The following is a 118600-nucleotide window of genomic DNA, read 5'->3' as shown; positions in this document are numbered from 1 at the left end:
AAGAATTTGCGAAGCGTGAGACAGCAAGTGGAATCCATTTTGACGAATGGATTTTTCTACAGCACGCACACAATTTTAAATTTTCCCGAAAAGGAAGAGGGGGGGGGGGGGGGGGGAGCTTTGTTGCCTTCTAGGTACCGTTCTAATATCTGCCTCCAGCTTCGGTGGCAGGCGGTCATACGATAGGAATATCTCATCAAGTATCTTCACCGCTTATATCTGGCGATGTTTTAGGCTATCGTCGTCCACCGGCGGGCCATGCCTTTGTTTTTCGCACGGTGTAATATACCTACACAATGCGCTTCCCCTAAGGCTTTACAAAATTTTTAAAAATAAGCTTTTTGAGTTAGAAACACGCTTTTTTCGCATAGCATTATCTGAGGTGTAGTACATCACAGCACAGCTAAGACGCTCTAACAGGCTGGTCAACTAATACTGAACAGTTAACTTTTGAACCATTACTATTAGCCTCCTTAATTATTGAGATTTTGGTGGGATTTAGCCAAAATTTGTTCCGCTTACAGCGTCGAGGATAACCGCGTTTCCATAATTCTAAAAACTGCTATGGATAGAGCGTACGGTGGGCTAAATGCCTCTCAATAATTAAGGAGCCTAAAGGCAATAGTTAGAAAGTTAACTATTCAATATTAATTAACCATCCTGCTAGCTTAGCTGTATTCTGATGTACTACACCGCTGACAATGCTGTGCCGAAATAAGCGCTCTTCTAACTCAAAAAGCCTATTTTGAAAAAATTGTGTAAAGTCATAGGTGACACACATAGCTGCCCGCACCGCAGTCAGAGTTCGCCTATTTCCTGTAGCCCGCCGTGGTGGCTCAGTGGTTACGGCGCTCGGCTGCTGACCCGAAAGACTCGGGTGTCGATCCCGGCCGCGGCGGCTGAATTTCGATGGAGGCGAAATTCTAGACGCCCGTGTGCTGTGCGATTTCAGTGCACGTTAGAGAAACCCAGGTGGCCGAAATTTCCGGAGCCCTTCACTACGGCGTCCCTTATAGCCTGAGTTGCTTTGGGACGTTAAACACCAATAAACCAAAAAAACAAACCTATTTCCTGTAGTAGGCGCCACAAGATAACTCTTCGCTCAGTGACCTGATTTTGCGCGTAATTTGAATCTGTTACACGGGGTATACCGCCCACGCCTTTATGATAAATATCGCTAAAGCCTGGTCTGCATGCATCGTTTTTTCAGTGCAAAAACGGACCACGCGTGAAATGCGCGCGACCGTGCCGTCGAACTTGCACTATCATGGGCGTTTATCAAGCCAGGTTCTTGGGCCCGTATATAAGCTTGGCGGTACAGACGCATGGGCACCACACGCAGTGTGTAAGGTTAGGCTTACAACTCGGAATTTCATTGAACACACACACCACTCAGTAACAGCCCACCAGTTCCCAATCTCTATCGCGCACATGCAAGTAATCTGATTTTTTGAATGATTGTGTAGATTACCTGCCCTGGCTTAGCGCAGTCGTGGCTGTACTACTCAGATAAAAGTTTTGAGTCGTTAGTACTACAGTCCTTGCCCTGTGCTGTCGGTCGCAAAAGTCTGCGATGCGTGGCGGAGCGTAGCAAAACTGCCCTGCCGCGCCACCTGCCGTCACGGAGTGTGGTGTCGATGCTCACTCACGGCAGCCCAAAGCGATACAGAGATGCTAGACTACTACAGAGGGATATCAGACGAAAATACCCGCCCCCACACAAACAACTAGAGAAGACGCCGTAGCCTGGCGGCAGTTACAAACGGGAACATTCCCGTGCCTAAACATGCTATGTAAAATCTACCCCACGCAGTACGAGAGCGAGTGTCCCTTGGTGTGGAGACAAACCAACCCTATACCGTACAACATGGGCTTGTCAGAAAACAGACGAGCTACCCATAATTGAAAACCCGAGTTCAGCGACATCCTGAAAGTCCAACAAGGACTAGTAAGGCGTGCACGCAGGGCAGCTACCCTCAGCGGAGCCCTGGACTAGGGGAACCGACCCTGATGATAAGATGGAAGACTCCATCTGAAGCCGCAAAAAAATATTGTAAAATAGAGCAAATAAACGTTTTCCACCACCACCCTAAACACTTCTGAGTTGTTTTTACATTCGATCATTTTAAGGAAAGGAAGGCGTGCGCGCGCGTTGATGCACGCAAGCTGTGAGTAGTGCCGTCACTTGCTCCTCGCGCATGCGCAGTATGGTCAGCAAGAGCACGCGGAACGGCGCGACTGTGGGCAATGTAGCTCACGCAACAATATATGGCTTCGCGGAGATGTTGCTTTCGCAATTTCCGGGCTTAACCAAGCTGAGCCTCTGGATTTTTTTCGACGCGCGGTGCCGACAACTATCGCCGACGGCTTTTAGAGCGCGGCTCTTTGGCGCCCGTTCCTGCATTTCGGAACCTTGGAAAGCAGAGGGCAAAATGGGTAAACTGGTTTTTGAGAAAAGGAAATGGCGCACTATGTGTCTCACACAACTCGGTGGACACCAGAGGGAAGGCGCCTAAATGCCCTATTGGAGCAGTGGACACCTCAATCGTGCTTCAAGCTACGTGGCGGAAGGGACAGATGTGCGCTGCATGCGTTGGCATTGACAACGTTGTGCCAGAAACACGGCGCTGAAGCCATAGACCATGGGCGTTCGTTGTGTTCTTTGGCGTTGGCCGTGTTTTACACTCCGATTATTTTAAGGAAAGTAAGTGCGCATAATGGCTCCCTGGGTCAGCGGAGGCCTGAATCGTGCTTATAGGTACGTGGGGTGATGAGAGAGAGATGTGAGCTGCACGCATTGACAAGGTGGTGCTAGAAACGCGGTGTTGAAGCTGTAGGCCATGGGCGTTCAAGATGTTCATTGGCGTTGGCGTTGTCAACGTTGTTGTTGTTGTCGTTGCGACTGAGAGAAGGATGAAAAGAACAAGTGCACGGGCCTGTGGTGGTGGAAAACATTTATGTACAGGTATAATACAGGAGGTTATGCATGAGCTAACCCAGAGGGGGCCAGCCCTTACAAATACTAGGTGGAGGTCCCTAGTTCGGGACCCCAGTGGCATCGGCCGCCGCCCGGGCTCGCGCGACCAAGGCCCGTTGGGCCTGCAGGTCAGAGCAGCCGAGCAGGGTCGCCTCCCAGTCCTCCCGGGTGGGGTTGGGGTGAGGGGGGATAGCAGGGTTGGAGGGGCAGGCCCACACCATGTGGTAGATGTCCGAAGACTTCTCCGCACAGTGCGGACAGCTGCCCGAGAAAGAAGGGTCGAAGTGTTTCAGAGCTGCCGGGCACAGCAAAGTATTAGTATACAGGCGGAGCAGAAGCCGCTCCTCCGCCTTTGACAGACCTTTACACGGGCGGGGATAAAGACCATGGCCAGAATGATAGAGTAAAACGATGTCTTTGAAGGTGTAAGCTGGAATAAATTCGAGTTCCTGATCGTCAGGGTCGGAGGGGAATGTCCGGTGAGAGAGCGCGCGGGCGGCGGCGTCAGCTGCCTCATTTCCCTCAAGGCCCATGTGAGCGGGAGCCCAAACGATACGCCGGTGAGCGGGGTCACCGGTGTAGACGCTGTTTTGAAGAGTGCGGTAGGCTAGATACGGTACCCAGCCCTGCTCGACGTTCCGACATGCCCCTCGCGAGTCGGAAATAATTGTTTTTGAATTGGAATCAGATGCAGCCAACGCAATGGCGACCTCCTCCGCGTGTGTTATGTCACGGGCTTGGAAAGTAAGGCCGTTCACTGTTTTGGATTGGTGGACGACTGCGGCCGTGTACCATCCCCCAAGGTGGGGGCCTGAGGCAGGGTGTCGAACCGGAACCGAACCCGAACCCGAAACCGGAACCGAACCCGAATTTTCGCCCGGAGCTGGAACCGAACCGAACCCAAATTTTTTTCGCCATCTTGGAACTGAACCCGAACCGGAACGATTCAAAGGAACCGTTCCGAACCGGTTCGGGACTCGGTTCAGCCGCACATTTTGTGCAGCACGGCATACTTTTTTCCTTTTTTTTTTCAGACCAACTGGCATATGCCAGCGCGTAGATTTACCCAGCGAAAGCTGTCGGCGTTATGGAGCGTGAAAATGACATCCAGTCGAAATGGCATCCAGGTCAACAACAAAACTGATAGGAGTCTCTTGTCTACGAAGAAAGCTAATGGCGTTTGCGCAATGTTCTTTTCGTAATTCTAAAGTATTTTACACCAGATTGACATGGAATGTTAGATTTTATAGTATCCCCCTTTCACATGCTTACGTACAGCTTTACTCGAATTGTTAGCACTGCTTTAACTCGTAAAGCGCTGAGTGAGAATGGTTTCCTTTTCTTTGTTTCGAGTGCCATAAATATGTGAAGCATAGGCGCAATGAACCAATCACGTTGTGCAACATTTACTTTCTGAGGCATTCCTTGTCTCAGATAGCAGATAATGAATAAGACCCCTCACGATGGCTCAGTGGCTGTGGTGCTCGGCTGCTAATGCCAAGGTCGCGGGTTTGATACCGGTGGCGAGGTCGCATTCTGATAGCGACGAAATGCAAAAATGCGTGCGTGCTGTGCGATGTGAGTGCACACTGAAGAACCCCACCTGGTCTACGCTAATCTGGAGTCCTCCACTACAGCGTTCCTGATAGACTCCGCGTCGCTTTGACGCGTTAGAATACACATCATACTATTATTACAAAACAAAGAAATATACATATACATTTTAAAGAATCCGAACATTATTTGTTGCACGCGACAGAAATAACCAATGAAAGGCGGGCATGTAGCAGCGGTACGATACTTAGAAAAACAAAAATAGTGATTACTCAAAAAGGGAATGCGGAAATACATGCGCTCGCTGAGATGTGAAAAACTCCTAGAAAGGTGCTACTGGAATGAAATGTTACTGCGATGAAGGGATTTTCTTTTATGTCGATGCATTGAAATTGTTCTGCTTACATAAAAAAATTCTGATCTCTAGCGGGCAGCTTCGTCACGCTGTTCTCAGATTGCTGTATCCTGAATTCTCTTAAAGGCGGCTTATATCTGCCTCTCTGCCGCACATGAGGGAAGCCAATAATAACCGAAACCAAGGAGCATAAAGGGCGCGCTTTTTTAAAAGAGTTGTGGTGTTCATCAATAGGAGCCTAAAGAGTAATTACTTTTGATGATAACTGATTAAACTGGAAAAAAACACATGCCGCCAATAGGATTCGAACCCTTGACCTCCGAATTTTGCGTCCGGTGCTCTACCAAGTGAGCTACGGCGACGATTTTTTTCTTTATTGCATGGAAATAGGGCCGAAAAAGGAAATCGGAGTAAGTCCATGCCACAAAACACCAGGCTGTGCAATACGAGCCCACCATACCCCTGCAAATCCCCACCTCCCTAAACATCAGAAGTCCGGGAGGCACACCCATGCATCTAGATAGGCGAGCCAGCAAGGCGGCCCTTCCAGGGCAACATATACTCCCCTCACCAAAGCGCACTACTCACGGAACAAAGATTCTGGTGACCCCGGTGATTCGGCGGCAGTCCATCATACGGCTCTTGAGACTGAACAGTAACAGCAACATAAATAGATCACACGGCACAACATAGTTTTACTCCACTGGAAAAAAACGGGTACTAATCCGTGTGATTTCAATGTCCTTCTGAAGTGTACGCTCGCCGTAATAGACGATATGCGAAATGCGCAGCGCCATCTCTCGACGCTCCGAGAACTAAGTCCTCCATGTTGGCACGGTACAGAAAACGAAACCGCTGCCCAGCGTTGGGTTAAAACGGCTGCGCTTCGTTTGAAAAGTAAAATGCCGATGCAGTGTTGCGCTACCCTCTCCACTGTGAAAAGACACTACGGTGCGTGCCAGAACTAGGTGCGTTCCAGCTTTTCGCTTTTTTATTTTTTTACTCCGTCCCAATGTTTTAGTAACACAAAACGCCATGCGAGGTATCATGTGTCAGCGCGCGGATCAGTGCGCAGCTTTCGCTTTCTGCGCTGATTTTTGACAAATCTCTCGAGGTGATTTGCGTTTAAATTAAGATAAGGACCACAGCCTTTGTTGTCTCTGATCAAAATTAGAAGCCGATTTCGTGCATTTATCAACTCCCCGGTCGGGCGTGAATATATTGTTACGAAGACGTAGAAGAGGGCAGTGGCGCGGGACGGAGCGCTCGCGCTAGGCCCTTAGCCATTAAACCATATTATCATCTGTCATCATGTCGTCCTTTTCCTAGGCTTGCCACCTCGTAACATTTGGTGTGAGGTGCGGGTTCCTCCTCGTCATCCTGGTCCCTGGAGCATCGCCGCCTTCTGCTCGCCTTCGTCGTTGGCCGAGGGGACCTGGACTCCGCCGCCGGCTCAACCCGAGCCCGAACTGACCAGAACCGACCGGCCGCTTTCCCCAGCCCCGTCCCCAGCCCCGACCACAAGACACGACGACCAGGACGGACCAGGACCAGACGCAGCATGACCCGACGACGACCCGAATCAAGACGGCACCCCCGCCCACGCTGTCCGGCGAGTCCTTAATCCCTGACGTTCGGCTGTGGGCGACCGACCGCTGGACCTGAAGCTCCGGGGACAACCGTTCACCAGATCGTCTCGTCCATCTTGGTGGCAAGCCTTTCATCTTCTTCTGTCCTTTGTGATCATGGTCATCGCCACCTCATCTTCGAGAATTTGAACAATCGATCGGGACGATCACTCGGAGGACCCGGGTCATATGTTACGAAGACGTAGAAGAGGGCAGTGGCGCGGGACGGAGCGCTCGCGCTAGGCCCTTAGCCATTAAACCATATTATCATCTGTCATCATGTCGTCCTTTTCCTAGGCTTGCCACCTCGTAACAATATATAGACGCATACTTGAACAACGTAATAGAGAAGGTAATTTTTTTTAGCGGGCCAATCGCTCGTGCCGTGGCGAAATAAGTTCACTCGAAGAACCATATGCCGATTACAGCTTAGTTTGCTACGTGTTCAGTTAAGTTTTTCCCGCGTTCAATTAGTTTTAGAAGGGCGAGCAAACTCTCTGGACCATACGCATATGAAGTAATACACCCTACGTATAAAAACTGAGGTGCGAATGCTTTTTTTCTTGAGGATTCCTATACCTTCCATATCTGCGGCGACGAAAATCTAAAATAAAGCGAATAATATAGCTACTTTATTATGAAGGAGGGCCGCATTTCTAAGCTAGAAAGTTCGTGCAACAGTGTTCTGAAAACGCTTCAGGCTTTATTATCGTTGTGGCAAGCTTCAACAGCTTGCTTCGCAACAAAGCCATTTGTCCAAGTTTGGGAGTAAGCTATTTAAGTTTCGGAAGCAACCGAACATGCTAATTTCGCCCCTGCACACACAGCTTGACCAGCGTATCGAGTCCGTGCATGCACCTACAGCTGTAGCATCTTTCTCTAATCAAGGCGCCGCGGTGGCTCAGTGCTTATCTGAAAAAAAAAAAAAAAAGCTGCGTCTTTGCTTGCAATATTTTGAATTATATGTGCATGCCTACTTTCCTCTTGTTGATGTCGACTGACTGACTGCGTCTTAAGCAGGACGCGGTTTCAACGAATTGTGCCGAAAGTCAACCGGCGCCGGGCTCTGAAACGGTGACGTTGAAAACCGCGGATGCTCATTACACATTACAGTAAATGAATCGAATTACGCAGCTGGTCGAGGGTCTTGTGTGATTATACTGCAATGCACGAAGCTCCTGGCGTCGGCGCGAATGAAAGTTCGCACTGTCACAGAAGTTTGTCAACACACGTGAGCACTCACCGCAAAATAACCGCTCGCTACCCTACCAGATGAATTCGCGTCCACCTGGGAATAAAATAGCCATGATAATGCGTGATGCTTGAACTGGTGCTTTAATGCGAGCATTAAAACGGCAACAGCACACGGTCACGGTTCGACTTTCCAACCCACTTTCGAGTGCCGATTATTGCGATCATCAGCGCCAGACTTCAAGCGAAGCTAGGACGCGGTAGGAGTAAGCTGGCGCTTATTGAAAGCACCTACATTTAGTCAAAGATCAGCTGTGAAAACAACGCAGCAGCTGAAGCTTGCCTGTTGAAATTCCACTCGCAAGAAGAAAGTACGCATAGCAAACGATGCACCAGCTCGACGAGCTCGACCGCGCCAAGATGGAAACCGGAAGTTGTGGGCGCGGTGTTGCCAGACCGCCAAGCAATTTCGCATATCGTCTATTATGTCCCGAAGAACGTAGCATCATCGCAAAGAATAAAACTAAGGTCAATGGTCTTTGGCGCATTGCACAGGCGGCAATTTACCGTCTATGACACCAACATCTCAGCATGAAGTAATGCCTTGACAGGCAGCGCCGGTGTGTGAAGTTTAGATAAGAACGTTTTTGCAGCAGAAGAAATAAATGTACATTCGCCTAACACGTTTTAAAGCAGTAGTGTTAAGGAGCTCCAGAAAAGGTTGCCGATATAACAGTACAGGGAAAAAATATCCTGTAAGTACCTGAGCCCTCTGCCTTCGGGAGAGGCTGTACAGGTAGTCTACAGAAAAGCGCACAGTGAGGATATTTAAGGTGTCCGCTACTTCCGCGCTGCGGCGACGACTGTCTAATATTTTTGGCTTTCGGGGGTGCAACCGGCGTGTAGTGCAACCGAACCATCAGAGTGTGCACCAGCGCCACCCTCGTCAATACCAGCCAACGTAATGCGTCTTCTGTTATCGAGAGTGCCACATGAAAAACGTGGTCGAACGGTGAGGGTGGAAGCTGTGCGAGAACCCTCGCTTCGGGTTGTTTGTGTCTGAGGCGAGAGGCTTAAGGTTGGTTCACATGCAAGCGAATGGGCGACTGAGCGGCGCGTCCCAGCTAAAATTTACAACTTGTTGGAACCTCGCCGCTTACCACCGCGACGACTCAAATACAAGTCATTGCACCGTGGTGTGAGGATTCGCTAGCGTTTTCGCGTTCTTTTGTGGAACGCTTTGCGACGGCACACGTGCAGCATTCACAGTATTCCACCTCAGGTAGATCGACTGCAGGTAGATTGGGCATTTCAGACCGCAGCTATTATGCGCCCGTTCCAGCGTACCGCGTCGTAGTCGGCGTAGCCTGTTGTCCAAGTAGCAGAACGAATTAAACGCCACGGGCAGACTCCAAGAGTGGCTAGCAGCATAATACGGCACATGCCAGGTGGCGTGTGATGAGCTGCGCTTAAACTTTGCATTACCGACAATCGCAACCGTCTGTCAGTTTTTTGCCAGTGAGTGCCCGGATGTGCGCCCACCAGATTGGGCACGCGTGTGCATACACATGCTCAAGCGCACGCATGCATGGACGCACGCACGCACGCACGCGCGCACACACACACACACACACACACGCGCGCGCGCGCGCGCGCGCACGCACGCGCACACACACACACACACACACACACACACACACACACACACACCACGGAAATCTTTGAATTTTTGAGAAAGGGGACAAAACTGCTAACGCAGTAAAGAAACCTACTACAATACTCTAACCCAGAGTGGGAATCGAGAGCCAGTGGCGGCGGGCGCAACAGAGAAACTTTGTTTACTGATGCCTTAGGCTGCTCGGCCATGTTCGAGGATTCTTTTTATTGTGACCGGATGGAATATCAGGAACCTCCCTGATCTCGTCTTGCCTTACTTGACTGGACCGAATTCCGCGACCTCGGCATACGGCCTCATGCCACTATCACTCCTTTCCTCTGCCCGCACATAAAAATTCCTGAAGGCACACACATCAAGAAAGGGCGATCAGTCAGGAGGTTGAACTTTCGCAGCACATAAGTTCTGAGCTAAAATGAACTGTTCTCTGAACAGTGACCTCGTCGAAAGTGGCGATTGTGCGTGTTTATCAAGCATACAGCTTCTTCACATGCTAAGCAGTCTTCTTAATAGGAAAATTTCACACGGAATTCCGGTGCCCTTCATTACTGGCACAAATCTTAAGGTGTAAGGCATGGCCTCAATGTCCTTTTTAAGAGACTGCTCAAGTGAGCTAGGTCTCAAACGCACATAGCGTCAAAAATAATTCTGTTGTTCAATAGTTCCTCCTTGCTTGCAGATGGCACAAACGTCCCCTTGGCTCGATGGCATGTCCTAACATGTAAGGTCGACGTTTGAAGTCTAAGAAAGGTTTTTGGGGCCTATTGAACGTACATCCTCTGAACTCGCCTTAATATAAGGCCGTCAAGAAAGGCTAGGTAAGGCTGCACATAGAGGAAGTAATGACCGATCAGAACCTTTGTCAGCTGCCTTCTGGAGAAGCCGTACAGGTATACTAAGGAAAAGCGAATATTTAGGAAATCGAGTGTGTCAGCACAGAATCCCCTCACGAAAAAAAAAGACAGACATAAAAGACAGATGAGCATTTAGTCACCTAATAAGCACAGCTGCCAGGAAGCGGTGGTTTTCGGTTTCGAAAAATAAAAATCATGAAACAGGTCAGTGGACAAAAACGGCACGAAAGACTCACCGTACTAGCATTAAATTCTGTCCACGCATGGGCTCCCTTTGAAGACGCCCCATAAAAGACACAAAAATTCTATTTAACGAATTTACGGTCCTCCTCTTTCAATGCACCAATTGCAGCATTGTCACAACGCAACGTCGCATCGAAGACGTCGCAAGTTTGTGTCCGTACAGACACGAAGTGCCCCCAACCAATGCAAGCCTGCTTTTTATAATATTCTTTTCATCAGAGCAAAAGACGGAGACGACATCAGCATAGGCCAAATTCTTAATTTTACAGTGTACTAGCGACAAGCCACGATTAGCTGTGTTTTTGAAGAAACTTAGCTATAGGCGGTCGAGAGATATAATGCAAGTTACAAAGGGGATGTAGAGCAGGTGATGAAAATAAAATATTTTTGCTCAACTCTCTAGATGTATGCTGCAGGTGTGCCAGAGTCGGGGGGCGGGGGGACTGGCAAGCCACATTTGGGGTGACAGAAAGATGTCTTGGCTGTATATACCTGCAAATACAAGGCAACTTCCGCTCATAGTGGGCGCATGCGTAATGCGCCGGAGAAATTACCGATTGACACGAGCTTCAAAAGAGACCTATTACTCGTCTGACGGGGACTCCGAAACTGCTGAAGCTGAAAGGTTTCGTAGATGAAAAATCCATCAGCTTTTCTTTTTATGTATCTCATCAGTCTAGTATGCATAGCCGGTGTACACTAATTGTGAGTGTATTTGATTTAGCGGCTCTTGCGTAAATTTAAATCTTTTTGCCGCGGACAATACAACATCTCGCATTGAGCAAATTTTGCATTGCTGTTTTATATGCTGTTATCACAAAGAAAAGTAAACAGCAAAACAAAATTGAATAAAAACCTACGTTCAGAATTTTTTATAGTCTGAACCCGTTTGAACCGGTTCGACGCTATCCGGAGCGGTTCGAACCGGAACGGAATGTCGCTCCGGAGCCGAACCCGGAACTGAACCCGAAAGGCGTGAACCCGAACCTGAACCGAACCCGAAAAAATTCCGGTTCGACACCCTGGCCTGAGGCATCCACGTAGAATACGCCGGGTTTCGATCCATAGTGGCGGGCCAGGGCTTCCGCCCGCGCCAGGCGCCGGCCGCCGACTGGCTCAAGCCGAGCCGCCACCGCTGCCACGTGCAGATAGGAGAGAGTCGAAAGATAAGAGGAAAGAGAAAATAAGGAAGTAAAGACGCGCGTCGCAACAACCGCGTCCGCCGAAGCGGACGCTGGCTGAAGAAACAGATAAGCGGCCTTAGCCCGAAGGCAGCAACCCCGTAAACAGTGCTTTGTGTGGGGGCGGGTATTTTCGTCTGATCCCTCTGTAGTAGTTAAGAATGTCTGTATAGCTTTGGGCTACCGGCTCGGGTTCCTCAGCGGGGTCGGTATTGTTGGATGCTCGGTTTATTGCGTACCCTCGAGCTGTCCTATCCGCCTCCTGTCCCGTAATGTCGGTATGTCCCGGCACCCAACCTATCGTGTGTTTGGCCTGGTTGTTTTCGGTTTTACCACTTGAGCGGAGAATGCTGATTCTGCCGTTTAGGTAGTTGCGGCATGCAGCTTGTGAGTCGGTGAGTATTGTTAAGGACCTGTTGGATCGGTAGCCCTCCGCTGCCGCTAGAGCCACGGTTGCCTCTTCGGCCTCGACTATACTGTACAGTTCCGGATTGACACGCTGGTGATTTCTTTTAGGTCCGAATTGATCACTTTGCTTTTCTTGTGGTTTCTGTTACCAGTGTATGTAGCGGCGTCTACGTACACAGTGTGGTTTCTAGTTGCCAGTGTTCTTTGTACGTACTCTGCTCTTGCTTCACTTCGTACCATGTGTAGGTTCGGGTCCATATTCCTTGGTATCGGTGCTACTTTTATGGTGTTTCTGTATTCGTCTTGTATCGTCTCCGTGCTTTGTGTCTCCTTTATTGTAGCCTCACCGCCGTATCTGCTCAGGAGTCTTCTGCCCGTTGCCGATAGTTTGTATTTCGATTTGTGCTATTATTTGCGCTTCTTGGAGTTCTTCGAGACTGTTGTGTAGCCCCAGAGCCAGTAGTTTGTCGGTTGATGTTGATTGTGGTAAGTGAAGCGCCGTCTTGAGTGCTTTCCTCAGGATTGCGTCCGCTTGTTGCATTTCGTATTTTGTGCAGTGGTAGTATGGGAGGCTGTATGTTACTCTGCTTACCACCAGGCTTCTGACCAGCTGTAGCGTGTCTGCCTCTTTCATGCCGTGTCTTTTCCTCGAGATCCTTGTTATCATGCGAGCTACTTGGTTGGTTGCTGTTTTAAGTATCGTTAGGGTGTGTGTGCACCTTTGGTTCGATTGTATCCACATTCCTAATATCCTGATTAGTGTTTTTCCGGGATTTGTTGTCCCTCGAGTCGGACGTTTAGCCTCAGGTTTTCTTCCTCGGGGACAGTGTGGTTCATCTTGCCTCGCCATACTCTTAGGAGCTCGGACTTCTCTGTCGAGCAGGCTAGTCCTCTTGCCTTAACATAGCCTTCTACGCATGTCGCGGCCTCTTGTAGTCTTTATTCCTTTTCCCCGAGTGAGCAAACTCAATAGAGAAGACGCCGTAGCATGGCGGCAGTTACAAACGGGAACATTCCCGTGCCTAAGCATCCTAAGTAAAATCTACCCCACACAAGAGTGAGTGCCCGTGGTGTGGAGACAAACCAACATTATACCATACCATATGGGCATGCCAGAAAATAGACAAGCTACCCATAATTGAAAACCCGAGTGCGGAACAGTGGGAGAGGATGCTATCCAGCGACATCCTGAAAGTCCGACAAGGACTAGTAAGGCGTGCACGCAGGGCAGCTACCCTCAGCGGAGCCCTGGACTAGGGGAACCGACCCCGAGGATAAGATGGAAGACTCCATCTGAAGCAGCAAAAACCATTGTAAAATAGAGCAAATAAACGTTTTCCACCACCATCACTGCACTGCCATACGTGTCGTGAGCCTCGACAACACATTCTTTCAGAAGATGGCGCAGCAACGCAGTTTTGCTTTAGTTTTGCTGTAGCTCCGCCTCGCATCGCAGATCCCGCAAACTTTTGCGGCCGATAGCACGTCTTTTTTTTGGCCGGCAAAAAATCCTCTAAAAATCCTCTCCGACATGCCATACGAACAGGTCTTTCATCAGCCTTGCCTGAGTCAGAAGAACGCCTTTAGAGCGAAAGCGCTATTTATACGCGGTCCCAACCAGGAATCGTGTATGAAGACTCGGAGTAACTCGGGTAAGCTCGGGTTATCTTGGAGGAGCGTCGCGCAAGCTGCAGCCAATGGGAGGAAGCTCGGGTAAGTCCGGAGGAGCATTGCGCCACCTGCAGCCGCGTCAACTGTATCCTCACAGGTGGGCATTGTTTTGTGAAAGGCACTTCAAGTTTTCTAGGGTGTCGCGGAGAATGAGGAACTTTCCCCGTGGACGCGCTTCACCTGAACCGATTCCGGAAGAGTACTTTGTCGCAATGCTTAGTGCGGTAAATTGCTCATTACTCCTAAAATAACCCAGCGATTTCGTTCATATGTCACGTAGAACGACAATCTGATATGTTCTTTCGTATTTTGTTATAACGGGGCGAGTTCAATGCGCTGTTTCAAGGAAAGCGTTTTTAATATAGGCCGCCCATTGAAAATTCCCAGCCGTCTGGGACAAGCAACCGCATGTTGTCGACGTCCCAGATTCTTCAGCATCGATCCAAATTTAGCAATTTTTTTCCGCACTGACATCTGGACAGCATGAGTAATCTTCTTAACCACATATAAATCAAGCTCCCATAACAACTTCTGTAATGGGCTTTTGTCCACTAACGTCCAGCTCAAGCGCATAACCTTCTTTCCATCGTTTCCGAAGGGCCCGCACTGCAAAATGGCTGGCGAGTTATCATCATCAGCCTGACTACACCCACTGCAGGGCAAAGGCCTCTCCCATGTCTCTCCAATTAACCCTGTCCTTTGTCAGTTGCCGCCACTGTATCCCCGCAAACTTCTTAACCTCATCCGCCCACCTAACTTTCTGCCGTCCCCTGCTACGTTTGCTTTCTCATGGAATCCACTCCGTTACCCTTAAGTAAGAAAACCAAAGTAATGTTCAGCAGCCTAGCAAGGGAACAGCAGTTCGCAGTTGGTAGCGAGGTGCTGGAAGTAGTAAGAGAATATGTCTACTTAGGGCAGGTAGTGACCGCAGATCCGGATCATGAGAGGGAAATAACCAGAAGAATAAGAATGTGGTGGAGCGCATATGGCAGGTTCTCTCAGATCATGAACGGTAGCTTACCAATATCCCTGAAGAGAAAAGTGTACAACAGCTGTATCCTACCGGTACTCACCTATGGGGCAGAAACGTGGAGGCTAACAAAGAGGGTTCAGCTTAAGTTAAGAACAACGCAGCGAGCTATGGAAAGGAAAATGATAGGTGTAACATTAAGAGATCGGAAGAGGGCGGAGTGGGTGACGGAACAAACGCGGGTTAATGACATCTTAGTTGAAATCAAGAGGAAGAAATGGGCTTGGGCAGGGCATGTAATGCGAAGGCAAGATAACCGCTGGTCCTTAAGGGCGGGTTACGCGTTCTTCTAAAAATTACATTTCCTTTACCAACGACGCGACGGCCTGTGAGATAATAATTGGTTGAAGTGTTAGCACCTCCTGTGCCTACGCATTCCAATTACGCCCCGAAAAACCTCCCTAGGCGGGAATAAATTTATTCCCTTTTGAAGGAATAAAGTCAATTCCCAAAGGGGAATGCGCTATAGGACAGTTGATTTCATGCCCATCTGGGCATCTTTTGTAGTTTGTGCAGAGCTATTTCGGCGGCGATATATACTGTCAGAGAATCAATACTGCGTCTTTTGGCTGTGCGAGTGTAGAATTTTGATGTGCAAGTGTAAGTGGCTCTCAAAGGTAGTTGTGCAGTTCATTCGGACCTTTTGCACAGGGAAAGAGGCGAAGGGGGGGGGGGGGGGGAGCTTCTGCAATTTCGTCATATTCAGATCTGGATAACAGCCTGAGCCGCTTCTCACGCCCTCAGTTTAAAAGAATATAGGTGCCAACTTTAGGCAGCGTGTTTTGGCTGCGCATCCGCCTACGAGCGCAAAAAATTAATTTGATTGAATTTCTTCAATCATGCTGATTCACGGTTTCAAAAGCCGATCGATGGCCGTGACGTAAAAAATCAGTATTGGTCAAGTGAGGCACGAAAAAAAAAACTGCGACGTTCTCGCTTCATCTTTCGATTATCATTCTAGGTCATAAGGCAAGCTGACTTTAGCATTGTAGTGAATTAAAACGACAAAGCAGCGATTGCAGTATCCGATCTCTCCCGTCACCTGTACTTACTTTTGACGGCATAGCCATATTTCGGCTGTTTAAGCCGAAACAACGTTACAGAAGAAAGTCCATTATAACTACTTCGACACAGAGCTGGGAAGACAAGGCTCCGTACCATTTCCGTACGTGCTGAGTGTAGCGACGTCCTGTCGTCTGCTAGTGTCGTCCCATTGCAATGCAATAGACCCTTATTTGCTAAACGTCTTTCCCGAAGACTTTGCTGGCTTTCTCATGTAGTTGACGGCAAAACAGGTAGGCATTACTGTGGAAAAAGACGAGAACGGAATAGGGGACAACAAAATCTAAAGCTGAACAACCGTACTGAGGTCCGATTTCGTGCACTGCCAAAGGCTGACTTCCAGGACGCGGCCGCTTACTTCCCGTGGCTCCACTTTAGGGCTTTCATAGGATGCCTCGATGCGCGCACCGCGAGGGAGCGGGCGCATTGAGCCACCTTTCGGGCGCCCGATACGCTATTCAGCCCTCTGCGGAGATCAGCGCGAGCGGCAGATAGCGCGAGAGGATACTTCTGGTGACCTCCGTAGCGTCTTTCCCGCCACAGTCACTGGAAACCGAAACTACAGGACCGTTGGCAGTTCGGATCGCCGTTTTTCAGATTAGTTACCCGGCGTCACGGTGTAAGGATATATTTAGGTGCCGACACTGCACCCGGCGGCGTAACCAGATCTTGTTTGCCGTTCGTTGTGGTTCTTTTGAACGTGGACAGATGGCGCCATGCCACGGGGGCTGTGACGCAAAATATCAGTATGATCAGTATGGGTCAGGTGAGGCGCGAAAAAAAACTGCGACGGTCAAGATTAATCTGTCGTTGTCATTCCAGATCATGGGGTAGGCTAGTTCTTTCGTTTGGGGCCAGATGGCACCACAAGCGCGCTCAGAACACGGCGCCATTACACGGGCCTCGTAAGTCGCCGGCATGAACGCAGCGACGCAGCAGTGTAAATATCACGGGTGGCTGCCGAATGTGTGCTTACTACGAAGATGTTGAAAGGCAGAGGAAATACGTCCTGTTTTGCCGAATGCAAGATCTGCAACAGAGGGTTAAAGGGGCTCTGAAAGGGTCTCTAACGAAGTTGTGCATGTCTGTGATGCTTAAGGACGCCGCTTCACGAATATTCTCCACCAAGAGTTTTTTTTTTATGCGCTTCATAGAAGCCCAGTTATCTGTGGTCAAAATTTTAAATTCAGCTTCTTCGCGCCTTTCCTTCCCTTCTTGTCACTTTTTGCCCGCTCCGCGCTTCTCTGCCGGCCCCAGGGCGGAGCTTCCGGACCCGCCGGAGCTGCGCCGCATATTAGCGGCGGCCGTTGTAGCTGCCTGACGTCTGAAGTAATCTAACCAATAGCCAACTGGTGTACGCAGGAGCGGTGCGATGGAGGAGGGTGTGAGCATGAAAAGATGGCCGGAAAGGGTTCGCCAACTTTCGCGCGTGATTGTGGGTTCTCTACTGCGTGTATTGCGGCGAATGTTTGCAGTGTTTGTTTGTTCATTCTGCAAAGCTGGCGGCACGATGCTTTATCGCTTTGTTTGTGCTGCAAGACGCGCCTAGATTTATCTGGACTGATCGCATCCAGGTGGAGCGGACTCTACTTTGTACCAGAGTGTTCTAGTAACTTTCCAACCTTTATCTAGAAAGTTCGCTATCAGCTTTAAAAAGAGCACGGCCGAGATCGGCCGGCATTCTGTTCGACGACCGCCGAGCACGCTTGTTGCTTACGCCGCCGCCGAGTGATTCAGTTCTTTTGCAGGCGCAAGTCAGCCCAAATAAAGAGCTTCGTTTGCAGGTCTTTGTTGCTGCCTTCCTGACCGCTGGACTGCCGTCACTACAACGTGACAGTATTATTTGGCTCAGGTGTTAATGACAACACAATGCAGTGACTGAGCCAGTTCGCAAAATTTCATGCATCTCACAGTCGAAGAACAGTCCAACAAAAAGGCAAACTTTTTGCAAAGTGGGTTCCCAAATAATTCGTTCTTTTTGTAATATTTCAATTGGGGTTATTTTTATGCGAAGCATACTACTTTAGCTACCACTTCAGCCCTTTACCGTGGTTATGCGCCTCCAAATCACGTGATACATGACGTCACACCACGTGACACGATGACGTCACGACAGTGGAGAAACGGGGGCCCACCTCGCGCCGTCGCTGTGGTTGTGCGCCTCCAAATCACGTGACACAATTATGCCACACCACGTGACACGATGACGTCACGGCAGTGGAGAAACGGGGGCCCACCTCGCGCCGTCGCTGTGGTTGTGCGCCTCCAAATCACGTGATACATGACGTCACACCACGTGACGCGATGACGTCACGACAGTGGAGAAACGGGGGCCCACCTCGCGCCGTCGCTGTGCGCCTCCAAATCACGTGATACATGACGTCACACCACGTGACTTGGTGACGTCACGACAGTGGAGAAACCAACGTTGTGGAGAAACGGAGGCCCACCTCGCGCCGTCGCTGTGGTTGTGCGCCTCCAAATTACGCGACACGATGATGCTTCGCAATCTCCAGGCTTAACCAAGTTAAGCCTCAGCCTTTTTTTTTCGAGGGACATATATCTTCCGGGGGACATTTTTACCTACACCCCCTTGTCCGCCACCGGGGCAAATGCCTACGGGTAGTGCAAGAACTTCGCATGAGATTTTCTCAAACCACGTGTTCTTAAAAGTCCTCGAAACGCCGCGAGATGGAGGCTAAACACAGGCGCTCGTGTGCTGTGCGATGTCAGTGCACGTTGAAGATCTCCAGTTGGTCTAAATTATTTCTCCGGAGACTTCCACTATATCACTTCTTTCTTCATTTCGTTTCACTCCCTCCTTTATCCCTTCCCTTACGGCGCGATTCGGGTGCCCACCGAGACAGTTACTGCGTAATTTCATTTCCTCAAAAACCAATTTTCAGCTTTATAGCAGGTCTCCTATAGTTCTGTCAAGGGACTATATATATCAAACCCTCCGAAGCTGGTACTTGTTGTGAGCCACGAATTACGAAAGAACTTACGCAGCCGCAATGTTACTAAATCCGAGCTATACGACGATTCGGGGAACCCTGACGAAGCTTTACCTGTAGCATCTGCACATTAGAGCTACAAACGCAAGCGGGGCGGTTCCAACACCTAGAAGGGGCTCATGGCAGGTCGCCCCACTAGACCGAATTCATTTGCTTTTTTCGGTCATACCGCTAGCCAGTGTGCTAATTCTGCGCGACCAGATAGATCAATGCCACTAACGAGTAAACACCGAAACCCAACGCTGCAGCTGCGGACTGCACTTGATCTTCTTGTGTAGCCGAGCGATAGCACTGGCACGTGGTTTCACTCAGTCGGTGTAGTGCATGGTTACTACGGTGGGTATCAACCACTGTGGGTTCGAGCTTCGCGAGAGCCGAAGGCCCCAACGATAGCAGCCACTGCACGTACTACAGTGGGGACGCAGGGAGGACGGCGGCTGAGAGGCAAAGAAACAGGGCTCAAAGTCCAAAAAGGTGACGTTTATTCAGCCGCCCTCCAATAACAAGCACACACACACACACTCAGTCACCGCGTCTCGATTGCTCCGAGGATACCTGCATGCTCCCATAGCACGATCGCCTAATTGTAAACGTATTGCGATGGCCAAGCTGTTAAGTCGACCGCTTCAAAAATAGTATACTTATTCAATGTGCTTGCCTCCCAATTCGTTCTATTACGAATTGCCTCGTAACATCTGACGCAAGTCGGCATTTTTAACGCCTTATGGGAAAGGCTGAATCAACACTGTAGCGGCAGAGCTCTCGACGCATGCTTCTTTTTCTCTGGCTATTACTGCATGCACATAGACAACGAGTGGTGCCCAGATGACTTTTTGTACTTGCAGGAGGACGTGAGGGACGTGTTTAAGCACTCGCAGACGTTACAAAGCCCGCTCGCTATGCATGGCGCAAAGGCACTGCTATAGCACTGCTCAGCGTTTTGGAACCCCGGACAAAGATGGCGCCTGGAGGTTTAACAGGGTGCACGGCGGCAAGGGAGAGCGCGCGCTTCGAGGCACCCTAATCTACTGCCCTAGCACAGTGCTTAGAATATGCTGGCCAGTATATTCTAGGCACTATTCACAATCTCCATGGCACTATTGTATAGTGTCTAGAATATACTGCCAGTATATTCTAGGCGGTCAGTGTTGCCACCTCTACTGCCAAGTATTCCGCGAAGACAGGGTCAAAATCCGCTAAAAAAACCGCTAAAATTTTAGAAAACCACCAAAATAACCGCTAATATGTACCGCGGTGCTGGATGTGAGAATACTTGCGCTATACTTTCTGCGTGGTTTACAAATGGAAGGAAATGTAATGATTCAGTGTCACAGCCTTGAGCAAAACACGTGAAGCAAAAACGAAACCAGCACCGTCGGAAGTAATGTCTGCTCGTGCGCGCATTACAAGCAGCCCCGAGGCGAAAATCTGGCAAATTGTAGCATATAGCTGAGGCTGATTGAGAAGAACGGTTTCTTCGAGCATTCATTTGCACTATTTTGAGCGCATCATTCACTGCCAGCGTCCAGGGCAGCTCGCACTACACAGTACTACTGTTTGTGCCGGAGGCCTAGCCAGAACGAGGGGTGAGCGAAAAGAAATCCGAAAGCAAGGGAGGACGCAATGGTCACAAATTTTCGCGTGGTGTTCTGACACCGAAACCAGCCCCCTTACCCCTAACCCCTGGCAACGCCCTGGTTCGTGGCTTTCAACGAGAGTTGAAGAGTTCTCATGCAAGGAAAACTTACATAAGTAGGCCGTGAGGCAATTCTGCTGTTGTTGAGCGTAGTGCGCAGTAAAATGCTTAAGGAGGGTCTCTAAACTTTTGAGCGTGCTTCACTTTCGGCGTTTTCGGCATGATAATGCCACGTTGCCACAAGCAGCCACTAGGCGGCTGCTCTTCGCAAGTCGCGTGCACCGGCGAGTAAAAGAAGAAGATCGGTTCAGGCCTCCTCTGGGTGCTCTTGGCTTGTTCTCCGGTGCCGTCCACGGTTACGAGCCCCAACGGCTACGTAACACTGGTGGAGGTGCCAGGTGCGGAGACAGGTGGCGGCGGAAGTTGTGGCGAGGAGGAGGGAGTGGGTGACCGGAGGAGCGGGGATGGCGGTGGGAGGTGTGCCTGGAGAGACCCTAGAGCAAGCTGCACGAGCTCTCCTCCCGCAAAGGGTTCGACTTTTGTGAGTGGAAGCCCACCAGCAGGTAGTCGTCGCTCTCGTGTTCCTGGGTGTACTTCTTGACGTCTTCAACAGCAGCGGACACCTCCATGCGTTTGAGGCCGGCCTCTCCCACACACGCGTGCGCACCGGGCAACGAAACTGGGACTTCTGGCCAAGCAACAGAGACAACGCAAGTGCTGTTTATTCTGCATCGAACACATGGCAGCCAGAAGAAAGAGAAGGAGCAAAAACAGAGTGGGAGCCCTGAAAGTGCGAAGTGTTTGAGGATCATTACGCCATGACAAGACGCGCTTTTACCATGCGGCGAAGCAGGGTACGTGTCTCAAGTAACCGAGGTACCAACCAGCGTCGGGGAGAGAGAGCAAACCTTTATTATATACACTGACATATTTCGGGGATCGCGGCTGGGTCCGTAGTCCAGAACTCTACTGTCTCCGGCAGCCTTCTCTACAGCTGCGACCTATCGCCGCACGCATCGCAGGACCTACGCGCGGAGCAATGCATGGGATTATTTGACAGCCTAGAGCAGCCACGTGCAGACAGCCGCGCACAAGGGGCACCAGCTGCGAAGATCCCCGTGGGCACTACCTCAAAGCATATCGTGTAGCTACTCACGCCAACCAAACTGCATCGCGCGAGGCATCGCAGACGACCAGATGGCTGCCGCTGTTTGAAATCACTCCTACAATTCTTCGCACATAACCTGCAGTCACTTTTATACCTAGACTTATGACAGAAGTTTATATTTTGTTCAGATCCACTAAAAATACACTGAAAAAACCTGTAATCCGCCAAAACAATGAGACACGCCAAATAAAGATTTCGAATCCGCTGAAAAATCCGCCAGCCACTCAATGCAAATTTTTCCCGCTGAGGACACGAAAAAACCGCTAAATTTCGCAGGAAATCCGCCTATGGTTTGATAGCTAAGAACGAAGTATTTACGGGTGAGGGATGGGGCGCAACAAAATACTAACGTGAAAGCAGAGGTAAAGGAGACGGAAAATCGGCGCTAGGCATATATAGGACGCGAAAACAGGACATCAAAAAAGAGCGATTATTCGATAACCCGCGGGGCAGTTCACTGCTTTTTGAGGCTAGGACACTGCAGGGACTCTGAGAACAAGAACGTATAGGTCCAAATTTGAAGAAGTGGATATTTTGTGCTCTGCTTGTAAAACGGAAACGGAGACCATAGAGCACTTAGTTCTGAGGTGCGCAGAACTCCGCCCAGCCCTCCGAGAGGGGGCAGCAACAGCCATAGAGATAGCCATGGAGTTCTTTCCTTCCTCCATGGAGATAGCGCTGGGATTTACTGGGGAGGACGGGCGAGTGGATGGGAAAAGCGTTACATTGACGAAGGAGAGGTTGGAGGATTGGTGGCGGAAATCAAGGGAGGGGTGAATTTGGAGGGGAAAAGGATAGACAGACTAGACGAAGGAAAGAAAGGGAAAAGGAAAATAAATTAGCTACCGCCCGGTACAAAGGGTAAAGCCATTATCATCGATCCATCATGTGACTCTAGGATTTCAGAATTTTCCTTCCTCCATGGTATAGTGAACTATTCTAGTTCACTATACTCCACATGGAGTTCTTTCCTTCCTCCATGATACTCCATGATTTCAGAGTACGCGCGAAACGGTCCCGGTACGAGAGTATCGTATTCTGCTGTTTCGTCGATCAGAGAAAATCTGAAAAAAAAAAAAAAAAATTGGAGAACGCTTAAGCTTAGTCTTTAAGAGTGGGACGCGACAGCGTGTTGCAGCATTGCCAAGGGGTCCACGGAACGCAATCGCCCGTTTCCTAGCAATAGCGGCGCCACGAGATGTGAAACTGGGCATAAAAACATAGTCACCCCCAATTTGGCCCGGCCAACCCAGAATCTGACCGTGCCCAGCACGATGGCGACCTCCAAATGTGGCCCGACCCACTCCCGAAATTTGACGTCGGCCGGTTTGTACCAAAATCTATGCCCATTCGTAATTGACCGTGCCAAATGGCGACCTCTAATTGTGGCCCGGTTCATTTCCAAAATTTGACCGCGGCCGATTTGTACCAAAATTCATGTCCAACCATAACTGACCGTGTCCGACACGATGGCGACCTCCAAATTTGTCCCGGTTCATTTCCAAAATTTGACGGTGGCCAATTTGGACCAGATAATCAATTGAAGCTAAAAGCCACTGCTTTCGCACTATAAAGCCATTGCTTTCGCACTGCTTTTTCGAATGTGTTTGAGTCGTCTTCCCCCCCCCCCCCCCCCCCCACTGTGCCTCACGGCGCTGTGGGTACTGTAATAAATAAATAAATTTATAGGTTCAACCAAGTTAAAACCCTAACATTTTTTTCGTTCGATTCCGGCCTAAATAGCCATTCTGTGAACCAAACAAATTTATTACTACAAATAGCCTTTCTGAGAGATGTGGTTTCGTGTATTCACTAGATCAGGGGTTCTCAAACTGGGTTCCGCGGATTCCGCGGAACACAGGGGTTCCGCGGGTTGTCTTCTTGTGTTCCGCGACAACCCTCACCGGCCCTGACCCGGCAGCTGATATGAGACTGGATCCGAGTGCTACTGAGCCACGCTTTGACTTGCTCTCAAAAGGGAAGCAGTACCACCCATCACATTAGTATTTGTATTAATCTGTGCAATAAACATTTAACTTTTGCAACTCTCTCTTTGCAAAAATGCACTCGACAACATTGCTGGTAAGTGAAAGCAGGGGGGGGGGGGGTTCCCTGGAACTTATTGAAGGCTTTTGGGGTTTCTCCAAGCAAAAAAGTTTGAGAACCCCTGCACTAGATTATGCTCAAAACACAGTTATTCGCAACTTCATGGGTTATTTTCGTGCAATCAAGAGCCAAGATTGTAACAGTAATTCTGATTATCGCTGCATCAGTCTATTTGGACAATGCACTGAGTAATTCGATCTCCATTATCTAGGATGAGAACAGCTTGGCCTGTTTCTTTTTTTCTTGAGACTCCTCTGTCATGATAGTGCTGATGTGCTGCAATACTGTCTCATATGCATGCTGACATAACAGTGGAGATGATGTATGATTACTTCTTCCTTGTGACCAGCGTATGGGAACATCAACGTGTCTGTATCAATCACTGCATCTATGGTGTCCCAGTAGATCACATGGCAGTCTGTATCCTCAACATAAAAACCCTCAGTTTGCTTCAGCAGATAAAAATGTGTTCACATTAGGGTGGGTAAGACCTCCTCTGGTCTTCAGGTTTGTGACAGCTACTTCAGTAGAAGAGTGAATTTTTACACTGAAGGCTAACAAGCAAGTAGACAAACAACTGGTTACTTTCTGCATTTTTCTGCGCAAGAAACCGGCAGCATTGTAAATATGCACTCCATAACTTGCCCTCCGTCCAATTTGTGTTTGCGAATGATGTCTTCACATTCCCAATCTTCCACTAAAACTAGATATCCAGCATTTTTTAAACCTTATCGACGAAGCAAGGGCATGATGCCGCTATGTTGTCCGTTTTAATGAGGGCTCTGAAATACGATGCATCCAAAAATGATTTCTCACCACCGATGACTTTGCAACTGCCATATTTCGGAGGTTTAAGAATACTGTAGATCGACGATGTCTGGTAAAGCTGCATAAAGGTTGGCATAAAGGTGGACCCATTCACTAGGGTCTTGGTTCACTTTGTCTGTTCAGACATACCTGAAATTGTAGCAGTCAAGAGCACCTCACAAGGATCCGTGATTCGAAGTCCTTGCAGGTGCACTCTGTCAAGAACATGTCCTTTGTAATGCTGCAACTTTGTAATGCTGTAATGCTCTGTAATGCTTTGGCATTGAATGGCTGTCCAGCCATTCAATGCCATGCTTAAGAAGCTACTCTCAGCTGTTTCTTGTGATCCCTTCTGCTGCAAATCGCCAGTTCAATACATCAAACAAACTGTTTAAAAACAAAGTGAATTCTTGAGTTTTTTCGCTGCGTATGAAACTGCGGAGGCCTAGTACCCAGTAAAACTGAATGCCTGCAGCCACTGAGTGGCTAAAAATCTTGGTAGCTAACTTAACAGGCATCTTTTCACACTTAGGTATATGTGAGAGTGCGTTAATTTCAGGCAGACTTTTAGGCCTCCCTGCATTGGCAACGTCTTCCTTGTAGACTTCAGCATAGTACTCCCACTTGACCCACTGTCCTTCGTTCCTCAAGTACCACTGCTGCGTAAGTTTGTTTCTCACACATCTAAACAAGTGTGGTGTGTCAGAAAATGCAAAAACTTTTCTTGCAGAGTCAACTGAGTGCCTGAACCCAGTTGCAGCTGTTCTCGAGGCTTCCATTTACACACAAAATATTCCACATGCTCCTGTTTGTTCAGGCGCCTTCACAGACAAACACATGAATCGTCGCACCGGCTTCTTCGAGCAGCACAATAGCTTCGAGGAGCACCTGGGTGAAAATGGAGCCGTTGGTTGCATTTTTCGCTGAAAACTCCCCCTGTAGGAAGAGCATAGCTATTGCCAAAAAGGACAGAACATAAACATGAGGGCATAATGAGCGGGCTCCTCTGCGTTTCCAGTGTCTCTTGCCAGTCCTACATATGTTATTGTACAAGGATTGACTCGTTACTTTTGCAAACCTGCATTTCAATGAACATAATCCCATGTCGTTTGAAAACTTCCATTTCTTCAAGTTTTTTTTTTTTAGGGTAGACAAAAATTGCTGTCCAATCCGGACTCAAATCCAGCCATAGAGACATACCGGTGCATTGTTCGGACCAACAGCAATGCGAGTAGTTCGTTTTACATCAGGAGCCTATACCCTGCTGGCAACCTGACATGAAGGAGCAAGCAAAACAGGATCCAATTGTCCAAGTACCGTCATCCTTTTTTAGACCCAGCCTTGCCAGCAGCCACACACTCGCAACGAGTGGTATGAGGAGTCCACCAGATGTATGAATGTAGAGGGCTGAGTCGGGCTGGTTGATTCATGTTGAATGGTACGGCAAAACAGCGCTGACAGACGGGACAGAAGAAGAAGAGACTAGTCTTCTTCCGTCCCGTCCGTCAGCGCTGTTTTGCTATACCATTCAACATGAATGTAGAGTTGAGAATGACCAATTCTGCACAGACTCTGGACTTGCAGCAGGTAATCCTAGCCTTCCGCAAAAGGTCAATGCAAGCTTTTTTGGAAGGTCTGCTTAAATGACAAATGCATTTCATTTCTCCTCTCTTCTGCATGCAGTACTAATGTATCCGGAGTGTGTGTTTCAATCTTTCACAACGGTCGCAACTTGCTGCTTCAGAAAATAACCTGCAGTTTCTGTGTCGCCACACACCACATGCGTCAATATATGCACACTTTGGTTGGATGTTGTGGTACATCTCACCACTGGGGCCACCAGCGCATGCATGCAGATCATGAAACTTGTGAATCACACTCTCCAAGTCGCTTAAGCCATATGAAGCACCATCACCACTTATGACGCTGAGAGTTATAGGGCGACCATAAATGAAAGCCCGCAGCGACAGCATTCCGCTGGATGAAACTGTTACGTCTAGTGTCTTCCTCAGGAAAGGTGCCTGGTCGCACTTCTTCGCCAAAGCCACTTCCGTAAAGACGACAGCCCCCACTCCAAAGCTTTCAACAACTTGTGTTGCCCATGTGGTTCCTGGAAGTTGAATGCTGGATGCATAACTTGAGAGACGTGAAAACGTGAGCGGCTCCTTTTCATTTTGGCTAACAACAGACACTGCCTCATGACCTCCCTCAACTAATCCAGAGCTGCTGCAAACTACCAACGGTGCTTCAGTCTTGACGTGATGCACTGCATCTGTACCACCCTGATCCGGACTTGTGCGGTTGTCCTGACAAAAAAAAATTAGAAATTATGTCAGTGGAAAAGAATTGGAGGTACTATGCTATAAAAAATATGTTATCAAAAGCAACCAGGAGGGAAAAGCTACAGGGAAAGGTTTTGCAGACTGCTTCAAAAGCTACGAGCTTCAGCATGCTGTGAGTTACATTAACAACAGCTAAATTATTTACTGTCCTCGGCTGCGCAGTTACTTTTCACCTGTATTGCAAGAAACTGTATCCCGTTGTCCAGGGACGGGACACCTAGATATCGATGGCATGCCCGGATGACTGATACAAGTAGCAGAAATTTATGTACAGGGAAGCACCTATAACATTATAAGTGCCCTGACCAGTGTACAAGAGAACAAACCTTAACGTCACGAATGCCAAGGAAGGCGGGGCTAGCGCATGAGGAGGCTCCCTCAAGTTTCACGGTGCGAGAAGAGCACGGTTCTTGATCTGACACGCAGGATGAACGACAGCCACCGGTGCGCAGGTTCTTGCGAGAGCTCGATGATGGATCGGCGTCCTTTTGCTTTTCACAGGCTGTTCCCGAGGACAGTGCGGGCCGCTTGCTTTGCTGCTTAGCACGCGTGGCTGCGGACTGTCGTCTTCTAGGAGGCTTTCTTGACCTGGTCTGTCTTGTCTCATATTTCGGGCATTTGGGAAAAATACTGGGCACAGCGTTCGCCGACAGCACCGCTTTTTTCTTGGGTACATTTAAAAGTACAGTGCCGTTGTATTCGGCGTAGTACGATTTTGATATCATATGTGCGGGAAAGTGCTTCGCGCAGACGTGGTGGATCGGTTGCAATATCCTGTCTGCTCTGGAGATTGCCCGGCGCCAAAGTTCTAGGCGAGCAGGCTCCCACGGAGCTTTAAAAAGTGGCACTTGTTCCGGACAACTAGCGTAGCCCGATTTGCAGTTGGGTACGAAGCACTTCTTACCCATAATCGCGTCTAGTCGGTTTCTTAACCCGGCTGGACTTCACAAGTGTGCTACAGCAACAACCAACACAGCATGTTCTTTCCTTCCTTCATGCAACACAACCACCATACGCGCCACTACGTGAGCTTGCACAAGATCACTGCGGCTGGTCCCGAACAGCGACATTAAAGTTGACTAGTTCCAGCAAATTTTGTTGGAAGCTGAGAACCTAACGTCCACACCTTGTGATGCACTCTGGCAGCACAAAACAGAGACAACGCGATCTACACGGCCTGAAACGAAAGCCGCACATTGAATGAATAGAGGGATGGATGGATAGATGGTTATGTGGATCCATCTCCATAAGTGGATGGAAAATCGAAGTGTCCCCTTTGAAACAGAATGGTGGCAGTTGCCATTATGCTCGGCTTTTTTTTATTTTTATTTACCTGTGTTACAAATTGATTGCAAAATTCGCATTTTTCTTTAAATATGTTTTCAATCCGACACTTCTAACCTTATGTTACCTCTCTGCTTTTGAAACAGCAATCTTCCAATCGCTTTTTGCTAACTTCTACCGCAGATTCATTCCCATTTTACAACTCTATGCCATCCACTGTTATCGCTAAGCTGGCTAAATGAGCGCAGTATAGTTTTCATCATAGAGTTTCTTACTACTAATAGTAAGAAACTCTATGGTTTTCATGGAGGAAGAAAAAAAAAATAAAACTGGTTTATGGAACAATTTACAGTTGGTTCCAGTTGGAACCAATTGGGTTCCAGTTAAACCATTTGGACTGGGAAATATTTTCGCCAGGGATGATAGTTTTCTATGAAAGCTTTTCCTCCTCTTCCTCCTAGGGCCTCGGGCATCTTCCACCTTGGCCTGCATCGACATTCAGCCCGAGGACATCATCATCATCATCGACATCAGGGTGATACCATTACATCCATAGAGTTTCTTACTATTACCTAGAGGGAAAGCTGGCAGCTTGTCTATGGGAGTTTGCATGGAGACCCCTCGAGACCGCTTCAGCCACCATGGGCGCTCAAAGCATCATGGGGCGGTGAGCTACTTGTTGCGGAACTTCAACTTTTGGCCAAAAAATAATGCAAGAATAAGCGCTATTCGATAATCAAGAATGTCCTAACATTCAATATTCTGTCTGTAAATTGCAACAAACGAGCAGAAAAGCATTTAAATGCAAAGTTCGCCCAAAATAAGGCATGGCTAGCTCTCCTATTGGCCCAGTAATGAACACTACAAAAACTAATATTTCGTAATTAACAGGCGCACTTTTAAAAGTAAATATGTTTTAAAAAAAAATGTTGTTGCTTAAACACTACAAGAGGTTTTTAATGGCATTCCATAAAAGTAAAACCTTTTATTGGCGTCGAGTGTCGTCGCGTTTTCACTACTATGGGTTTTGCACACTGCGTTCGCGCGAAAGTCGTCTGCGCACACACGAACAGCGTTTTCGGAATGAAAAGTCTTAGTAGTGCCACTCTGTGCTCCCCAAAAACTACGACTGTCTCGCAACAAGTAGCTCACCGCCCCATGATGCTTTGAGCGTCCAGCGTCACTACTTGGCCAATTGGAGAGCGAGTCGTCTCTTATTTTGGGCAAACTTTGCACTTATATGCTTTTCTGCTCGTTTGTTGCAATCATTAGACAAGATATTGAATGTTAGGACGTTTGTAGTTATCAAACAGCCTTATTTTTATATTATTTTTTGGCCAAAAGTTGCAGTTCCGCAACAAGTAGCTCACCGCCCCATGATGCTTTTAGCGCCCATGGTGGCTGAAGTGGTCTCGAGGGGCCGCCATGCAAACTCCCACAGACGGGCTGCCCCAGCTTGCGTGGCCTTGTCTGTCTTCGCACTTGTTATTAAAGCCCCCCTTCGTCAACAAGTACGTTACACTATATATTTATTTTCCATTGAATAAATCCAGTTTTTACCTCCCGCGTTTTTTACGTTTTTTAATGCTCTTTCTTTCTAAGTCCTTGTGTCCTGCATACTTGCCATTGTGAGTCAACATTCTTTCGAGGTATTTAAATACCTTAGCTGCCCACGTTATTGTCCAATTTCCTCAGGCATTCTTCATATAATATTTTAGTCCCGGCTTCCCATGCTTTGAATGACACCCCACTCATATGCCCCTGTACTGCCTCATTTGTGGCTTTGCCGTGGGTACCTATAGTACTAATCTTCCAACAGCTCTTCTAATCTCAACTGAACTTTTCAGCCCTTAGGCACAGACTAAGCCCCGGCGCTATTATTCCTTTCCAAATACCTCTCAGCCATTCATACCTTTGTTGTACCCCCATGTTTCATTATCCTGGCACCTCTTCGCCCTTTTCCGTGCATATCTCCCCTTCGTTTACCCATATACCGATATATTTGTATTCGGCCACTCTCGGTATTTCATGGATTGTAAGCACCTGATCAGCATTGAAAATCATCGCTAAAACTGAAACCTACAAGAGTCTCCTTCGTCCTCACATTAACGAACCAGAGTTTACAAACCTTCCTGGCTATCTGCTAACAGTACCATATCGTCTGCGCACATTAAACCTAGGAGCCATTGCTCAACGACCTTTTCGCCTAACTGTATGACACATTATAACCTAGATGACTCTCTTGTAGCCTTCTTTCCATATTTATCCTATATAAAGCATGGACAGTAGCAGTGACAGAAGATAACCTTGTCTTAATCCTTTACCTCGACAGTGGCCTTCTTTTATCCCTTCCCGTGTAATTTCAACTTTATTATGTCGGTACATTTCCTGCACAAAATCAATTATCTCATGACCTTTACCTTCACCTTTTACCATGTTCCGCAGGATTTCCTGTTCACTTTGTTGTACATTCACCGTTTATATCCAGGTCTGTTTTCCACCTTAGCGATTTCTATGCATTGGGTAAGCATGAACAGGCTATAAGAAAAAAAAAAGCGGTGGCCAAGTGGTTGAGCATCTGCCTTGCATGCGGGAGGTATGGGGTTCGATCCTCAGTGCCGCCGGGTACCAACCGGCGGTACAATGGGTACATGCTTTCCCTGGCCTGGTGCTCGGCTTATTCAGGGTAAAATGCTTGGAAAATGGTTTGGTTTGGTTTATGGGGTTTAACGTCCCAAAGCGACTAAGGCTATGAGAGACGCCGTAGTGGAGGGCTCCGGAAATTTCGACCACCTGGGGTTCTTTAACGTGCACTGACATCGCACAGTACACGGGCCTCGAATTTCTCCTCCAAAGAAATTCAGCCGCCGCGACCGGGATCGAACCCGCGTCTTACGGGACAGCAGCCGAGCACCATAGCCACTGAGCCACCGCGGCGGCACTTGGAAAATGGGTCTTTGACCCAACCTCGAGTTGTCGAAAGCACCTTGTGCCATGGCACTCTTTGGCCAGATGCCCTTGCGCCATAAGAATCCAACATCATCATTATCAACGAACAGGCTATCGTCTAAGCACCTATGTATACCCTTTCTGAACCTGTTCTGAAGTTCTCCGAGTATGTTATTACTTTCTACCCATGGCTGAATTTTTAATTTCCCCACCTGCACTGCCAGTTTGTATGTAACGGATGTTATCGTAATCGCAGTCTGAAGGATTTTGTGCGCATCTTATCTCATCATCTCCTTTGCCTTTTTATATAAGCTCTCCACATTGCCTTCACACCGCTGTGGTCGGCGCACTTAATAGAACACGAACACTATCTGTACGTGTTCTCCGCCACAGCAGTTTTAGACTGTGAGAAAAGCAAACCACTAGCTGCTCTTGGCCCTAGATCCCAGTCTCGGGCACTTTTTTGTGCAGGCAGCATGAAGCTTCTATTGCGCGGCACATTTAATTTAAAGTTTAGCTCAATGACCTCCTATCCTGAACAAGAGGATTCTGGTGTGGGCTAGTTGGTTCATGCTTAATAAACAGATTCACAACAGCGCTACAGAACGATCATTAGCGAGCGCTATCATTAGTTTGGTAATGCTATATTTTGATAGTGCATGCACTTTTCACGAGTTCTTTCGACCTGTGTTATGACTCGCCAAACGTGTGAGGCGTTCCTTCGCTGTGTCCCATGGCTGACAGTGTATCATGTGGTCCAGGAAATAGTATAAATCTGTGCTGGTTTTTTTTTTTTTCACGCAATAAAGAGTTGGTAGTCGGCGCCCGTCCTGTGTTTTTCGTGTTCCTTCTGTCCTCGTTCCATAGCGCTGTTGTGAATCAGTTTATTATTCTGAACAGAAAGTGGGAAACAATAAAACAAGCATCCCACTGACACCAAGTGACCATCCAAAATGGATATGTCAATGAGCTTGTTGCAAGATCTAACTGAAGTCAGGTGCTACACAGGCCCAGACAAGCAACCCTGCCATCACCTTTTCCCACAGTGTCATCAAAATCTTGCAGGAAGGGGGTCAATGACCCTTCCTCACCCCTTTCACTGCAAATAAAGTTCAAGATTGCCCTCACCCCCCGCCTCCCCCTCAGAAATCTGTCTATGCAATTTTGCACTGTCAAAACTTTGAATCAGACTAACACAATCATGGTGTTCGTTTGCTTGTTTGTTCTAGCCCACTATGCCATCAAGGTTTCCTCAAGATTTTCTCCAGATTTCTTACCAGTTACTGACTAGGAAATAGGCAATTGGTTACGCAATTAGAATTGCTAAGTAGGATGATCGCAATGTGAACAAGGGAAGGTAAAGCCTCAGGGTGCTTGACACCTCTCTCTACCATGGACACAGATTAGGATGGGCAATCAGGACACAATGGTAATGCTTTACACTTTTCAGGCCAATCACCAAGCACACACTGCACAAGAGCGTGTCGCCAAAATGTAGCAACCACCGAGGAACTGCGAGCATTCATTAAATTCTTCACTTGTGGCTTCTTTCGTCTTCCAAGAGATCGACATCATCCACTCATAATGTTCTTTGTGCAACATGTCTTCTTCCAAATGTCTCGACCTTGACTACATTGTATTGTTTTATTTATTATACATTCCTTTTTTTCTGCCTACCTGCTGTCTAGAACCTTTTCTTTAGTGCAGTACACTGGCAGAGCCATTGAACAGGATGGCAAAATTCAAGCTATTTAAGCAACTTCATCTTTCTTACTGTGTTTTGCCAGGAAACCAATAAGATGCAGTGTTGGCAGCCATTTCGGTTACATTACTTCATAAGTTTCGTTATTCATTACTGCAGGAAGGTAAAAAAAAATTTCCAACACAATGATTCGTAGAGGTACAGTAAATATTTAAACGGTTAGAAGTTCGAAAACCGTACTGGGAACAAGTTTGTTTCTAAAACACTTGCAATAATTTCATAGTTACTTCCAATTCCAGTTCTAGTTTTTAATGATGAGAATAACTCATCCTGTCATTCTGTGCATGTCACAATAGTCTATCACCAAACATTATCAGCAAAGGCAAAACAGTTTTTTATTTTAACATGAACCATAAACCATGAAAATCGGCATCCGAAACGGTTGGAATTTAGAAAACATTTTATGCAATGCAATTAAATACATGACCTAACCTAAATCACATAAAATGCAGATGTGACGCACGCTCATAGTACATTCCTGGATTTCCAGGAGGATAAGAGCAAACACTTCTCTGAACATATCACATCATTTTATACATCTGAAAAGCACAAACTGTGATCAGTAGCAGCAGACCACCTTTATGACCAAAAACCTGAACGCTGTGTTCAGCACAGCAAGTTTTATGATTGCACACTAGCCAAAAAGTGGAAAGACTTGTTTCTGAAACATTTAAATGTAACATAACAAAATGGCAACATACAGGCTAATGCTAGAATAGCTGCTGCTCTAATGATAATACACTCTAATGATAATACGAAACTGTCAGCTGTACTGCACCATAACGAGGGACTGAAAATGCGGACAGAACTTGCAGCAAAGAAATATGCCATTTGCACACAACAGTGAGAGAGAGTTACCACAAAAATTGCAAGGAAGAGATTGGTGGAATTAAATATTTTTCACTATTTTTCAATGTAATAAACACTGCTCTTAAACCCTGCAAAAAAAAAAAAACAGGTTTCACTGCTTCAAACGATTTGCCATAAGAAATCTGTAGCAGGTATTTCAGACGAGGAATGCACCAATAGAGAGAGCTTTCTTCTGCCTCCTTCCCATACCTGTCATTAATACTGCTGGGACACCAACATGGAAAGACCGATACAGAAGCATGCCCATTCTGCAGCAGTATGCAAAGGAAACTGACAGCTGCAGTGACATAAATATGCTATTTCGTAAAGCACTGTATATAAAATATGCTCAGAATGCACCAACTTCAGGAACAGGTCTCCGTTCAATCTAGTGAAGGTCCAAAAACTTGTACCAGCAATACGTCTTGAATGTGCAAAAAAGTCGTCTTGCAAAAAGCCTTTGTTTCAATGACAAGTGATGCCGTCTACACATGCCATGATTTTAACCCCCTATGTACAGTCTTTGTCAAAAGTATACAGCCCAAGGGGTCTGCTTCTGAGCCCTGCAGCACGGCTTCTCCTGCACACTCAGGGACCCTAATCTCATGAAGGCAGAAGGACCTTAAGTCCTCAACCCTCCCATGCTTAGCACTGTCAAATGTGCTAAAGAGCCCTGCTACACGACTTGGAAGGAAACCCCTTGGGCTGTATATTTTTGACGAAGACTGTACATGTTCAGGAGCCCAGTGGACTCCTGCTTCTAATGAAGCACAAATACCAAACAAGTGCCTCTAAGCCATAATAGGCTGAGGGCGGGTAAGTTCCATTTCAGACAAGCTTGTCAATACAGGAAAACCTGGAAAATGTCACCAGTGACACAGGTTGGCTAGGAACACGTTTCATGGCAAATATTGGAGAAAGCGCCACAGCATCATGGAACCGAGCTATCTGTGGGGTGCATTCTCTCTTCGTGGCGCTGTAAATCACGTTTGTCCAAGAACTTCTTAGGGCAAAACTGACACTGAAATCGTTTCTCGCCTTTGTGGGACTGCACGTGCCGCACGAGTGTCGCTTGTTGTGCAAAGGCCATGGGGCAAAGCTGGCACTGGAATGGCCTCAAGCCTGTATGGATGCGTAGGTGTGTGGCCAGGTTGTTTTTAGAAGCAAAGGCCTTGCCGCACTGGTCACAACGGTAGGGACGGTCGCCCGTGTGGGTACGAACATGGGCCACCAGGACGCTCCTCTGAGGAAAGCCACAACCACAGTAGTCGCAACGGTACGGACGGTCGCCTGTGTGGCTGCGAACATGCACCTGCAGGTGTCCCTGCTGCGCAAATGTACTGCCGCAGTAGTCGCACTTGTAGGGACGGTCCCCGGTATGTGTGCGAAGGTGTACGCCTAGGTTGCTCTTTCGTGCAAAGCTGCTGCTGCAGTGATCGCACTTGTACGGACGCTCGCCCGTGTGCGTGCGAACGTGTATCACCAGCCTGCTTCTCTTCACAAAGACCATGCCGCAGTACGCGCAATGGTGCAGCTGCTTGTTTGTGTCTTTATCCTTGAGATTTCCAGCACTGGTACGAACAGCTGTCACATGGCGGCGCACTGCACATCCGCCGTGTCCAGAGGGTGTACCATCCTTACCATGCATGGTGACGAATCCTGCATTTGGAAAGCAGAATATATTTGTGAAACAAGAGACCCCATGTGCTACAGTTCATTTGGTGCCGTGGGCACAGCCTAGTGAATGTGGAAGGCGACACGACACAAGAGCCGTGCTGTCATATGCAATATCAGATTCAATAGGTCAAGCTTGAAGAGAACCCTGGCCTAAAACAAAATTTTAACGCGATAGCACGTAGGCTGTTTTCCCGTTTCTCCAAAATGAAATTCCCCGATTGGTCGAGAGGATCGCGATGTCATCGGAACCGCAAATCTGAAAATCTGAGGACTAGAATGTTTGAGTACCTTCCACCGGATTATCATATGGGATTATACTAACCACACCCTCTTCCACCTTAATCCACCCATTAATCTTAGCTAATCCACATACCCCACCAACTAATCCTCATTAATCAACTCAATAATTCACCTAAATACATTTTCTGGGGTAGCGGTAAGTAGTAAGTGGTTTTATTATACATGATAAATGGAAGGAAAAAGATTGTTCTAGCCCTGGCATCTGCCATCGCTGCTGGAAGCACATGATCTGGGGCAGCGGAAATAAAGGATAGGAGGCAGTGTGTTGAAGTGAAATGAAAGAGTTGAGGGGATAGTAGAAGGGACAGGGGGAGAGGTACGCTGGCAATAAATCTATTTACATATTAACATAATAACATATATACAGGTCGCACGCGCATGAAGGTCTTGCAGAGCACAGTATAAACACACGTGCACGGCACAAAGCACAAAACAGCTGGAGTGGGGGCGTCCAGCTGTTCATTGTCCAAGGTAGCACACGTGGAGCGTTCGGTCACTGCACGTAACTTCCTGGTGGAGAACAGGCACTAGGGTGGGCCTACTTCCAAAATTTGGGCTGTCATTTGGAATATTTGGGTACGGGCTAACTTCCGAATGTAATCGCATTTTCATTTTTTTTTCTTTAGGAATGTGGTTAAGAAGGCCTGAAGTTTTTGTCAGTGAAATCTGCATTCAGTTCAGGGAGACATTTCAGCTTGCAGGTAACCCACCAATACCGAAAAATGGATGGTCATAACCCAGATGCCACAACCAGTTTGGCCCATGCGCTCGTACCGTCACTGATGCCCAACAGTGGGCCGGAAGACAGTCTAAGAAGAAATAAGTGGCAGTTACTTAACCTCCGACACAGAACACTAGCATTGACTCCTTATGAGCTGCGAAGCTCCCGCGTCCTTTATTCTAAACACTACAAGAAAACTGCATGCAAATGGTATCAGCTACTCTTTAGACCGGTTAATTTTATGACATGACTGAACAGAAACCTAAGTGTATCCTCCCGAGACCCAGAAATAGCAAATATGTCCATTACAAAATCACAAGCATTGCAGCCATGGCAGGAGGTTAAACGCTGTAAAAAGCTCTTTTTTGGCTGTTTTTAGAATCTGTGCTGCTAATTAGTGAGTGTGATCGATGTCATATTGGTTCTGTCCACTTTAGCGGCTCTCTAAATAGTAGGAGCCAGCACAAGCACATTTTCCGGTGGCGACCAAAAAATGTAAGCTGATGAGCATGCATTTTAACAGGTAGTAAAGCTCTTTTATGTGCTGATTAGCACTTGCAACAGTTAAACCCCCAAGAGTGCAAATTGAGCAAATAGAGGGTTCTAGCCTTCATGTGTGCTTCAGAAATTTTATAACTTTCTCTGTATTAAACGTTTTCTATCAAAAATGCCAAGAACACAGAAAAATCTGTGTCAGTCATGTTTTGGATCCAACTTATCACACCCTACGCATATGAAAAAAAAATTGGCAAAACAATTTGCTCTGGGTCCCAGAAGGAAGCATGAATGACATGCTTCAGTCAACATATACTAAAATGATACAGGATGAAATTCACCTCTGTAAATCTGACCTGACTGAAAGAAAAGTTATTGCTACTGTCTTCTCCAGCTACTTAATAAAAGAAAGTAAAAAACAAGAACAATCAAGAAAATAATCAAAGTAATTCAGTTGTAGGGAATAGGATGGCAATAATTGAATTGGCAATAATTGAGACCAGACTTTTGCAAACACTCACAGCACTGCAGAACAAAACGCAAGATCAAAGATGGTACGCCGAAGGAACGGGCAACCGAGGCCTACTCATTATTTCATTGCAAGCAATTTTTCACTGCAGCCTCTTGATTCGGGAGAATAATTCAAAAGGTTACAGAGTAAACAAAAAACAAACAAACTCGCACTGTTCACACAAAGTTTCCAGCATGCTCGTGTCCTTCTCTGCAAACTTGGGCACACTGTCAAAGAGAACATTCTGCAGTGCCAATCATTAGTGATCTTCAGTGATCTGGTTGTTCTCTTGGCATAACAGGTCAAGCTCGAAGAGCACGGAGAAACTGTGCAGAGACGTTGGGTACTGAAATGAATGGATGAGCTATTTTACATGCCACATGAACAACGAGCTACAGTCGGGTACAATTTAAGTACGCAGCGGCTTTTCCCCATCAAAGGACCCCCTTCCAGCCAGTGACATTGGCCGATTCTCATGACACTACTAGAGTGATGAAGCAAGGATTGGTAGAAGAAAGGGGATAATCCTTTCCCTCTATGGTCAGGGATAGATCCCTCTCTCCATTGCAGTGCCGCTACTTGCATTGTCACACTAGCAGGGTCGTGAGAATCGGCCGACGCCATTGGCTGGTAGGGGGGTCCTTTGACGGGGGAAGAGCCACTGCGTTCTTGAGTGTATCTGGCTATAGTGGTTAAGTGTACGTTGGCAGTAGATATTTTGGATAATTCCTCTGTAGCCAGCTTGTACTCCCTGTGTTGGCACTGACCTGCAAAAGAAACAGAGCGAAGCAGCGTAAGTACAAAACAACGATTTACTATCCGTAAGCGGCTGCTTGTGAGCTATAACCAATCATAACTAGCACTGCCATGTAGATCTGGGGGGCAGATAAATGCAGTGATTTGATACCAAAAGTTTCATGTTTCATGAAAAGCACAGATATGCATTTTGTAACACAGGGGATGGTTCTTTTGCAAAACAGTTAAATTGTACTTCGGAAGCAGTGCTTATTTTAATACTTTTCCGCATAAACAACTAGTTCAAGAATATGGAAAAAGCAGTAAAAACGTAATGCTGCCCTCAAAAACTAATGCACTGTGCTTCTATGCTTAGGTCGCATCATTTCAAGATGTGCGAACTGCTTGCAAATAAACAGAATTTGTGGCATACACGTGACACACGCAGCTTCAGCCAGTTGTTTCTGTAAAGCAGACCACTCTTCGTAATTTTGCTTCGTGGTAGCTTTCCCTCTTAGTACAGAGCATCACATATGCACAGCAGCATAATTCCAGCACATATAAACAGAATAATTGCTCAGGATAGAGCTCAAATGTAAACATATCTAATTATTTCAATCTCATTAACCTATGTAACCAGGCTGCTAGACTGGGACGCTAATACATGCTTCCCACTTCCCGCTGCTGACACTTGTGAGTGATTTTCTGAGACATGACGCAGCTGGAAGAATAACTCCCAAACCTCTCTTATGTTGTTATGTTGTCTGGGTAAAAGCATGACCAAAACTTCCTTGACAGTGCCCAAAGCCAAGCCCATCTCTGTGATCTGACCATAGATGGCAGCACATTCTGTCACCCACGTAGTTCAGGATCACCTGAGACACAAACTTTTCTCTCTAAGGACCACCTCAACAATGTTCCTTCTAGCCAGCATATCCAGCTCAAATGCGAGCGCCACCCACATAGCTATCACTCCAATGTGAATGTGCAGTCAAAGGGCGCTACACAACGCTTGCAGCAGATCCTACTCCACATGAACACACCAGGTGTTAGAATTAATCTGGAAGATTGGTTTGGTTTGGTTTATGAGGTTTAACGTCCCAAAGCGACACAGGCTATGAGAGACGCCATAGTGGAGGGCTCCGGAAATTTCGACCACCAGGGGTTCTTTAATGTGCACTGACATCGCACAGTACACGGGCGTCTAGAATTTCTCCTGCAAAGAAATTCGACCGCCGCGGCCGGAATCGAACCCACGTCTTTCGGGTCAGCAGCTGAGCACCATAACCACTGAGCCACCGCTGCGGCTCATCTGGAAGAGACAAGAAAAAGATTAGGCTCTCTAATAAGCTTCTACAATGTATTAACACCAAGCGGCCATTATGCACAACCAAAATGCAGCGTACACACAGTTAGGGCTTTGCACATAAAAGATATCGAAGCAATGACCACTGGCCATGTAAAGGTCCCTCTGATATGAAGGAAAAAGCCAGCTAACACACAAAAAAAAAGTGGTTTATTATGGTTTATGGTGGTTTTAACGTCCCAAAGCAACTCTGGCTGTTCTGAAAACAAATATATGGTCATAAAAATGAATATACCAAACATAAGCTCTCCGATATGTGAATGTAATTTGCAACTCAAGAATCCAACAAGGAAACACTCTCATTAGCATGAGCACTTTATAGTAGCAAGTTAGTCATTATCACTGCTGTGGCCGTCCAATCATTCCAACCAGGTCACCGGAGCACGAAGGGCTAGGTGGAGCCAAAAAAAAAAGGAAATGGCCCAAGGACCAACAAAACAAGACGGAAACTGTCGCAATACTGTGTCTTTGCATTCTTTCAAACATTCTAGATTCTTTCAAACATTCGCACTCTTCTAGATTTCATTCAAAACTGGTCCAGCACTCCATAGCATCACCACTGATCGAGCCAATGCTTTGTTACCTCCGCCTTGCCCACGTAGATACTTTATCTGCTTAATCTACATAGAGCCTCCAATACAATTTGATGAACCAATGAATTTGAGTGCAGCCAACAATGAGACTGGCTTCATAGGTGACAGTTCAGCACTCCATGACATTACACAAGTGTAGTGAATAGGAGCTGTTGGCGTACAGTCAACCTGGAAATAGTGTGGAGGACGGGACATTGAAGCAATAGTGCTCATGGCGTCTGTCCTAAAAAGAAGACAGTGTTTATGGTGTTTGTCTCTTTCCTGTCTATCCTTGGCATTGTTTTAAGCATATTCAATGACATTGCATGACAGTTCTCTCCAATGCACCATGCAAGGTGCACAGTGCCGAGAGCTGGTCGGTGCGGTGGAATACCTAACACTATAATCCGCACTGCATGACTCGGCAAACAGCTGGCTTAATTTTTTATGGGGTTTAACGTCCCAAAGCGACTCAGGCTACGAGAGACGCTGTAGTGAAGGGCTCCGGATAATTTCGACCACCGGGGGTTATTTAACGTGCACTGACACCGCACAGTGCATGGGCCTTTAGCATATCACCGCCATCGAAATACGACAGCCGAGGCCGGTATCGAACCTGTGTCTCTCGGGACAGCAGCCGTGCACCACAACCACCGAGCCACCGCAGCAGCTGGCCAACAGATGATCGCCTTTGCAATTGTCTGATATTTCCTCCTTTGCCAGTCGTAACTTCGGTGTTGCCGACACTTAGCCAACCATATTTTTTGGCTGCTTTCTACCGTTCTGCCGCATCTACTTGTAGTACCTGCTTCCATGTCTGAACTGCTGTCGGGTTGTTAGCACCACAGGACTGCGAGGGGCCCAGGAGAATGCTGGGAAAATGGCATCGGCTATGTATGTCGTGCCCACTGTGTCGACATTCTGGCAAAAGAACTAGGTTCCTATCAGGCGACGCATCCCACACAAAGCCGGCCTTCGCCACCGCCTCACGTAAACCAATGTCAGGGTACCACTGGATACCCTCCAAGAGTCGTCAGCGTCCCTCCGAAAATTCCGTTCCTGACCACGGGCACAGCATCACATTCTCACATGCCTCTCTGCAAAGCACTCCAGACACATGCTGCTTTCGTTTTCAGTTCCTTCCCGTGCCTGGCGAAGTGTTTTGATACTGCGCCGAGATGTACGTCGATGAATTTGTTGCGCTTGTCAGGCGGATAGAGCTGCTCTGCAGGAGCCACTGGTTCGAAAGGAGTCACTCCACACCTCACACAATCACTACCATCACCGCACATTTCAAAACAAAACACACTCGGTCAAAACGAAAGCACATATTGCTCGTCGCCTCGCCACACGTGCAGAGAAGCTTCTGCTCTTGGTCTCTCGGGTCCTTCGGAAAAAATGCGATGTCGTCTGAGCATAGTGCAGCAAGGTTCCGCTGTCGCTGTTCCTGGTTTTTCGTTGTCCATCCCGTGCTCGTTCGGAAGGTGCATGTCATGTGCACAGAAGCGCAGTTGCTAGAGAAAATGGGCCTGGGTACAAAGCCTCAGGTAAGGCTTAGAAATGATACGTAAAGTTGGTTCTGGATCAGTTCAGCGACTCTGAGCAACGTGTTAAGACGAAGAGGCTGTCTTCGATTCGCCGTTACGAGCAAACAGCTCACCCGCGAAGAGCAAATGCTACCAGCGCTGCCATCTTTGATTGATGCGTGCCGCGATACAGCTTGTTAGAGCACTTGTTTGGTGAAAGAGAGAAAAAATAATATATCGCCAAGCCCGCCAAGCTTATGTGAATAGAAGAACAAAATACATGAGATAATTGAACCGAACGTGCAGGTTATTACCGAATTTTCCCGGTGCGGAAAAAAAAAAGTGAACTTCGTGGAAACGGAACCGTGTGCTCCGTTTCGTGGTTTCGGTATGGATTTCGAAAGCGCGTATCGATTGCCGTTTTGAACTTTTATCGGCAACAATCGATTCGTGGTGCTTGCGCGCCATAGAGTTATATGATTTATATGCGGCTGGGCCGGGGAGTGGGACTTTATGCGCATGCATTCCATAAAGCTCTTGACAATGTCAGCTTTGAAAACGGGAGACTTTACTGAGACCCTTCGAAAATTGCACTTTTCCCGATTTATTTTTTACAGGAAATGCGTCGAGCAGGCATATTATTCGAGGGCGACACAGGAGCCGAATGTTCTCAGGGTGAACCAAATGAGTCCAACTGGACTCTCAAACTGGAGAGAATTGCAACCTACCAATATTGGGAGAGCCTTACTTCCATTTGGTTTTGATGAGTCAGGGGAGAAACCACCGAGTCCAATTGGACCTGCCAGTTGGAAAGAACAGGGACCTAGCTGCTGGAATTGGGGAATCACGTACACTTCAAATTGCATGGTTATGATTGTGTGATCGGAAGAACCAGTTCAGTACACCTAGACTTTATAAAAGTGGAAGAACCCAAGCAACCACAGATATCCGTCGGACGTACGAGCTAGATCCGAACGTCCTTTGCCGAGATCGGACGTCCATCGGACATACGAACACAATCCGATTTCGGATATCCGTATTCATACATCCGCCGGACGTACAGACACTATCCGCTTTTGTATATCCGCATTAGAGACAAGGTGTACGTCCGAGGGATGTACGGTGGAGTATATTCTCCGGATATGAGTATAGAATTTTTTTCTAATTTTTCACACAGAAAAGTCGCGCCGTTCGAGTATGTATACTGTAGAGTTCGCTTTTTTAACCTAGAAAATTTTATTCGCGAAGGAAATTTTGGCAGTTTTATTGGCTAGTGTGCGAGAAATTGCGTTAATATCTGCATATTTGCTTTGGAGAAATTATTTCCATGAGCTACAGGGTTTGACTTGAGGACTTTTGTAAATTCGCGCAATTCCCTAGTCATATACTTGCAGTGCAAGGGCCACTGCTGAACTAAATTTATTTAAGGGTAGGAGCGAGTGCTACACAAAATTACAGTAAATCAATTAATAATTTACATCTAGAAAACATCTAAAAATCAGTAGCGACATCGCGTCCGCCGTTGTAAATCGCGATTGAAACCACTTGTATATTCAAAACTCCCGCCGAACTCCGCTATCATCATCATCCTAAATGCAGTTTGTAGTCAGCCCAATCCAATCCATCAGCCACAGAGTGCAGCGGCATAATGGCGGCGTTGCTAGTTTGGTGCGTAGCGTGGTGCCCCTTTTGAGCTCTGTTACTAGAATGTGTGGCTTTTTTTAGTCAGCGGACGAAAGTGGTGTGTAACTTGAACAATTCGAAGGATGCGGCAAGTGCCTGAAGCCATCCTGGAACGCTGGAATATCGTACTACACCGACTTTGGATGAAAGAAGGCCTAGTGTGATTGCCTACGGCATGGCCTACGGAGGTAAGTGCAGTACACTGCTTGGGAATTACTTTTATGACAGTGGAGCAAGATCTGTAACATTCTCTCGCGGGAGAGTTGGAGTTATGTTATGGCTATACTGTGGTGTGGGCTACAGATGGGTTGAGACTTGTGCTACGTCTCTTGCCTCTTTGTGCCGTTGTGGTCTTCATTAACTTGAATAGCATTGACGAAGTTGCCGAACATTCTTGAAGTTATCATGTTCTCTTGCAATTTGGCACAGGCATAATCTTTTTGTTAGCAGTCCTGACACTGGTTATTGCTTGAGTCTAGGGAAAGGAGGGCAGAACTTCTCTGAAATTAGAGACTGCATGTAACAGGTGGGTTGTAGGGCGCGTGCCGTCATGAAAAATGCTCAATTTCCTAGCTCTTGGCCCCTTTCAAGCATAGAATACCTCTGGTGTCAAGGATGACTATGTCGGTGCGTCTCTCACCTCTGTGTTATTTTGGGCTTTATTAACGTGAATACCAATAACAAAGTTGCCAAGCATTTTTGAATTTATCATGGTCTACTGAGATTTGGCGTGGGCTTGATTCCTAACCTTTTTCTTTTCATTTTTTGCAGAAAGCTGTTCGCTTCCGCTTCATCATGGAAGTAGGAAGATGGATGTGCGCTCGAAGTTTTACGTCTTATTGAGGAGTTACACACTTCACAGTAACTCAGGCCTGTGCTGATGTACAATCACAATAAAATATTCTCGCTGTACTTTCAGTTGCGTTTTCATTTTATTGCTCCGCGGACACGATGAAAGTATGCATGTGCCATATATGCAAACATCCGAGAAAGATCCGGGAACGGACGTCCGAAATCGATGTCCGTTGGCCAGACAAACATGTCCCTTTGGACGCCTACAGGACGGCCGACGGACGTCCACCGGCTGTTCGCGGACGTCCGCCGGCCGCCCGGAACATCCGAAACGGACGGCCAACGGCCGGCCGATGGATATCTGTGGTTGCTTGGGAAGTTCAAACAAACCAAGAAATCATTATTTTGCATTGCTTCCCAGTAAAAAAGAAAATCATTGGATCCAAATGAGATTCCCAACTGGACTCAATTGGAAGCCAAATAGACCACATTTGGACTCAGGAAAACCATTGCCCAACTTTCTGCTCTTCAGGAAAACCAATTGGGTAATCCAACTGGTTTCCTTAATTCTGGACAGTTCAGTTTGTTTAACTTCCATTTGGAATTAGGGAAAACAGTTGGACTACTCAATTGGTTTTTTTTAATTCAATTGGTTGCATTTGGCTTTCAACTGGGTCTAGTTGGACTCAGAAATCCAATTGGTCGCTGAGCTTCCAACTGGATTCAGGAATCCAACTGGGGAGTCCAACAGGTTACCCTCATTCCAACTGACCAGTACAATTTGATCTCCCAGCTTCCAATTGGGGTCCAGTTCGCTCTGCCATTTCAACTGAATTATTCAACTGGTTGCTGGGACTCCGTTGGTTTCATCACTTTCGGTTGGACTGCCCAGTTCCCTATCTCTACTAATGGTCAAATTGTATAAAGGCAAAGTTGATTCCTCTATTACCAAGTGGCTAGTCTGCTAGCCAGGTTAGTGCCTTGCTACAAATAAACAGTTCATAGCATATTGCAAGTGAGCCAACAGGAAGGTCCAACTCAATGTTCCATTTGGGTAATCGTGTGGGCTAGTTGGTGATCCATAACATATAAATACCAGCGCAAACCAGCAAGACACACGACGCTGGTGTGTCTTGCTGGTTTGCGCTGGTATCTATATGTATGCCATTTGGTTAAAGGTGCACCGCTAGAAAATTTACAATTGGGAAAAACCAATTGGAAGCTAATGATTGCTTTGAATGGGATCAGAATATTGCCCTCTATGAACACAAAACTGGGAAGAAATTTCATGGCCTCAACCGGAGCAATTTGTGGGCTACCTTGAGTGCATGCCGTGTTGCAAGCAGCACACCCATCGATTTGCTCTATGTTTACTGAAGGACATAATTTCGATCTTATTTTTGTTTATTTAAGACAAATGATGATCCAAACTGTCACTTAGAGATCTCACTTTGGCCAGTTGTGCACACAATAGGTTTTGCGACAGTATCTGTAGCATCATATAGTTTGGTCTGCCACGACGCCAAACGCTTGTGAAAACACATAGTTTCATTTTCTGGTTTTTGCTGTTTTAAAACACTTCTACTTGGTACTCTGAAAAACATTTTTTTTGTGCTGCAGAGAGCAGACTCTAAGGAATGTATATGTCATAATGTATAAAGTATAATGGAATGGAATGTATATATCTAAGGAATGTATTATATCAACTCAAAAATGTTTAATGAACTACCGGAGTTGCCTTTTAAAGACAAGTTGGTTTTCACTGGGCAAAAAAAAACTATATTTCAATGCGTTGATTTCCAGTCGGCTCCAAATGGGTTTTGACTCTACCAAATTAGTCTTTACAGTTCTTAACTGATTTTCCTCGACTGGGAAGGCGTTAGCACCTAGCTCTATTTTAATGAAGTTGGTGAGGCCGGGCACATTTGAAATTCCCGCTGGACAGAAGTGCATGGTCACTTTGTGTCTAGAAAAAAAGCTTATCCAAAATATGAAATAAAGGCGGACATTACGAATTTCTGCAGCACGCCAAGAAAGTGCTGTTCACTCCTTACTGTTCTCCGATGTTTGGCTTATGGTTTATAATGGCTTAACGTTCCAAAGACTCAGGCTATGAGGGACGCCATAGTGAAGGCCTCCAGAAATTTCGACTGCCTGGGGTTTTCCATGGGTGGAATATTTTACCAAAAGGGCGCTTTAGCCAAGTTTTCATCCTGGAATAAGTTTCAGAAATAATAAGACTGCAATTCAGCAAGCGTGGAAGTGTGTAGCAGCCATGAGTTACTTAAGTTTTTGAGACATTTATGCCGTTTTTGTGAACTATGGAGGGTTATATATATACAAGGGCGTCCGCAGAACTTTTTCCAGGGGGGTGCACCCGATGTCTGGGGATGAGCGAGGCGGTAGGTTTGTAGTTGTTTTCTGGTAGGGCATAAATAATATCCGTAATTCCAAGGGGGGGCAACCGCCCCCCCTTGCCCCCCCTTCCGGACGCCCATGTATATATACACACACGAATTGTCACATTTTTCCCGACAGTACAACAAAATGCGTGACTGAAAGAATTAAATTACACACCATTTAAAAATAAAGTACACAGCCACAACAGCAGCTGCTTACAAACACTTGCAAAAAAACAAGTACTAAATGCAACTAATAGTATTGTTGTCAATTTTCATTCAAACCAATACAGTGCTCTGCAACACATATGCCTTTAATGGTACTATGCAAAACCTTTGGTGCACATAGGCCCCATCCTTTACATTGGTTCCAGACAAAGGCACATGCAGAAATTTTGCGAACAAATAATGCATCACTGCAGAAGCGGGTCTTCCTCAAAACATGTTATATCGCCTTGAGACGACACTTCTCGGTTTCCCTTCTCATAATTTTCACTAATGCTGCTCAAATGGAAACAAGAAAAATTACAGGAGCAGCATCACTTTTCAGGAATAAGAAGATAGAGATATTGTCATGTAAACATTTCATTTCATAAACTACCTAGTGCAAAAAGCTCGCAGTGCATCAATTTCAAGTTATGTCCCCTTTTGTTACCCCAACGCTCTTGTTAGTAGACGGCTGATAGCATGTACCACTCATCATCATCATTAACGGAAGCCTGACTATTCCCACTGCAGGCCAAAGGCCTCTCCGATCTCTCTCCAATCGACACTGTCCTGTGCCAGCTGCGGCCACCTTATCCCCGCAGACTTCTTAATCTCATCCAGCCACATAACTTTCTGCTGTTCCCTGCTATGCCCGAGTAATTTACACTAAATATGCAAATGAGTCTTCTTGCTGAAAACCTTGTTCTCAGTGACAGGTGGAGCCATTCTGTTTGCTCATGTAGGAGCCCAGTAGGCTAAGGCTTTTGTGCAGTAAAGGCTTGTACGAGCGACAATGTACCAGAACACCTTGAAGGCCTTTTATTTATACCTTCCTGGACAAAATCATCCTTCTCGGATGAGGAGTTTACCACTGCAAGGGCACCTCTTCTTTTAGGTGACCAACGACAGAGGTTGACCGGGAACACTTTTAGTGGCATGTGTTGCACCAAAGCTTCGTGCAACTCAGCTATTCTCAGCGTGTTTCTTCTTTTCATGGTGTTTTAAAGTGTCCTTGTCGCTGAAGGCCTTTTGGCAGAATTGACACTGGTACGGCTTTTCGCCCCTGTGTGCTTGCACGTGCCTTGCGAGGGCTGCTTTCTGTGCAAACGCCATGGGGCACAGCTGGCACGGGAATGGCTTCAGTCCTGTGTGGGTGCGAATGTGTGCCACAAGATTGCCTTTTGTCACGAAGCCACTGCTGCAGTAGTCGCAGCGGTAGGGACGGTCGCCCGTGTGGGTACGGAGATGCACCTGTAGGTGGCAGCGTTGGGCAAAGCCGCTGCTGCAGTAGCTGCACTTGTACGGACGCTCGCCCGTGTGAGTGTAGACATGTGCCACCAGGTGGCTCTTTTTTGCGAAGGCTCTGCTGCAGTGGCTGCATTGGAGTGGTTTGCCCATGTGTGCACGATCTTCAAGGTTTTTTTCGCTAGTATCGGCAGTGGTCCTGAACTGGTGCATGGGGAAGTTTTGTCCAGGAAGTGTCGCAAAGCCTGCGTTTAAAAGCCAGCGTATTTTGAGTAAATGCGGGAAAGCCAAGCGACACAGATCACTATACACTCCTGCCATCAACTAGAGCTAGTGTCAGCATGCATGAAGTCAAATTCAGCAGGTTAAACCCAAAGAGAACTTGGCTTCAAAACAAAATGTTTTCTACTCAAAGTCTGCACAGTGTTGAGGGTGACATTTCAGCTATAGTCGGATACAACTTAAGTCTGCAGTGAAGCGCCGCCCACATTCAGCCTTCGCACACAGAATTCCTCCACGACAAAAAAGTAGTCCGCTGCTTAAAGGTTTCTTCTTCCCTAAATAACATCACACGAAAAAAATTATGAGCTCTAGAATTTTGATATGTGGATTGTTTGATGAAGTAAAACGTTAAAAAGCTGATTTCGTTTTCTGTTGCCATTGGCCAGTGGAGTAATACAGGATGCCACGGACCGCGGCCCAGTGTTAGCAACTGCTGTTTTTTTTTAAGTTGTATCCTACTATAGCAAATAACTTACAACTACAGAGAAAAGTAGCAAGATGTTCTAGCCAAGTTCAAAGCTACATATGGTTAGAGCAATGTGCTTGAACTATCACTGGCATCATGACAAGGAGCTTAATAATAAACCAAGGCAAAGACAGCTTTTTAAGAACACAAAATTGCCGCTGAGTTAAGACCTGCAACACAGGACAACAGCATTAACTGCAATCCTATCCAACGAAGCTACTGTGTTCATTATCCAGCCCAACAATCAAAATCACTGTAGTTCATGAATACAGCCCAAACATTTATTTATCAAGTTCGCGCGCATATCTGAACGACTAGCAATCAACTAAGCCATTCAATATATTCAACATTGAATGCCCAAGAGCATGACATTTGCTCCTGGGCGCTGAATTCTCTCAGCTACAATTTGATAAGGCTTAGAGTTAAGGCAGGCTTCAGCTACACTGGATCATGCCAACAAAAGCAAGCAGCTCCACGATTACCTTGATGTGTTATTTTCTTCAAACAGATGTGTTATTTTTTTCAAACTTAAAACAACAGTCCCCAATGATAAAGTTTGCTCACAGCTGATGCTGCCATGCTTGATTGCAATAAATACACCACAAATACACAAGGCCACTGAACACCAAGAGAAGAAAAGAAAAAGAAACAAAGAGAGCACTCCAATGCTTCACAGAACAGAATATGGACTGCTGTTATCAGAAAGTGAAAACCACAAAATACGTCAGTGAGGAACCTAGATGCACATCACAACACATACTGTTCAAGCAACATCAGTAATGTGGTGCACATGAGCAAAGGTAAACATCAGCAATTTCCACAAAACCACAAAGAACCAGACAACACAGTATCGTTGTAGAAAATTCAAGAGCAAGCAAACGATGATACAAAGAGACACAGCGCTTACTCGCAACAAGAGATTTTCTACTCAGAGACTTCAATATATACACGAAAAACAACAACAAATAGCAATCACATGCCACGAGCCAAACTTTAGGTGGGAAAACATTAACATGCAAGTCTCAACCACTCCTCTAAAAATTTTACCTCCCTTGTAGATAGGCTAATCAACAGAGCAGTAACACAAGGATCTCAGATCTCAGGTTTTCGCTACGTGAAAAGCTACCACTTTCCTTGCGTCACTTCATCCCGTTTATGAAACAGAACACCTGTTTTTGAGAATAGCAGAGAACACCCGTTCTTGCGCTTTTGTAGCAGGTGCCCTGTCCCCTCACTTTGTGTCTTTATTTGCTAGCGCTTGAATTTTCCACAATAAACGTGTACCAACTTGCTCAATTTTCTACCCTGTTACGTCATATCGTTCCTATCAGCAAACAGACCAATGTGTGCACATAAACAGCTAGCTTCAGTGCGTAGCATTTGAAACTATCCGTATGTTTAAATTCATCCCTGAAAGCACTGCGAGAAATGCTATATTGCTACTGCTTTTCCACAGGTGCTTCCACTGGAGAGTTTCAGGACATTAAGTATAAGGTAAAAAAAATAATAATTACGGTAGCAAGCAAAAAAAAACAAACGTGCATCGACAGAACAAGAATGAAAGCCAAAGTTAGGTAAAATGCAAGAACAACAGGCACTATAGTACAAGCAGGATCAAACGATGCACCAGAGGCACAGGAACAGAACAGCTAATCATTCCACTGCATGCATTTTTTCATGATGCCTCAGTGACAGGAAACTAGCTCTGTTAGAGAGTTTTTTTTGTTGTTGTTTAACTACCATTTGCTTAGCATTAAGAGGTCAAAAGCCATTTCAGGCAAATTGAGCTGCATTTCAAAATTACATGAAACAGCCACCCGGCCAACATCAAAGTTTAGCAAGGCTAACCAAAGCTCAATTTTCAAGATTTCTGCCACCATATCTGGACTGTGAATTCAGATTTGTACTGTGCGATGTGAGTGCACGTTAAAGAACCCCAGGTGGTTTAAATCATTTGCAGCGCCCTTCAGTATAGTGTCTCTCACAGTCCGAGTCACTTAGGGACGTTAAACCCCATAAATTGAAACCGAATTTAGATCTACAGAAATATACCTTCCTCAGATTCTGATGCATTAATTAACGTGTATATTTTATGGACGTGCAAAATATTTATTGGTTGGTGTTTTGCTTCAAAAATCTTGCGAAATGGCTTTCTTTAGGCCTGGATATATATTTAGGCAGAAAAATTCTCATTTTTAATCACAATATTGAGTGGCACTCGAGAGGGTATGGAGCAGCCATAAAAAATCCAAAAGGCACCTAAGGCTGCTTACGTGCTGTGAAGGTAAAAGCATTAGTGTGTCGTTGTGAGCACTTGACCTTGGCACAGGTTGTGCACTGAGAAATGAAATGAAGACACACTTCCGGACACTGATCCCACAAGCGCAAAGCCCAAGTGAAACACTTAGACACTTGGTTCGAATAGACTCCTAACTGTCTGTGAGATGTATACTATATGCAAAGAGAAATTGCATGACATCGCCCGCAATGGGGTATGAAAATCGGTTGTGTTACAATTTTGATATGAAATTGGTTTTTGAGGAAACGGAATCGCACAGTAACTGTCTCGCATCTCAGTGAACACCTCAATTGCGCCTTCAGGGAAGAGGTAGAGAGTCTGGGGAGGCCTACAATTGAAGTTGCATATGTCATCAGTTCGAATCCGTCGCAGGCTAGCCTCCAATTTGACTAGCACATGTAAGCATTATGCAACGAGTAATCGTATGACACCACCCAGAATGGTGTACGACAAACAACTGTTCAGAGTTTTGGTACGAATGTAGTCGGGGAAAACTGGTGTCACATTGTGGTCAGCCAGTAGAGGGTATATATAAAATGAAAAACATGTATAGGATGATCTGAAATGGCGGTGCTCGGCTTGGTATCTACGTCTTATGGCCGCTTGATGATGTCACCCTATTTCTCTTCTCATCACTGGGATTTGCTGTACCATCTGCTAGTACACTAACACACTAACATACGACACCAGCTTCTCTCGTAACAGGTCAGTAATGCTTTCACCTTAAAAAGTTCGTACGAAGAAGACAAGTCAGAGAGGAGAATACATTAATTTCCCGAATAGCTTCCCAGCTGAGCTCTTCAGATCATTTTCTTCATAACTGAAGATGTGCATGTATGTTAATACATCAGAATCTGAGGAAGCTATATTTCACGAGGATAAATTCAGGGCCAAAATAAGGAGTCAGTAATATTGGAAATTGGACTTGGTTACCAAAATCTGCTCTCACTTGGGCGGCTGTTTCATAAAATTTTAAAACAAAGCTCCCTTTTCTGATAGCACCTGAAATGGCCTTTCACCTCGCACGAAGCACATTCCAGTAAAAAAAAAGAAAAAGAAAAAATCTCTACAACAGCCTTCATGCATAGAGTAAAACCTCGCTATAACAAAATGATTTTGAACAAAATAATGGGTGTAACGAAGAAGTCATTCCCCTTGAAGGCTGCCAGAGAACTCTTCACGTATGGGGCAGAAACGTCACAAATTACACGTCTAAAAGTAACGTACACAAGAACAACAACGCCCACTTACACACACGTGCAAACACACTAAACAAAAGTGCACAAGGAGCGAAGCCTACAGTATTAACGTTTCTTCTCAATCAAACCAACAGTGTTCAGCAGCAGGTATGCCTTTACTAGCACCGTGTGTGCAACACCTTCGATACACCCAGGCCCCACCCTTTTATCACATTCATCCTAGATAAACAACGGTTCACAAAAAATTGTGGACAAAAATGGGTCAATGCACTTTTTAAAGGCACGCCTTCCTCAACACACGTATTGCTTTTGGATGAGACTCCTTGCTTTCCCTTCTCATACTTTTCGCTAGTGCTGCTGGAGTAATAAAAAAAAAATTTACAGCAGCAGGCTCATTTTCCAGTACTAAGGAGATTGAGCTGTTGCGATGTAAATATGTTATTTGATAAACTGTTGTGAAAGTCAGAGCGCATCAATTTCAAGAACAGTTAGATTCACTTTTGTTACCCCAACACTCTTGTTAGTAGAAGGCTGATAGCTTGTACCAGTAAGGCATTCACAAAAAGCAAATCTCTGTTCATATTGAAAGCTTTTTTTTTTTTTTCAGTGGCATGTGATCCCATTTAAACATGCCACGACTTCAATCACATTCACACATGTTGAGGAGCTTGATAGGCTCACGGTTCTATTGGAGTGAGAACACCTAACAAGCAGCCAGCAAAACTGCTTTTTGAACAAGCAGTTTTTCCTGAAAAAATTGGATGAGGTTCAACCCGGCTGAACCTAGTAGATGAGTGAAAGCATGGTGTGATGTCATTGCTACGTCATCGCATGACGTCACATCAGGCGATGCGAATCTCAGCTCTAGAGGTCAAGGTCAAAAGTCAAGCAACCACTGGTCATTGGTCACGTGCTTGCTGGTCATTAGCTATGACCATACCATACAGGCATATCATGGGTATGCACAGCAAGACACATAGTCATACATAGTCTGGGGGGGGTGTGCTCGGTTTGACCTTGGTTGGGCTTGGAAACACGCAAAGCCAGGTGAAACTCTGAGTTGCACCTCGAGCAGTAGGGCTTTCACTATAAAAGTTCGAGAGGCAACCTCGAAAGTGTCACTGATGACACAGGTTAGCTAGGAACGCTTGTCATGGCAAATGCTGAATGACAGCTTCATGCAAGAGAGCTATTTGTAGCATGTTGTGCCTGTTCATTACGTCTTAAATTGCGGCTCTCCCTGAGCATCTTTGGAGAGAACTGACATTGATGTGGTTTTTCGTCCTTGTGGGACCGCCCGTGCCTTACAAGGGACGTACTGTGTGCGAAAACCATAAGGCTCAGTTGGCACTGGTACGGCTTCTCGCCCGTGTGCGTGCAGGTGACACTGTTGAATAAGCTGCTGTTGCAGTTGCAGTGGTACAAATGGTCACCTGCATGTGTGCGAAGGTGGGCAACCAGATTGCCCTTCTGTGCAAAACTGCTGCTGCAGTGGCTGCACTAGTACGGACGTTCGCCCATGTGCATACAGAGGTGTTCGACCAGATGACATCTCTTAGCCAAGCCCTTGCGGCAGTGACTGCATTGGTGTGGCTGCTTGACAACATGTTCTTCTTTGTGATTTCCCTTGTTAGTGTAACAGTTGTTACACAGTGCAAGGGGTGAATCCTACCGTGTGAATCTTGTCCAGGAAGCATGCCAGGCTTGGTATCTGCGGACACCAAATCTGCATTTGGAAAAGCCGAAGGTTTATGTTTAAAAATAAAACATGGCAGCCAATGCATCACAGCTCACTAGACGCTCCTTCCATGGGCTAGTGATTGTGGAAAGCAACCTTATACCGCAGCGATTAAGGTAATGACAGCCTTTTAAGAATGTGCAATTTGCAGTTATGACTTGCAACATAGCGCACTGGCATTTACTGAATTCCTGTCCAATTAAGCCACTGTGTTCATTATCCAGCAGAAAACAAGAAAACTTTCACAGCATGATTAACTTTATTGCAAGACAAATCACACTGGTTCATGAATGCAGCTCAAACGCTAATTTTGAAGTTTTCAATTAACTACCTGCATGATTGGAATGCGGTCAGCTTATTGTCTGTTGCCTACAAGTTATTTACTAAGGCAATCACTAATAGAATCAGGACACCCTTACACTTAAATCAATTACATGACCAGGCAGACTTTCGTAAAGGTTATTCAACAATGGACCATATTTACGCTATCAGTCAGGTGATAGAGAAATGTGCAGAATATAATCAACTCCTCTATATAGTCTTCACTGATTACGAGAAAGCATTTGACGCAGTGGAAACCTCAGCAGTCATGCAGACATTGCGGAATCAGGGTGTCGAAGAGTCTTGTGTGAAAATGCTGCAAGATATCTATAACGACTTACTTACACATCTACCATAATCGTCCATAAATTCAGCAGTTCCATAAGTGCTTCATGTATTCAACGACATAATTTGGCATCCCCGTGTGGATTTGAAGGACAAAGTGAAATGGCCTTCAATATAACAATGGGCTTTTGTATATGGGAGCTGCCACTGAAATAGAAAAATGTCTAGTAACAGACGTGAATCACTTCTTTGCAAATACTCAGTGGTATGTTGGAAATAGCACTCTCCTCCTCTATTTCCATCCTGCTAACATCCTCTCCCAAACAACATCCTTCCGACATCCTCTCCCTAATCAGTTCACATGTGCCATGTGACTCAGTGCAACTGGGTTGCCTTACTTCACTAGCTGTCGTTCCCTTCATCATTTCTTGGCACTTGCTTCATGACCTATAATGAAAGGCCGTGGTAGCCAAATCAGACAATTCCTCCTAGAGATAGGCCCCCTATTCTAAACATGCAAAGGCGCAACAGTTATGCAAGTCATAAACTGTGGACACACTTGACATACATCCAACATCATGAACTGGAAGAACGTGGAGCACATTTTCTACCGCAGACTTAAGAAGAATGAGCTGTCAAATGTAATGCACCAGGAGAGAGATAATTCGCGCTGCACTGATAACTTTCTTACTCTCTCAGAGCTGGAGTTCCTGCTAGCATATCAATTTTTTTTAGGCAAGTATAGTTGTCCAGACACAGCAATTGACACTCTTTGCCTTCAAAACTGAGCCCACCAGTCACTACAGCGTAAGGCAAGGTCATACAGAAATGCCATGATACAAACATAGTCTTTCTTCAGTAATGGTGTGATGTAGTTCAAGCGTCATCAAAAGGCTGATGGTGCACAAAAACCATGCAAGCTAAACAGGGCATCTAGGCAAAGAGACTGACAATTCAGGAAACATGGAGGGCAACACAGGAATAAGCAAGTTAAATGCAAAAGAGTGAGCAGAGAAGATGGCTGGTACAAGGCTAACTCGCAGCATTATATTTAAGCTTTTTTTTTTTTACAATTGAAGACTCACATCTTGTAGCCAATAAATAAAGCAATGTCATACTGCTTTGAGGAAGCCCATTTTTGTATGTACCTTCCACTAATGATGATAACCAGCAAAATGAAAAGAAAATTGCAAGAACACTGCTTGAACATTGCAAGAACATTGGCCTTGGCCTACACAGTGAAAAGCCCACGTGCACAGGTTGAAATCACTGCTAGGCCAGTAAGGCCCTCTTTTCATGATGTAAAAATAGCGCACAGGGAACACAAGGGACGGAAAGTAAACGACGCAGACAAGCGCTAACTCACAACTGAGGTTTATTGCTGACGCGCGCAATATAAGGTAGTCACTTTAAACAAACATAAAACAAAAACAACAGTTTAAATTGACTACCTTATATTGCGCGCGTCAGCAATAAACCTCAGTTGCGAGTTAGCGCTTGTCTGCGTCGTTTACTTTCTGTCCCTTGTGTTCCCTGTGCGCTATTTTTACATCACGAACGTTACCCAACTTGCCCAACTTTTCGCTTGGCCCTCTTTTCTTTCCCCCAAACAATCTTATCGTTAGAAGGCCAAGAATCTGTCCCTGTAATACATGCAGAACCTCAAAGTGCCATTTCTGTTGGTGAAGGCAACAATGTTTCATTGGGAAGTGATGCCATATTCATGTGGCACAATTTTCATTTTAGCCGTGCAGGCATTGGAGGTTAGGCAGCTTGTGCTTCTTGCGATTAGAAAAAAATATAAAAAGCAGCTGTGCTACTGCACATTAGAGGCAAGCGAATGCAATTCTTGGACAAGGAGATTAAAGGCATTGGAGGACACTGGCTACCATAACCACTGCCTCATGTTAGCTGGCAATGCTTGTTATAGCTAATGCTGCTAACAGGCATGGAACACTGGCATAGCATTTAAAATGCTATTTCAATTTGCACATCTCGTAGTAAAAGTGAGATCGAAATGGCTTTTCTAACCTTTGCACCAGATAGTGTCGACTGGTTCAACTTCTGTCAGAAGGCCATAGGCCACAGCTGGCACCCAAACCAGTTTTTGCCCCGTGACACACAACCCAGTATTATAGCTCCCATCGCTCTGTGGCCACAAGCAAGTTGCTATGGGAACCAATCACAGACAAGAGCCACTTGATCGTAAGAGGACACTGGCGCTTCGGAATAGGAGGTTTCTCAACTTCAATCCCCAGTTTTTCTAGGCAACTCACTTGGCAAAGAACTCACAATTGATAACAGCTGTTCTTGCAATAATACGAGATATTGCATCAGCTAAAAAACAGTGAGAGAGATACTGATGAGCAAATTCAAAACAAAGAAATATGCTGTGAACATGGAGCAGAGAAGTCATGATTAAAAAAAAAAAATGTAATGGTGAGACTGGGGCAGTGAAGATTTTTCGAGCCTTTTTTTTTTATTTAAACCAAGCAACAACTCTTAAGGGCAGCAAACAAAAGCTTGTCATATCATTTCAAGACTGGACTTTTGTCCTCACTGGTGCCTTCCACTGACTAGCAGAACAGAGCACAAAAAATTAACAAATGCTGACATGGTGTGATGAATGATGCTTTAACATTTGATGCTTTTCCCTTTTGCCAAACCTCATTGCCTGAAACTTCGCCAATTAATTTCGCTTGACTCTGGCTAGCATTTGTGGCTCGCTAATGGTTTTATGCTTAACATTTCTGCATTTAAACTTCACTTTACTGTAGCTGGCTTTAAGGCTCACGATTTTTTTTTTTCATGCTTTTAGATTTGTTGCATTATCCACATTTCGCCTTGCTTGGCACGCCATGTTTGATCAACCAATAACATGCATATGGTGACGTAATTCACTCGCTTTTCGCACTGCTTTCCCTCTCAGACTCACCAATGCAGATTTTCCCTCTCATCTCCCAGAGGGGCAGTTCTGCTCAGCTCACTGCAGGCACCGTTGGCTTCACTTGGCAGCCACACAGAGACACACGTCAGCATTTCACCTAACAGCACTCGTATTGCTTAAGGAGACACGCTCCAGAATTCAACATTTTTTTAAATATTACAGCTAGGTGGCCAAAAATTTCTCATTCTGTCAACTTTTAGGAGCTGTTTTCAAATTTAGTGTTCATTCCTGCCTATCTAGGGTGGCTGAATTTTTGCAAGTCATGCATTTGAAATATAAGGGTGTTTTTGCACACCTACCTGACGTCAGTATGAATATCACAAAGCAGTACACAATATGCCATTTCCTTCATTGTGATGCACTCTACACAATGAGAATAAAGTATTCTATGTGTAAATTTTCGAAGATTTAAAAAATATTTCTCTTTAAATTGCTTTTTATTGGTGGAGCTACAACGTTTTTGCAAATTTAAATCTAATTCACAACAACAAATAGCAATACAAAATAGCATAGCTGCATTTTGCAAATACTAAAGAACGTCCGTACAGAATTTCATAGTGACGCAACATTGACAGATGAAGTAATGTCCTGCACAAGCAGTGAGGTTGCTCTTGAAAATGAGAAACAGAGTTTTACAATTTCAACAAACATCGCTTTTCTTACACAAACTTTGGAAAAATGCAACTTAAAGAGCTGCAAAGTAGCACGTTTCCTTAGAATTCACCTGCAGCGTATGTGGGTTCCTTTCTTGACACGTTGACAACGTTGATAATGTCCTGAAAAACGCTGCATGCATCAACGTCTGCATTCAGCATGTTTGCGTTGTGAGCAGACGACGATGCAACTGGCACTCGCTTGGCGTGCATCTGCCGACTCGGGCCATTTTCGACACTGTGATCGGGTATGGAATGCTTAATGGCCGTCTTGTTGTAAGTCGTACAAAGCTCAAGCTGCCAGCAAGGTTTATCTGACAATACGTGGCACAGCAGCTTTAAGCCAATGGAGATGCAGCTTTTAGGGACACAAAAACTTGCCTCTAATTTCTTTTTTGAAAACTGCTGGAGGACTCGCAAAACGCAAAAAAGCTCTTTCTACCTGTCTGCAATGCCACAAAAGTGGTAGACGCCGTGTTTAAAGCCTGTAGCCATCATAAAAGCAGCTCAGTTCTGCCCGCTGGTCCGTCACCTCACGTACTCACGCCACAGATTTTGAAGCGAAAAGCTTCACTAGGCTAGTCAACACTGCGCTTCGCGTGAGCCAGAGGCCAGATTTGCCACTTCTGCGCATGCACGAAACCAAGCGACATCACGCACGGCGTGGTGGCCGCCGCCGCTTCTCCTCCTCACCACCGTTTGACTTTTCGCCTCGGCCGTGCGCAGTGCGCAGTGCGCATTTGAAAGGAGGGGTATATAAGGCGCGCTTGCCCCATAGAACAGGCACAGACACTCGCCACGGAAGGAAAACAAGAAGCAACAGTCGGACGACGCAGAAACACCGATCCAGGAGTGGCAGCTTGGGAGTTGGCTGAAAAGCAGCGAGAGCTTTTCACTTCGAGATATCCAGGCTTAACCTTAGCTTAGCCACAGCCAATTTTTTTTATCACTTCTCGGCTATACTTGAGGCTGGGGTTGGTGGACATGAAGGAGGAAAGGTTACAGATAATAAAACAAGCAAAAACAAATAAATGCAATTTTTAGGCAAAAGTTGCCGTTTTTTCACGCATCTCTCCCCGTAAGCAGTAAAATAACTTTACAGCAGCAGTTTTTCTCGTGCCATGCAAACAAAGAGAAAGACCTGCATTGATATTAATTTGTGAATTCATAAACTATGCGGAATGTGCAAATTCAATACACGGTTAGGCCATTTAACTGACTCACATGATCAATGAGCAAATACATTACAAAAAACACCGACACAGGCTAGCTAGCAGGTTGGTAGCTAGTAGTTATAGAAAGGATAGTTAGCAACGCACTTAGCCCAAGGGTGCCTCAACTTCATGCAAGTGCTGTTTCCATTTTGTGTTTAGACGCTTTGTGCTTTCTTAAATCGGTACTGTTGACAAATGACCTTGGGCAAAGGTCGCACTGCAAAGGTTTTTCACCTCGGTGCATTTGCACATGCCTCACGAGAGTTCCACTCTGTGAAAAAGCCAAGGGGCACAGGTGGCACTGAAACGGCTTTCCGCCCGTGTGGGTCCGCACGTGTTCCACCAGGTGGCTCTTTTGTAAGAATCTGCTGCCACAGTACTCGCAACAGTACGGGCGCTCGCCAGTGTGTTTGCGAAGATGTCTCTCCAGCTTGCTTCTGTACACGAAGCCGCGGTTGCAGAGGCTGCACACGTGCTGCCTGCCTGCGTCTTCGCCCTGGTCTTGTCCTTCGTCGATACCCACACGGCCACTCAGAGGGTGGTTTTTCCCGCCCCGACCTTGCTCACCATAAATGGGAACCAAGCCTGCATATGAGAAATATTTGCGACTAGTTTAAATAAAATGCACAAAAGCGTGCGTCTCGGTTCACGCAATGCAGTGGCCACAAGCTAGTGAACGCTCAAGGTGGTCTTACAGGATAGCCAAAAGAGCACTCAGCTCTATAAAACAGTTCAATATCAAATTTCTCAAACATTTTGGGATGACATTTAAGCTTGCAAATAACCCCCGACTGAAGAGAAGAATGCCCAGACACTGTTAGCGACTTGAAAGCCAGAGATTCTGTCCTCTCACTATCACCGGCATCATGAAAAAAGCCCTACGAATGCCAAGCCAAAGACAGCTGTTTTAAATACAAATAAGTGGCAGTGAGCTATGACCTGCGACAGAGTACACTATCAGTGACTGTACTGCTGTCTGGTGAAGCTCTCTCAGTGAGCAAGGAAAAACATGTTTCAAGACAACAGCTGCAGGAGAAAAATGCAGGAAGACGAACTTCCTAGCAAGCCGAACTGCACTGGTCCACAAAACATAGACCGGATGTTCATTTCCAAGTCTGCGCAAAAAGTCTGCGAAAGGAATATTAGCACGGCATTTGACCCTGTGCACTAAATTGTGTTAGGAGTAATTTTAGAGCTACCTTGGGTAATAACTGCATGAAAAAACAAGCAGCTCTACAGCAATAGGCTCAGAGTTGACACTGCAGCTTAGAATAGCAATCAATATGCGATAACTGACATTTGCAAGAGCCTTCAAAGATACATGAACATGGTCAAAACAAAAAGACCACTCATTTATGACCAACCAGTGTAACTAATATCCACAGCCTTGCCAAAAAACACAATTAAATGCCACTAAGCAGCCTTTAGTCAGAATTAATTCCTGAACATCTGAGAATACTGCGGGTAAAAAACTATTGCAGCTGCTTTTCCAGAGCTGCTTTCATCCCAATTGCAAGTGCAAGTACAGAGCAAGAAAAGAAAGAAATGAAAATCTGCAAAATAAGGAGTGAAACAACTGGACTGCAGAGTAGCATGGCTACAGAACCACAATGTTCCAAGCGAGTTGAGACATTCACAAAGAGTGGAAAATACAACAGCGCAGCATGCAAAGTCAAGTATAGTCAAACCCGGCTATATCGAACCCAAAGGAGATTGCAAAATAGTTCAATATGGGAATATTGAACTGGCTGGCGAAGGACAGGGTTGATTGGGGAGAGACATGGGAGAGGCCTTCGCCCTGCAGTGGGCGTAGTCAGGCTGATGATACTAATATCTAAAGAAATCACGACAGATATCTGTAACATCAAAGCAAGAATGCACTATACGCACGCTAGTGGCCTGTTTCTTGTAGTGACGTGCTCCTGCCAGCGTGCTGGCAGACAGCCAGGCATTAGCAAGTCCTAACCTGTTGTGCACCGAAGCTGCAGTGTATGGTGCTTCGGAACTATCCACTGCCTATCATAAGAAATCTAACTCTGTTATCAGTGTGCTATAAATAAAACAAAGCTTACTAAAATTAAGGTAAAGCTGATTTCCGCAATGTCTTCTGCAGCGGAGCATGCCCGGTGAGAGGTGCAGATGGCTTTAGGTAGGTTGGCTTCACCACACGACAGCAGTGCGGCGTGAAAAATGAGTACAAGAGACCGAGGGCCACTCTCAAGCACATACCACGTTCACCTTGTCACGTGGTTTCACAGCGTTAGTGCTGCCAGTGGGTGCACAAGGCCACACACCACACCTGCCTCTGAGTGCGAAAAGTGATCAAAAAGTTCCCTGGTTCGATCCCGACCACGATGGCCGCGATTCGATGGAGGTGAAACACAAAAAGGTACCTATGTGCTGTGCAATGTCAGTACACGTAAAAGATCCGCATGTGGTCGAAATTACTTCAGAGCCCTCCACTACAGCACCTCTTTCTCTTCTTTCACTCCCACCTTCCTCCCTTCCCTTACAGCAAAGTCAGGTGTCCGCCGAGATATGCCAGACAATTACTGCAACATTTCCTTTCCTCAAAAACCAATTTAATTTATAAAATCTGTCAGAAATAAAGTTGTTACCTACCTACCCATCTTCAATATATTGAATGACTGGCGAAATTGGAGTTCAATATACTGCGGAGCTTTCCAATCTGTTTACATCGGACTTTCAACAGGATAATCTATGTGTTCGATATGGCCAATAATCCGAAATATCCGGGTTCGATATGTCAGGGATAGACTGTATAACACACCAAAGAAACAGGTACTCCACTGCTACTTACTCCACTGCACACAATTTTTTTGCTAGCGCCTTCTGCTTTGGGTGAAATACTTGAATGGTGAGTAGAATAAAAACTGTGCCCTGCCCAATGATCACACAGATGTGCGCTCATGCTCTTCTCTGTACACTTACACACAGTGGTACAAACGGGACCTCTCAAGTGCCAGTCATTCGCATTTCAGTTATCTGGCTATGGTCTTGATTGAACAGGACATGTTTTAAAGTGCCCCACTCGTTGCATACAGAGCAGGCACTGACATCACAGAATGTACAATTTTACATGTTATATAAAGGCATATCAAGGCATGCGCATGTGAATGACGGCAACAAATGTTTTCAATGATTCTTCCTCTGGCCCCTTGCGTTCCTTGGCTTGCTGCTACTGACCCCTGAAATAAAGCAGGGCAAGGCAACGTAAATACATGCATAGCTCAAAGGCCAAAAGAGCCAGTGGTGTGTCATGCATTCAGTGGTCATAAACTGGCAATCCTGTATGGATTTGAAAAGCAGGCAAGGGCAATGAAGGTGATAACACGATTTAATTCTTGTTTGTAAAGTGGGAAAGGTCAATCATGGAAGCACATTTGAAAGCCACGAATAGTGGTTACTCTCCAAGACTGCTCAGTGCTGCATTGGAGCTTGTGCCTGTCCTTGCTACATATCAACATGACTAGCTGTTTCATGCTGCACAATTGTGTGAAATGAAGACTGCTTACCATGAAATAAAATTCGAATACACAACACTGCTTTATCTTGCACTCTCTCTGAACGAAAATTTTGCCTTGCAGTGGCTTTGCCCCCCTATCAGCATATGCAGGAAAGCTTACCTTTTACAGACATGGACACGACAACATACGCGTGCGCATCAACGTTAAAAGCTTCACACTGCACAGTTAGGACATTCTACCATGACTGTGACAATAACGTTTGATTATTTAAGTGCCGTTTGTTCCCCACTATTAATGCAAATGAGCAATTCTTGAAGCTACAAATAGCGCAAAAGCAATAAAATGAACTTCTGAACTCTTCCACACCCACGCGGAAGGATGGTGGCCATCAGGCCTTCCTCCATGACTTGAACGCAGATGGCAGCACATTCACAGGAGTGGCAACTGCCTGGCACACAGGGCCTCCATGGCTCAGGGTCACACAGTAGACACCTCTGGCAGATGTCTCTAGCACATCTTAGCTCAACATGGGCAAACAGGGTGTCGAGATTACATCAAAGACTAGAGGGCAAACACTGGGTCACCTCCGATAGCTTACACAATGTATAAAATTCAACTGTACAAACTAAAGTGCTTTCCTGCTTCAGCGTAGGAATACTACCCAAATATCTTACTTGTCAGGCAACTCAACTCTACTGAAAATATTTTATGGCCATTACGACCAAGTTAAAACCTATTCATTCTACAATCAATGAGTTTGTACCAACAGTGGCGTCACAATGAGCCCCTCACAAGACCACTGAGGCCAAGGCAGTTCTTCTCAAACACGAGCTGTAACAAGTGCCGGTCTGTAACAAAACACACTGCCCTTAACTGAGCCCCTTCTGTCTACAGTGATGCTGCCACGACCATTACCTGGCACACATGAAGACAACATTCGCAGAATCCCAACTGGGAAAAAAGCAACACAACTAAAGTTTGAAATGGACACGAACATTACAAAAAGTTACGGCAACACGAAACTTAACAAGCGCAACAAGACAATTTTAAATCTGAAGAGCTAGAGTATAAGCAGCAAGACCATGGGTACCTTGCAGAAAGCACACAATGGCTACCGATGCTTTTCTTTAAGGGGGGATGTGACTTTCGAGACACGGAAATCTAGGAAAAAATATAGAATTTTAGAAACACCAAATTTCGTACCCGTAAGGTCTCTCTAATTTGATCCAGGAAGATTTGCCCTGAAAATAACCCATGACTGACTTTAGAAAAGGGTTTTTGTGACTGTAGGTCACAAAAAACTGGCTGAGAATTCCGTGAAAATTCCAGTTTTCTCAAAAGTTTTTCTTGACCCTTTATCAGTGCAGCGCATATGACGAGAATGAGAAGAAACACAGACACAACGCATCGTGTCTGCCCAAGCGTCCACCACCTTGTCTGTGTTCATTTCTTGACCAGACTGCCCTGTCTGCAGAAATCATAGCATGACGCTGGTTATAGAGATTTTCATGTGGTTTGTTGCATTGTGTTCTTTTATAAATTTTTTATGCTGCGATGTTCGTATATTTCTGAATTATATTTTCATTTTTTTACTTTGGCCCTAATTTGACATGATGGTAATGAGTGCAGTATGCAACCATGGATATTTTGTTCTGTGCAGAAAAAACTCAGGTTCATAAAAATATTTCGAGAATGTCACTGCATAAACCATTTCTTTCACTAAAAGCTGAGAGTGACTCAAGGCTCCTACCACGTTTTGTTGTCGCGCCTGGCTTTCTGCAAGTTTGGTACAGCAATGAAGAACATAAATATATATGTCAAAACTACTAAAGATATACAGGTGAAAATCTGTATTTATTTATTTAGTGCACTTCCCACTAAATATGCCAAATTCCATCACTCTAAGTCAAAAAATTTAAAAAAAAGTTATCCTCCAAAACCTGCATCCCCCTCCCTTAAGCACAAAACTTCGAAGAAAGAGAGAAAAAAAAAGTAGAACTGCCACTGCTCCCCCAAAAAATCATTGTAATGTTCTGAGTGTAACATTTCCACACAATATTTTTGCCAATGCTCGATGTCAGTGCATGTTAAAGAGCCCCAGGTGGTTGAAATTTCCGGAGCCCTTCACTACGGCATCTCTCATAGCCTGAGTCGCTTTGGGACCCCATAAACCAAACCAAACCAATTCTCATCATTACATGAAGCCCACATGATCTGGCACTGCACAAGAGAAGACAAGGAGGTGTTTTAACATCTTTGATTTGGCTGCACATTTTGCAGCAGTTAAGGTAGTGCAGCACACTCGCACTAACTGGCAGTGCACCTAGTGCCATTTAAACTTCGGCACTGAATCTGACACTGTGCTGCACATCTGCACTAGCCTCATCACGAATTCTCATCTTGTGCAAGTAGTGCAAGGTTCTTGGCAAGCTCTCCCGCAGACCAGTGACAGACAGGCCACGCCTGTTTTAGTAAACAGTGTTGTCACATCAGCATTGGGCATGCTATAGGACGACGATGGCCACATGCAGCATGACGGAGTGCATTTGTATAAGAGACAGAAGGCAGGTGCTGTTTTCTTTAAAGGAGTATAGACACCTAACTTTTGGGTACACGCTTTCTTGTTTACGATGTTGCGTAAGGCATTATTATATATGGATTACTGCCTGGTATTCTCCAGCGACGGCTAGATAATTTATAATCTAATTCCTTTCTCGTACTGTTTCGCTTTCAACAGCCGAATGAGGACTGTGACGTCAAAGTGTGGTTACAGGTCACGTGAGGCACGAAACAACTGGAATATAATCGCCACTTCCACATTCATAGTCATCCTGGCTCTTGAGGAAGGCTGGCTTCAGCACTGTAGAGAATTAAAACGAAGCAGCAATTGTATCGACATTTTTGTATGCCTCAGCAACATAAAACCACTTTTTGACATCACAGCCATCGTTCATCCGTTCAAACCAAAACCGAAACAGCATGACGGAAAAATATGATTATAAATTATTTAGCGGTGGTAGGTGAGTACCAGATAATGGTTCATGCTTAGTAGTGTCTGCTGCATCATTGTAGACAAGAAAACATGCCACTAAAGTTAGATGTCTATACTCCTTTAATGCATGGGTGATCACAGTGCATGCAATGACTCGTTGTGACTTTTATTTTCACCTAGGAGGCCTCCACATCTGAATTCAGCATGTGGCAGCATCAGCTACACCTCTGCTTACAGTAGCGACTGTCTTTGAGGTCCCCAGTCAGCCCACACTTATTATTCAGCCTCCGACAGTCATTCTGACGCCACCATCCAGCATCAGTAAACGCGAGTCGTGCAGTAAGTGAAGCTCAATGTTATCACGCAACTCTTGTCACCTGCAACTGGCGGACGACCGAAGACACTTTTCAGGTAGAATGGTGACATCCTGAACCATGCTAACAAACTGTCAAAGGTCTCGCATGACAGACTGAACAGCTAGCCTCTTGAATGGATAGTCCTAGCATTACGTTACCACCTCTTCAAAGCACCCACTGACTCAGTAACGGTCAACCCGGGCCACTCTGTACAACACAACAGGAAGGGAGAACTCAAATTCTCCATCACTGTCAGAATCAACATGTTTCATGACCACTGGCAAGAAATGTCTGACCTCAAACAAATGCACAGCACATAAATAGAAATATGCAACACTAACATACAGCTGCCGTAGCAGACCTCCGTGTAGCAAACGAACGTTTCTGCACTTAATGCACTGCCGCTGCACGACAGGGCTAGCATCAAGCTACCCCTGCACTGCAAGAACAGATGCTGCATTGGCACAGCACTTTCTGTGAGTTTGCGCAGAAAGCACAGCCATACTGAGGAGACCTTCAGTGCATAGTAACAGGACAGGTCATTTACGAATGAATGAATTTACAGGATACGAGCATTAAGCTATGGGTCTCCGCACGTGGAGAGCAGCTGTCCTGAAATGTTCTGCCCCTGGGTGCTCGGACTCCACTGATGCCTGTGCAATGAAAACACACAAAAGAACTACAGTGCACAAATGCACAACAACCATAACAGCACCGTTCAGCATACTCTACGGTCGACAGTTATGCATTTGTAGGTGATTACTGAAAGCAATGGAAGGACACCAAGGGTATTTCCTCCTTCTTGGGCACCGGGAGTTAAGGCACAAAATCACACAACATACTTGTTCAAAACCACAACTGTGAGGGGCGGTTTTTTTATCCCAAAGAAAGCCTTTGTGATACGACCAAGCCAGTGGTTGTCCATGAGACATTCCGCCGTTTAATGCAGGCTACATACATCGTGGTTGCTACACAAGCAGCAAGTTTGCTACATAAGTAGCAAAAGGGCATTATGAACGATTTTTGGCTGCCTGATCTACACTAATCAGCGCTTATCGGCTCCTATAGCCTCGACACAACTTATACCCTTCACAGCAAGGCTAGCCATATATGATGGAACAACCTCGCGACAGATTAATTCGCTATGTGACTAATGCTGTATCGTTATCACGCCAGACCATCATGCGTCGGCTCCGTCGGCTCGGCACGTGCGCATGTCACCCCGTGCACCCTCTCTCCCCTTCGGCTACTGTTTAAAAGCGCTGGCCGGTACACTGGGGGCTACGGCCGCTTATCTTTTTCAGCCAGTGTCCTCTTCGGCGGACGCGGTTGTTGCGACGCACGTCTTTTCACTCTTCTTCTCTTTCCTCTTATAACTCTCTTCTATATGCACCTGGCAGCGGTGGTGGCTCGGCTTGAGCCAGTCGGCAGGCCCGTGCACTTTCATTTTCATCCTTCTCTCAGTCGCAACCAACCAACCAACCAACCAACCAACCCCAATAAACGTCTTCCTAACCCAGCTCCCTCGGTGGACTGCCTGTTCCTTCGGGTGCTGCGTCTCGGCTATGTAGACCTAAGCGCATAGCGTCTCGTCGGCACCACAGCGTCGCGGCGACTTAACAACTAAGGGAAAATGTGAACACGCGCCCCCCGCGTTAATGCCCGATAGAGCAGAAACTGGGCATAGAAAAGTCACTGTCGTGTCTGTGTCAACAAAACAGTCACATCAGAACTCGCAGCTGCAACCTCACGGCGTGTTACGACTTGCCCGCCGAGGAACGAGTTGCAGTACCAGTGGCAGTAGCAGATGCAGAGGGCTCACTCGGAAAGTTGTCACTGCGGCAAATCGATCTGCTACTGTGCCTGGACGTTTCGGTAGTTTTGCACAGCCGAAGCTTCAAAAAAACCGAAACCACTCGCACATAGCGCAGTCATTGGGCTCAGTAAGCACCCACAACAGCACGGCAAACTTTCACGAATCGCGCACTCGATCTGAAGTGGATCGAACCACACCTAGAGAGCTCCGCCGTTGATAACAACCACGATACGACTCTGCGAAGCTAGCGAAACAACAGTACTATGGTGGCTAACAACAGCTTGCGAATTGGATTGGATTGGATTAGATTTGGGGTGATACGTACTGCGATGCAGCTTGCTTGATTATGTCAGGTGTAATAAAAGAAACAAACTGAACGTAAAAATTACGAACACCTTAGCTGTTCTAAAATGAGTGAATGAAAAACTGCTTGCCCCCCCCCCCCCCCCCACACAAAAAAAAGGCCAAGCCAAAAAATAAAACCGAAACTGCTTTTTTTTTCTTTTGACGGGCGGGGGGGGGGGGGGGGGGGGGGGTGTTTTTGAACCCGTAGGCGCTCAGTCGTTGCCGTCGTTAATTTCATCGGCAACAATTAACGTGGAGCTCGTCTTGTGTGCCTCGGTTCCCTGCCGAAAACTGTCAAGTTACTGTGTTAGCGAAAATCACTCCTCCCGAGTTTCTAGGCCCTGGTGAAGATGCAGATCATCGTCACATGCGACGGCTCTCGTAGACGGAGCTCAGTCGCGCGCAACGCGCGCGCGCGTTTTCAAATCCGACAGAGAACCTTGCTGTGGCCCTTGGCGACTTGCACGCAGTACCTTTCTCTCACCGTGAACGCGAGTAGCCGATGGACGTTAAAATTGTTCTAGCCGAGTCGTTCCATCAATACTTTGATTTGAGCTAGTTGGTTGCAGCTTGACATGTTTACGCAAAAGCGTACTGGCGCTAAAAGACGAAGACAATACACACAAGACAGGACTGGCGCCAACTTCCAACCGAGTTTATTCACGTAAAAAGCACTTAATAACCACACGGCATGCAAAAAAATAATGAAATAAAAAAATAAAGGCAAATCAGACACAAGGGGTGATTTAACAAAGACACACGTGCCGTGTGTCTTTGTCCAGAGACCATGATCAAGAATGCCACGGAAAGTGTGCTAATAAGACGCCAGAGTTGCACTGCAGCAGAATGAAATCGAGGGGATCTTTATGAAGCAATAATCTCAGAAAAAAAGAACCTTTCATCATTTCCCCTTCCCCAACTCCCTCTTCGCCATCGCCTACTTTCATGAGTTTCAAGCTTAAAAAAACAAAGCTGTTTCGTTCTTTTTCATAGCCAAATAAACTTCATCAATATGGAAACGCTTGGCCAGCAGCATGCAACTGCACTGCCATGCGACAAGAGCTGAATGGCCAGATAGCTACAACCAGAAGAGCGACCTGTGTTTCAGCGTCAGCATGCGCACTATGATAGTTCTGCACCCTTGTGGGACCGCATATGTTTATCTAGATGTGCCGACTGTGTAAAGGCCGTGGGACACAGGTGGCAGCTGTAGGGTCTTTCGCCCGTGTGGGTGCGAAGGTGCCTCGTAAGGTCATCCTTCTTGAGGAAGCCCTTGCTGCAGTGGTCGCACCGGTATGGCTTCTCACCCGTGTGGATCCAAAGGTGCCTCGTCAGGTCATCCTTCCTTGAGAAGCCCTTGCTGCAGTGGCTGCATTGGTATGGCTCCTCACGCGTGTGGGTGCGAAGGTGCCTCGTCAGGTCATCCTTTCTTGAGAAGCCCTTGCTGCAGTGGCTGCATTGGTGTGGCTCCTCACCCGTGTGGGTGCGAAGGTGCCTCGTCAGGTCATCCTTCCTTGAGAAGCGCTTGTTGCAGTGGCTGCAATGGTATGGCTCCTCACCCGTGTGTGTGCGAAGGTGCCTCGCCAGATCTAAATTCTTGAAAAAGCTCCTGGAGCAGTGCTCGCACTGGTATGGCTTCTCACCCAAGTGGATGCGAAGGTGGTCTCTCAGGTAATCCTTCCTGGTAAAGGCCATGCTGCAGTGGCTGCACTGATATGGTTTCTCACCCGTGTGGGTGCGAAGGTGCCGCGTCAGGTCTTCCTTCTTGAGGAAGCCCTTGTTGCAGTGGCTACAGAGAAAGGAGGGGCGCTCTCCGATGTTAATGTACATTAACGGCATCTCTCCTGCTGACAGTTCTTGTTTAGGTGAACAGCTGGGCCGTTCAGAAGTGATGGTCAAGTCTGCGCAGTGCAAAAAAGTAAGCATTTCAAGGATATGTGAAAATGAAGACATGAAAGGTGGCCCATCAATCAAATAGATCACGAATGATATGAAGACGCTCTGGTTAAAGACTTGATGTGCACTTCAGTTAGTCAAACTCTAAGACAACTAGGCCTTGAAAGAAAAGGTTCTCTCTTTCGAAGCTGACATACACTTCACATCACCATGACAGGTCACAAATGGTCAATCACAGCAAAAACACATTTGAAGCTCCGAGTAGAAGCTACAAAGGTTGAAAGCACCATGATTCTAAAACGAAACGGAAAACGAAAGCACACAGGCAACACCAGGAAACATGGAAAAAGCAGAAGGAAAAAATTTTTCTTCCCATACCTCCGGATGCCACCAGGAATAGACACTTCTTACAAGTCACAAGCAATCCTGATTGTTACCTTTTCTGCTTGTGCAATGTATACAAGACATCGGGCAGGAGAAAACACAGGGGAATGACCACCCAAAATCCCCATCATGTGTGACACAGGCTCTTACACAAGTCTATAGGATATCTGTCAAGTTCTTCAGTTTCCGTTAGGACCATCACAAAATTTATTATTACCATTTCTTTTTTTGACAAAAACAACTGGCTATTAGATAGTTTGGGCACTGCACCAAATCTATCAATGCTCTCTTTTTAATTGAAATCTCTGCTTTTTAAAGCCTAAGACTATCATCTTGCAGTAGCTCAAGTTTATGTGCGACTGCAGTTTACACGTGATTAAGAAATATAATAAAGCACAGTAAAGAGTAAGTTGTCAAGAACACATGGGTATGTGGATAACTATGGATTTACAACGTGCACTCTGATCACATGGATTATTAGTTAATGAGGTTTAACGTACCAAAGCGACTCAGGTTATTGCCACAGTGGAGGGCTCCAAATAATTTCGACCATCTTAGTTTCTTTAATGTTCGCAGTACACGAGTCACTCGCACTTCACCTCCATCGAAATGCAACTGCCACAGTTGGGATTGAAGCAGTGTCTTTCGAGTCAGCAGCCTTGCACCATAACCACTGAGCCACCATGGTGGCTACCTTAACTATTGCCAGGTAATATGGGGAGAAATACTCCAGAATATGCGTGACATGCACATGGACATTTTGATCACTTCAAATGCACAAACTTCACACGCATGCAGAACAGAACATGCAAAAATTGCGTATTTATTATACATTGATATTATGGCAACTACAAATGTGCAAAATCTACAAATTTAGATGAGTTACATTATTCAAATATATTATGTGGATAACGAACTCCAGAACAAGCACGGGGCAGAGAAACTGCAATCATGCTTCACCACGCAGCAAGGTAACCTGCTGCTACGAGTGGCACTGGTGCACCTTTATTGTATCCACAAAAATACTTGCTCTGCGACCACAAAATACCCTTTCGCTTCCTGGCCACAAATACAAAGTACAACGTGAAACCATGCATGAGAAGCCCTTCAACCTGACGGCAAGCATCACTCAATGCTCACACCACGTCAGGTGAAGAGACACACTTGCCGACACTTTCCGAAGAAGCACCTTTTAAAAAATATGAAATAGGCTCAAAAGTAGGGTTCAAGGCCATCACATGAACCAGCGATGCAATTTGGCCAAATCTGGCACGTTCCACAATCTTTGCTTTTCCTGGCCATAAGAGGAACCAATTCGGCCAAATCTCACGTGTTTCACAATCTTTGTTCTTCCTACCTATTACCCAGAGTGGCCTGGTCATTACAGGTGCTTTTAGGAGTAGTATATTCAATGAATTCAATGATAATGTGCGCAGTTGAACCTTAGCAATGCATTGAGGTACAGCCTGAACATTCCCAGTACAAAACAGGGGCACAGTAATCGGTGTACATACAATGAAAATATGCAAGGTTGTTGTGCATAAATAAAGGGCAAGTTAAGAAAGCATTTACGTGAATGCAATACAAAATGGTCACAATTGGTGCAACACGCTCATGACCTGCACGGGTCACGACTGTGAGTGCTGAAACACTTCGTGGCAAGATGTGCTGGAGCGAGACTAGGACATTAACGATGACTCGGTAACGGGTAATCCACAGAATGATGCAGTGCAGGCTTGCCACTTGTCGAAAATGTAAGAAAGTACGGCCTCAAACCTGAAAAACAAAGAAAAAGAAAAATACGTTACCTCTGCTTGGGAGTATCCTCTCTCCCTTCTTGCACACATTTATCGTGCTAGTGGTACAGTAGAGGTGCGCGAATGTTCTAAACATCAAATAGCTTGCGAACAGAATTTGCTATTCAATTCGCACTGAACTTTCACTATCTGAACCGACAATGAGCAATTCTGGAAGCTAAAAATGGCATAAAGGCAATAAAATGAACTTCTGAACTTTTCCACACCCACGTGGAAGGATGGTGGCTATCAGGCCTTCCTCCACGACTTGAACACAGATGGCAGAACATTCACAGGAGTGGTAACTGCCTGGCACACAGGGCCTCCATGGCTCAGGGTAACACAGACACCTCTGGCAGATGTCTCTAGCACATCTTAGCTCAACATGGGCAAAAAGGGCGTCGAGATTACATCAAAGACTGGAGGGCAAACACTGGGTCACCTCCGATAGCTTATGCAATGTACAAAGTTCAACTGCACAAACTAAAGCACTTTCCTGCTTCAGTGTAGGAATATTACCCAAATACCTAACTTGTCAGGGAACTCACAACTACTGAAATAATTTGATGGACACTGTGCCCAAATTAAAAGCCATGCATTCTACAATCAATGAGTTTGTACCAACAGTGGCGTCACAATGAGCCCCTCACTAGACCACTGAGTCCAAGGCAGTTCTTCTCAAACACGAGTAGTAACAAGTGCCGGTCTGTAACAAAACACACTGCCATTAACTGAGCCCCTTTTGTCCTGGCGGTGTGGGCAGGGCACTTTTATTTTTCATTCTTTTTTGAAGCCCTTTCTAACATATGTCTACAGTGATGCTGCCATCACCATTATCTGGCACGTGTGAAGAAAATATGTTTGACCCAGAGGAGCAGGAGCAAAGTCAAAAATGTCGGTGTAGGACACCAAAAGGTTGTGAAGATGCTGTGCATGCTCGGGGCTCAGGTCAGAAGCAATCATCGCAGAAATGGATTGTGGAACGGTGGCCGGGATGTCGGGCACTTGAGAGAAAGTAGAAGGCAGTCCAGGTGAGAGAGCAGTGACGGTACAGTCAGTGAGAGAAGACAAAGTAGTAAGCGATATGATATGCCTGCAGAGAAAACTTGTGGTGACAAGCTGAAGTTGAGGACAGGAAGGTAGGCGCTATTCTGGGTGACGCTCACGATGAGGTACGGAAGAACAACACTTCGGGAGAGAACGACATCGGAGAGTGGGCAAGCAAGATAATCACCGTCAGGAACAGCAGAAAATGGTGACATAGGCAGTGAACTGGTAACAATATTTTTGCTAACTCTCATCGTTCAATGAAGACCATACAATCTGGCACTGCAAATGAGAAGACGGGGGTGTTTTAAGGTCTCTTTGATTTGGCTGCACATTTTGCAGCAGTTCAGGTGGTGCAGCACATTCGCACTAACTGGAAGTGTACCTAGTGCCATTTGCACTAAGGCACTGACTCCGACGTTGTGCTGCACGAGTTCTGCTGCACTTCTGCACTAGCCTCATAATGAATTCTCATCTTGTGCAAGTAGTGCAAGGTTTTTGGCAAGCTCTACTGCAGGCCAGTAACAGACTGCTCCATGGCCACGCTTGTTTTAGTAAACAGTGTTGTCACATCAGCATTGGGCATGTTATACGATGATGGTGGCCACATGCAGCATGACCGAATGCATTTGTATAAGAGACAGAAGGCAGGTGCAGTTTTCTTTAAAGGAGTATAGGCACCTAACTTTTGGGTGCACACTTTCTTGTTTACGATGTTGCGTAAGGCATTATTATATATGGATTACTACCTGGTATTCTCCAGCGACGGCTAGATAATTATAATCTCTTTCTCCTGCTGTTTCGATTTGAAGAGCCAAATAAGGACTGTGACGTCAAAGAGTGGTTATAGGTCGCATGAGCCACGAAAAAACTGGAATATAATCGCTGCTTCCACATTCGTCGTTATTCCGGCTCTTGAGGAAGGCTGGCTTCAGAACTGCAGTGAATTAAAATGAAGAAGCACCAATTATATCGTCGCTTTTCTATGCCTCACGTGACATAAAACCACTCTAACATCACAGCCATAGTTCGGCCGTTGAAACCGAAACTGAGACAGCATGACAGAAAAATATTATTATAAATTATTTAGCGGTGGTAGGTGAGTACCACACGGTGGTTCATGCTTAGTAGTGTCTGCCGCATCATTGCAGACAAGAAAACATGCCACCAGAGTTAGGATTCTATACACCTTTAATGCGTGGGTGATCACGGCGCTTGAAATGACAAGCTGTGACTATTCTTTTCGCCTGGGTCACCTCCCCATCTGCATTCGGCATGTGGCAGCATCAGCTACACCTCCGCTTACAGTAGCGACTGTCTCTGAGGTCCCCAGTCAGCCCACGCTTAACATTCAACCTCCGACAGTCATTCCACCGCCACCGTCCGCCGACAATGAACGTGAGTAGTGGAGTTTAAATAAAGTGAAGCTCAACGTTATCATGCAAAATCTCATCACCTGCAACTGGTGCATGACCGAAGACACTTTTCAGGTAGAATAGCGACGTCTTGAACCATGCTAACAAACTGTCAAAGGTCTCGCATGACAGACTGAACAGCTAGCCTCTTGAATGCAAAGCACCCGCTGACTCAGTAACGGTCAACCCAGGCCACTCTGTACAACACAACATGAAGGAAGAACTCAAATTCTCCATCACTGTCAGAATCAACAAGTTTTGTGGCCACTGGCAAGAAATGTCTGACCTTGAACAAATGCATAGCACAGAAATAGAACCATGCGACAAACATGAACACATGGCCACAGGAGCAGACCTCCGTGTAGTAAACGAACGTTTCTGCACTTAATGCGCTGTCGCTGCATCAACAACGATAGCATCAAGCTACACTTGCACTGCAAGAACAGGTGCTGCATTGGCATAGCACTTTTTGTGAGTTTGTGCACAAAGTGCAGCCATACTGAGGAGACCTTTAGTGCATAGTAACAGGACAGGTCATTTACGAATGAATGAATTTACAGGATACGAGCATTACGCTACGGGTCTCCGCAGGTTCACAGCAGCTGTCTTGAAATGTTCTGCCCCTGGGTGCTCGGACTCCACTGATTGATGCCTGTGCAATGAAAACACACAAATGAACTACAGTGCACAAATGCACAAAAACCATAACAGCACCGTTCAGCGTACTATACGGTCGACAGTTATGCATTCGTAAGTGATCACTGAAAGCAATGGAAGGACACCAAGGGTATTTCATTCTTCTTGGGCACCGGGAGTTAAGGCACAAAATCACACAACATATGTGTTCAAAACCACAACTGTGAGGGGCGTTTTTTTTTACCACAAAGAAAGCCTATATGATACGACGGAGCCAGTGGTTGTCCATGAGACTTTCCGGCGTTTAATGCAGGCTACAGGTATCGTCGTTACTGTCGTGTGCACACGCTCTCACAAGTAACAAGAGCGCATTATGAACGATTTTTGGCTGTCTAATCTGCACTAATCAGCGCTTAACAGGCCCCTATGACCTCGACATAACTGCAAATTTCTCGCTGGCGTTGCTTAATTCTCCTCCCAGCTCCGGATCCCTCCTCTGACCTGACAGACGAAAAACTGCTGTTTTACATCAGTATACACCCGTGGAATGGTGTGAGGCGCCCGAGTGTGTCAGCATATGTTCAAGGATACACATACAGCCGACACTACGGCTGCAGGTGCAATTTGCCGGATCAGCAAACACTCTCGCACAGCGTACGGTTGGCGTCAAGCTTAACGTCGACGATCGCAACGGCTACCGTCGAATCTTGAGGTGCAGTTCGAAGCCTGTAGCCTGCTTGTCAGTGTCTGCACACCTCTGGAGCCACAATCATGGGCAAACTGCACTCCTTGATACTTTGCGAGTGCCGCTGATGCCTCCCCTTCTGTGATTCGGGCCGACGTGTTTCGACGCTCACCTGCGCCGTAATGTTGGCTGTTTGTGTATCCTTGAACATATGCTGACACACTTGGAGCCCCTCACACTATTCCACGGGTGTATGCTTAAGTAAAACGGCAGTTTTTCAACTGTCGGGTCACAGGAAGTGTCCAGAGCTGCGAGGAGAATTAAGCAACGCCAACGAGGAATTTGCCAGTTATGTCGAGGCCATAGGGGCCGATAAGTGCTGATCAGTGGAGATCAGTCAGCCAAAAATTGTTCATAATGCGCTCTTGTTACTTCTGGGAGCCTGTGGACGCGACTGTAACGACGATACCTGTAGCCTGCATTAGACGCCGGAAAGTCTCATGGGCAACCACTGGCTGTGTCGTATCACACAGGCTTTCTTTGGGATAAAAAAACCGCCCCGAACAGCAGAAGAGAAGGCCTCCTCAGCGGCACTCTCGAGGTATCGACAGAGTGTAGTTTGCCCGTGATTGCGACTTCAGAGGCACCGAGACACCGACAAGCAGGCTACAGGCTTCGAACTACTCCTCAATATTCGACGGTAGCCGTTGCGATTGTCCATGTCAAGCTTGACACCAACCGTACGCAGTGCGAGAGCGTTTGCCGAGCCAGCAAATTGCACCTGCAGCCATAGTGTTGGCTGTACGTGTATCCTTGAACATATGCTGACACACTCGGGCCCCTCACACCATTCCACGGGTGCATACTAATGTAAATTGGCAGTTTTTCGACTGTCAGGTCAGAGGAGGGGTCCAGAGCTGCGAGAGTTAAGCAACGCCAACGAGGAATTTGCCGACATAACTTATACCCTTCACAGCAAGGCTAGCCATATATGATGGAACAAACTCGCGACAGATTAATTCGCTAGTAACTAATGCTGTATCGTTATAATGTCAGATCATCGCGAGTCGGCTATGTCGGCTCGGCACCTGCGCATGACAGCGCGTGCACTTATCTCTCACCCTCTCTCTGGCTACCGTTTCAAAGCGCTGGCAGGTTGAGGTGGTGACGATGCACGGCTACGGCCGCTTATCTGTTTTTTCAGGCAGCGTCCGCTTCGGCAGACGCGGTTGTTGCTGCGACGCGCGTCGTTTCTTTTCTTTTTCTCTGATCTTTTCACTTTCCTCTATCTGTACGTGGCAGCGGTGGTGACTCGGCTCGAGCCAGTTGGCAGGCCCGTGCAATTTCCTTTTCATCCTTCTCTCAGTCGCAACTATAGTGCCTAGAATATACTGCCAGTATATTCTAGGCACTATAGTCGCAACAACAACAACCAGTAAACGTCTTCCTATACCAGCTCCCTCGGTGGATAGTGTCTTTTCGGGTGCTGCGTCTCGCCGGTAGCAAAGCGTCGCGGCGACTTAGCAACTACGGGCAAATGTGAACACGCACTCCCCGCAAGTCACTGTGGTGTCTTTGTCAGCAAAACGGTCACATCAGAACTCGCAGGTGCACAACCTTACGGCGTGTTACGACTTGCCCGCAGAAGAATGAGTTGCAGTAGCAGATGCAGTGGGCTCACTCGGAAAGGTGTCACTGCGGCAAATCGGTCTGCTACTGTGCTTGGACGTTTCCGTAGTTTTACACAGCCTAAGCTTAAAAAAAAAAGGAAACCACTCGCGCTTAGTGCAGTCATTGGGCTTAGTAAGCACCCACAACAGCACGGCACACTTTCACGAATCGCACACTGTAAAGAGCTCTGCCGTAGATACACAACCATGATGCGACTTTGTGAAGCAACAGCAAGGAGGTTATATAAAATTGCAGTTTTCATCTAACCTCCTTGAGCAACAGCTTGCGAAAGAGATGGAGACTCTATGCCTCCATGGAGCGCAGATGGATGGATGGATGATAATGGCTTTACCCTTTGTACCGAGCGGTAGCTTTTGCCACCTAGCCTATACTTCCCCCATTGTAAGAGCGAAAGGGAAAGAAAGGAAAAGAAAAATAAATTAACAATGTCTAGTCTGTCTATCCTTTTCCCCTCCAAGTTCACCCCTCCCTTGATTTCCGCCACCAATCCTCCAACCTCCCCTTCGTCAATGTTACGCTTCTCCCATCCACTCGCCCGTCCTCCCCAGTAAATCCCAGCGCTATCTCTATGGCTGTTGCTGCCCCCTCTGGGAGGGCTGGGCGTAGTTCTGCGCACCTCAGAACCAAGTGCTCTATGGTCTCCGTTTCCGTTTTACAAGCAGAGCACAAAATATCCACTTCTTCAAATTTGGACCTATACGTTTTTGTTCTCAGAGTCCCTGTCCCAGCCTCAAAAAGCGGTGAACTGCCCCGCGAATTATCGAATAATCGCTCTTTTTTGATGTCCTGCCGATTTTTCCTGCATTCTTTCTTTCCACATCTATCTTTCCGTTTCCTTTACCTCCGCTTTCACGTTAGTATTTTGTTGCGTCCCATCCCTCACCCGTAAATACTTCGTTCTTAGCTTTCGGGTTCTATTAGTCCATTTTGTGTTAATACTTTTCATGTACAGATACTTGTACACCTTTTTTGCCCACCTTGTTTCCTCCATTTGGGTTAGTCTCTGATCATATTTCAGTTTGCTGACTGCCTCCCGAACCTCGAACGAAGCCCAACCCATATCTCCCTGGACTCCCTCATTCGGAGTGTTCCCATGGGCTCCCAAGGCTAGCCTTCCTACACTTCTTTGTCTGACCTCTAGCCCTGACTGTACTTCTGATTTCATGCATAGGACTTCATTTGCAAATGTGAGACCCGGTACCATGATTCCCTTCCATACCCCTCTAACCACCTCATACCTATTATATATTTCCATAGTGCTCTATGCTTCACCCGTCCATGTTTTTTTGTTTTTTTTTTAAAGTAAAAAGCTGGAGAATTTATTTAGTACTTTCTTCAGAAAAAGCTGTACAGTAACAGCATAGTTGATGTTATGCTGTTGAGCAAATCTCAGCGAAAGACCGCACTACATATGAACAAGCCGTACGAAGTGCCTGCATGGTGTGTGGCTCGCAACTCATGGGTCAGAAGTTTCCGATGCACCGCTGGTGTGGCTGGCACCATCTATGGGAGTATCTTGTAAGTGCCACATCTTCCACCAGTTTAGATTTTTCCGTCACGCCAACACCAGCTTTTCTGCGACACGGGGCCTTTCCATTTTCATGCAAAAAAAAAAAAATGGTAAGGAATAAAAAGCCAGGGTAACAACTGCTTTTCCGGCAAAAGTATAAAACAGTGTCAGCTAAATTACAGCATCCTAGTAAAATATTTACAATACTCAGGGAACCAGTCTGAAACAGAGAAATATGCCACGTACTACACATTCAAGAGAGAGGGAGATGTCTCAACAACTGGCAATGCAGAAACCGGCACAGTGGTCTTTTTGAATACTTTTATTTCTTGAACAATGCATTCATAAACACTGCAAAGAAAAGCCTGCTGTATTACCTCGAGGCTGGACTTTCTAGTCTTTCTCGTGTACCCTATTAACACCCCTGTATCACAAAAAAATAAAAAACATTGCAGAAGATTTTCCTGTGCTGTTACAAAACATAGCAATGTGCACTGGTACTCTTTCACAACTTCATAAACCATGCAACAAAGACAAGGGTACTAGGAATACACATATTGGATAAATGGTTTGGCCTGACATGGCTGATAGAGACGTGGCAAAAGCAACCACTCACACACGCTATTTGGAAGCATTAAGCTTTCGTTTGCAGCAAGTAACAAGAAATCAGCTAGCCATACTTTTCGGCCAAGAAAACCTTACTTCACGGCACTGTGTTTCCCTTTCGTGTATCTTCAATTTGTGCTGCAACAAAATGGGCTTGGCCACAAAGTCTTCAAGTACAAGTCACACTTTTTCACCCTGTGGGCTCGCACATGCATCTTGAGGGTTGATCGCTGCGCAAAGGACATGCTAACACTGGAACGGCTTCCCACCCGTGTGGGTGCGGATGTGCCCTACCAGGTGGTTCTTTTGTGAAAAGCTCCTGCTGCAGCACTTGCAGAGGTACGGACGTTCAGCGGTGTGGATGGTGAGATGTGTCAGCAGCTTGCTTCTCGTTGAAAAGCGCCCACAACAGTGGCTACACTTCAAGCCCGTGTCTTCGCTCTGGTCACCTCCTTCGCTCCTATCCCTGGTTGTCGTGACTTGGCTCACAAGGCAACTTCCATCACCCAAAACTTGTCCACACGGCACACCGTATACAAAGAGCAGCGCTGTGTTTGAAAGCCAGAATGTTTTCAATAAAATGCAGTGATTTGTGCAACTTACTGGGCGCTATGCCCGTGAGCTAGTAAATGTTGAAGGCGGTCTTACAAAACAGCCTTGCCAGCATGCCAAATGCCGGGTTTGACAGCCCAAGCTCAAAGAGCATTCAGTCGTGTAACTCTGCCCCATTTCGAAGTCCATTTACATTTGAAGGAAAAACGTTTCAGTTCGATAACGATTCACGACTGAAGAAGCGCTCGGAGACCGTGAGCAATTTGAATGACAGAGCTGACCCATGCACTTCCACTGGCAAGCGCTTTAAGAAAGGAACCTTCAAGAATTTTGAGCCAGAGATTCTTTTCTTTTTAAAGAGAAAATGAGTGGCAAGAATCACGACTTTAGGCACGGTATGCAGCAGTTCCTAGCACGAAGCTCCCAGGATGCAAAAATTGAAGAGGGTTATCGCTGAAGAGAAATGCAACAGGACCCTCACAATTGAGATCCCTCCATAGTATACTCCCTGGATCTCATACTCTAGGGATACATCAAGGATCAAGTCTACCGGACACGAATCACATCAGACAACTTAGAAAGAAAAAATAAGTCTGAAAATAAGTGCAGAGAAGATGATCAACAATGCCACGGAATGTGTGCTAATAAGACGCCGGAGTTCCACTGCAGCAGATGGCGATCTGTCTGACCATGCATTGAAATCAAGGGGCTCTTTAAGAAGCAACAACCTCTGAAAATAAGAACCTATCACCGTTTCCCCTTCCCCAACTCCCTCCCTGCTATCGCCTACTTTCATGAGTTTCAAGCTTAAAAAAACAAAGCTGTTTCGTTCTTCTTATTCATAGCCATGCAAGCTTCATCAATTTGGAAATGCTTGACCAGAAGTATGCATTTGCACTGTCATGCGACAAGAGCTGAATGGCCAGATACCTACAACCAGAAGAGCGACCTGTGTTTCAGTGTCAGCATGCGCACTATGATAGTTCTGCACCCTTGTGGGACCGCATATGTTTAACCAGGTTTGCCGACCGTGTAAAGGTTGTGGGACACAGGTGGCAGTGGTATGGTCTTTCACCCGTGTGGGTGCGAACGTGCCTCGTCAGGTCATCCTTCTTGATGAAGCCCTTGCTGCAGTGGCTGCACTGGTATGGCTTCTCACCCGTGTGGATGCTAAGGTGCCTCGTCAGGTCGTCCTTCCTTGAGAAGCCCTTGCTGCAGTGGCTGCACTGGTGTGGCTCTTCACCGGTGTGGGTGCGAATATGCCTCGTCAGGTCGTCCTTCCTTGAGAAGCCCTTGCTGCAGTGGCTGCATTGGTATGGCTCCTCACCCGTGTGGGTGCGAAGGTGCCTCGTCAGGTTTAAATTCTTGTAGAAGCTCTTGCCGCAGTGGTCACACTGGTATGGACTCTCGCCCGAGTGGATACGAAGGTGGCCTCTAAGGTAATCTTTCCTGGTAAAGGCCATGCTGCAGTAGCTGCACTGATATGGTTTCTCACCCGTGTGGGTGCAAAGGTGCCGCGTCAGGTCCTCCTTCTTGAGAAAACCCTTGCTGCAGTGGCTACAGAGATAGGGGTGGATGCACATGACTGGCATGTCTCCCGCTGACAGTTCTTGTTTAGGTGGACAGCTGGGCAGCTCAGAAGTGGTGGTCAAGTCTTCTGCGCAATGGAGAAAAGTAACATTTCAAGGATATGTGAAAATGAAGACATGACAGGTGGCCCACCATTCAAAGAGATCACGAATGGTATGAAGACGCTCTAGTTAAGGACTTGATGTGCACTTCAGTTAGTCAAACTTTAAGACAACTAGGCCTTGAAAGAAAAGGTTCTCTGTTTGGAAGCTGACATACACTTCACATCACCACAACAAGTCACAAATGGCCAACCACAGCAAAAAAACATTCGAAGCTCAGAGTAGAACACGCAAAGGTCGAAAGCACTGCGTCGACAACAATCAGTACTGTTCAGGTAGAAAAGTTCACACTGCAGCACACACAATTCCGCCTATCACATATGCACCTTGTCACCAGCTATCTTGCGGAAATGAATGAATGATAGATACATTCAACAAAGTACACTTCACATGCAAGATTAAAAAGCTGCCGTGGTGACTCAGTGGTTATGGCACCCTGCTGCTGACCCGAAAGACGTGGGTTCGATCCCGGCTGCAGCGGCCGAATCTCGACGAAGGCGAAATTCTAGAAGCCCGTTCACTGTGCAATGTCGGTGATATTAAAGAGCCCCAGTTGGTCGAAATTTCCGGTGCTGTTAACTACGGCGTCCCTCATAGCCAGAGTCACTTTGGGACATAAACGCCCCATAAACCATAAACATATATCACAAATTGGAAGCCATTCCATGCTCTCAAAACGAGGGGAGCAAAGAGCACTTTTCTCAAACCTAATCAAATATGAAAAACGTATCTCCGCTGCTGATTCGATTATGAATCGAATAGCTAAAATACTTGTGGGATTATTCACAAGGTGTGTGAATATTCATATGAAACGATTATCCAAGACAGGCAGCGAAGCTCCAGTGGTGGAACCATAATTTATAGAATTAAAGTTGTAGCTGTCAAAAGTGAACTCCACTAGAGAACACACTTCATGATGTCAAAATATCGAATCTATGATTGCCATGTTATACGCACAGAAAGTTTTCATTTTCCTACTGATGGCGACAGCAAACTACCTAGTGCCAAATCTTGGCCGAGGAAGACAAGCTTAGGCAATGGCCTCCGATATCGAATATGAAGGCAGGGTTTGGTAAGCCTGGCCGACTGTCTCGCGCCACTCAATCTTGGAGGCCACATAAATGAGCATTATGAACGCCGTACTACTAACAGACCGTGCTGCAGTGCTGAATCCTGCATATACCAATCTGGGCAGCATGCTGTGCGACACAGGAGTGAGCCTTGTTTCTGAAACAGTTGTCAAACAAAACTACGATGTGCCCTAGATGGATATGCGAATCGCTATCAGAAAATTCTGAATATTTGCACACCCACACTCTCAAGAGTTCTACATTAAGATGCATATATTCAAGACTGTTCTATGTGAAGGCAGTGTCCCACTAAATAAATGAGACCTGCAAAGCAACCTACCACGAAGTACGCATCAGTGTGCTTGACAAGGCCCGATTTTTTTTTTTAATTTCATGTACTCAAACCAAGTCACGTAACTAAACATGCAGTTTTATGAAATATCCAGTTTTTCCAATCACACTGTGGGTCACAACAATACTATGGATTTACAAACTACTCTATGGTCACCTGAATAATTAGTTACTCAAGTTATGGCCACAGTGGAGGGCTCCAAATAATTTTGACCATCTGGGTTTCTTTAATGTGCGCAGTACACGAGTCTCTCACACATCGCCTCCATTGAAATGCGACTGCCACAGCTGGGATTGAACCGGTGTCTCTAGAGTCAGCAGCCTTGCACCATAACCACTGGGCCACCATGATGCCTACCTGAACTGTTGCCAGGTAATATGGGGAGAAATACTCCAGAATATCCGTGCCATGCATGAGGACATTTTGATAACTTCAAATGCACAAACTTCACAGGGATGCAGAACAGAACATGCAAGAATTGCGTATTTATTATACATTGCCATTATGGCAACTACAGGTGTGCAATATCTACAAATTTAGATGACTTAAATTTCTCAAATACATTATGTGGATAACGAATTCCAGAACAAGCACGGGGCAGAGAAACTGCAATCATGCTTCACCACACAGCAAGGTAACCTGCTGCTACGAGTGGCACTGGTGCACCTTTACTGTATCCACAGAAATACTTGCTTTGCGACCACAAAATACCCTTTCGCTTCCTGGCCACAAATGCAAAGTACAATGTGAAACCATGCATGCGAAGCCCTTCAACCTGACGGCAAGCATCACTCAATGCTCACACCACGTCAGGTGAAGAGACACACCACCTTGCCGACACTTTTCGAAGAAGCACGCACCTTTTAGAAAATGAAATAGGCTCAAAAGTAGGGTTCGAGGCCATCAGATGAATTAGCGATGCAATTCGGACAAATCTCATATGTTCCACAATCTTTGGTCTTCCTACCGATTAACCCGAGAGGTCTGGTCATTACAGTTGCACTTACGAGTACGTTCAATGAATTCAATGGCAATGTGTAGCTGCACCTCAGCAATGCATTCAGATACAGTTTGAATATTCCCAGTACAAAACGGTGGCACAGTAATCATTCGTGTACATACAATGAAAATATGCAAGGTTGATCGGCATAAATAAAGAGCAGGTTAACAAAGTATTTATGTGAATGCAATACAAAATGGCCACAGTTGGTGCAGTACCCTCTTAACCTGCATGAATCACGATTGCGAGTGCTGAAGCACTTCATGGCAAGATGTGCTGCAGCGAGACTAGGACATTAACGATGACTTAGTAACGGGTAGTCCACAGATTGATGCAGTGCAGACTTGCCACTTGTCGAAAATGTAAGAAATTATGGCTTCAAACCTGAAAAACAAAGAAAAATAAAAATATGTTACCTCTTCATAGGAGTATCCTCTCTCCCCTCTCGCATACATTTATCGAGCTAGTAGTATAGTAGAGGTGCGCGAATGTTCTAAACTTTGAATAGCTTGCGAACAGAATTTGCTATTCAATCCGCACTGGACTTTCACTATTTGAACCTCCTGAACGTTCAAAAAGTATTAATTTCTTGTTCTTCTTAACTCACCACGAAACATCGTGAGGAATGGCAGAATCTAGCACTTGTCACATTTGTTGATTCGCTCTTTCCTAACAGATTTGACTGCCAGTATGAGGCAAAAGACAGTGAGCGGATATGCTATGTTTGGCATAAAATAAATGCACTAATGGCCATCAAGTACCGCTGCGGTGCGGTCACCGAGCGCTCGCAGGTCAAAAAACGGAGTGCACTGCATGCACACGTCAGTGAGTCGTGCCACCATGCAGTAGGTAACATGCGGTCCTGACTGAGAGCGATTTCAGCGACATTTAGGTCACTATGATAAGAGACGCGGCAAGCATGGAAGTGGCTCCATGCTTGCCGCTTGCTTGCTCAAAGTCCATGCTCCAGTAGAGAGGCTTCCAACAGTGGCTGGTGCCACCACCAGACAATTTTTTAGGCCATTCTACCACGACTGTGACAGTAATGTTTGATTATTTAAGCGCCGCTTGTTCCTCACTGCAAATCAACAATTCTTGAAGGTAAAAATGGCGCAAAGGCAATAAAGTGAACTTCTGAACTTTTCCGCACCCACACGGAAGGATGGTGGCTATGAGGCCTTCCTCCATGACTTGAACGCAGATGGCAGCACATTCACAGGAGTGGCAACTGCCTGGCACATAGGGCCTCCATGGCTCAGGGTAACACAGACACCTCTAGCAGATGTCTCTAGCACATCTTAGCTCAACATGGGCAAACAGGGTGTCACGATTACATCAAAGACTAGAGGGCAAACAGTGCGTCACCTCCGACAGCTTATACAATGTACAAAGCTCACCTGTACAAACTAAAGTGCTTTCTTGCTTCAGTGTAGGAATATTACCCAAATACCTTACCTGTCAGGGAACTAGTAACAGCTGAAATAATTTGATGGACACTGTGACCAAGTTAAATGCTATGCATTCTACAATCAATGACTTTGTACCAACAGTGGCGTCACAATGAGCCCCTCGCAAGACCGCCGAGGCCAAGGCAGTTCTTCTCAAACACGAGCTGTAACAAGTGCCGGTCTGTAACAAAACACACTGCCCTTAACTGAGCTCCTTCTGTCCTGGCGGTGTGGGCAGGGCACTTTTATTTTCCTTTCTTTTTTAATGCCTTTTCTAACATACATTCTATAGTGATGCTGTTATCACCATTACCTGGTAATGGCAGACCAGTAACAGACAGCTCCATGGCCACACTTGTTTTAGTAAACAGTGTTGTCACATCAGCACTGCGCATGTTATACGATGCTGGTGGCCACATGCAGCATGACGAAGTGCATTTGCTTAAGAGACAGAGAGCGGGTGCTGTTTTCTCTAAAAGAGTATAGACACCTATCTTCTGGTTGCACACTTTCTTGTTTATGATGATGCGTAAGGCATTACTATATATGAATTTCTACCTGGTATTCTCCTATGACCGCTAGATAATTTATACTCTAATTTATTTCTCCTGCTGTTTCGATTTCAACAGTCGAATGAGGACTGTGACATCATAGTGTGGTTATAAGTCACATAAGGCACGAAAAAACTGGAATCGCTGCTTCCGCATTCGTCGTCATTCCGGCTCTTGATGAAGGCTGGCTTCAGCACGGTAGAGAATTAAAACGAAAAAACACCAATTATATTGGCGTTTTTCTATGCCGCACGTGACATAAAACCACTCTGACATCACAGCTATCGTTCGGCCGTTGAAACCTAAACTGATACAGCATGACAGAAAAATATTATAAATTATTTAGCGGTGGTAGGTGAGTACCACATGGTGGTTCATGCTTAGCAGTGTCTGCAGCATCATTGTAGACAAGAAAACATGCCACCAGGGTTAGGATTCTATACACTTTTAATGCGTCGGTGATCACGGCACTTGAAATGACTCGCTGTGACTTTTATTATCGCCTAGGTGGCCTCCACATCTGCATTTCAGCATGTGGCAGCATCAGCTACACCTCTGCTTACAGTAGCGACTGTCTTTGAGGTCCCCAGTCAGCCCACACCTATCAATTAGTGTCAGACAGTCATTCTGACGCCAACGTCCGCCGACAGTGAAGGTGAGTAGTGGAGCTTAAATAAAGCAAAAAACTCAACGTTATCACGCAAAATCTCATCACCTGCAACTGGTGGACGACTGAAGACACTTTTCAGGTAGAATGGTGACATCCTGAACCATGCTAACAAACTGTCAAAGGTCTCGCATGACAGACTGAACAGCTAGCCCCTTGAATGCAAAGTCCAAGCATTACGCTACTACTTCTTTAAAGCACCCACTGACTCAGTAACGGTCAACCCGGGCCACTCTGCACAACACAACAGGAAGGGAGAACTCAAATTCTCCACCACTGTCAGAATCAACAAGTTTCGTGGCCACTGGCAAGAAATGTCTGACCTTGAACAAATGCAGAGCACAGAAATAGAACCACTCGACAAACACTAACATATGGCTGCTGCAGCAGACCTCCGTGCAGCAAATGAATGTTTCTGCACATTTAAGCTCCATTTGGCCGCTGCATCAACAACGATAGCAGCAAGCTACACTTGCACTGCTGCACTGACACAGCACTTATTGTGAGTTTGCACCCAAAGTGCAGCCTTAGTGAGGAGCAAAGCGGGAAGTTGGGCAAGTTGGATAACGTTCATGATGTAAAAAATAGCGCACAGGGAACACACGGGACGGAAAGTAAACGACGCAGACAAGCGCTAACTCGCCACTGAGGCTTATTGCTGACGCGCGCAATATAAGGTAGTCACTTTAAAAACATAAAACAAAAACAACCACAAACAGTCCCTCCTGGAAAGACCAAGTCAGAGGAAAAAATTGAAATTGAAGCATCAGGCGCCACTCATCGCTGCGGAAGATCAGTTAAAAAACCGTTATCAAAAAAGGAATTCAATGCAACGCTGAGGCTAAAAAATCGATTTCACAGTCTGCCAAGTTAACAGAGGGCTCACTGATACACGGATTCCGACATTTCCTAATATGGTATGCCTCCATTATCTCGCGTACACGCTGATCTCGATGTCTGAAAAGTATGACGGTACTAGAAAAAATCGGTTTACAAGTTTTCCCCTTCTGCTCTTCTTTTTTGCTACATTCCCAGCAATGCTCAGGAAGATTGCCATAATGATCTTTTAGGGAGTTACGGTGTTCACCAAGCCTAACGTTGAGGCATCGCCCCGTTTGTCCTACATAGACAGCTCCGCAGGACAACGCTAGTTTGTACACTACACCCAAGCTGCAGGGAACAAACGGGGCGCGATGCCTAACGGTGCATCCGCGCTTTTTTCGCTTATCTCCAACACCTTCTTGCCTGTTCCGTATCTGAGAGCATAAACTGCTCAGCTTGCTTGGCCCGGAAAAAACCACCTGGACGCCGTAGCGGCTCCCTACCTTCTTTAGCCCATGTGCCATTCTATGCACGTAGGGCACCACGCCGACTTTTTGCCGCTCCCTTCCAACGTCTTGGGATTTTTGTGCCCTTTTAATCCAGCGCACTAGTTTGCCGCACGTCATCGAGATGACATGCATGGGATACCCTGATTCCTTGAGCCTGTTCACCTGTGCAGAGACGCTCTTTTGGAAGGAGTGAATGCACGATTTGGTGATGGCTGCCTTAATGCAGGACGTCGCGATACCATTCTTCACGATTTTTGAGTGTCCCGAAGCAAAATTAAGAAGGGCCTTGGCAGAACGGGGGCTGTAAGTCCAGCAAATGTGATCCTTGCACATGGACAACGACAAGTCTAAGAACTGTAGCACCCCTTCTTTGGGTGACTCAACGGTGAAATTCAAACCTGAGCTGCATTCTTTAAAAACGTTCAAAATGACAGGTATGCTATGAGTTAGATCACACTGATATGAAAACACTAGGTAGTCGTCAACATATCTGCAAATTTTTTTAACCAAACCTGGTGAATTAAGTTCAATGTTTCGGTCCACCTGTGCGAGGAAAATGTTACTAAGAATGGGGGCTACGCACGAGCCGATGCAAACCCCTGTACGTTGAATGAACAAGCCTCCTTCCCATCCGATGACGGTTGAGGAAAGATAGAAAGAAAGAATTTCCATGACGGACTCTACTGAAACACCGCATCTGCCCATAAAGGCGACTTCATCATTGTCATCCGTGATACACACTTTAACACTTTACTACGTGCATAGAATGGCACATGGGTTAAAGAAGGTAGGCAGCTGCTACGGCGTCCAGGTGGTTTTTTCCGGGCCAAGCAAGCTGAGCAGTTTATGCTCTCAGATACGGAACAGGCAAGAAGGTGTTGGAGATAAGCGAAAAAAGCGCGGATGCACCGTTAGGCACCGCGCCCCGTTTGTTCCCTGCAGCTTGGGTGTAGTGTACAAACTACCGTTGTCCTGCGGAGCTGTCTATGTAGGACAAACGGGGCGATGCCTCAACGTTAGGCTTGGTGAACACCGTAACTCCCTAAAAGATCATTATGGCAATCTTCCTGAGCATTGCCGGGAATGTAGCAAAAAAGAAGAGCAGAAGGGGAAAACTTGTAAACCGATTTTTTCTAGTACCGTCATACTTTTCAGACATCGAGATCAGCGTGTACGCGAGATAATGGAGGCATACCATATTAGGAAATGTCGGAATCCGTGTATCAGTGAGCCCTCTGTTAACTTGGCAGACTGTGAAATCGATTTTTTAGCCTCAGCGTTGCATTGAATTCCTTTTTTGATAACGGTTTTTTAACTGATCTTCCGCAGCGATGAGTGGCGCCTGATGCTTCAATTTCAATTTTTTCCTCTGACTTGGTCTTTCCAGGAGGGACTGTTTGTGGTTGTTTTTGTTTTATGTTTTTAAAGTGACTACCTTATATTGCGCGCGTCAGCAATAAACCTCAGTTGCGAGTTAGCGCTTGTCTGCGTCGTTTACTTTCCGTCCCGTGTGTTCCCTGTGCGCTATTTTTTACATCATGAACTTACTGAGGAGACCTTTAGTGCATAGTAACAGGACAGGTCATTTACGAATAAATGAATTTACAGGATACGAGCATTAAGCTATGGGTCTCCGCACGTGGACAGCAGCTGTCCTGAAATGTTCTGCCCCTGGGTGCTCGGACTCCACTGATTGATGCCTGTGCAATGAAAACACAGAAATGAACAACAGTGCACAAATGCACAAAAACCATAACAGCACCGTTCAGCATACTATACGGTCGACAGTTATGCATTTGTAGGTGATTACTGAAAGCAATGCCAAGGGTATTTCCTCCTCCTTGGGCACTGCGTGTTAAGGCACAAAATCAAAGAACATCCTCGTTCAAAACCACAACTGTGAGGGTGTTTTTTTTTTTTTCATCCCAAAGAAAGCCTATGTGATACGACCGAGCAGTGGTTGTCCATGAGACTTTCCAGTGTTTAATGCAGGATACAGGTATTGTCGTTACAGTCGCGTCCACAGGCTCCCACAAGTAAGGGGACGCTGAGGGCGCATGTAGAGAGAAGACGTGCGCACATCGGCTCTGCTTATGACCGCTCCTTATTGCGGTCTATCAACTCGGACCCCACGAATCTTGGCACCATCGTCTGTGCGAAGATCAGCGGCACAAGGGGGCACCATTTTCATCAAGGTGGGCCCATTTCTGATGAAATTCTGAGACTTTGAAGATTTCGCCCACCGCCGCGGCACTAAGCCGAACGGCGGCGAGGCTTTCGCCAGCCCAGGCTGGGGATTTCCGGCGATGGCGGCCTCCAATACGGTTACCGGCTATGATCTGCTGTCCATGCAAGTCGTATGCATGGAAACCGTTCAACCCGAGGACCTTCCAACATCGGAAGATGAATACTTGGAGGATATGGTGAAAATCTGGAGATGCCGGCAGAAGATGAACGCTCCCAAGATAACTGGCGCCGCCGCCCAGCAACAGGCGGTTGTTCGGTCTGCGCACGCTCCGCAAGGGAGTGTCAGTGGCGCGGCCTTGAAGGGCGCAACATGCAAACCCCAGTGGCGGCCGCAGCAGACGTCACGCATTGGACGCGACGAACTCATCGTGGTGCTCATGCCATGCAAGATGCTGGATCTGAAGGCGGCCTTCGCTCCAAGTCAAGCCGGAGTTGGCGTGCGCAGCATCACATGTGACTGTGGAGAGGTGCAACTATCTGTATGGCCCATGTGGGACCAAAATGTGCTAGTGTGTGGGCTGAACTCTGTGCCAGCTGCTGAGAAGCTATTCGGCAATGTCACGCTGACCGTCGGAGACCGCCAGCTTCTGTTTCACGGGCACGCCAAGGCTTGTGGCGAGGTCTGCAAGGGAGTGATCAACACTCACCCTAGCGAAACATCGGCTTCCCTCAAGCAGAAGCTGGAGTAGAGACACGCGGAAATCCTTTCCGTGCGCAAGCTGGGTGGCACCACCATCGCAGTGGTCTCCTTTCAAGGGAAGAAGGTACCGCACCAAATCTTCTGCAGCAACCAGGGCATCCATGTGAGACTGTACAAGAAGACGATCCCCGCGTGTCATCGATGCGGCACGGTGGGGCACTGGGCTGACATCTGCCCGCGGCTGCAGTCGCGACGCTGCGGCCTCTGCGGCTCTCAGGTGGCCACCACACCCGAGGGCATAGCACAACATGAAGGCACCCCCCGATGTCTGCTGTGCGCAGGTGCCCACTTCACCGGTGCTGCTGGCTGCGTCGGCAAGTACCGGAAACCGATCAAGCCAAGGCCATCACGGAGTCAAAGCAAGCGGAAGTCGGCTCAGAAGCAAGCTCCGCCCACCAATGCCAAGGACAGCAAGTCCACTTCTGCGCTGGGCAAGTCCGGGCATGTCAAGACGGCTGTGAAGTCCGGGACCCAGGCGAGGTCGCCGAACTTCAGCGCTGGGGATTTCCCGCCTCAGCAACCGCCCAAAACAAGGTGAGCGATTGGGCTAGGGCTGTCTCCGGGCCTCTCTCTCCCTTTCTCTCTCCAACGGAAGCTGCCCTACAGAGGCAAAATGTTGAACATAGGCGCGAAACAGAATTCTTAGCACGGAAAATTCAGGAGCTGGAGGCTAAGTTAGAGGGACGTAAAAAACCTCAAGCTGGTCCTTCCGAGCCTATAGAACTAGCCGAGCCGGAGGACCGAGATGAGACTGCCTCGGTCGCATACGGGCTGACTAGCGTGTCGCAGCAGTCGGCCAGAACAGTGGTTGGTAGGCTGCCAATGGTGGAGAGCCGCCTGTACATCCTGGAAAGCGAAATTGATGCTCTGCCAGGTAAAATCACGGAAGCGGTCCGGGGCTCCATTCAGCAGCTCGCCCATGCCTTCGTGACCAGCAGGATCCTCTACTCCGTTCCCTATCTTCGCACTACGCAACAACAAGAAATAAGAATCGATGCCATCGTTAGAAAGGCCACAAAGCGAGCACTAGGCCTCCCAGTGGCCACCTCCAATGCTAAGTAGTCGGAGTTGGGGGTGATCAACTCCTATCAGGAGTTACAGGAGGCCCACCCCGTGAACCAATATATGCGACTCTCGCAGACGGCATCCGGGCGCCGTCTGCTAGACCGCTTGCACATCCAACAAGAGTGCACTCCAGAGGAGACGTGTCGGGTTCCAGAGCAATGGCGACACAAGCTCTGGGTAACTCAACTCCAGCGCAACATGGACACGCATACACACGAAGGCAGACAAGAGGCGCTCGTTTGAGCCCTCGAACAACAACACGGATCCAAACAGGGTGTATACTATGTTGACATGGCAGGGCCGTCACCCACTGGATTCTACACGGCCGTAGCAGTTCCCCAGGACCAACGTGTTAACGGCCTTTCGAGCTCGAAATTCAGCACAGGCCGAGGAAGTAGCCATTGCGCTTGCCGCCTCGGACTCAAATTCGAAGGTTATCGTGACATATTCGCGTCGAGCCTGTGAACACTACCTGGCTGGCGAGGTTTCACCTTTAGCCTACTGTATATTAAAGCACGCAGTGAGGGAATTGGACCCTTCGCCCAAATGCATAGTTTGGACTCCGGGCCATCAGGGCATTAGAGGTAATGAGGCTGCGGACGTGGCTGCCCGAGCGCTTACGTACCGGGCACCTCATCCAGGCTCTTCCGGCTCGGAGATTGTGCAACCGCTTCTGTGGTTCAGGGAAATTCTGGACAACTATTGCAAACGCCATCGGCTTTTCCCCATCCCTCCTAAGGGCCTGAGTAAAGCCGATGAGCGAACTCTGAGACGCCTGCAGACCAACACTCTGTTGTGTCCTGCAATAGCAAAACATTTCGACCCCAAAATGGATGGGCGCTTCCCTCACAGTGGGGAAGTATCCGATACCTTCCACATGGTTTGGGCCTGTCAGAAGAATCCTTCCCTTCCCCCAATCCTTCCCCTTCCTGAGAGGCATAGGAGGCAGCCCTGCTCAACTGCTCGGGGCTGGAGTCTCAAAGGGCTCTGTTCCAACAGGCGCGAGTAGCCGCCTTGTCCAGCAGGGTCCTGGACTTAGGACTCCACCTACATAAAGGGCCATTTTTGGTCTGCAAACTCTCCTTTAGTTCATTAAAAAGTTGTCACCACCACCAACACCCACAAGTAACAAGAGCGCATTATGAATGATTTTTGGCTGTCTAATCTGCACTAATCAGCGCTTATGAGCACCTATGGCATCGACATAACTTATACCCTTCACAGCAAGGCTAGCCATATATGATGTAACACCCTCACGACAGATTAATTCGCTATATGACTAATGCTGTATGGTTATCACGCCAGATCATCGTGCGTTGGCTTCGTCGGCTCGCATGTGCGCATGTCAGCGCGTGCACCCCTCTCTCTCTCCCCTTTGGCTACCGTTTAAAGGCGCTGGCCGGTTACCAATCTGTTACAAGGGGGGGTATCTGGTGCAACCAGCGTCTTCGCTTCGGCGGACGCTGTTGCGACGCTCGTCTTTTCTTTCACTCTTTCCTCTCATATCTTTCAACTCTCCTCTCTCTGCACATGGCAGCAGTGGTGGCTCAGCTCGAGCCAGTCGGCAGGCACGTGCAATTTCCTTTTCATCCTTCCTTCAGTCGCAACAACAATAATAAACCAGTGGACTGTCTGTCTCTTCGGGTGCTGCGTCTCGGCTACGTAAAACGCATAGCGTCTCGGCCTGGCGTCTCGCCGGTAGCATAGCGTAGCGGCGACTTAGGAACCAGGAGCAAATGTGAATGCTGTTGTGCCATAGAGGTGGTCCCGTTGCGCTCGCCACCCGTTTCGTGACTGAGCGTTGCCAGCTCTCTTAGCGGTAGCGAAGACTCCGAGTCAGGCGTCGATGAGACTAAGAAAATGCTTTATACATTATGTACAGGGCATAATATAGTTCAACATCGGCACGGGGGCCGAGAGCTATACAACGCGACTGTTCTCGCACAGCGACGATCAGCGAGACACCAGCACGTCACACCATCCGACTCCACTCGTGAGCAGCACTCGACTCACGGTGGGTCGGTCACTTGGTCACTCCGTCAGTTGTAGCTGCTATCCAAGCGGCAGCGGTGGCGCTTATATAGCCTCAGGAACGGTGGCCCCTCAGAACTGGCCAATCCAAAGGCAGCACTCGACGGCAGCCCGAAAGGACCAACCAGCGACCGCGCCGGCCACCCGCTTCAAATTTTGCCGCGCGCGGTGACACCATGGGGAAAGGGAGACCGGCGCCTCGTAGTCTGGCACCCAGCGACGTGTCCAGGCACGTTGCTCGCCGATGCTTCTCCTTAGACACCGCTGACTTACGGCGCAGCATCGTGGCTTGTCAAGGGAGCGTTAGGGCGCGTTGCCTTGCGGCGCAGCACCAGGGCTTGTCAAAGGGACGTTCGCAGCAGAAAGTTTGCGACCTGCAGAATTGGAATCCGGGCGGGTTTCCTGGCATAACAGCACCCCCGCCATCAGATAAGGCGCCGGGAAGACGAGCTGCTTCCACGTGGCTCGGATGCCTGGCGCGCATCTTCGTCAGGCTCTTCCAAGTTCACGTCCAGGTAACTTCACGAGCACCAGGTCCCACTCGCAGGCCCGGAGCTCTGTTCTCCTCGTTGTCTCCAAGGCACCTCGACCAGCTTCGCTGAGGTCGTTCCGATTCCCTTTGCTCCTCGCCACTGGTCATGGTTGGTCGTTCTGCAGACTACAAAACCGACCGGAAAAAGGCAACACCCAACACGAGCAAGTGCCCTCTGTCTCCCGTCAAACACCAGACAAAGCCATAATCCAAATTAACCTAACTAAATTGATGTCCCCATTTATTCCCGCTGCAACAAGAGGCATGTGTACGATCTGGTACACAAGGTTCAAACAACCATTTTGCAAAGTATCAACACATCAAAATAGCAGGAGCACTTAATAATCAACAATAATAATGAAAATAAGATTGGTCCCCTTGAAATCATTTGGACCGAAAACACACTACTGAGGAAGCAAATGAGGTCATTCATTTTTGCCCCTTTCTTCCTTCGAACATGATAGTTTGCTGCAAAGCGAGAGAAGGTAAGTAACGAGGAGGTCACTGAAAGAAGCGAGGCCTAGAATGCACGACTTAGAGCATTGGCGTTCGCGTTCAACCTTCCCTTCTTATAGCGGACAACCAGATTGTGCTGCTGGAGGGTCATGCTCCACCTCAGCAAACGGCCGCTTTTAGACGACATGTTACTTAACCAGGTTAGAGGGAAATGGTCCGTTTCCACAACAAACTCTGAACCGGAGACATAACAAGCCAGCTTCTGAACTGCCCGCACAAGGCAGGCGCACTTTTTTCAGAGGTGCTGTATGCCTCTTCCCTACAGCTTAGTTTGCAACTCAAATACAAAATTGGTCGTTCATGACCACTAGCATCTTCTTGGCATAGCACCGCTCCCATTCCGCGATCGCTCGCGTAACATTCAAAGATGAAACCTTTCGGAAAGTCTGGTGCCGTTAGAACCGGCTTATGGCTCAAGGCTTGTTTCATCATTTAGAACGCATTCTCTTCCTTCGAGTCTCACGTCACCTTAGCGGGCTCCGATTTCAATGCTAACCCTCCGAAACCATGAATCACTCTGCCCATCAGGCTAGAGAAACAATAGGGCCAGTTTCTAAGTCCGAAGCTCAAATTTTGGTTTGCCTCCATCTTTCCTTTTACATCTGATTAATGACCAAAAAAACAAACACTAAATACAAGAAAGATGTATTCTTAGAATCCACAAACTTCAACCGCGCCCTGCGCGGTCGCGGCCGGACGCCCGCTCGACCAGCCGACGCTTCACAGAAGCTGAGGGGCTGATTAGTCACGCCTCTCCGCGACATGCATCCAAAGCCTAGGCAGCGCTTGGAAGGCCGAAAGCGAGAGGGGCACTTCCTCATTTCTCGATCCCAGTCATGTCGTTTCCCTTTCTGACTAGCGCGTGCACTGTGGCGCTCTTTTGTGTGGCGACCGCGCACCCTTCTCTGGAGTCCATCACGCCCGTCCCGAATCCTAAGAATTCTTCTGCGGTTCTTCCACAGCGGCGTAGTACGCTTTAGACCAGGCTGCGCCAGGTGAGTCGGCTTTCCTTTTACGCGACGCCTGCGAACTCTTGGGCTCCAAGGTGACAATTTCGGGCTCTTACGCACATTGCCGGCCCTCGATCGTACAAGCTTCTTCCGCACTTTTCCCTTTTTAGCGCAACCATTCACATTGGTTTTTTTTCTACGCCGCCGCTTTTTGGGAACTGCCCTAGCGGATCTGTTGTGCGATTCTCCGGTTATTTCGGTGCCCTCATCCTTCAAGCTACCAGCCTTCGTCTGACCAGCAAAATCTGGCCTTGAAGAATTCATGCACTCGCCCCGAGCAAGACTTTCCTCGCGCAGCCACAAAACCTGCGCTTTTCTAGCAGTGCCAGGCGACGGTTCACCTGACGAACCGTTCGGTGCTATTTCCTTTGAGCACAATAGCTCGTTTTCCGGCAGTCTATCACAAGACGCTGGAGTTTGACATTCACTGAGCTGATCTTTGTCTCGATGCAGCGCTGAGCGGCATTCCTCGCCTACGATCGAACTCTCAGTTGGCGCTATCGGTGCGCCACTGCCCGTAGCGAACTCAGAGCGACCTGTCTCAATTTCCGCAGAGAACAGCTGCTCGCTCTCCTGTGGCCTACATCTTGGCGCTACGCCTTCATCTTTCAGGATCGCAGCGGTAATCTCTGTAGCATAGCACTTTACAGCTAACGCTGCGCTCTGGCTTGGCGCTTCAAAGTCACCGTCATGTGAGTCACAGCCACGCTCTGGGCCACAGATTAGAGCCTCAATGTGATTACCCTCGCACATGTGCTCAAATTTCTCGAGGTATCTATCCATATCCTCGCCGACGACCACGGGCGGCAGTTGGTCGCTTATTCTTGGCCCGTTAGAGGGAACTGTCGTAGAAGCAAGAATAGGCGTTGGCGAGGTTTCGAGGAGCTCCAGCTCCATCATTCTTACCTCGTGCTCTCTAAGCGCCTGGCGCTCCCGCCTCTCCTCTTCTTCCCTTTCCTCCTCGCGACGTTGACGTTCCTTTTCTCTCTTTTCCTCCCGTTCACGCCTTTCATTGATATCAGCCCAGGCCTCTTCGGCTTCCTCAGCCGTCACGTCCTCAGTTCTCATGACCTCAAGGATCGCATTCTTTCTTTTTGCTGGGCCCAAATCAATGCCCAACTCCTCACAAATTTGGAGAAGTTCTCTGACCTTGTAACCCTCCATCGTTCACAATGGCCTCTTGCTGTTTGCCCTTTTAGAAAATACTTGCCGCACACTACTATATCACTACTAGTTAGCCACGCGCAAGCATTTCACACACTGCCTTATTTTCCCCTTCAGCATCCCTTGGTTTTCAAAACACTCTTCCTAGGCTTGAAACACACAAGGTTAACGCAATGCTACACCAATTCTTTCTCTAAGCTACTATAACCTGTGTTAGAGAAAGTCTGCCGTTTGAGGAAAACTTCAGGCACTCACCGCGCCGAGGTAGCTGATGTCGGTCGATCCCATAGCTGCCATCCAATGTTGTGCCATAGAGGTGGTCCCGTTGCGCTCGCCACCCGTTTCGTGACTGAGCGTTGCCAGCTCTCTTAGCGGTAGCGAAGACTCCGAGTCAGGCGTCGGTGAGACTAAGAAAATGCTTTATACATTATGTACAGGGCATAATATAGTTCAACATCGGCACGGGGGCCGAGAGCTATACAACGCAACTGTTCTCGCACAGCGACGATCAGCGAGACACCAGCACGTCACACCATCCGACTCCACTCGTGAGCAGCACTCGACTCACGGTGGGTCGGTCACTCGGTCACTCCGTCAGTTGTAGCTGCTATCCAAGCGGCAGCGGTGGCGCTTATATAGCCTCAGGAACGGTGGCCCCTCAGAACTGGCCAATCCAAAGGCAGCACTCGACGGCAGCCCGAAAGGACCAACCAGCGACCGCGCCGGCCACCCGCTTCAAATTTTGCCGCGCGCGGTGACACCATGGGGAAAGGGAAACCGGCGCCTCGTAGTCTGGCACCCAGCGACGTGTCCAGGCACGTTGCTCGCCGATGCTTCTCCTTAGACACCGCTGACTTACGGCGCAGCATCGTGGCTTGTCAAGGGAGCGTTAGGGCGCGTTGCCTTGCGGCGCAGCACCAGGGCTTGTCAAAGGGCCGTTCGCAGCAGAAAGTTTGCGACCTGCAGAATTGGAATCCGGGCGGGTTTCCCGGCATAACAACGCGCACTCCCCGCGTTAATGCCCGATAGAGAAGAAACTGGGCATAGAAAAGTCACTTTGGTGTCTGTGTCAGCAAAACGGTCACATCAGAACTCGCAGCTGCAACTTTACGGAGTGTTACGACTTGCCCGCAGAAGAATGAGTTGCAGTAGCAATTGCAGTAGCAATTGCAGTAGCAGAAGAAGAGGGCTCACTCGGAAAGTTGTCACCGCGGCAAATCGATCTGCTACTGTGCCTGGACGTTTACGTAGTTTTGCACAGTCGAAATTAAAAAAAAAAAACGAAACCACTCGCGCTTCGCGCAGTCATTTGGCTGAGTAAGCACCCACAACAGGCCGGTACACTCTCACGAATCGCACACTGTGATCCCCTAATGCTCTGCCGTAGATACACAACCACGATACGACTTTGTGAAGCTTGAAAAAGAGAAATTTTCCTTCCTCCAAGGCACTCGCAGTTCCTGGCCATTTTTCCGGGCATGTTTCCGGGCAATTCCTAAATCGATGGATGGATGGATGATAACGGATTTACCCTTTGTATCGGGTGGCAGCTCTCGCCATCTAGCCTATACATCCCCTATTGTTAATTGATATTTCTTTTCCCTTTCTTTCGCTTTCGCTCTTAGAATGTCTAGTTTGGATACCTTTTTCCTTTCTGAATTCACCCCTCCCTCGATTTCCTCCACTAACCTTTCAACCTCCCCTTCGTCAATGTCACGCCTCTCCCATCCACTCGCCCGTCCTCCCCAGCAAATCCCAGCGCTATCTCTATGTCTGTTGCTGTTCACTCTGGTAGGGCTAGGCTAGCAGGAGTTTTGTGCACCTCAGAAACAAGTGCTCTATGGTCTCCGTTTCTGTTTTAAGGCGCCAGACACCTCCATGCCAAGACGTGTTAGTAAATCTGTCGGCGTTTCAGATTGGTCGAAATAAACGTGACGTCACTGCGCACGAATTTCAAACAGAGCCAATTGTACTTTGTCTAGTAACCATGTTAAAAAACATGGTTACTTTTCCAGTAGGACCAGATAAATAAATAAAACCGAGTAGGAAATTGCTCGAGTAGGGGAATCGAACCAGGGTCTCCGGAGTGCGAGACAATCACTATGGTGCCTAGAATACAATCACGCTAACCACTCCGCCATGCCAGCTCGTTGGTTTGGAATGGACAAAGGCGTTCGTTCACCCCCATCCTTACGGGATGGGGGTGAACCCACCCCCATCGTTCACCCCCATCCTCCCCTTTCCTTACGGGGAGGTTCAGGTGTACACCGAGATATGCGAGACAGATATATTTCCTTTCCTCAAAAACCAATCTACCATCGAGCAAAGCGTAGAGCCGAACGGGCAATGGTGTTCTGTGGACTCCCCGGAAGCGTTGCAAGACGCTGTCGCATTCCGCGCTTAGAGGCGAAGCTTAACATCTTAACCACAACTTTAGGGCCACAAAGTGCCCCCCCCCCCTCGAATTTTACATTGGTTGCATTAACACACAAAAGAAAGTTACAACTAGTGAACTTCGCGACGGTGGCAGAAAATGCCATCGCACAGATTACTATTCTCATGGGCCATAGCTTTGAGCGCTGCATTTTGTGGAGCCAGAAATTCTTTTCTGCAAAGGCATGAGGTGTGCCTGGACGTGAGAGTAAAAGTATGGAAGTGAAGCTTGGCTATTTACACAGCCAGTTTAGCCAAGGCACAGCACAGCTTTCAGGTTCTACAACGCAGACCACAAATCACCCAAGCAAGTTTCACAGTGAGAATGTGCACAATACTTTGTATGACAGCAACTATATAAAATACCCATGCCAAGTAGACAAAGTCACACACGAAAAATTGGCTGTGGTTAAACCTGGAGTGACACAAGCTCCGTCGAGCCGCATACTTATAAAGCTGCAACCCCCCCCCCCCCCCCCCCACACACACACACCGACATAGCACATGAGCACAGCTGCTGCAGCTCGTTTCGCCGGCGCGCCGCGCCACCGGCAGCAGCAGCTGCTCCACACCAAGTGACCAACCGGCTCAATGCCACGGCGCCGCCATGGAGCTCAAGGGGTGCCACGCTGAAGGCTCGAAGAGCTGGCGTAGTGTAGCTCTCGCTACAGAACAGATATAAAGTTGAAGCTCACAATACAGAGCTTAATTTTTCACTGCTTTGGAACAAACATTGCCACATGCATATCACCTCTCTTCTAACAACTACATGTGCACAAACTGTGATAAATTACACATTTCCAACAATAGCTCAATGGCCACAAACCCAAAATTCCTGGTTACCATGTCAAGTTCAGTCACTGTACAAAAACACCTAATGGAAATTTTGCACGGCTCATTTCTACGACATTTGAACACAAAAAAACTTGGGGGCCACTTAAGCTCTGGTTTTAAAAGTACGATGTGAGAGGGCCTCTTGCCCATGCAGACGCGGACTGTGCTTCCTCTTTAAAAATCAGTCATTTTGTGAAAGACCACACGACATACATATAAAGCCCCGCTTTAAGCAAGCCGTATGAAGTGCCGGCATGGTGTGTGGCTTGACGCTCGTGAGTCAGAAGTTTCCGATGCACCGCTGGTGTGGATGGCACCACCTATGGGAGTATCTTGTTAATGCCATATTTTCGACCAGTCCGCATTTTCCCGTCATGCAGACACCGACTTTTCTGCGACATGAAGTCTTTGTGTTTTCGTGTAAAAATAAATGGTAAGGAATAAAAAGGCAGGGTAACAACTGCTTTTCTGGCAAAAGTATAAAACAGTGTCAGCTAAATTACAGCACCCTAGTAAAAGATTTTTAATATTTAGGGAACCAGTCTGAAACAAAAAAATGTGCCACGTACGACACATTCAAGAGAGGGAAAGATCTCAACAACTGGCAATGCAGAAACCAGCACAGTGGTCTTTTTGAATACTTTTATTTCTTAAACATTGCAATGAGGAGCCTGTGCATCACCTCGAGGCTGGACTTTCTTATGTCCTTCTCGTGTCCCCTATTAACACCGCTGTATCGCATAAAAATAGAAAGAACATTGCAGAAGATTTTCCTCTGCTGTTACACAATGCAGGAACCTGCACAGGTACAAATGGTTCAGCCGTTTATTGGCCTGACATGGCTGATAGAGATGTGGCAAAGGCAACCCCTCACACATGCTATCTGGCAGTATTTAGCTTTAGTTTGCTAGCAATTAAAGAGCACTCGGCTAGAAATGCTTTTCGGCCAAGAAATCCTTCCTTCATGGCACTGCTGTTTCCCTTTCGTGTATGTTCCATTTGTGCCATAACTAACGTGCTTGGCCCCAAAAGTCTTCAGGCACAAGTCACATTGAAATAGATTTTCACCCCCGTCGGCTCGCACATGTTTCTTGAGGGTTGATCGCTTCGCAAAGGACACGGCTAGCAGTGGAACAGCTTCCCACCCGTGTGGGTGCGAATGTGCCCTACCAGGTGGTTCTTTCGTGAAAAGCTCCTGCTGCAGTACTTGTAGAGGTACAGTCGTTCAGCGGTGTGGATGGTGAGATGCGTCACAAGCTTGCTTCTGATCGAAATGTGCCCGCCACAGTGGCTACACTTCAAGCCCGTGTCTTCGCTCTGGTCAGCTCCCTCGCTAGTATACCTGGTTGTCGCGACTTGGCTCACAAGGCAACTTCCATCACCCAAAACTTATCCACACAGCACACCGTATACAAAGAGCAGCGCTGTCTTTGAAAGCCAGAATGTTTTGAATAAAATGCAGTGATTTGTCCAACTTACTGGGCACTGTGCCCGTGAGCTAGTAAATGTTGAAGGCGGTCTTACAAAACAGCCTTGACAGCATGCCAAATGCCGGGTTTAACAGCCCCAGCTAAAAGAGCATTGAATTGTGTAACTCTGCCCCATTTCGAAGTCCATTTATATTTGAAGGAAAAACGTTTCAGTCTGATAACGATTCATGACTGATGAAGCGCTCAGAGACTGTGAGCAACTTGAAAGACAGACCTGACCCATGCACTTCCATTGTCAAACACTTTAAGACGGGAACCTTCAAAAATTTTAAGCCAGAGATTCTTTTCTTTTTAAAGAGCAAATCAGTGGCAAGAATCATGACTTTAGAATAATGGCCTGAGGGGCGAGTTGGTGCATGATGAAATGAACGGCGACGCAACAAGAAGAACGCAACAAGAGAGGGGTGTGGTGTCCCCTCTCTTGTTGTGTTCTTCTTGTTGCGCCGCCGTTCATTTCATCATGACTTTAGACACGGTATGCGGCAGTTACTAGCACGAAGCTCCCAGGATGCAAAGATAGGAGAGGGTCATTGCTGAAGAGAAATGCACGAAGACCAACTCCTTCACAATTCAGATCACTACATAGTATACCCCCTGGACCTCTTGCTTTGGGGGTACGTCAAGGATCAAGTCTACTGGACACCAATCACATCAGACAACTTAGAAAGAAAAATAAGTCTGAAAGTAAGTACAGAGACCGTGATCAAGAACGCCAAGGAAGGTGTGCTAATAAGACGCCAGAGTTGCATTGCACCAGATGGCGATCTGTCTGAACATGAAATGAAATCAAGGTGGTTCTTTATAAAGCAACAACCTCTGAAAAAAGGAACCTATCACCGTTTCCATTTCCCCAAATCCCTCTCTGCCATCGCCTACTTTCCTGAGTTTCAAGCTTAAAAAAGTTCTTTTTCATAGCCAAGTAAGCTTCATTACTTTGGCAATGCTTGGCCAGTGGCATACATTTGCGCTGTCATGTGACAAGAGCCGAATGCCCAGATGCCTACAACCAGAAGAGCAACCTTTTATTTCAGTGTCAGCAAGCGCACTACGATTGTTCTGCACTCTTGTGGCAACGTACATGGCTATCGAGGTGTGCCGGCTGTGTAAAGGCCATGGGACCCAGGTGGCAGCTGTACGGTCTGTCGCCCTTGTGGATGCGAAGGTGCCTCATCAGGTTATCCTTCTTGAGGAAGCCCTTACTGCAGTGGTCGCACTAGTATAGCTTCTCACCCAAGTGACTGCGAAGGTGATCTGTTAGGGAATCCTTCCTGGTAAAAGCCATGCTGCAGTGGCTGCACTGATATGGCTTCTCACCCGTGTGGATGCTAAGGTGCCTCATCAGGTCATCCTTCCTTGCAAAGGCCATGCTGCAGTGGCTGCATTGGTATGGCTTCTCACCCGAGTGGATGGAAAGGTGCCTAGTCAGGCTAACCTTTCTTGAGAAGCCCTTGCTGCAGTGGCTGCACTGATGTGGCTCCTCACCTGTGTGGGTGCGAAGGTGCCTTGTCAGGTCATCCTTCTTGAGGAAGCTCTTGCTGCACTGGTCGCACTGGTGTGGCTTCTCACCCAAATAGGTGCGAAGGTGGTCCCTCAGGTAATCCTTCCTTGAAAAGGCCATGCTGCAGTGGTCGCACTGGTATGGCTTCTCGCCCGAGTGAATGCGAAGGTGACCTGTCAGGAAGCTCTTCCTGGTAAAGGTCATGGGACATAGGTGGCAGCTGTACGGTCTTTCGCCCGTGTGGACGCGCAGATGCCTCGTCAGATCATCCTTCTTGAGGAAGCCCTTGCTGCAGTGGCTACAGAGAAAGGGGCGCTCTCCGATGTCAATGTACATGAACGGCACCTCTCCCGCTGACAGTTCTTGTTTAGGTGAACAGCTTGGCCGTTCAGAAGTGGTGGTCAAGTCTGCGCAAGGCAAAAAAGTAAACATCTGCAGGGCATGTGAAAATGCAGACATGAAAAGGTGGCCCACAATTCAAAGAGATCACGAATGGTATCAAGACGCTCTAGTTAAGGACTTGATGTGCAGTTCAGTTAGTCAAACTTTAAGACAACTAGGTCCTGAAAGAAAAGGTTCTCTCTTTGGAAGCTGGCATACACTTCACATCACCACGACAAGCCACAAATGGTCAACCACAGCATTTGAAGCTCAGAGTAGAACACGCAAAGGTTGAAAGCACTGTGTCGATTACAGTCGGTACTATTCAGGTAGAAAAGTTCACACTGCAGCACACACAATTCTGCCAATCACATATGCACCTTGTCACCAGCTATCTTGTGGAAATGAATGAATCATAGATACATTGAACAAAGTACACTTCGCATGTAAGATAAAAAGCTGCCGTGCTGACTCAGTGCTTCTGGCACCCTGCTGCTGACCCGAAAGACATGGGTTCGATCCCGGCTGCAGCGGCCGAATTTCAACGGGGCCGAAATTCTAGAAGCCCGTACACTATGCAATGTCAGTGATATTAAAAAACCCCAGTTGATCGAAATTTCCGGAGACCTCCACTACGGCGTCCCTCATAGCCTTTGGGACATTAAACCCCATAAACCATAAACAACAAACATATAAAAAATCGGAAGAAATTCCAAACGAAAGGCGCAAAGGGCACTTTTCTGAAACCTAATCAAATATGAATAGTGTATCTCTGGTTCTAATTGGAATATGAATCGAATAGTTAAACTACTTGTGGGATCAATCACAAGGTGTGTGAATATTCGAACCAGACGATTATTCGAGGGAGGCAGCAAAGCTCCAGTGGTGGAACCATAATTTGTAGAATTAAAGTTGTAGCTGTCGAAAGACACAGCAGTGAACTGCAACAGAGGATACACTTCATGATGTCAATATATAAAATCCATGATTGTCATACTATATGCATAGAAAGCTTTCATTTTCCAATTGATGACAACAGCAAACTACCTAACACTAACGGACCGTGCTGCAGTGCTGAATCCTGCATATACCAATTTGGGCAGAAAGCTGTGTGACATAGGAGTGAGCCTTGTTTTTGAAACAGTTGTCAAAAAGAACTACGATGTACCCTGTTCAAACTATGTAGCAGTTGTTTGAAAACTATTAAAAAACCTAACAGCGGATTCAATTCATTCAGCGAATGAAACAGATGGATATGCAAATTGCTATTAGAAAATTTTGAATATTCACACACCCACACTCTTAAGACTTATACTTTAATATGCATACATTCAAGGCTGTTATAAGTAAAGGCAATGTTCCACCTAATAAATGACAGCTACAAAGCAACCTACCACGAAGTACGCATCAGTGTGCTTGACAAGGCCCAATTTTTTTTCTAATCTCATGTACTCAAACCAAGTCATATAATTAAAAATGCAGTTTTATGAACTATCCAGTCTTTCCAATCACACTGTGGGTCACAACAATACAAAACACAGGAGAAGTTGGGAGATGAACAAAGGAGGCACAAAGCAGCTTATTTTCACAACCACACGCAAGCTGAAATTTTCTTCAGGAAGCTGAATGTTAAGCTGATGATTATAATATTTATGCTTCAGGCTATGCATACAAGTCTGCCTTGGCAAATGATTCTAAAACAAAATGCAAAACAGTAAAGCGCACGGGCAACACCTAGAAACACGGAACAGGCAAAAAAAAAATTTTCTCATAAATCTGGATGCCACCAGTAGTAGACTTAGCTTACATGTCTCAAGCAATCCTGAAAGTTACCTTTTTTGTTTGTGCAATATATACAAATACAACACATCAGGCAGGAAAAAACACAAGGTTTGGTTTGGTTTGTTGGGGTTTAACGTCCCAAAGCAACTTAGGCTATGAGGGACGCTGTAGTGAAGGTCTCCGGAAATTTTGACCACCCAAAATCCCTATCATGTATGACACGGGCTCTGACACACGTCTACAGGATATCTGTCAAGCTCTCCAGTTTCCGTTAGGAGCATCATAAAATGAAGTTACCATTTCTTTTACAAAAACAACTGGCTATGAGCTGCCGAAAACATGCAGAAAACCAAAGTAATGTTCAATAGCCTTGCAAGGGAACAGCAGTTCGCAATTGGTAGCGAGGTGCTAGAAGTAGTAAGAGAATATGTCTACTTAGGGCAGGTAGTGACCGCAGATCCGGATCATGAGAGGGAAATAACTAGAAGAATAAGAATGGGGTGGAGCGCGTACGGCAGGTTCTCTCAGGTCATGAATGGTAGCTTACCAATATCCATGAAGAGAAACGTATATAACAGCTGTATCCTACCAGTACTCACCTATGGGGCAGAAACATGGAGGCTAACAAAGAGGGTTCAGCTTAAGTTAAGAACAATGCAGTGAGCTATGGAAAGAAAAATGATAGGTGTAACGTTAAGAGATCGGGAGAGGGCAGAGTGGGTGAGGGAACAAACGCGGGTTAATGATATCCTAGCTGAAATCAAGAGGATGAAGTGGGCTTGGGCAGGGCATGTAATGCGAAGGCAAGATAACCGCTGCTCGTTAAGGGTAACGGAGTGGATTCCAAGAGAAAGCAAACGTAGCAGGGGACGGCAGAAAGTTAGGTGGGCGGATGAGATTAAGAAGTTTGCGGGGATACAGTGGTGGCAACTAGCAAAGGACAGGGTTAATTGGAGAGACATGGAGAGGCCTTTGCCCTGCAGTGGGTGTAGTCAGGCTGATGATGATGATGAGCTAGTTTGGGCTCTGCACCAAATCTACCAATGCTCTCTATTTAATTGAAATCTGTGCTCTTTAAAGCTGTTAAGACTATCATCTTGGTGTAGCTCAAGTTTATGTGTGACTGCAGTTTACATGTGATTAGGAATTCTAATAAAGCACAGTAATGAGTAAGTTGTCAAGAACAGATGAGTATATGCATAACTATGGACTTACAAACTGCACTCTGACCACATGGATTATTAGTTAATGAGGTTTAACGTACCAAAGCAACTCAGGTTATCGCCACAGTGGAGGGCTCCAAATAATTTCGACCATCTGGGTTTCTCTAAAGTGCGCAGTACACGAGTCTCTCGCACATCGCCTCCATCGAAATGCGACTGCCACAGCTGGGATTGAACCAGTGTCTCTAGAGTCAGCAGCCTTGCACCATAACCACTGGGCCACCATGATGCCTACCTGAACTGTTGCCAGGTAATATGGGGAGAAATACACCAGAATATGCGTGCCATGCACATGGACATTTTGATCACTTCAAATGCACAAACTTCACACGCATCCAGAACAGCACATGCAAGAATTGCGTATTTATTATACATTGCCATTATGGCAACTACAGGTGTGCAAAATCTACAAATTTAGATGACTTAAATTTCTCAAATACATTATGTGGATAACGAATTCCAGAACAAGCACGGGGCAGAGAAACTGCAATCATGCTTCACCACGCAGCAAGGTAACCTGCTGCTACGAGTGGCACTGGTGCACCTTTATTGTATCCACAAAAATACTTGCTTTGCGACCACAAAATACCCTTTTGTTTCCTGGCCACAAATGCAAAGTACAACATGAAACCGTGCATGCGAAGACCTTCAACCTGACGGCAAGCATCACTCAATGCTCACACCACGTCAGGTGAAGAGACACACTACACTGCAGACAGTTTTCGAAGAAGCACCTTTTAAAAAAAAATGAAATAGGCTCAACAGTAGGGTTCGAGGCCATCAGATGAACCAGCAATGCAATTTGGCCAAATCTGGCACGTTCCCCAATCTTACGTCTTCCTACGTATTAACCCGAGAGGTCTGGTCACTACAGCTGCACTTACGAGTATCTTCAATGAATTCAATGGCAATGTGTAGTTGCACCTCACCAATGCATTCAGATACAGTTTGCATATTCCCAGCACAATATGGTGGCACAGTAATCATTCGTGCACATACAATGAAAATATGCAAGGTTGATCTGCATAAATAAAGGGCAAGTTAACAAAGCATTTTTGTGAATGAAATACAAAATGGTCACAATTGGTGCAGTACCCTCTTAACCTGCATGAATCACGATTGCGGGCGCGGAAACACTTGATGGCAAGATGTGCTGGAGCGAGACTAGGACATTAACGATGACTTGGTAACGGGTAGTCCACAGATTGATGCAGCGCAGACTTGCCACTTGTCGAAAATGTCAGAAAGTAAGGCTTTAAACCTGAAAAACAAAGAAAAGGAAAAATACATTACCTCTTCATGGGAGTATCCTCTCTCCCTTCTCGCATACATTTACAGAGTTAGTAGTACAGTGGACGTGCACGAATATTCTAAACTTCGAATAGCTCGCGAACACAATTTAGTATTAAATTCACACTGGACTTTCACTATTTCAGCCTCCTGAATGTTCAATAAGTATTAATTTCTAGTTCATCTAAACTCACCACGAAACATCGCAACGAATGGCATAATCTTGCACTTGTCACATCAGTTGATTTGCTCTTTCCTAACAGAATCGACTTCCAGTATGAGGCAAAAGACAGTGAGCGGATATGCTATGTTTGGCATAAAATAAATGCACTAATGGCCACCAAGTACCGCTGCGGTACGGCCACCGTGAACTGGCAGGTCGGAAAACGAAGTGCACTGCATGCACACGTCATTGAGTTGTGCCACCATGCAGTAGGTTACGTGCAATCCTGACTGAGAGCGATTTCAGCGACATTTAGGTCACTATGATAAGAGATGCGGCAAGCATGGAAGTGGCTTGTCTTGTAGAGGATAGCGGAAGGAGATGAAGCTGCGGGCCACTTGTGCTGCTGCAGTTGCTCCGAGGCAGGCACTTTGATGTTCCCAATTTTTTGTCGGTTCGAATCGAGGAAGTGCATATGCTAGACCAGAGAGACAAGAAAAAAATTTACGGGCAATCAATGAGATTCATACAGCATATACACTTTGGCATTAATTTTCTACAGCATGTTAGATAGATCGTGTTGTCTGTGTAAAGAAAGACGACCGAGCAGGCACTGCTTCGGTCCATTAACACAGACAGTGCACCCTTCGCCGCCAGTCTCTCTCCCTTTCCCTCAAGTGACCAAACTCCCTCTCCATGCTCCAGCAGAGAGGCGTCCAACGGTGGCTGGTGCCGCCACCACACAATTTTTTAGGCCATTCTACCACGACTGTGACAGACAATAATGTTTGATTATTTAAGCACCGCTTGTTCCTTATTCCAAATGACCAATTCTTGAAGCTACAAATGGCGCAAAAGTAATAAAATGAACTTCTGAACTCTTCCACACCCACGCGGAAGGATGGTGGCTATCAGGTCTACCTCCATGACTTGAACGCAGATAGCAGCACATTCACAGGAGTGGCAACTGCCTGGCACACAGGGCCTCCATGGCTCAGGGTAACACAGACACCTCCAGCAGATGTCTCCAGCACATCTTAGCTCAACATGGGCAAACAGGGTGTCGAGGTTACATCAAAGACTAGAGGGTCACCTCCGATAGCTTACACAATGTATAAAATTCAATTGTACAAACTAAAGTGCTTTCCTGCTTCAGCGTAGGAATACTACCCAAATATCTTACTTGTCAGGCAACTCAACTCTACTGAAAATATTTTATGGCCATTACGACCAAGTTAAAAGCTATACATTCTACAATCACCGAGTTTGTACTAACAGTGGCGTCACAATGAGCCCCTCACAAGACCGCCGAGGCCAAGGCAGCTCTTCTCAAACACGAGCTGTAACAAGTGCTGGTCTGTAACAAAACACACTGCCCTTAACTGAGCTCCTTCTGCCCTGGCGGTGTGGGCAGGGCACTTTTATTTCTCTTTCTTTTTTAAAGCCCTTTCTCACATATGTCTACGGTGATGCAGCATTCGCCATTATCTGGCACGTGTGAAGAAAATGTTTTTACAGAATTGCTGCTGGGAAAAAAGTGACACAACTAAAGTTTGAAATAGACACAATCATTACAAGAAGATGTTGCGGCAACAAGAAACTCAGCAGGTGCAACAAGGGATCTTTAAATCAGGAGGAACTGCAGTGTAAGTAGCAAGACCATAGACAACTTGCAGAAAGCACAGAATGGCTACCCATGGTTATCTTTAAGGTTTAGGTTTAGTTTATAGGAGTTTAACGTCCCGAAGCAACTCAGGCTATGAGGGACGCCGTAGTGAAGGGCTCCGCAAATTTCGACCACCTGGGGTTCTTTAACGTGCACTGACATCGCACAGTACACAGGCCTCTAGAATTTCGCCTCCATCAAAATTCAGCCGCCGCAGCCGGGATCGAACCCGCGTCTTTAGGGTCAGCAGCCGAGCGCCATAACCACTGAGCCACCGCGGCGGGCCACGTGCATCTCCCCCTTAAGCTCAAAACTTTGAAGAAAGAGAGAAAAATATAAGTAGAACTGCCACTGCTCCCCCAAAAAATCATTGTAATGTTCTGAGTGGAATATTTCCATTCAATATTTTTGCCAATTCTCATCGTTCAATGAAGCCCATATGAACTGGCAGTGCACATGCGAAGACAGGGAGGTGTTTTTAAGGTCTCTGATTTGGCCGCACATTTTGCAGCAGTTCAGGTGGTGCAGCACACTCGCACACTAACTGGCAGTATACCTAGTGCCTTTTGGACTCCTGCACTAGCCTCATCACGAATTCTCATCTTGTGCAAGTAGTGCACGGTTCTTGGCAAGCTCTACCGCAGACCAGTAACAGACTGCTCCATGGCCACGCTCGTTTTAGTAAACAGTGTTGTCACATCAGCATTGGGCATGCTATACGACGATGGTGGACACATGGAGCATGACGGAGTGCATTTGTATAAGAGACTGAAGGCGGGTGCGGTTTTCTTTAAAGCAGTATAGACACCTAACTTTTGGGTGCATGCTTTCTTGTTTATGATGATGCGTAAGGCATTATTATATATGGATTACTACCTGGTATTCTCCTATGACCACCAGATAATTTATAATCTAATTTCTTTTTCGTGCTGTTTCGCTTTCAACAGCCGAATGAGGACTGTGTCGTCAAAGTGTGGTTACAGGTCACGTGAGGCAGGAAACAACTGGAATATAATCGCTGCTTCCACATTCATAGTCATCCTGGCTCTTGAGGAAGGCTGGCTTCAGCACTGTAGTGAACTAAAATGAAGCAGCAGCAATTATATTGGCGCTTTTCTATGCCTTACGTGACGTAAAACTACTCTGACATCACAGCCATCGTTTGGCCGTTGAAACTGGAACTCAATCAGCATGACAGAAAACTATGATGATAAATTATTTAGCGGTGGTAGCTGAGTACCACATGGTGGTTCATGCTTAGCAATGTCTGCAGCATCATTGTAGACAAGAAAACATGCCACTAATGTTAGGATTCTATACTTCTTTAACACGTGGGTGATCACGGCGCTTGCAATGACTCCCTGTGACTTTTATTTTCACCTAGGTGGCCTCCACATCTGAATTCAGCATGTGGCAGCATCAGCTATAACTCTGCTTACAGTAGCAACTATCGTTGAAGTCCCCAGTCAGCCTATGCCTATCTATCGGCTTCCGACGGTCATTGTGACGCCAACGTCGGCCGACAATGAAGGTGAGTAGTGGAGTTCAAATAAAGTGAAGCACAACGTTATCACAGAAATCTCACCATCTGCAACTGGTGGACGACCGAAGACACTTTTCAGGTAAAATGGTGACATCCTGAACCATGCTAACAAACTGTCAAAGGTCTCGCATGACAGACTGAACAGCTAGCCTCTTGAATGGAAAGTCCAAGCATTACGTTACCACCTCTTCAAAGCACCCACTGACTGAGTAATGGTCAACCCGGGCCACTCTGCACAACACAACAGGAAGGGAGAACTCAAATTCTTCACCAGAATCAACGAGTTTCATGGCCACTGGCAAGAAATGTCTGACCTTGAAGAAATGCACAGCACAGAAATAGAACCACTCGACAAACACTAACATATGGCTGCTGCAGCAGACCTCCGCGCAGTAAATGAATGTTTCTGCACATTTAAGCTCGATTTGGCCGCTGCATCAACAACGCTAGCATCAAGCTACACTTGTACAGCAAGAACAGATGCTGCCATGACACAGCACTTTTTGTGAGTTTGCGCACAAAATGCAGCCATACTGAGGAGACCTTTATAGTGCATAGTAACAGGACAGGTCATTTCCGAATGAATGAATGAATATACAGGATACAAGCATTAAGCTATGAGTCTGCACAGGTTCACAGCAGCTGTCCTGACAGGACAAATGTTCTGCCCCCCCCCCCCCCCCCCCCCCCCCGCTTCAGCTACCGTTTAAAAGCGCTGGCTGGTTACCAATAAACGTAAGGGGGGCATCTGTAGTTTTAGCCAGCGTCTTCGCTTCGGCGGACGCGGTTGTTGCGACGCGCGTCTCTTTTTTCACTCTTTCCTCTTATCTTTCAACTTTCTTCTATCTGCACATGGCAGCGGTGGTGGCTCGGCTCGACACAGTCGGCAGGCCCGTGCACTTCCCTTTTCATCCTTCCCTCACTCGCAACAACAACAACCAATAAACGTCTTCCGATCCCAGCTCCTCGGTGGACTGCCCGTCTCTTCGGGTGCTGCGTCTCGGCTTTGTAGCACTAAGCGCAGAGCGTCTCGGCCCTGCGTTTCGCCGGTAGCATAGCGTCGTGGCGACTCGGCAACTAAGGGCAAATGTGAACACACACTCCCCGCAAGTCACTGACTGTGGTGTATGTGGCAGCGAAACGGTCACAGGTCATATCCAGATATAAAAACACTAAATAAAATTCACCCCACACTTTACGCACACAATTGTCCGTGGTGCCATGAAAAACCTACACTGTATCACATCACATGGGCATGTCAAAAAGTCGACAATACCCAGGTGTGGAGCAATGGGAGGGTCTGCTCTCCAGCGACTGCCGCGATGACCAGATCGGTTTGATAAGGCGAGCTCAGCTGACGGCAGCATCCAGCGGAGCCCTGGAATAGTGGCAACCGACCGTTGCGGATGGACTCATCTGACCACATAAAAAAACCTTGTGCTAGAGCCGAATAAAGTTATCCCATCTATCAGAACTCGCAGCTGCAACCTCACGGCGTGTTCCGACTTGCCCGCAGAAGAATGAGTTGCAGTAGCAGTTGCAGTAGCAGATGCAGAGGGCTCACTCGGAAAGGTGTCACTGCGGCAAATCGGTCTGCTACCGTGCTTGGACGTTTCCGTAGTTTTGCACAGCCGAAGCTTGAAAAAAAAAAAAAAAAACGAAACCAGTCGCTTAGCGCTGTCATTGGGCTCAGTAAGCACCCACAACAGCACAGCACACTTTCACGAATGCACACTGTGATCTGAAGTGCATCGAACCACCCGTAGAGCTCTGCCGTAGATACACAACCACAATACGACTTTGTGAAGCATCAGCTTCGAACCTAATGGCCTAACCTAATGGCATTCGATGCATCGAATGTCATTTGGTCTCTTCCGGTGCTACACGGAAAAAACTAATGTCATTCGAAAATGATGGCATCGACGATCAGTGAAAAAAAAAAAAAAAAAATAGTCCAACTGAACGACATCAGCGCGCATAAAAGACGTTTGAAATTGTTGTGCAGTGTTTCAAAAGCGGGTGAGAACATTTGTGTGCCGTATTATAAGCTTAAAATATTATTTCCGGCCATTCTGCACCACTTTAGCCAACGAAAGCCAAGCCAGGTACGAAGTCAGCCACAATTCTGTTACGTCCTTTATTGCTGGTGGCAGGGTACAGACTGGCGGGGAAGCCGCCAACACGTGACACATGGTAGCTCAGGGTTGCTTGGCCCTAAAGATTGTCCCGCTATAACACTCCTCCCCCCTACGTCACGAAGTCCTTCAGATACGCAGGGCGGCTGCGTTGGCGCTGTGGTCGCTGGACTTGAAGGGAAGCACTCGCTTCACGGTCCTCACCACAGGAAGCAGATTCGGTACTGGGCGCTGCAGCCTCCTCCAGTTTTTCTCCTTGGTCCCGTCTTCCAGGGTCCTCTAGGCTTGAAGGAATGCCAAGCCCGGAACACCCTGCCGGGGAAGCAACCAGCGGTTCCTCCTCTTCACACATCCCAGAAGCGAAACTGTCCAATGCGTAGCTGGCAGAACGACTTCTGAGTTGGTCAACATGACGTCTCCATCGACGACCGTCCTTGGTGACGACCAAGTACGACACTGGTCCTGTGACAGCATCCACAATGCCCGGCAACCACTTGGGCCCATAGAGATAGTTGCGCACAAACACTCGATCCCCCACATCAAACAGTCGCACTGCCTGGCTACGGCGCTGCATCACCTGCTCTTGTTTCTGCTGCACACTGGACTGCAGGTCAGGATGCAGACACTCTAACACAGTTGAAAGTTTCCTGCCCATTAGCAATTCGGCCGGGCTCTTGCCTGTTGTAGCATGAGGCAGGATATGCTGGGTCATTAAAAACCTAGCCAGACGTGTGTCGATATCGCCTCCAACCATTCGCTTGAGTACTCCCTTGGTTTCGCGCACCATGCGTTCTGCTTGACCATTCGAAGAAGGGTGATATGGGGCAACGGTCACATGTCGGATTTGATTCCGGCACATGAAGTCTCTGAACTCCTCCGAACAAAAGGCAGTGCCATTATCAGAAACAACAGTTTCTGGAATGCCATGGGTAGCAAAAAGGAAACAAAGCTTCGCACAAACTGTAGCTGTCGACATGGAATTCATCCGGCACACTTCCAACCACTTTGAGTGAGAGTCCACCACAATGAGGAAAACTTTGCCTTGGAAGGGCCCAGCAAAATCGATGTGTAGTCTTGTCCAAGGACGCTTGGTGAATTCCCAAGGGTGAATCTTTGCAGCTGCTGGCGCAGACCTGGATTCCTGACAACGTGCACAGTCTCTCACCTTCTGCTCAACATCTCTGTCGATTCCTGGCCACCACACGGCTCCTCTGGCAAGCCCCTTCATCTTGACAATTCCTGGATGAGCTGTGTGAAGAATGTCCATGACATACGGTCGAGCTGGCTCTGGAATGACCACACGACTGCCCCACAGCAAACAACCTTGGTACACCGACAGTTCATGCTTGCGGCTCACAAACGCTGCAAACTCTTCTGGCAGCTTACCCTCTGGCCACCCATGCTGTACCCAATTGCAGACTCTAGCCAACAGCTTATCCCTTGACGTGAATCTTGCCACCTTCCTAGAGTTCCATGCTACTTCCGGCGCCATTTCCAGCATCCCTACTTCCCCAAGACGCTGCTCCTCTTCCTCTGCCCTACTGGCTCTCAGTGGTAAACGACTGAATGCATCAGCATTGGAAAGCTTCTCCGCTGGTCGATACTCAATTTCATAGTCATAAGCCGATAACATGAGGGTCCAACGCAGCATCCGTGGTGATAGCACCTGGGGAATGGGCTTGGCATGGTGCAACAGTCCTAAGAGGGGTTTGTGGTCTGTCACAATTTTGAAATGTCTCCCATATAGAAACTGATGATACTTCTTTATGCCAAAGCCGATGGCGAGCGCTTCTCGGTCTGTCTGGGCATAATTCCGTTCTGCCGCACTCATAGTTCTCGACGCATATGCAACCGGTCTCTCGCTGCCATCTTCGCACACATGACTCAACACAGCACCCAGTCCGTACGGGGATGCGTCACAGGCCAGCACTAGGGGTTTGTTGACATCATAGTGCACCAGAACATGTGATGACTGTAGCAGATCTTTCGCCTGGCGAAATGCTTCCGCCTCAGCTTCCATCCAACGCCACTCGCGACCCTTGTCCAACAGCCGGTACAGTGGCTCCAAGGCATGAGCTGCTCCTTTAAGAAACTTGTTGTAAAAGTTCAGAGCTCCTAAAAAGGCTTGAAGTTCCTTTTTGCATGTCGGCTCTGGGGCCTTGTGAATAGCACGCACCTTGTCTTCTGTCGGCTGCACACCTGCAGAGTTCACACGGAATCCCAAGTAACACACTTCCTCAACACCAAATTGACATTTGTCAAACTTTAGTCGCAGACCGTCTTCATGAATTCTTTTGAGCACTTCTTGTAAACGAGCATTGTGCTGCACCTCATCCTTTCCACCGATCAAGATGTCATCCAAGAACACAAGAACACCATCAATTCCATGCAACAGTTCTTCCATGTACCTCTGAAAGATAGCCACTGCCACTGCCACGCCAAATTGAAGACGGGTTACGCGGAACAGTCCCCGATGTGTTGTAACCGTCAACAAGTCAGCTGTTTCTTCATCAACAGTCTTCTGTTGATACGCCTGTCCGAGGTCTAGCCTTAAAAACTTCGAGCAACCTGCCAGCCTGGCAAACAGCTGCTCCGGTGTCGGCAGGGGATACGTCTCCCACTGCACTACACGATTGACTGTGCTCTTGTAGTCCCCACAGATCCTTATCGATCCATCTTTTTTGACAACCGGAACGACAGGTGTTGCCCACTTCGAGTGCCGCACAGGCTGGAAAATGCCTTGGTTCACCAACTTGTCCAGTGCTTCGTCCACCTTCGGTCTCAATGCAAACGGTACTTGTCGTGGCTTCAGAAATCGCGGCGGAGCTGCCGGGTTCACCTCTATGCGTACAGGAGGCCCTTTACTTGTCCCAAGTCCAGGCTCAAAGACTGAAGAATACTTCTTGAGCAAGGCTGTTGTTCCCCTACTGCCAGTTCGACTCGGCTCGTACACACTGTGAACACCACTCAGACTTATTCCCAAAGACTTGAACCAGTCCCGACCGAGAAGTCCGATACTAGCACCCTTAACCACCACCAATCGCAGGCGATGTTCCTGCCCCTTGAATTCCACCTTCACGGTCAGTTCACCCAACACTCGTAGTTCCTTGTTATTGTAAGCTCGGAGATGAAGATTACTTGGGCGCAACGCCCTTTTCGATATTCGCAGCTTCTGCATAGTCCGGTCGTTGATGACTGAACACACTGCACCAGAGTCCACCTCCATCTCTAGGGGACTTCCGTTGACGCGCACTTCCACTCTCACGGCTGGCTCTTCACCAGACAGCACGAACACGTCGTAAACGTCCGACGCAGCATTCTTGTGACGGCCTCCACTGGCCCGTTTTTTGTTCTGAGAGTTGGGTTCAGCCGAAGCGCGAGCTGCCGCCTTCCTCCTGCATGCTCTCACTATGTGCCCTCGTTGCTTGCAGAAGTGGCACTGCATATTCATGAATGGGCAACTGCTTGGCGAATGCGCACCCTTGCAGCGGAAACATACGCTTGTGCTTCCAGGCGAACCAGCCTGCTTATGGGTACCCTCCTTGGCTGTCACTGGCGCAGAGACCTTCGCAACACACGGGTCGAAACGCTGCCCGCTCACGCTGCCAACTTCACACGATGCGGCACTGCCGCGAATTTGCTCGGTCTGTCGCTGCGCAGATTCCATTGCAATGGCTTCCTCCCGAGCTGTAGCAAACGTAAGCTCCGGCTCCGCCAGCAACCGACGCTGAAGGGTCTCGCTTCGCACCCCGCACACTAGCCGGTCGCGCAACATGTCATCGAGCGACGCACCGAAATCGCAGTGTTCCGAGAGACGTCGCAATTCTGCGATGTAGTCGGCAATTGACTCACCGGGCTGCTGTTGACGTGTGCCAAACTTGAAACGCTGTACTGTCACCGACGGTCGCGGCGAGAAGTGGTTTGAGAGACGCCTGACGATCTCATCGTAGGCCACGGCCGACGGCGCATCCGGAGAACAAAGGGAGCGAACGATGGCATACGTTGCTGGGCCGCAAACGCTGCAGAGCGTTGCTCGCTTCTTCTCGTTACCGTCGATGTCGTTTGCTTGAAAGAAAAATTCGAGGCGCTCCAAATACAAGGGCCAAGACGTCGCCTCTGTTGGAACGAATTCCTCAATCGTGCCCAGCGCAGTTGCCATTTTTACCTCGTCGCCAATTATATGTTACGTCCT

At 47.0% G+C, this 118600-nt stretch overlaps 6 protein-coding genes, 1 long non-coding RNA gene and 1 pseudogene across 11 annotated transcripts; 2 read left to right on the top strand and 6 right to left on the bottom strand.

Annotated features, from left to right (window-relative positions):
• Positions 1-26092: 26092 nt before the first annotated feature.
• On the bottom strand, positions 26093-28090 carry LOC149346689 (uncharacterized). Its single transcript, XM_089586598.1, has 2 exons — positions 27229-28090; positions 26093-26866 (listed from the first exon to the last, which is right to left on the bottom strand). Exons 1-2 carry the CDS (start codon positions 27808-27810, stop codon positions 26246-26248), a joined length of 1203 nt encoding a protein of 400 aa, XP_089442724.1. The 5' UTR covers positions 27811-28090; the 3' UTR covers positions 26093-26245.
• A 5040-nt stretch (positions 28091-33130) lies between these two features.
• Positions 33131-41803, bottom strand: LOC149346688 (uncharacterized). 2 transcript variants are annotated; one of them, XM_089586600.1, is made up of 2 exons: positions 40740-41803; positions 33131-35405 (listed from the first exon to the last, which is right to left on the bottom strand). In XM_089586600.1, exons 1-2 carry the CDS (start codon positions 40936-40938, stop codon positions 34678-34680), a joined length of 927 nt encoding a protein of 308 aa, XP_089442726.1. In that variant the 5' UTR covers positions 40939-41803; the 3' UTR covers positions 33131-34677. The 2 variants fall into 2 exon arrangements, with proteins under 2 accessions (XP_089442726.1, XP_089442727.1); XM_089586601.1 differs by lacking the exon at positions 40740-41803 and having other exon boundaries at positions 33131-37846.
• A 1373-nt stretch (positions 41804-43176) lies between these two features.
• Positions 43177-44244, top strand: LOC149346687 (uncharacterized). Its single transcript, XR_016292463.1, has 2 exons — positions 43177-43520; positions 44104-44244. It is a non-coding gene; the product is annotated as an uncharacterized LOC149346687 (long non-coding RNA).
• A 3064-nt stretch (positions 44245-47308) lies between these two features.
• On the bottom strand, positions 47309-59506 carry LOC149346686 (uncharacterized). 4 transcript variants are annotated; one of them, XM_089586618.1, is made up of 4 exons: positions 57501-59506; positions 54626-55012; positions 53894-53947; positions 47309-48220 (listed from the first exon to the last, which is right to left on the bottom strand). In XM_089586618.1, exons 2-4 carry the CDS (start codon positions 54627-54629, stop codon positions 47694-47696), a joined length of 585 nt encoding a protein of 194 aa, XP_089442744.1. In that variant the 5' UTR covers positions 54630-55012; positions 57501-59506; the 3' UTR covers positions 47309-47693. The 4 variants fall into 4 exon arrangements, with proteins under 4 accessions (XP_089442744.1, XP_089442746.1, XP_089442743.1 ...); XM_089586620.1 differs by having other exon boundaries at positions 54964-55012; XM_089586617.1 differs by lacking the exon at positions 54626-55012.
• A 9500-nt stretch (positions 59507-69006) lies between these two features.
• Positions 69007-78224, bottom strand: LOC149346685 (uncharacterized). Its single transcript, XM_089586612.1, has 2 exons — positions 78174-78224; positions 69007-70277 (listed from the first exon to the last, which is right to left on the bottom strand). Exon 2 carries the CDS (start codon positions 70213-70215, stop codon positions 69499-69501), a length of 717 nt encoding a protein of 238 aa, XP_089442738.1. The 5' UTR covers positions 70216-70277; positions 78174-78224; the 3' UTR covers positions 69007-69498.
• Positions 78225-80511: 2287 nt separating this feature from the next.
• LOC149346684 (uncharacterized) lies at positions 80512-88387 on the bottom strand. The gene has a single exon (XM_089586615.1). The coding sequence runs from the start codon at positions 82185-82187 to the stop codon at positions 81570-81572; it is 618 nt and encodes a 205-aa protein (XP_089442741.1). The 5' UTR covers positions 82188-88387; the 3' UTR covers positions 80512-81569.
• Positions 88388-91011: 2624 nt separating this feature from the next.
• On the top strand, positions 91012-93772 carry LOC149346683 (uncharacterized; annotated as a pseudogene).
• Positions 93773-103204: 9432 nt separating this feature from the next.
• On the bottom strand, positions 103205-118343 carry LOC149346682 (uncharacterized). The gene is made up of 4 exons (XM_089586608.1): positions 118261-118343; positions 113838-113910; positions 108707-109542; positions 103205-104632 (listed from the first exon to the last, which is right to left on the bottom strand). The coding sequence occupies exon 4, from the start codon at positions 104559-104561 to the stop codon at positions 103941-103943; it is 621 nt and encodes a 206-aa protein (XP_089442734.1). The 5' UTR covers positions 104562-104632; positions 108707-109542; positions 113838-113910; positions 118261-118343; the 3' UTR covers positions 103205-103940.
• Between the last annotated feature and the right edge of the window lie 257 nt (positions 118344-118600).

This window comes from Amblyomma mixtum, chromosome 4 (assembly GCF_055824585.1).
Source record: "Amblyomma mixtum isolate Tamu chromosome 4, ASM5582458v1, whole genome shotgun sequence".
Classification (NCBI taxonomy): domain Eukaryota; kingdom Metazoa; phylum Arthropoda; class Arachnida; order Ixodida; family Ixodidae; genus Amblyomma; species Amblyomma mixtum.
The sequence above is the reverse complement of the archived record's forward strand: the minus strand, read 5'-3'. Positions and strand labels throughout refer to the sequence as shown.

Coding starts and splice junctions, on each gene's coding strand:
- LOC149346689 (XM_089586598.1), bottom strand. CDS start 27,810: ATGGGTAAGAAGTGCTTCGTACCCAACTGCAAATCGGGCTACGCTAGT. Junction 26,867..27,228: donor TTGGCATTCGTGACGTTAAG/GTTTGTTCTCTT, acceptor TTTTTTTGTCAG/GACAACCGCACAAGTCCGGA.
- LOC149346688 (XM_089586600.1), bottom strand. CDS start 40,938: ATGGAAGCAGGTACTACAAGTAGATGCGGCAGAACGGTAGAAAGCAGC. Junction 35,406..40,739: donor TGCTGTCCCGAGAGACACAG/GTTCGATACCGG, acceptor TTCCAAATGCAG/GATTCGTCACCATGCATGGT.
- LOC149346686 (XM_089586617.1), bottom strand. CDS start 57,522: ATGAGAGGGAAAATCTGCATTG. Junction 53,948..57,500: donor GAGAGGGAAAATCTGCATTG/GTGAGTCTGAGA, acceptor TTCCAAATGCAG/ATTTGGTGTCCGCAGATACC. Junction 48,221..53,893: donor TCCTGGACAAGATTCACACG/GTAGGATTCACC, acceptor TTTTAAACGCAG/GCTTTGCGACACTTCCTGGA.
- LOC149346685 (XM_089586612.1), bottom strand. CDS start 70,215: ATGCCGTTAATGTACATTAACATCGGAGAGCGCCCCTCCTTTCTCTGT.
- LOC149346684 (XM_089586615.1), bottom strand. CDS start 82,187: ATGCCAGTCATGTGCATCCACCCCTATCTCTGTAGCCACTGCAGCAAG.
- LOC149346682 (XM_089586608.1), bottom strand. CDS start 104,561: ATGTACATTGACATCGGAGAGCGCCCCTTTCTCTGTAGCCACTGCAGC.